General features: G+C 42.9%; 5 protein-coding genes across 5 annotated transcripts; 3 read left to right on the top strand and 2 right to left on the bottom strand.

The window, feature by feature from the left end:
- Nucleotides 1-219: 219 nt before the first annotated feature.
- Nucleotides 220-38,647, bottom strand: grk6 (G protein-coupled receptor kinase 6). Its single transcript, XM_046410190.1, has 16 exons — nt 38,436-38,647; nt 32,112-32,207; nt 21,664-21,776; nt 18,153-18,230; nt 16,980-17,080; nt 13,916-14,008; nt 10,401-10,464; nt 9,230-9,370; nt 7,681-7,871; nt 7,549-7,586; nt 6,233-6,322; nt 5,905-6,113; nt 5,687-5,824; nt 5,191-5,328; nt 4,959-5,093; nt 220-4,854 (listed from the first exon to the last, which is right to left on the bottom strand). Exons 1-16 carry the CDS (start codon nt 38,485-38,487, stop codon nt 4,804-4,806), a joined length of 1,728 nt encoding a protein of 575 aa, XP_046266146.1. The 5' UTR covers nt 38,488-38,647; the 3' UTR covers nt 220-4,803.
- Nucleotides 38,648-41,339: 2,692 nt separating this feature from the next.
- On the top strand, nt 41,340-45,524 carry nop16 (NOP16 nucleolar protein homolog (yeast)). The gene is made up of 5 exons (XM_046410874.1): nt 41,340-41,544; nt 41,803-41,911; nt 42,673-42,739; nt 43,371-43,477; nt 44,725-45,524. Exons 1-5 carry the CDS (start codon nt 41,438-41,440, stop codon nt 44,866-44,868), a joined length of 534 nt encoding a protein of 177 aa, XP_046266830.1. The 5' UTR covers nt 41,340-41,437; the 3' UTR covers nt 44,869-45,524.
- A 4,325-nt stretch (nt 45,525-49,849) lies between these two features.
- Nucleotides 49,850-63,304, bottom strand: arl10 (ADP-ribosylation factor-like 10). Its single transcript, XM_046410873.1, has 4 exons — nt 62,938-63,304; nt 58,135-58,318; nt 53,898-54,073; nt 49,850-51,827 (listed from the first exon to the last, which is right to left on the bottom strand). The coding sequence occupies exons 1-4, from the start codon at nt 63,073-63,075 to the stop codon at nt 51,654-51,656; spliced, it is 672 nt and encodes a 223-aa protein (XP_046266829.1). The 5' UTR covers nt 63,076-63,304; the 3' UTR covers nt 49,850-51,653.
- Nucleotides 63,305-65,744: 2,440 nt separating this feature from the next.
- wwc1 (WW and C2 domain containing 1) lies at nt 65,745-103,699 on the top strand. The gene is made up of 22 exons (XM_046409755.1): nt 65,745-66,798; nt 74,950-75,059; nt 75,468-75,671; nt 76,244-76,320; nt 76,475-76,554; nt 80,490-80,619; nt 84,030-84,176; nt 84,623-84,693; nt 84,886-85,131; nt 86,840-86,929; nt 88,842-89,527; nt 91,375-91,492; nt 91,713-91,880; nt 93,134-93,326; nt 93,681-93,821; nt 94,212-94,264; nt 95,769-95,982; nt 96,291-96,461; nt 96,592-96,684; nt 97,498-97,728; nt 97,831-97,949; nt 98,721-103,699. The coding sequence occupies exons 1-22, from the start codon at nt 66,680-66,682 to the stop codon at nt 98,785-98,787; spliced, it is 3,528 nt and encodes a 1,175-aa protein (XP_046265711.1). The 5' UTR covers nt 65,745-66,679; the 3' UTR covers nt 98,788-103,699.
- A 439-nt stretch (nt 103,700-104,138) lies between these two features.
- On the top strand, nt 104,139-119,913 carry rars1 (arginyl-tRNA synthetase 1). The gene is made up of 15 exons (XM_046409756.1): nt 104,139-104,316; nt 105,795-105,929; nt 106,029-106,217; nt 106,549-106,657; nt 106,839-106,939; nt 107,242-107,363; nt 107,858-107,978; nt 108,563-108,692; nt 108,887-108,991; nt 109,451-109,629; nt 110,587-110,696; nt 111,972-112,077; nt 116,129-116,301; nt 118,319-118,566; nt 119,590-119,913. The coding sequence occupies exons 1-15, from the start codon at nt 104,272-104,274 to the stop codon at nt 119,697-119,699; spliced, it is 1,983 nt and encodes a 660-aa protein (XP_046265712.1). The 5' UTR covers nt 104,139-104,271; the 3' UTR covers nt 119,700-119,913.
- Nucleotides 119,914-120,198: the final 285 nt, after the last annotated feature.

Below are 120,198 nucleotides of genomic sequence, written 5' to 3'. Positions count from 1 at the left end.
AGCTCTCATGTTGTCCATCTTTGTTCGCAGTCAGTCAGTGGACAGACATGAAAGGTTCAAACTCTTCTTCGGCGTCCGTAAGAACGTCTACTTTTTTCTAGAAGCTTTGCAGGTTATCAGGCTGGAATGAAAGCAGCGATCATAACCAGTCGTAAGAAACCGGTGAACGTCCCCAAAGTGGAAGATGCAGTCCACAATCTGAATGAAGAGGACTGAAAATGAATGAAAGCAGTGTGTTTATTGATAGAGGCTGTTTCCTCAGTGTAAGGCTCTCAGGATGAATGAATCTTCTACCAACAAGTTAAAAACAAAGTTAAACAAACCCGGACACATTCAGAGCCAAACTCGCCGAATCCTTGACCCACATCATGAACAAATACAAGCAGACATGAAAAAGGAAAGAAAGATTTTACACAATACTAAAAGTAATCACATCCATTCATCATTTGAACCCTTAAATTCAGAGTGATTCAGCCTGTCAGTGCCGGACGTACCGTAAACTACGGATTCCTTTATGGTTTTTTTGTGTGTTTTAGGAATGTTACAAGCTGCGATTAGATCTGCCCCAGGCGACATTTTCTCCTGATGAAGCTGAAGCTGACGTTTCACGTTCTTTGACAATGCAGAAAAGTCACTTCGAGTGGGAGTGTATGTTCCTAAGTCAGCCATCAGCTTCCACCTTAAAAAGCTCTGTGATGCTGTCAATAAAGGCTGGAAGTCTCACAATGAAACAATCACTAAAATACCACTGAACCAAGAAATAAAAAAAGGATAAAAGAAACCTTAACATGCTGGCAAGCCAGCTTTTTCATTCTTCTCAGGTAGTGAAATAATAAATATGTTATGTTGATATATGAGGTGCGCAGGATCGCCGACACATGAATATCAGGCAGTGAAGCAGCTGTTATGTAACTGACATGTTTGTACGTCTGTGTTTATGAGGACCCCCTGATGCTGATGCGGTAACTTTCATTTCCTCCATCGTAAAAACATCGATTACAGACGTACAGCACAGCCATTTCACTGGAAACATCTGATCACTTGTTTGTTTCCTGTGAACATCTCATCAGGTCATTTCAGTTCATAATTGAGTTCAGTTTGGGTTGTGTTACTGCCTTCTGTGGCGCCGGATTATCACGGCTTGAACATTATCGGAGTCACTGTTATATACTGAAGGAAGGAAGCCGGACTGGTTGGCTTTAATCGGGTCTAACAGGACCAGGCCCAGTTCGGCTCATGCAGGGAGAAGGTCACGACAGCTGCAGGGATAACCAGGTAGACAGGTTTTTTTTGTCTGTTTCCCAAACCTTTACGTTTGGGAGGCAGTCTGAGTCAAGATCAGTGTGATTCAAACAGGGCTGCTGGAGGAGGGAAAAGTAAAAACCAATCAGACTTTTGGGAGTTGGATTAACGTGTCTTCATCTTTCAGGTCAGATAAGTCCTCACAAAGACAGAAGTGCAAAACCACAGAGAGAAAAGATGTTGATTCATGGTACAAAACAGGAAGTCCTTCCCTCTGATCTCACAGTCTTTACAAGGCTGGCTCAAACACACACACACACACACACACACACACACACTGAGCTCTCAGTTAATTTGAAATGTATAAAACATTATTGCGAAACTAAAAAAAAAACCAAAAAACAAAAACAAATATCATCGTGCATCGTACAGGAAAGAAACCAAACAGGCAGAAGATGCACCAACACGACTTTTTCTCTTGGTTTCACTGATGTTCAAGTTATCAGGCGAAGCTGTTGGACCCTCAGATGTTTAAGTGACGTGGAAACAAAATGTCTGTTACACAGAAACGTTTGGGAAAAACAAAAACGTGAATGAAGATTTGAGCACGCTTGTTTCTATTTCAGTTTCCACCACCTTAAAGGATAATTCTGCCATACGCTTTTTGCCATTTAGCGCTTTTAATAACACTTCACTCATCACATTAATAGCTGAGATCTGGGAGACAATTAAAAGAAAGAGACAGTCATTTATACTAAAACATTTCAGGCCTGTTTGACATTTTTGCTCGTTTTGAACTGATTCTGTTGCCTTTTTTCCGTCTGAGCCCACTTCAAACCAGAACACTAAACTTCAGACGCTCAGCATGTGAAATGACTGATTCAGCTTTGGTAGAAGATGTTGCAGGACTCGACTGTCTGCGTCTCACTGAGACAACAGGTTTCCAGGACGTCTGAATGGTCGCGTTTCTGGACCCGTCTGACTTCCTCTCAGCCATGTTGCCTTGTTGTTTCCCTAAATTTTAGCCATTAAACTGGTAATGATAAACGGAACTACAAAAGTGAGACCCCAGTGGTAAATAAGTGGAATTATCCTTTAAGGCAGATTACAGGTGCATCCTTGACACAAACAGACGAAGTGATCTGACAGCAGACCCAAAGACTCAGCACAGCAGTCCAGATTTAAATGTCCATGGCGAATGTTAGCAAGCTTTTCGAACTCCTTGAGTTCCCCTTTGACCTCTCAGTCTTTTATAAAATCACTGCAGAGACTCCAGAGTTCAGAGGTCGGGGACGGAGGAGTCGACGGCAGTCTTTAAGTGCAGGGATTCTTTCAGTCTCGTCGTCCTCACGAAGCGAATCCCCAGTGCAGAGCGATGACGAGCACACGTGGTACCACAGACAGGAAGTGAACCGACGCTGACGCAGCAGCGGGCTTTGCGCGAGCACACATACAGTGCGTATAAAAAGAGGCGACGACAGGCCGGAGGAGTACCTTCAAACACCAAAAGGCACCTCGGATGGGAAGGACTTTATCATCTTCAGTCTTCTCTGGAAAACCGGTTTGGTTTAACCGGTTATGGGCTTTGATTAAAGAGTTTTCAGATGACAGGAGGCGAAGTTTGACAGAAGCGTCTTGCTGAAATGTACAAACAATCTCCACACGCGTTCATCACCAGATTTCATAAAAACCAGACCACAATCCATTCATCGTTTCAGTAAATAGTTGAGGCTTTGATGCTCCAGACTGAGTATTTTTGTGTTTTGGACTGTTGGCCGGACAAAACAAGACGTCTGAGGACATTTTATAGACAAAACTGTTAACTGACTAATTGAAAAATAACCAAAAATGAAAATAAATGCTAGTTGCAGCCACAGCTTACATTAAAGGCTAAGTTGACTCAAATTACACCAAGACAACCTTTAACCACCTGCCTTTGGACGTATCTATTCATGCACACAGTTTTGGTTTGATTTGGTAAGTTCTGAGAAAAAGTTTTGGCTGATAAAAATGCATGCTGGGATTCTTATTTAGCTCAGATTGTCAGCTCCAAAATCCTCCAGGATAATCTAACAGAGCATCTTCAACACACAACATGAGCTCACTGACAGCCTCGGCTTCGATAAACGTAGTGAAACTTCACTTTGGAGGACGGATTCTGTCCACACCTGACGGAGGACACTGTGGGACAGTTAAAGGTGAATTCCACACATTTATGAGTTGACGATTGTTGTGTCCGAGACCAGGCATGTTTCAGTTTCATACTCAACAGCAGGAACAAAAAAAAAACAAAAAACAAAAAACAAAACTTGGTGTCTGGTCATCCATCTACAGAAACAACATGACAGCCGTTTTTACATTCAGAGGTATTTCATTTTAATAGCTTAAAGTCTTCGTGGAAGCCACTGACTGCAATCAGCTGAGGCGACTCACTGCAGCGATGGACAGACCAGCTTCAGTCTCCGTCTGAATGAGGATTTGACCCAAAAGCTTCAGTTACTCTTGCCTTCGCTTCGAAGTGACCGTCATCATGTGATCGGGGCGCAGCCTGCGACAAATCTGGATGGATAAAGATTTTTTCCGGCTTTGTTGCAACCAAGTCAAGTCTTCGTTTTCTCTTTTCTCTTTTCAAAAAACTGGTAGGAAATCAGGGTTCTCTAAAGGTTTAATTCTCGCTGATCGTATGTGCTTTGCAGGCTGCTGGTTCACAGTACTGGCCCTTTCAACATGTGTGAATTTTTCACTGTGGACCAAAAGTGGGACTGCTCCCCCAAACCAAAAGGCAGAAGTATGTTGCTTGAAGTAACTTGTATAAACTCTTGGAGTTTCTGTCAAAAGCAAAATGATCTTTACAGTCACATCCCAAAACTGGCGCCGAACTGACAAGAGTAACTGGAGCCGCACTGACACGACGAGTCGATCGTCTGCCAAACTGAAAAACAATAATACTATAGATATAAAAATATCTGCAGACGCTTCGTGGCCCTGGCATCACCAGTTGAAAACCAAGCCAAAGTAAAAGTCACACTTTAACAGACTTGAGTGTGTGAGGTCGGTAACAGCAGGGCAGAAGAAGAAAAGTGGTCACAGTTCATGAGCTGAAAGTCATTGGTTTGATTCCCTGGACAAAGTGTGTGTGTGTGTGTGTGTGTGGGGGGGGATTAAAGAGGTGAAGGAATGTTCAGTCCTCCCTTAGTAATCACAGTGCCCTCCAGCAAGGCACTTTTACAGCAGGCCATTGTTCCAGTGGAGCTGCTCAGCGGCCGGCAGCAGCTCCCAGATCAGTAACATGTAGACGTGTGTGAGTGGATGAAAAGCAAAGCCTTCCCTGAACAAAAACGACAAACACACTAAGACAAAGAAAATCAAAAGCCTGTTGATGTCGTTCGGAGCGTGTCTGCAGCTGATAATTCACACGTTTTAAATAACATTAAACATTATGGCTATGCTGAAAATATACATTCTGACATTTAGAGATAGTACTATCTTAAAAATACAAATGTGCAAAAGTTGTAAACAAATGAGATTGTGTGTGTGTGTGTGTGTGTGTGTGTGTGTCTGTCACAGCCTTGTGGGCTCCTCATCACTGTCACTGCAGTTACCACAGCAGTCCTGCAGGGGGAGGCAGAGAGCACACACAGAAGGTTAATTCACCAAGAGGGACACACAGACTGACGTCTCACACTTTGTGCTTACCACAAGGTGAGTCCACTGACCTGTCGGCCAAACAGCCGCTGCAGGAGTCCTTGTTTGGGTGGAGGAGACGGCTGTCCTCTCCAGTCCAGGTCAGGAGGAACCGTCCCGTCCTGGTGGAAAACGTTGAGCTCTACGAAACACTCGGTCTCGATCATCTGCAGGACGAGAGAGTTTGTGTCATGAGACCCGGGTGTGTGCGTGCATCTGTGTGTGTGTGTGTTTGTATACTGTTTATGAACACGTGTCTCTCACCTCATTCTGCCAGGGAATGGGGACGCTGCCTGTGGACACTTTGCTGTAGAAACACTCGTCTTTGGGCTCCAGCTCCACTCCTTTCACTGTGGAGAACTGCTCGATGTCCAGCACGTCTTTGCAGTAGATGGCCTGCGGCTGCAACACACAAATCAAGCTTTGATCTCTTTGTTTAGCCAAAGAACCCTTCCTGTTACACACACTGCGCAGGTTAATTAAGCGCCACATGACGAGCCTCAGCGACTTTCTTATTAATCAGGTTAACTTAACATTTCATCATTAGCTTTCTTGCTCACTGCTGAGTGGACCTGAAATATCTCCACCTGTCAAGTCGTATCTAAGGTCCTATTTACTGGAGTGGAGAACAACGTTTCCACATCATGGGATGGGAGTGGTTGTTCCAGGTATTAGTCAGGCCCTCAGGTGTTTTCATCTGTGCCTCATCTAACTCTGATAAGAACTGAGAACTTCCTTCCTTGATGTCCTGTGGACTTACATCGGGAATGAAGGGCGTCTGCAGCATGCCGGCCTCGAGGCGTTTGAAGTTGATGGAGCGGAAGATGGGATGGGCTTTAACCTCAGAGGCTCCACCCCCCTGGCAGCCCAACCTTTCTGTTGGATCTTTGGCCAGAAGCTGGAGGATTGAAAAACTGTTAAAGCTAAAACCCTGCACTGGGGCTGAATTATATAAAACAGTAAAATCTGGACGCCCACCATTTTACAGAGCGACTTGGCGTCCTCTGAGAACTTGCTGGAATAGTCCTCGTCCACCTCCCTCACCAGCCGCTCCACCTCCTCCCTCTTGATCTTCTTCTTCCTCTGCTGGAAGGGAGACTGGCCCTCGATCATCTCGTACAGCAGGCAGCCCAGCGCCCACCAGTCGGGGCTGAAGGTGTAGCGCTCGTTTTTCACCACCTCTGGAGCTGAAGTAGAGAAGGAAAGGACTGAAGCAAGATGTTTTTTGCAGTAATCTGCTTCAGATGCGTTTTTCATTTTTCCACTGGCCACAAGTAGAAGTCGATAAAGATCAGAGGAGACTCACCCATGTATCCCACTGTTCCCACCCGTCCTTTGATGGTCTGTCCCTCCGGTACATGAACTGCTAAGCCCAGGTCTGATATCCTGATGTGGCCTGAAGACACACACAAACACACAAAGATGTACTGCAAGGAAAACATGAGGAATATCAATCTCAAAACAGTACTGTTACGTCCCATCAAGTTCTTTGAAATCAGATCCGATTCTACTTTTCACCACCAGATTAATTTCCAGCAAACAAAACAAAACACAAATTAAAAGGAAATGAGCACGGTGCTACTCATTGTTCAGAGGATTTATGTTGTATGATGTGATTTATGACTCAGTGTACACTGACTGTGCTTACATCAAAGCAGTAATCAGCTTTACGTTTGTTTCCTTTGGTGCATAATGCAAGAGCAAAGCGGATCCACGTGATCTGAAGAAATGCTGTATCTGTCTGTTTGTCAGTCGCGGAAGTTTGTCTCAACTTCCTGTTAACCATGGTCTGTTAGTTATTCAATACTTTTCTTCAATTAGGTCAGACTGTGCTGTGTGATTAAACTCTTCATCAGAGAGTTTCTTCTTTTCTCTTGGTTCAGGCTCTTCTGCTAGAGTCAGAGCGCCCTCTGGTGACTCACAGCAGGAAAACATCTCACAAACTGCTGCCACTTGACCCCCTCACACAACAATCTCAGAGTAAACACAACTTTACAGGACCAACGACACCGTCTTTCATTAAGAAAATGGACAAAATATTCATCTTCATTTTGTTGTTGGTTATAAAGTTATAAGTACAAACTGTTTGAAGCACCGAACGTCTTCAGAATACATTTCAAAAATCCCGGATGTACGATGTGTCCAGTGTGCCACAGAAATGATTTTAGACTTATTATGATCAATAAGCATAATTAATCAGTAATATACAAATAAATTCATTAAATTTGTATTTAAGAGATGTAATAAAAACAAACCTGCTTGTAAAACAGTACAATAAATTATCATAAGTCAACTGAAAATAATCTATTTCTGTCTTTAAATAAGGAATAAACTGGATTAAAACAAAATTATTTTGTTTTGTTTATTATTTATTTAAATTTAAATGAAATTCATTAAATTTCTATATGAAGATATGGTCAAAAGCTGCAAAACAACAGACAGGAAGTGCTTTTCAGAGTTTGTGAATTCCACTCATAAGTCTTCCTGTCATATTTCATTTGTTCCCTGCTTAAATGTTCAGATTTTATCTTGAGTTTACCTCTCAACCTCTGGTTTGATGTCACAGAGAAATAAAGGTGTACAAAGGTAATCAGACGTAGAAAAATGTTTCCTTTAACTCACCGTGGTCGTCTAGCAGGATGTTCTCTGGTTTCAGATCCCTGCATGAGAAAGACACCAGCCAGTGAGATAAGAGCAAAGCAAAAAGACAAAAAGACAACGAGACAAACAACAGTAGAGCTGGAGGACGCCGACCTGTAGACGATGCGTTCACGGTGCAGGTCCTCCAGCCCACAGCAGATCTCTGCGGCGTAGAAGACGGCCCTCTTCTCGTCGAAACCCGCGTCGCCCATATGATAGATGTGAAACTTCAGGTCTCCTCCGTTCATGAGGGTCAGCACAAGGCACAGAGCGTCCTTTGTCTCGTAGGCGTACGCTAAACTCACCTGGAGACAGACAAGTCATTATTATTATTATTATTAAACCTGCATCAACTATGTTTTTGGACACTTGGGGGCAGCAGAACAAGCTGTAACACATCGTTCATCTATTTTCAGGTTGATCTGGTGTCACAGATACATGCATGATCTTTCATTTGGAGTCGTATGTGTTTCATTCAATGAATGTAAGTCCAATATTCACTCTGTTTTAGTTCTATTTGTGGTCTGAACTCTGTGAGACACATCTGGCTCTTGCGTATTGAACTCTTTTTGGCTATTAAAGACCGTCAGTCTTTTGAATCAAGACCTGCTGTCAGAATCGTGCACTGGTGTCCTGCTGAGGCTTCCTAGTTTTAACACTAACTAGCTGATGAAAGCTGACAAACTGACAAACACAAACTGTTGATAATATTTCTTTAAAAACAGAAAGAAAAAATAACTTTCTGTTGAATAAAGTTATCAGACTGTATTTTTGACAATAAAGTCACGTTGAACCCTCAGGGACTGCCGGGAGGCCTGGGAGCCTGGACAAGTTGGCTGACTGCAGTCCAAATCAAATAAGCTGAACGAAGGTCATTTGGCAGAGAATCAAACCGAAGCAGAGGCAGAACAAACCTCCATGTTGTCTTTTAATTACCACAGTTGTTAATGTGGCAGACATCACGTCTGATTGACGCATACAGAGAAGAAACTCAGGAGGAAATGAGTTGTGAAGGGTTTGCCTGGGGAAAATGTCCTTCTCTTTATTAGAGGAAAGAGAAGTTTCTACTAACAAGTACACACACCGTCCTGCTGCCAGAAATACGCACTGGAGCGTTAACTGATCCACTGCCGAAAACAGAGCCCAACACACACACTACTTACTTTTCTTTGAGTTTTTTAAATGTGACCATCTGTTTCAGGAAGTTAAAAAAAAAAAATTAAACTACATATACGTGAGTCATTGTTGACGATTCACTTCTTCAGTAAGAACCAATGGGTTTGGAGCTGAGAGCCACAGACAGGAAGTCAGAAAGGATCGAGTGATGAACTCATATATGTTTTTCTGACTTGTGTTTTTATAGGATTTGTTGACAGAATGTTTGTAGAGATGTCTTCCTTCTCTAGAATATAAGGGAACTGGATGACTTCGCTTGCGGTGCTCTTAAAAACTCAAAAGCAACATCTGTTTCCAGAAATCATGGCCCGGTCACTAAAGATAATCCACAGACCACACCGTGAGCAGCTCCAATGAAGGGTCTATCTTATTTCTGCATCATTGTGCAGGAGGTGCAAAAGTGCACGTACTCATAAATGAGAGGCTGGCCAACACAAAATCTGCAAAAGTTCGAGCGGCGGGAAAGCTGTTAAGATGTGATGCTTACTACAAATCTGCTGTTGACTTTCTCCAGGATCTGCTTCTCGTTGAGCGCCATGGACTCTCCTTTCCTCTTCTTTATCCTCTTCTTCTCCAGCTTCTTACAGGCGTACATTTTCCCTGTGGCTCGTACCTGACATGCACACACCTGGGGGGTGGGGTGGGGTGGGGTTGGTGAAAAGAAAGTCAAGATGGCCGCAGAGGAGAGTAAAGAGTTCACATGAGCAGATAATTTTCTTTCCTTTCACACCAACAAAAAGCTGCACAAATAAAAGTGTACAATAGACCCTCTTAATAAGACAATTTCATATCTTGTTCACATCTTTATTTTATGTATCTTGTGACTTCACATCCATGAGTGAATCAGGACCCCAAACAAGACTGTGATTGTAAACAATCTAATTATAAGATGACACTGGGCAGCGGCTCAGAGCTGTGATTAAAGCCGTGTTGTTCTCTCCAGGAGATTTCTGCTTTAATCACAGCTGCAAACGGCAGAAAGGCGTGTCATTTATCAGGGAAGCTCTGCAGTGGACCGAAGCAGTTTTCAGACGCGTGCAGCCTACCCTATGCTAAAGGGAATAAGGAAGGAAGCATGTACTGCCACTGAGATGCAGAGGTGATTTCTTCAACTGTTCTTTCCGTCTCTCATTTCTCTGTCCAGCGTGTGGTCCTATAAATTCAGCTAAACAGATTGTCCTCAGATGTTACCGACCCGCCACTTTCTCACTTCAAACCTGTCAATGTGTCTGTCTTTAAGTCAAGATATGATCTTCAGAAACACAAAGAGCAGGAGAACATGCGTAATCTGAACTACACCATATAAACAAAAGTACTGAGACACAGATCTCTATTACTGTGTTCAGGTGTGGTATGGGGATGTTTTTCAGGGGTTGGGCTCAGCCCCTGACTTCCAGTGAAGGGAAATCTTAATGCCTCAGCATACCAAGACATTATGGACAATGTTATGCTTCCAACTTTGTGGCAACAGCTTGGGGAAGGTCCTTTTTCATTCCACCATGGCGGTTAAGTTAAGAGCTTTGCTTTTAATAGCAATGATCAGAGTCTCCTTGTAAAACTATTCATTGCTACGATAAGATCGGGTCCCCTTTGTTTGTGAGTTGTTCTGTTGTGTGTTGATGCAATTCATAATTAAACGAAAAAAAAGCAGTACTCACCTCTCCAAAGCCTCCTTTCCCTAAAACTCTGTACTGTCGGAACGTGTTTTTCGTCACCGGTTGCCTGTTTGACACAAAGAGAAACTCATTCACACGTGTAAGTTAAAGATTAAATCTCTAACACTATTTCGCTCTCCTGGGTGTTGATATACAAGAATAAATAAAAATGGACCTGCAGACTTGGAAAACATGACTGCTGATGAGATTACAAATGTTGAACCAAAAGACGGCACCAAGCAGTCAGTAGACCACAAAAAGGAGCTGGTACAGATGAACTGGTGCCTCCTGGTGCTCCCATCACATCTCCCTTTGGACAGTCGGATCATTCAGGCAGGTAAATTAAATGGACCCTGGGGCATGGACTCATTACAGCAGGATGAGTCATTTATTGTTTAATAAGCTCTGTGATGGTGTAATACCTCTCCTGCTTGTTTTGAACGCTCAGTTGTTCAGTAATTGGTATTGGTTTGTGTGTCCTTGCATTTAACCCCATTCTGACCAGCTGACTTCATCAGCAGGCAGACAAAGGTTTGTCAGTGCATTCAGGTGGTTTAGGTGAGGGGAGTACAGGAAGCAGTCGGACTCTGAGAATGTCACTGGTGGGGACGACATCCTCGGGCCGTTCGTGTGTCATGCTGAACTGCTGTTGTCAAACCTGACAACAAACTGGTTAACGGAAACAGACTGAAGGTCTACGGCTACGCCAGCAGCTTCAGAAGCTTTATAGGTGCAATACACACCTTTTAAACTAAGTCAAACAAACAAAGGTGGGGGTAACCGCCAACTGCTGCTAACTGGAGCTGCTGTTAGCTCACTTAGCTGAGCAGTTAGCCGCCCTATGAGCTAACTGGGAGTTTTTGACTGCTTCTCATCCTTGTTTTCATCTTATTTTTAAGCTAATGACATTACAAGCGTGCATCTGCTGTTGCTAGAAGACAACAAAGGTTTTGGACTCTCTGAGCCACTGGAGACATCTTGGAAGGACAGCTGGAGAATCAGCTATGAGCACAGCCACAGCCTTCCAGTCGTTCCTCTGTAGCTCTAAACACTTGAACCTGAACCCCTGCCAGGCCAAAAATTCTTTTTTTACTGCCAAAAACAATGAAAAAATATCCTCTGGCTTATTTATTTTGAAATTACAGGTTTGTTTCCACTTCCTTCTCCCCTTTGCCATGTGTTTCTTCTTTGTGTTTAAGATAACTTTAAGAGAAACTGACAACAACTCATTTCATCACTGTTAGTGCAATTAAAGCTCCCCAAAAGAGTAAATTATAAGTATGATGTAAACAGACGTCAGCCCATCCACCACCAGGCCAAAGCTCTTGACCTCAGGGAAACGCCGCCTTCAGTGCACAGAAAAGTTTTACTCAATTGTTTGTTGGTTTGCTGAATTTAATTGTGATAACATAAGCAGCTTTCGCTCCACTCTGCAGTCATTTCCTTTGCTTCCTGACAAGTTTGGCAACATCTCTTAGCTTAACGTTAGTGCTGCGAGAAACAGTTTGGACTCCAATTATGGTGAAGGTTTAATGTTTTCACTGTGTATGAAGGTTAAGAAATTCTCCTGCGCGGAGGGAATTCAGCGACCCTGCGGTTTGTGAAAACTTCTCTAAACCCCACTGGATGCACTGAAAAATCTAAGGTCGTCAACCTTCCACAGTTCCAGCTTGTGGGGCTGGAGGAAACTCATTCTGCTGTAAATGGGGAGGAAAGAAGCCAACACTGTGAAAGGATCCTGGTGGGCCAACATCTCTCGTCCTTTTGTTTGGTCTCTTTCATATTTGCTTTTTCCTGTCCTCTGTGTTTTCTCTTGCTCTTCCATCCCTCCGTGTTGTGTTTCTCTGTCACCTCATCGTGGGTTCAGGTCTGAGCTTTAATATCTACATCATTAAACGAGGATACCTGCAGCATCTCACGCAGGTTGTTTCACCCGCTTAACCATCAGACCTAAACACGCCAGTCCGCAGCAGGACAGACAGACTGGCGTGGAGTCTGGGAGCCTTCAGAGGTCCCTGATGGGACACAGACCAGGAAGAACGTTCTTTGTCTGTAAACAAACGTGATCAAACTCTTACGGGCCATTATTCTCATGACGGTCACCACCAGCGACTGATGCGATTCTGAACTGAACTGCCTGAACTGCCTCTTTGTGGGAATTCTCATCAGAATCGTTTTTGCTTTTTATTTTTAGCACATGTTTATTTGTATTTATGTTTTCTAGTAATATAAACGGATCAACTTCTGGGCTGCAGCACTTTCATCCAGTTGATTCTCATGTTAAGCTGGCAGGCCGGCTGCGTCACAACACACCGTATACCCTTTACAGTCTGTGATGTCAGATTTATTACAGGAGAAAGAAACGTGATCGGGCTCACAGGAATCCTGCTGCAGACACCAGCTGGACAGCATTTGATTTACAAATCAGGATGGGATTTTACCTGTTTATCACTAATTAAATAAAACTATCATTATTCAGCCTATATTGAAAGCCCAAACTAGCACACTGTTTCTACAGATGAATGACATACTGATGAAATATCGGCAAAATGTATATACTTAAATTATATCTGTAAATGGAGTCAAAATTAAATTGCTTCTGTAAAGGAACATTTCACCCCCTCTGTAGTGCTGCTTATCCATCTAAATACCCAAGATAATCCACAGAGCTTGTTGTTAGCAGTTGCACGTAGGAAGTGTTTCCTTTCCTTATCTATGTCATTGTGACACAACGTTCTGGGAGTTGGAGTTACATCCAGGTAATGTTCTAACTTTATTTTGGTCTCACCTAATAAAGGCCCATCTTATCTTATCTCATCTTATCTTATCTTATCTCAGTTGGCCACTGTGTTTGAGCAACAACATTCATGGAGGGCGGAAGGTTGTCAGTTGAAGATGATCCCGTGATCTGAATGGCTCTTCTGTGTTCCTCGATGTCATTTGTGTCACAAACTCCGCATCAATGTAAATATTCTCAAAATAGAAATGTAAACATCTTTGCTCTTGGTCCCCAGGACTGGTTTACATTGAAGGCAGAAGTCTTTTACATTTGCTGCTCCTTCTGCTCCTGCATTTAAAACAGCAGTTAATACAGAAACTGTAGCCTGAGTTGTATGTTTGTCTCCTGGCCGTCTTGGCCCGGACGCTCATGACAAAGATGTTTTCCACCGTCTAATTACAATCAACAAGGTATTTTCTGGATCGCAGACGCTTCCAATTCATTATCTAACCTTTTACAACAGCACTCTGAAAGTCCGAAAGTCACCTCACTGCTGAAATTCAACTGTGAAACTTCGCAGTTGAGCAATTTCAAGCTCCCCTCTTGAAACATGTAAGATCACGATGTCACTGTGAAGTTCAGGGATTGCGTTGTTCTCACCCCCCGTAACCCCTCGAGGAGACGAGGACACCGGGGAGAGGGAGGAGTGAGGCAACTCTGCGAGCATGTCGTTACTAGTTACTGTGGTGGAGTTTAAGGCTAATGGTGCCTTCAAGATGAGCCTGAGTGGAAAGCTCACCTCTCCAACCACTTCCACTGGAGGAACCTGTTGTAGTACATGCTGTCGAGGTAGTCGGCGAAGGGCGCCACGCTCAGGTAGTCGTGGATCAGTCTGGGAAAAACACAGCAGAGAGGAGAGACCCTGTTACCACAGCATAACCACATACTGCCCTTCATCAGCCCAAGAGTCCCTCAAGTTTGTGGCTAACTGGAGATGAAACTCTTAACCGATCAGCCGCTTCATGGATTAACAGATCTGACAATAGATTAATACATTAAAAGTTATCTAGTGGGCAGAAAAAAAAAGGCAAATATTCTCTGATGTGAGGATTTGCTGCCCTTCTGGTTTATATCATAAACTGAATATGTGTTGGTTTTGTCTTTATTCTATCAATCAATTAACTGATCAACCGAAAAATTACACCAAAGATTAATGAATAATCAAGTTTAATTGGAGCCCTAGCTGCTTTAAAGAGAACATTAACTAACTAAATCTGTTTGTATCTGTTCTATCACTGAATCTGTTTGATTCAGTGATCTATCTGTAGAGCTAAGACAGTCAATAAATCAATCAGCTGATCGAGTGAAAATTAATTAGCTACTATTCTGATAATCAATTTAAACAGAACAAAACAAAACATAACCAAGAAGCAACCATAACCAAGCTTCTCTGTCATATTTTCTGCTTTTGCTTGAACTAAACGGCTCTGAAAGCTATTTAAAGAGTTCCCTGGACTTCATGCAAACTTAAACTTAATCAATAATAAAAATGATTAGCTCCAACTCTAATGCAGTCTCTTTATTATACAAAATCAATAGTGCTGCAGGGGGCATTGCTTTTTACCATTTTTGCTTTTAATTTTATACGTAATTTTAATCTGAAGTAATAAACACGACAAATATTACTGTCCAAAGAGTCGATTCGGTGACCAACACTCAGTAGACTTTCTTACCTGCTCTGATTCTGAATCAATTCACAAAATCAATTCAAATCGACTGTTTCTTGTATAATAGTAATATTTTCCACTTATCAACACAGTTCAGTCAGGTGATCCTGAAGGAACAATAAACGCAACCATCTGAAATTCAAATAAAAAGCAAGTATGTGGATTAGTTTCAGATTTAATCAACTCAGTGAGAAAGGAACTTAACTCAGTAATACGCTGCTTTTAGTGAGCCAATACAGGAAGGATTCACTCCTGTTTTTAGTCCGTTAACATGAAACACGTCACTGTCTGACTGAAACACAAAGAGTTGGTCTAAGTAGTATCGAATCAAACTTATTTTGACTCTAACATGTAGAAAAACACCAGACGTTCACTCCTCAGCAGACAGTCTGTAGTAATAATGCGTAGTAAATTACTCACATCTTGCACTTGAAACGTCAGAAAAAACAGACTGACCTCTGTGCTGCTTCACGCCTACGCAACAAGCACGAACACAACCGTTAGAGGATGTTACTCAACATGTGAGTGCTGTCTATGGGATGAACCATGAGCTCTTCCTCGTCACAGTGAAAACAGAATGTGTTTCTCCCCATCCTGCATGCATTTGTCTCCTCCGTCTTTAGCAGTGATCCTGCAGCCACCGTTTGTTTGAATTTCGTCTTGATCTTAAGTGGCTTTTGATCTCCATCACAGCCGAGATGAGCACCCATAAAGTGCTGAGTGCTCTCAACTGCTGCAGACTGAACTTCCTCATTTTGGAAGCATAGGAGAACAAATTCAGTGTGACAGTTAAGTTGCTTTTGCAGCCTTGAAGCTGCATTTTTATTGCGCTATGTGAAACCACAGAAGCAAAAACAAAAGCAGGATTTTGAAAAGTGAGGAGGACACATCGGCTATAGCTGACAGAAAGATGAACGCTGGGAAGCGAAGTCTGGTCCACACAAGTCAGGTCCTAAAGCAGCGTCACTGAAACCTTTGGAGCAAGAACATCCGCAGGCATTTGGACGTCTCTTGGTTAAACGCAGACTTTGAACTGGGACAATAGTTGTGCTGTCAGTCCATGAGAACACAAGTCGAGACAAGAAGAGAGAAGTCTGAGGTGTTAAGCGGCTCTTTAAACATGTGTCCTCCTGCCTCCCTGATGCAGCCCTCCTCTGGGCCAATCAGAATCCAGCACAGACTCGAGTCGGATGACTTCAGACTCAGCAGAGCTGGAAATCAACCTTTTGGTCCACATGCCACTGTGGCCTGCGGGTTCCATAATCTACCATCTCATTTTATTTAATCCACTGTGGCAACAAGATCTATGATAAATTAGTAGGCTGCTGTCACAAATGTTCCGCTTGCGCCGCGGCTGGTAAGTTAAGCAAAGCCACCACAGCAACATGGCCGGCATTCGGCGGCTGCTGATTTCCAACCCTGCTCGTCAACAAACAACGAACAAAGAAGCACAACTTTGCTGACAGCGACTCGTGACTTCACTTGGCCTTGAGCTGTGCACACACAGAGTCTTCCAGGTCAGCGTTCAGACTTGGGCTTTCTGCAGGGCGCTTGCTTTACTTTGCTTTTCAATGTGTTATCGTGGCAACACTACAGGATTTTCTTTGAAGTGAAACCTCACAGAGAGAGACACGAGGGCTTGGGGATTTTGGGAAAACGGCTAACGCTGATCACTGATAGCCTTTGTATTCCATAGAAAATGAGTCAGATCTGATATGTTTTCACCATTTCGGTTTGGTTGCATTTTCTTTTCCCACATCATTTCCCAAATATGTACCAGTGAGCTGTCATGGGAACTTACTAAAGAACTACCTGAGCTGTCTGAATAATTCTGGCATTCTGGTGTTGGAGTCACTGCTGGCAGTTGGATATTTTCTAAATTTTGCTTTGTCTGTTGTTTCCCTACACTTCCAGGGGTAGAAGATATTTCAGTACAAAAATATTAGACATCAGCTTAAAAAACCTTCCTAAAATAGAGACTCGTTTTCTTGTCATTAAAACCCCAAAATTTTAAGAAATAAGACCAAGAACATAACAGCTCTGACCGAGCGATGAATCCAGTTCCTTGCCTGTAAGTCAAAATAATGAATGGACCGAAATGAAACACAAGCCGGGATGGGACCCCTGTGATCTTACTTGGTACAGTCCTTGAAGAGTTCTTTGCAGGCCTCCTGCTGGAGCCTCTCGGCACACTGAGCCATCATGGCCTCCTCCACCTCAGGCACGTGGTCCTCCGACTGCACCGCAACAAAAAAAAAAAACAAAACAAAAAAGAAAACCACAAAAACATCCAAGTCCAGGTAAACACGGTGACTCAACTCTGACAGTAAACTCACAGAGGAAAGCAGGATGAACTGGGTTTTCAACTGGGAGATGATTGTTCTCACTGCATGTTCAGACTTGTACATCAATAAATGCAGACAGACGCAGGTGAGACTGAAGCACACAGGAAAAACAGAGGGAAACTTCAACCAGCCCATGACTGCACACACGAAGGCTGCACTCTCCTAATTATAATGTAAATTACTGTGCGTCGTCTCTTTAAAGGTTTCATATCAGTTTGTTAGATTTCTAACTTCTTGACAGGCTGTCAGTGGACTGCAGGGCTGAAGTACCGTAGTTTAAACTAACGATGTGCTCAGCTATCAGAAATCAAACTGAGCAAATCACAGTTAAGAATTTGGAGGTGGAACAGCATTATTTCTATTTCCCTTAGCTTTTGAGGATAATGTATTCAATGATTGTGCTGTATCTCCAGACATTCTGTCTTGTATTTTACTTTTCACATGAGTAAGCCTGGAGAAAAATGAAAACAAAAACTCATCAAGTCAACACATGATGACAAACATGAATTTGTGCAGTTATTTGTATTGAATAAGTGAGGTTCAGCTGCCAATTTTTCAAAATTAATGTTCTTGAATGCATCATCAGGACGACACTTGCAATGCCCTTCATACATCCACAATGCTGCTTTCATATACGTTGGCAAGTTGTTAAAGTGATACGTTATCTATGTCAAGCTAGCCTGCAAGTTTATTTTTATCTTGGGTCATGAGCAAAATAATCATCTGTATTTTTCAGATACTTGACTAGAAGCCAGTGGCTGTGCATGAGGCCGGACATCAATCTTAAGTTTTACCTCTGATTTCAGCTGTAATTTAAGGTACAATTCAAACATGCAAAACAAAATCCGATGGCTGCTGCCCGCTTTGACCCAAGTCTCGAGTCTCGAGTCAGTCTTCAACTGGAAGTAGTTTTGTGTGCAGGGAAATGCAGACAGAGGCAAAGGTCCGTGAAAGCAAAAGCTACCTTTGTGTTGAAGTATTTGTCGAGGAGCTCCTGACCGCACTCCTTCCTCTTCTCATCTGGGGTCACCTCGTACTCCGCCTGGAGGGAAACACGTCGACACAATAGACCATCAGCTATCCACATGTGCAAGAGTCCAAATGTACAGAAAAACCATCCATGTGCCATCTCACGGGCACAGGCCCTATTAAATTATGAGCCAGTCATCAGAAAACACGGTGCTGTGAGATACAAGCTGAACTGATGGAATGAAAACAAAAGAAGCTGAAATACACAGGAATACATAAGAAACATTTCATGAAAATGAGCTGATTTTTAAACATTTACTACTTTCTTAAGTCTGTGGTTTTATATTTTGTCTTTGGGTCTTCCCTTGTTGTCGTCAACTCCATTACCACACAAGTTAAAGCAAAGCACACAAACTATGCTGTTGCTGCTGGCTAAAGCTGGTTAAAATTACCACTGCAATATTAATTTTTATTTATTTAAAATCACACACAAGAAGTTCATAATAGCTTGTGCAGCTAACGTGCAAAACAAAAACTTCACTTAGTTTTAAACCGGCTTGGGATGGTTCATTTGGACTATTTGACATTCTGTTCAACAATGATGCAATGACTGCACTGAAGGTCAATAAACAGTAAGGCTGAATGATTGCTCAGCTGTACCACCAGCTTTCTGCGCGTCCACCGAAGAACCCCTAAAGGGTTTGGAAAACCCATTTTGAGATCTAACTGACGAGCTTGGGGAGGCCTGCTCCACACCCTGGCCTTCATGAACTGACTGTACGTATTCCCCCCTCTGAGTGACTTGCAGTAAACTGAGCCTGACTGGAAGACTCCAGAGTGCTTCCTCCCTCTTCCCTCTCACGGCGAGAGCCTGTAAACTAATGCTAAGTGACAGCGGAGACGGTTCAAATCTCATTTTCCTTCTCCATCAGAGTTCTCAGAGAAGAGACGGGAAGCGGTTGTGGGGTAAAGGAGAACATAATTGCTTCGTATGTGAGCTGTATCCGCTGGACGACTGAAAGCTGTAAAGCAGGTCGGTTGAGCTGGTCAGTCAGACTGGAGCCTCGCTGCCTTCAACCCATCACACCTGACAGCCAACGATTCTGCCTTTTTTACACCAAAGTTAGCACATATAAGTGAGTAAACCAGCTTTAAAAATAGGGGGGGGCTCTTTTCCCATTGCCAGTAGATGAGCTTTTGGTTTTGCTCTGGTGTGTCACATGCAACGTCATAAACTTCCCATAAAACAGGAACAGAAAGCAGCGACGTTGTTACGCTGGTTACTTTTTTATCTTGCCCCGACTGTACAAAGTGTGTTAACCTCAGGGTTTTAAAGAAGCCGGGTTTAACTTTTCCTGAGCCAATAAAGTAACTCAACAAATTGATCACCACGAAAACCCTGAACCGACATTCGTGGTCCTCTGAGGGTGAAGCCTGATGCTTTTATGCCCTGAAACCCCTCGTCACGCCACCAGCAGCTCAGAGGGTTAACTCTTTCAGTGAAATATCTTAACAAACCAGCTTTTATTTTGTCACGTTTTGATTTATGACCAACGAGATTCCCATCACCTGCAGCTTTACTTTGCGTTCATTGCCAATTTTCAAACGCTAAATGCTAAGCTAAGATGGTGAATATGGTAAACTTCACACATCTTAAAACTAAATCTGAAAGGCTGATGACTCATTTGGGCAGATTATAGAGGGATTAATTCACTTCTTTATGTGTGTGCGTGCGTGTGCAGGTGCGACTACTTTTGGGGGCACATTTCAGACTCAAGACCAGTAAAAAAAAAGCCCCATTTGGAAAACAGCTGATGTTTGGGGGTCAGTGCTGAAGGTTACGGCAGGCCTCCAGGAAATGAATGTAAGTCCGTGCGATTTTCCACAAGTCTGGCCGAAAGTCTGTTTGTGTGTGTGAGAGCAAAGGAGGAAGTTTATCACTTATCACTGCACCAAAAAATAAAAGCTAAACACACACACACACACACACACACACACACACACACACTCGCACGCTCTCCAGTGGGAGCAAAATATGTGCGACTGAAACATTCCTCAAGTGATCAGGGCGAGAAGCGAGTAGCGAGCCGTTAACTGTGACAGATGAGATCGACAGAAACGTGTGTGTGTGTGTGTGTCGGATACAGCATGGGAGATAGGAGAGGGCGACACACTGACGCACTTCTCTCCTTTTTTTCCCAGAAGTCAAGAGTTCCTGTATTTCATTAAACAGATATTAAACTCTGCGTCCTCCTCCTCCTCCTCTCTCCAAACTTCAAGTCATGGAGGCTTTTCAGGATAATTAAACTTCCTGTATCAAAGGCAATCCATGAGAACCAGCTCACCACTTTACTTCCATTCACCGCCAGTAAAACGACTTTAAAAACTCTGCTGTTTCATTCTACGTCTTCCCATGCAGATAGTTTGGGTTTTATCTGCGCAGGTTGTCAGGTGTCCGCCTTTAAGATTTGTCTGTAATGCAGATAATTATAATCTAGTCTGTGGTGCTCACGTCTAGAAAACAGTCAACAGATTTTGCCACCGACTTTGAAGCGCTTGTTGAGTGTTAAATGTGTGTGTGTTTGTTTGGCAACTTTACTGTTTGAGTTCATTCTCACCGCCGGTTCTCATGGCGTCATTTTCAGAGACAAAGCTGCAAAAATCCACTGTACACGACCTGCGCAGCCGCAAACAGCAGACGGACTCAGAGGTCTCAGAGGCCAGCTGGTGCACAAAGCCAAGGGAAAAGCGACTCACTCCTCGCCTAACGGTCGTGTCCCTGCTCCATCTCATTAGACCATGTTAGGTCCACTACAGGAGAGACTTTAAGTGGCCATGGCGAAGTCTCACTCTGAGCCCCCACCGGACGTGAGTTGTTGCAGTTGTTTCCACATCTCGACTGTTGAAATCAGCTGAATATTCAGCCATGACTTTGGAAATAAATGCTTGCAGTTCCTCTCAGTAAACCCCAAAGTCCTCTCTGCAGCTCTGACTCACGTTTCCATCGTCGGCTTTCTGTCATGTTGTCAGACACTCAGAGTAACAATCTGAGCCTGCATGGGGCTAAAATGGCATGTTTAGAGGACCTAACTTTGACGGTCACAATTTCCCTTTAAGCACTTTGGTATTTTCATTTCCCTGGCATTACGATCTCTACCAGGTGAGCAAGTTGTTCTGTTGCCCAACCTTTTCTAAATTTGTTTGTGACTTTTCAAAGAAATTCAGGAAACTCGCCGCTCGTCGTCACCTCTTCGTCTCGTCGTCTTCATCACACCCGCAGCCTTCTCACCACAGCACGAGCTCAGTGATTTTGACATGGGAGAAAAAAAAGCACCAACAACAACATTTCACTCTCACACACACACACATGCGCGCACACACACTCTCTCCTTTAACAGGAAGTGAGGAGCATTTCAAAGAAGAAAGGAAAAAAGTCCTTGAGAACCCCCCCACCCCATCCCCCATTCTCTCTCTCACACACACACACACACACACTCTCTTCTTACCACAGCGTCCAGGAACTTGACGCAGCGTCTCAGTTCGGGTCGAGTCTCACAGAACTGCCTGAAGAGCAGCCGTCCGATGGGCTGCCGCTCACAGAGGCTGCTGTAGTCCTTCTCTGCAGACACACACACACACACACACACACAGACGACACACACCAGTTTAATGAACAACAGAAGTTCACTTTCAAGCAAAATAAAACCTCTTTCCGCCAAATGCATGCAGGGTTTTGTAGTGTTTAAAATAATCTCTGACATATTGATGATATATAACATCAGGCTTATCAAGTTTCCAGGAAAACGAACCGCAAAAGATCACATTGTCAAAGAGTGGATCGTTTAGTTTTAGTGCAATTAGTTTGCAGCTCACAAAGAGCAAAAAGAACAATATATGAAATGATTAATAAAAAAAAGTGTACTTGTGGTGAGATTATGAAACAACAGTTCAGTTCCTGAGGAACATGCAGAGTGCTACACATCCTAAGTCATTTCTGCATGAGTTTGAAGCCACATATGAGATGTTGGTGCGTGGGAGCTGGATCCATGTGTGCGCGTAAAATCTCAAAATCGTTTAGTTTATTTTAGTTTTCATTGCTTCTCTTCTTAGATGTGTCCTGTTTAAAGCACAGTGTAAACATTTCATCACCCAATAACCTGCCCATTAATTTCTTGATGAATCAATTAATTCTTATGCCTATAAAACATCATAAAATAATAAACTGTTTGATTATCAGGGTAGTTAACTTTTCAGTCGATCAGGTTGAGCTCTCGTTGAGGATTTTGTTTAATGTTTTTGAATTTTTTTCCTTCCTGTTTTGATGTTTGATGTCATCGTTTCTCACAGCTGATTCGTGCTTCCTCTGAATATTTTCCACACATTGATCCGAGTTTGTTCCCACATAAAAATACTGCTGTTCCCGTTGTGGTGAGATATAGTTGGTTATAGTACAGTTTGTGGTTGTGATGAGCAGTGGGGAAAACACCTGGCTCTTACACTCAGTATAACCTCCTGATATCCCTCCCTGAAAGCAGAACTTTGTGTTATGTTTAATGAAGTTCCTGTACTGGAAATGTGATGAATCATGATCTGCCGTTCACGTTGTTAACCTTTAACCGTTCACAAAAACGGTCAAAGGACCTCGTCAACAATACGACGGGACAGTAATCTGACTGACTGAGAAGAACTGCTGGTGCTAACACTTAATTTATGGTAATATCTGCATGAATCTGCAGCATTAAAACAACTGTCTTGGTGCGTAGTGGTTAAAGAAAAACTGAAATACTTGGTTGATTGAGTTTATGAGTGGTCCTGTTATTTTACAGCTGCTGGCTGCATGTAGCCTCGACATCCCAGGCCCTAAAGCACACTCACTGCAAAGGTTTTAGATGAATATCTGAGGTTGTTTGTGTTCATCTGTCCAGCTGTGCTTCAGCACAAAGAAAAAGGAAATGCTGATTTGCATCTAGGACTTGATGATCTCAATGCAAAGCGACTGAGGAAGTTTCACGCACAAGCAAATGTGATTCAGGGTGGAGCAGAAAGGTCAGGAAGATCATCTTCTGAAAGAAGATGATCTGCAGAATCCTTCAATCAGACCAGTCGAGTCAAATCATTTTCATCGGTGTGAGCCAGAATCACACACAGAAACTCCACAGATTTACAGGCAATCAGTCGAGCTCAAACTCACAGACGAGAAGAATGGGTTCAGGTTGGTCGAGTTGAGAGAGAGTGTGTCGTGCTACCTCTACAGCCAACGTTTAACATTTTTGCTTTCAAATTACCGAAAAATTGATTCATTCATTTTGTCATCGATTAATCATCGCAGCTGCTAACAAATGCTCTTAGCACCTGAACTAAGCTACAACCTGGTCTGGCTTGGCCCAGGTCGACAGCTGAAGGTTTACTGTCTCACACCACAACACACACGCGTCCATCCTTCAGGCCTGTCGAGTTCATTTCATTCCTCAGGAAACATTTGCATTTGCCTTGCAATGTTTTGTATATTTGGGAACTTGGACTGTTTTGCATCACTTTGCACAGGTTTCAAGTAATTGTACGTGTAGAAAGTTCTACCCAGCAAACTGATAACCTTTGATCAGTCTATTAGCTGATTAAAGGAGTTTTAAAGTTCACCTTGAGAGACATTTAAAAAAAAAAAATGATTTAAACTGACGGAGCAGAAGAAGTAGAGATAATCCTGACTTCCAAAACATTTCATTTCCCATAATGCAACCAGTAGCCTCTTTTCATCAGACCCTGTCAGCCTGGTGCACTGACTGAGCTTTAAGTTTTGGAAGATTAATGTGCTGTTGTGGCACGCAGTGACTGATGGTAAGTGACCACTCGTTCTGTCAGGTTCTGCTCTGTTTTATCTTTCTGCTCCACTTATCGCTCTTCTGTTCTGCTCTAATGGTCTCTTTTTCTGTCCACTCTGCTCCGACGCACTTCCTACGTCCTGCCGCGAAATGACCAGAGCAGGACAAAGTGAAGTAAATGAGAGCTGAAGGCAAAAGAGAGGACGGAAGCTGGATATCTGGAAGGCAAGAAAACCATCATGCTTGTTCCATGGCTTTAAGACTCTCATTGACGTTGCTGATTGATGATGCCTGTTTACACTGAATCCAAAGCTTCTCCTCTGAAAGACATTAGTTTCATTACACTTGATGAAGAGCCCACAATGGCTACTCATGTGTGAAATACAACATCCCCCACTTCTGGGAACTTTTCATCACGTGGTTGTGGATCAGTGGACTTTCTCAATACATCACTGGAGGTGTAATGTAGAAGAGAGGAGCTGCAGGACTGTACAGAACACGCTGTACATCATCACACAGAGAGTGTGCACAAAGAGGCCTCTGTCCGGCCCTCCTGCCAGCTGACCAGGCCTCAGGATCCCCTCAGTAAAATTATCACGCCGCAGGTTTGATCAAGGCCTCTGCACTTCTGTCTTTGTCTCTTTGCAGGACAATCAGGGGGGCAACTACAGAAATAAATAAGAGGATTCTCACTTCCAGCTCTGTGCAGGGGCGCCAGTGTATGCAAAGTTTTTTTGTTTCAGCCATGCTAGCAGTGAAGTGTACACTTGAATATCTTCCTTTTTGACATTTTAGACATATCGACTCTTGAAACCACTATATAATTTTTTTTAATTAATAGTTCACATGCAAAGATTTGTGGCTGTGGTTCATTTTGTGTTGTGTTTAAACCCCAGACAGCTAGATGGCAGTGTGGTGGTCTGGTTGACAAAAAAAAAACATCAACTGAGACAGGAAGAAGTAAGCATATATCCTTAGTGGAAACAGTCTGACGAAACAGTATATCGCCTTGTTTACACAACCGCAATACAATGAATCACAACCTCTGTTTCGTGACACATACTGACAATTCTTGCCAATGTACAACCCTGGTATAATAATATTAATTAGTTTAATAACGGACCAGTATTAGTAACATTTAATCGATTAATGGCTCACATCCCTAATGCAAACATGGTTGTGCAGAGCTGCTGACATGAAGGCTTTCTGCAGCCACAGCAGCTGAACTTTAAAGCCTGTGTGGACCCGGTTTACTGTAAGATCGAGTTTCTTTAATGGCCTGTAGATGAGGGCTTAGAGCATCGAGGAGGAGGAGGAGGAGGAGGAGGAGGAGGAGGAGAGGAGCCACAATCTATCAAGACTCAAGATGCTTCCATTTGCCATTTGTAGAGAGAACGAGCACATGTGCACCAACTTTCCTGCACGTGTCTCTAAGGGAGAAAGACAACAGCAGCAAAGCACGAGGGGAGAAAGCCAGGAGGAGCGAGAACAGTTAAAGATAACAGAAATAACAGCAAAACATTAGACGGCTTGCATTTCTTCTCAAGTGCCTTCATGTGTTTTTACAAAGTGATGCCAACATCAGTAATGTGAGCAAATCAAACTGGAAAAAACGACTTCTTTCTACATGACTGCAGTTCACAGCTGCAAAGTGATGGCACACAAACTGTACAAAATATTTCAGGCCCTCTGTTTTCTACTTCCTGTCTGCTTTATCATTTACATCAGATGACACCTGTACTGTAAAATCCTCCCTGAACAGTTTGTGTGATGCATCTAACCCTGACGCTGCTGCTGCTGTAACGTCACTGCAGACCCAATCACTGATCAATCACCGACTTTCATTCACTTAATCACATCTGCTCATACACTTTGTTTCCATTATAACTGGGGAAAAAACAACAACAACAAAAAAACAGATGACCAATCTGCTGTCTCATTTTTCATGTGACTTGGATGCTGAATGTCGTACCTCAAACAGAATGAGTCAACACCACAGGAGCAGGCAGAAAACTGTGAGCTGACTGGCAGGGAGTTTGCACTTGAACATGCTGCAAACCATGTTTTCTATGTTATTCTGTGTGATTTAAAAAGAGGACTAAAACCGTAATGTGAACACATATGAAGTTTTGACCGCCACTGAAATCCATCTGAACAGACTCTGGGAAGATCGCAGTGATTGGACGCTGCTGTGGAAGACAGAAATGCTGCTCATCGTGTCTAAAGTAACAGTACGTGATAACATGTGGTGCAAGGAAAGAAGAGCTCGAAATAAAGAAAGACAGAAGAGAAGAGGACAACCTGTTTTTGAAAAACAAGGAAGTTGACAGCTTCCTGAGTGTCTTTCTCAAGACTCCCTCCCACTCGGCTCTTTTTTCTGGTTTTATAAAAGCTGGCAGATTCATCAAGACTTCGAGAGCTGAATCACTACTGGGCTCCTTTTTATCGGGCGTCTTGTTTCCATTTCTCACTCTCACTCTTTCCAATCCTCTTGTTTTTACTTTCTTTTTCTCCACATCTACCTGTATTTTTGTTTACCACTTTTTCGAGACATGTGGTTCTGCACAGCTACGTGTTGAACTTCCTGCCTCTGTGTCACAGCGTCTGTGAGACAGCATGTGTGACTTAACTGATTCAAATCAAACTTCTTTGCATAGCATCTTTCAGGAAAGAAGCAGCTCTATTGTGGAGGCTTCCTGAAGAATAAAACATCTACTGTTGGACGCCTCAGCAACCCGCTGCTTCAACCAAACTCCATTTAACATACAGAATATTTTAGCATGAGCAGGAACTGTCAACGTCCGTGTTTGACCAGAATCCCAGGAAGTTAATCAGGATGGATGACTTCACATCTGAAAAGTTGTGAATACTCCAACACACCTGTCTGCAGCATCACTATCTGCTGCCCTTGTCCTCATTAGACCCTGAGTTTCTTTCTTTTTTAAACTATTTCATAGGTTGACAACATAACTTAACGAGAAGCTCCTCCTCATCCTCAGTCGTAACAAAGACTCCTGTGACATCAGGTCCTTGTTGGCACTCTGAAGAGGTTCAGTACTGTAAACGTTAGACCAGGGGACCCAGGGTCAGGGTCCAAATTGGGCCTGAGAGAAAACTTAATTCAGTTTTTTAGAATTTACTGTTAATCTAATTCAAATTACCCATTTAGATTATATAAGACATTTAAGTAACTAGCAAGGTGGCAAAACTGGTGCATAAAAAATGCAGGCCAGCGCAAAACATTTACTGCTTTGATTTTTTTTTCAAATGCTGATTTTGATTGTCCTGTAATTCTTAAGATATTTTCAAATCTGGACCAACGAACTGATGTTTGTCAGTGTAGCTGACTGGAAGTATGAAATACGTAATACGAGACAAATACTTCAAGAAGGAATATAATATTCAGAATGAAGTATAGTACTTGAGTAAATGTATGTAGTTCCTTTTCACCTCTTCTTTTCAGGCTGCAGGATGAGGTCCTGGTACTAACAACAAAACCAGGTTCAAAGTGAAAGCAGATTCTTCTGGTCCTCTGTTCCTAAGATAAGTGCCTGCCGTGTAAAAGTGGGCTATGAGTTCCCGACTGATTTCCTGTTCCTTCTTTCTTGGACGAATGTGGTATAAGAGCTCCCAAGGCTCCACCTTCCTCCTGGTTTTGATAACCACACCGCACCTCAGGGCAGTGGAAGGTTTATCGTGGCTCATCATCAGTTGGGCCTCAATGTTTCCGCTTTAATGGATGCCTTCCCAACAGTGCGGCCTGTGTGTTTACTCTATGGACTATACCGCCATGAGGCTCTGTGCACTGATGGTGCGTACACAACCAGACACTGATCTAAACATCATCAGTCGTAACACTGTCCATCACATGCTACACGCTGCTACAGGGAGGTCAAGCCACTTGATTGTTGAGATGCTCAAGAGTTTTCCTTCCCTGTTCTGATTCTGATGCCTGAATTTGCTCATGAGCCTCAGTAAAACACAAATACAAACAGTGAAAGAGTGGCAGGAAGTTTCTTTTTTATCGTTCCAGTTCATCTTTTCTGCATCTGTGAAGCGTCTTAAATGCTTTATGAAACTGCTGGTGTTGAAAGGGTTAGGCAACACTCGTGTCTCCCCTTCGAAACCAAAGCCTTGCACACTGTACCGGCGATCTAATTGTGGTTGCTTTAAGCGATCCATTTTATAATTTTGCAGCCTGTGCTACAAAACTTCCGTAGCTTCAGGAACACCAGTGCGACTTCCTCACACTCACTGCTGTAAACTCTGCACCTAAGCTTGGACGTCCCTCTTTGAAAACCGAGCACCTGTTCACCTCCCTCTATAACCCTCAAACCAAATCAACAGCAGAAGTTGATCCCCCACTGGCTTCCCACAAGTTGACGTTTGCGTCTCGCTCGTGCTACTGTCATGAAGCATCTTGTTCACTTCCTGGCTGTGGTGAGAATAAAACGGTACCCACAGAGCAGCTTTATCAGTGCTCTTCATCATCAGGGGGTGGATGGTGCACACTGTAATTCTCAAACTGCTGAGCTGCACAAACACATAAAATACCACAGAGCGAAGACGAACGACGACAGTGAAGATGAGCTGTGTGTTCAAAATCAACACGTAAGACAGCACACGCGGCCAAACGGCAGAATAAAACCATTCCTGAATGAACACAGGCGAGCAGCACCGTACAGTACAACATCTGTCACTGTCTGTGTTGTACCGTTAGGTCTGACGTGATGGCTTTTAAACGACGATATCGCAATAAACGGTTGCACCAGTTCTAACCACCAGCGCTCTGAAGCAACTAATTCACTGGTGTGATGTGAAGCGTTACCCACACCGCAGCTTTTTCACTTCCATTTTTAATGAATGCTTATGATTACTGACTGTTTATGCAGTGAAAATCGGTTAAGTTGCATACAGGTGTATGAGGTGCTGGGAATTATCAGGGTCTCATTTCTAAAAAATAATCTATGCGGTATCAGATTTGTGTACTCGCCAGTATCATATTTTGGGCAGCATCAGAGGCATTTCCGATACCGGTGTCAGTATTGTAACAACCCAAAGGCGCTCATTGTTCCATAACACACAAAAAAACAAGTAAATGTTCACAATTAAGAGGTGAAAACTGAAGAAATGTTGATGCTTTTGATTGAAACTTCAACTAATTGATTAATTGACTTTCAGCTCTACAGTGTTTCATTAATCACCAGAACCAAGCATTAACCGTTTCCCTCCATGTTGTTTGGACGGTTCCATTCATCCGTAACCAACTCCAAAGTGAGCTTTGGTTTGAGCAAAATATGGAGCCAAACTCACATAATTAAAGTAAGAAACCTCTCTGAACTCCCAGTTAAAAGAAGTTTTGATCACAGTCATTTCTAAAATTAAATGCAATCATTTTGAAAATTATTTCTGCCCACCTACATTTCACAGAGTATTTGTCGATGATACACACAGATCACCACCTCCTCAACATTTAATTTCTGAATTCCTAATTTTGCATTCTTATTGCTTCTGATTTTTCTTTTCCACCCGCTATGATTGATTTTTTCCCCCTAATCTTTTCCTTACACTTTCACTCCCATCCTCTTCTGAGTTCTGCTATCTCCGGGCTGTCACCTGTTAAAATGAAAGTAACCATACTGCTGGTTGAAACAACAAAAACACCCGTTGCTTCCTCTTTCTGCACTGGCCACAGTTTCCTCTGCGGAACAACTTGAGCAAGTTTTTTTTTTGTTTGTTTTTTTGTTTTTTTTCCTCCAGTCTTACGCATTCAGAGGTATCATGCGATATTGACTGACGACTGACTTTTCTGAGCCTGATGAATGACCTGCTTAGGATGAAAGGAGTGAAGTTCTGACAGACTTTAGCTGCTTGTCTGTGAACGTACTGTGTGGGTGTGCAGCAGTCTGCATTTGCATGTGACAAAATCTTTGCGTAAAATGGAGATTAGAGAGAAACATGAAAATGAAAAATGAAAACAGAAGTCAGAACAACACTCCATCCATTCCCTCCACATGTTGCAGAGGAAGTGGTTGAAGCGATTGCAAAAGACAGCAGTTATCATTCACGATCAGTCCAAAAGAAGAACAATATCACTAAAATCCTGCACTGTTTAGGTGACAAATGAATCAGTGCAACCTTTTAAAACTTACAGTAAGTACAACCGTTGGTTTCTGAATCCAAAGTGTGTGTTGCACGTATTGAAAACTTGTAAACTCAGGTGACCCTGAAGGGCTGCACATATTTCATGCTACATGTCTCTTCCCTCCCACATTTCCTGCTTGATTCAGCTTTTACCCGAGCTGAGCATAACAGTTCGTTTTCAAAAAGTGTTTCGAGGTGATACAGTATAAATAAATAAATAAATAAAAAGCAACACTGGCTTGCCAGCATTAGCAGGTAGGGATTAACTAAACAATGTGGCAGCGGTACATCGACAAAAAACACAGAGCTCAGATCAGTGTGCACAGTCTGAGCACTTAAATTAACTACAAGGTTAATCTCTACAAACAGACATGAATGTAGACTCTGCAGGCAAAGGACAGGATGTGCATTTAGTGTAATTATTCATGTCACAGCCTACATGACGGTCACGGACAGCATGCAGCCAGCTGTAATCCATGTCACCTGAAAGTAAGCTTTTCCCGTACCCATCAGCCACAACATTAACGCCACTGACAGGGGAAGTGAATGACATTAATCAGCTGTTTATACTGCAGTGTTCTGCAGGGATTCTGGCACTCATGTGGATGTCTTTTGATACACACCACCCACCTAAACACTGCAGACCAAATCTCTTCACAAAAACACACGTTATGGGGGCAGCCGTGGCTCAGAGGTTGGAGAAGCGGCTTGTGATCGGAAGGTCGCTGGTGGTGGTGGAGCGATAACGTCCCCACCCCCCATTAGCTGGCTGATGTGCCCTTGAGCAAGGCACTTAACCCCCAATATATGCTCCCTGGGCGCTTGATGCAGCCCACTGCTCCTGTGTGTTTCACTGCATGTTGCATGTGTGTGTGTGTGTTTCAATCAGTGATGGGTTAAATGCAGAGAAGTAATTTCCCAGCTTGGGATTAATAAAGTAACTTAAATTAAATTAAATTGGTTATCCAAATTAAAGGCAAAAGCGCAGGTCTTAGTCTGTACAGGCACAATTAAAGTATTTCTTGTCTTCGGGACAAGCAGTCAAACATCCATTTTGTCGAGTTTAACCTGATATCTGCTGCTGAGAGCATGGACATGTGGCATACGGATGAATGGATTAGGCCACCACTCCTACACAGAGGAAATGAAAAATCAACACTGATCACATAATGTAAGTGAAACTTAAAACACTGATAAATACTGCATGAGGTCATGCCTTGGTAAAAATAACCCACTAATCCGACATGAGAGCTGAAGTACATGATGTGCACTTGTTTTGTTTCCTGAAATGTTGTGGACCTCAGGGCACACCGTACAACCACTGCTCAAGTCATAGCCTTTACTGCTTATTTGCTCTATAAAAAAGAGCTACACATAGAGCTGTTTACTGTAGTAAATTATACGATTATATGCCTGCCTGGGACTTTCCTTCTGTAGAAGGGAAGAGGAGTCAGCTGCCGCCGCTTCAACCTTAAAATATAATTCACATGGCATTCCTGTAATAGTGTACAGTTTTCCTTAGTGAATTAGATACCAGCCTGTTGATGTAAACTCTTCCTGACTTCCCTAATCTGTTCTCAGTTTAAGAAGGGAGTTGAAAATATTAGTTGCAGTTCCATATTCAAATTAACTACGAAAAACTCTGACACCATCTCACCATATCTGTGGAGGAACTTCTGTCGACCAACCTCGAAACAGCCGACATCACCAGAGGTGCTTTTCCACCTCTTAAACCCCAAAAAAGAGAAGAAGCCACTGTTTTTCCGTTCCACACATCAAAGTGAGGATTTTGATGATATGGATGTCTGGTTACGATGGCTACACGAGATTTGTTTAGCTAAAGGGGTGTTAAGGCAGAGAGACAAGCGATTTAAACTGAACGCTGCAGATCTGAATCTCTTCGAAAGCTCTCAGACTAACTCTGCATATAAACAGACTTTCAGAAAAGTTCCTCTCCTGTCAGACTGGGGAAAGACTCAACATTATCTTACCTGTGGTTTGTCGCAACTCTTCACACAAACTTATGTGGGGGAACTGCAGCAGCTGTTTCCATTTCTTGCTTTTTCCTTTTCTGTTCCCGCCGCCTCCTGTGAAAAACAAACAGTTTGGGTTCAGAACTCGAGTCCAAGAAGGATATTTTCTTTGGTGACGAAAAAAAAAAGCACTCTGAAAAGATGTGGACGTGGAGCAGAGATCTGGTGGTTAACACGGTCGACATCAAGACATCAAGCTGATCTTCAGTGTGAACGTGTAAGAAAAGATGCTAACAGTTCATGTGGTGAAGCTGTTGGGCCAACAACGTGACCATGGAAAGCTCGTAGGTGTGACTTTTAGTCTCTTATTGGTGTAAGTGCTGAGGTCAAACAAAGTATTCTAAAGCAATCTAAACAACATAAATTAAAAACAGAGGTAAAAAGTTCAATATTTAATGCTTAATTGTCTTGATCTTAATTGAAATACAGTGCTAGAGTAAAAATACAACAACGTGTTTACCAAGTCACATTATGAGGACCCACCTGCCCTGTGGGGACAGTGAGGTCCCCACAAGGCTCACTGTTAGCTTTAGGCTAAAGATTTAACATCAGGTTTGTAATTTGGGCCAGTTTAAAGTTATGGTATCCTCCCAGGCAACCAGCAAAGTGTCTTCAAGAGTATAGTGCAAACACGTCTGTGTGGCTGTTTTCTGGATAAACTGCAGAATGAACACAAAGAATGAGAACCAGAACAAACAGAAACCAGAGGAAGTTCCTGTCCTCTGTGTGTTAGCACTTTGACTGCTTTCAAAAGCTCCACGGTGATGCAGCTTCATTCACCGCACTGCAATAACAAGATCAAGAGCCAACACAGTGTTACATTAAAATCTCATCTAACGCACAAGTCCCTGCAGGTTGATTTTCTTCTTGTGAAACTAAAAATCATTCATGACAATCCAGTAATCCCTCACGTCATTTATTGAGTAAACACGCAAAACATTCTCTTGCCTGAGAAAATTCAGAAAATGTTGCTGAAGCGTTAGATGAAATCAGATAAAATAATAAATTTTATCCAGTTAGAAACTCTAGAAACTCTTTTAAGATTGATACACTGAAGCTATCTAAAGTCTCACTTTTGAAATCAGATGTGTGAAACCATTTTTTCTCCTGTCATTAATATAACCATGGCGGCTAGGCCTGCTATCTATGAAGAAGGAAAACTGAGCTCTGATTGGCCACTTGTTTCTCTGCAGCCATCAGTGAGAGCTGCACAAACCTTATCTAAATCATTGAGCATATGTGAGGCGTGGGCGGCGTTTCAGGGGTCTAGAGTGAAGCTGCATGAAGCCTGAGAGGCGAAACCACAACACGCTTGCTGCTGCTTGTAAAAACTGATAGCTGTGAGCACATAGCAGTATCTGGTGACCCACATGAAATATATCAACTCAGAGCTCTGGATTTCAGCAGCTGAAGTGAAAGGCTTCTGCTATGAGAGAGTCCAATGGGTAAAATTAAAATGGAAGTTGGGGGAATGTGACCTCCGCTGTCCTTCAGGTCTCATCCAGGTATGACATCAGTTCTAGAAGATTAAACGTGACTGTGAAGTTTCAGGGGGGCTGACTGGACTTGTAATGCTCCGGGATCAAACAATGTGTCAGAGAGTCAGTGTAGTGGCAGCTGATATATTTACTGATAACAGATGGCTGTTGTGAATACACAGCAGACTCACTGGGAGAAAGTCAAAACTACACTTAAGGATTTATTTGCCATTCAAATACTGCGAGGCAGCTGCTACTGAGACGTTAAAATGGATTATTGTCATGGATACAGTGCAAACAAGATGTTTTGTTTGTGTGCGGGAAACAGATGATACTATCAACCACAGGATTACCAATAAGCTGACTGATAACAAAGAAAACAAGATGCCTAATACCCACTCTGTGCATTAGTGGAAATTTAACCAAGATAAAACACTATGAGAATACGACCTGTCTGTGATTCTCCACAAAGTGATGAGTGTACATAGTTAGACTGAAAGATGTTCAATGAGCTTCTGGTCGTGGAGGGAAAAATCAGCCCATGTGTGCCACGACAGAGGTACAGAAGAAGAAGCTTTGTGAAAGTGGAGGTCAAAACTGACTTCTCAACTTGCTGCTGTGAAGTGAAGAAAGGTCGGTGAACTGACATCAGTCAGTAAACTGACGAAGTATCTGAGCAGAAACAAAAAGGGTTGCAGATGACAATTAGACAAGAAACGTTTTGACTTTACTTGTTACTGGGTCATTTCATTATCGAGTGCCACTACCCTGCAGCCATATAAGAGCAGGAGAGTTATCACCCTGATGTATGTTCAAGTGTTGGTTTTTCTGGTAAGTTCGGCTTTGATCAGCTATTTGAAACTAGGTTAGCTTTGAAGCTAACTCGCTACTTGAGGCCTCCACCGCCTGATCACTACTGCACAGACTCTGGCTCCAAATGATGTCAACAGAACAAGATGGCACAGCTCACATCTGGGATGGTTTGGCTTCAATGATCTCAAGCCTGCACCAAGCAAACGTGAAATCATTAAATCATAAGCCCTCTCAGCCCAAAGCAACATATACAAATGTCTTGTTTTGTCGAGCCAACAGTCAAAAGAGAAAAACAAAAAAACCCCACAAAATGTTCACTGTGAGCAGCAAAACCTCACATTTCAGAAGCAGGAAGCGGAGAGCGTTAAAAAACAATGTGCCATTAAAAACTAGTATCGCCGACAGACACTTCAGCAATGAGAAAAGAAAACTGCCGTGGCTTAAAAACAGCCTATCATGTTCCCGAATCGACTGATAAGTCAGCTCATTTGACAGACTGAGGGCAGGTCCATCACTTCAGCCATATGAACGTGACTGCAGAGTAAAGCTGCTCCCTCGTCAGATTTACTGGTGTTGTTTGCTGAAACTGAAATCAGAGTTTCTCTGATTTTAGTCTGTGTTTCATTTGCATCAGGTTGCAGCGTGTGCTTAGAGCAAAAAAAGAAGAAATGAAAAAGGATAAGGATGTGGGCATTGGATCACAAAAAATCTGATAAAATGTGACAAAAACACAAGACTTTTATCAGCTGGACGCTTCTCTCATAAACAGGATTAGGTAAGGAGGTCACATCAATCCAAAAAAAGGAAGTGGGGTCAGCTTTAAGTAGTCACCAAAACGTTTCACACTTTTCTCAGCCTGACCTGACGTCAGCCACGTTTCCTTACACGAACCTGAGCTACAGCAGCTCACAGTAACTGCACCGAGTTCAGGTTGGTGTTTTAACACGGACGTTCAGCTGCAGGTCTAAAACGTCCACCAATAGGTTGTAGGACAAAGTGGACCTCCAGGGGTCCTTGGGGGACTTCCAGGGGATCCTCAGGGGGTCAATTTAATTCCACCCCCGAGTAAAACAATGACAGACTGAATGACTTCTGTGGTCACATGTTTCATACGCTTTCTGTAAACAAAACATCTGTAAACACAACATCCCCATTGAAATGGGACCCCCATGTGACCCCAGTGGTCTGATCTGCATCAGTTTGGGCACCCATGACAAGAAAACCTGTGGAAACCACTGGGTCAGAATGAGAGGCTCTATGTCACCTGACAGGCATAACTCAGGGCAACAAAACTCATAAGGCAATTACAGACTGTTGAAACTGAATAATCTGAGTAACTACAGAGTTATACTCAAGTAAAGTATACATATCTCAAAAATGTACTTACAAGTACAGTACTTGAGTAAACTGTACATAATTACCGTATATTCCATCGCTGGTTAGTGTACACACAACGTGATTTTGTGAAGTTCAGATTGTTTCCTCTCTCTGCCATTTGAGGCCAATAACATGGGAAGTTGCCTCACGCTGCCTGGTGTAAAGGAAAACTCCACCCAAAAACTTTAACACCATCTAAAACGCCTTTGTTCCAAATCTGGGCCCAGTGTTCTTTTCGCAGACCTCATTTTCTTCCTTCCTTGAATAACTTCACTGTGGAGGGTAAATGCAAGCTCTCGATGTCTGACTATCAGATACACAAAGCAAGGCCTTCTGTTGGGATCTCAGAGGAAGAAATCCATCAGAGAGGAGACAGTGAGATCTTTGGCTCATGCTGAAATATAGTTAGCCTGGTTGTATTGTGATGAATTATACTGTGAGATCCTGATGGCTTTCATTCACATTTACACGCTTAAATGAACTGGCAGAGAAATCAGTGCTTTGGAAGATGCTCAGCAGTAATGTGAAGTTTAAGGAAATTGCAGTTAAATGAGGCAGATTGAAAATAAGGTTATTGACCAGCTATCAGGTTTCAAACAAGGAGCTTTGCAATAACTTCAACTTCAACCTCAACAACTCACAGGACAAACATTGTGTTTACCTCAAAAAAGAATTAGGAGAAGAAGATTATGGACTGAACCGGAGTCTTTCTGAGCAGTGGAACAGGGGTGCTCCAGTTTGAACGAATATGAAGTCAACTTCAAAGCTCAAGAGCAACAGGCTGCTAGCATTAGCGATAGCACTGCAGCATCACTGACTAGACTTTAGACTTCTCAGACTTTATTCCACAATATACATATGTGTACATAGTTACACGTGAACAAAAAGTGTTTCAGTCTCTACTTGAAGAACCTTACAAGTTTCCATATTTCACCACAAAATTTTCCTTCATCGGTCCAGAGCTGCCTCCTAAATGCCTCACAGCTCCAGTGTGTAGAAGGTTATCTGTTCAAATGAAGTCACGACCAAGACACACATGATGACATACACACATCCACGTCACTTCTTTCACTGAACTTACCTGATTATTAAGAGGCATCGGCCGCCACAGGTACATTATTCAACTTCCTTCAAACTTTTACATCTTCGCATATTAGTAAACCAGTCCGTGTATACCTGACTCAAGCAAGGACCATTCAGTCTGCCCAACAGGCTGAGAATATAACAATGATATTTATTCACCAGCAACAAAAAGAATTTTGTCCGGGTTCCAAAGAGGTTTGAGGTCGAGGCTTGCCTGGTGCTCGGCGGTATGGTGCCTTTGCTCAAGGGCACCTCATCTGGGCAGACGGGTGCCAACACAGACGCTTGAGCTCTGCCAGGACAACAGATGAGCTGAATTGAACAGATAAGCTCACAGTGAGGGATCATGACACTCATCTTCTCGTGTCCCTCTGCAGATGGCATTAGGATTATGCCGGCAACGAGTCACCACAACCTTTGTTTAGAATAACAATAACAGAGGGCTCTGATGTTTCCATTGTTGACAATAAGATGCCCATTGACAATTTACCATAAGTGCTCAGTGTTGTCACGCACAGGAGTCATAAGACAGGATGCAACATTTGTTCTGGACGTTTTATATTTTAGACATTTAGCTGTTCTGTCAACCTGAGAGAAGATCTTGTGAGCCCACAGCCACAAAAACATCGCAAGTCACAGAATGCGGTCTAAAAGCATAGCAAATAAAAGCCAAAAGACTAACTCACTCGAACCATAAATTGCAAGTCTGAGCACAAAAACCCAGTCCGGCACAGCAGCTGTGCCTCAACATCCTGTTTCGCAAACGTCAGTACACGATGTAGCAACATCAGCAAGGGAAACCCGATGTGTCGCTGCAGTCACATTTCACAGTTGGAACCCCTTTCCGGACCTCTCGTACTTCACGTTCTGTGTACATATTCAGAGCCGAGCCAAACTCATGTATAGAATCTGACAATTTTAAGTACCCTTCCATTATAACTGTGTCCGTCCACTTTACAACAATATTGACAACGTTTTACAAGTGTATGGGAACCACTCTTCAATTCGGCACACACTAGTAAACAATGAATATTAGATTAGATCCAGCTATCTTCAAACCTCTATCTTCTTTCACTATGACTCATTGTAAAGGCGGTGAGGGTAAGACAAGTGTTATTGGCAGTTTATAGTGAGCACCTTGAACAAGGAAGGCGGGGATTTTAACGGAATAAAGCCATTTACTTAAGCAATTTCCAGGCCGAATTGGCCACCGTTTGCTAAAGAGTTGGTCACAATTCAAACACGTTACAGCACGCCTATCTGATCACGGATTAGCCAGAAAACTTTAAATTGCTAAAGTTGAAAATAGAGTTCCGTAGGATCTTCAATCCACTCGACAGAACAGAATATTTTAGGCAGCTAATATCCCGCTCGTATTGAACTGCAATCATCAAAACATCTGATCACGGGCCAAGAGGAACTGCGGTAACGGTTTATATCACCCGTGTCCGGGGCATCTCTCCAGCCCTTGGACCGCTGCTGGCTCGGTAAGGTACAGAGGAGCTGTCAAACCCGCCATCTCCATCCTTACCTTCCCTTGCTTTCAGCAGCACCGTATTGGCAACGATGTTCTCCAGCTCCATGTTGATGCTGTCTGGGGTTACAGCAACAGCAGCAGACGAAGCTCCCGGTGCCCCCCCCTCCCCGGCGGCTTCAATCTCAGTTTATCCTCTCTAAACACCGTCCACCACCTCCTCCCACCGCCCGGCAAAGGAGGAAAAATTCAACCCTCCGTTTCTGCTTTCGTTCAGTCCTGTCCGATAGTAGTCCGCACCCCTCCTCTCCTCTTTCTCCTCCTCTTTCTCCTCCTCTTCACCTCCCTCCCTCCGTCTGTTTCCGCCCCGAAGCTGCTGCCAAAAAAGAGGAAGAAACACTGACTTCTCACTCTGTCTTAAAATTTAATAATAATAAAAAAAAACCTCGACATTACACCATAGACTGTATATAAAGACAGACCTCTCACTCTGCTCACGCGTCGCTTTTAAGCTAGGTAGTTCCACACTGTGTTTTGCTAAAGAACCAACACAGTACACTCAGTATCTTATAGGATACAGTACTGCATATCTTATGATCATTGGAGTATTTTAACAGAGAAACTGATGGCTCATGTTCAGAGACACAGCTCATGGGAGGCTATGGCTAACTGAAGCTGCTGAATGCTAATGAAATAACTGTATCTTGGGTTAATTGTTTGTGCAGCACAGTGGAAGGTAACCATTTAGCTTAGCATACAAGCATAACCTCCAGTCCTATTTACTGTGATAGGTTCTTCTCAAGCTTGTAGTTCACAAAATAATCCTAACTCAAGGACTGTTTATAGCTTTGTATGGAGCTCTTACACAAGATAACAGAGGTTTTCAACTCTAAAATGTGGTTGAAGGATCCTGAAAGAACAAACTTGATTTCATATTTCAAAAAATATGTCATTTTTTTGTGTCTTTTTTTTATTTATTTGTATTTCAGTATTAAAAAAAAGACTGAGCTTCCAACAATTTTCCCAGAAATTTTACTAGGTCTAGTTTTTGCCTAAGCTAAAGATATTTATCATTTGTTCGTCACAAAGTCAGGCTCACTGTTTGCCTACTTCACCTACTTTGTTTATAGCATCAATTAAAAGCAATTAAAAGCAAACTTATGACGGAAAAAAATGACCACTTGAAATTCGTCAATATGGTAAGAATTAATTAAGATGACAGAAACAATCCTTGGGGGAAAATTATTTGGCGTGTATTTTCAGTTTTTAATATGGCCTATGTCCCATCTGCTAACATGAAGGTGGAGGGGTTTATGAACTGTACTGCAGCCAGACACCAGGGGGCTCCATCTGTCTTTACATACAGTCAATGCTAAACATCTAGCACGGTTGAATCCGTACTGTGACTTCAATGTTTATTTAATTTGCTATCTATACCTGATTCACCAGGTCTTAATTAGCTAGCCAGAAAAAGTATTCTCAACCACTTTATGTGTATTTCACAATGACATAACTAACAATATTTCAATCAATACAACACAAATGAAACCCAGTTCCTCTTAGGGGCCAGAAATGCTCTGATATACCTAAATGTACCAATCAGAATTGATGCACTGTCACAAATTCAGAAATCAATACATTACTGACTCCAGAGCTGCAGCTGCTCTTTGTGGCTCATCTCTCATTCTGCAGAGAGTGGATTTCCCTGCACAGATCAATGAAAGCACCACGGTACATTAAAGGCACATTAAGAGAGGCGCTCACTGTTTTGCTGTGCAGAATGACGACAGCAGCTCATATCAGGCAGAGGTTTGATAGCATTATTGATCAGCATCTTCCACTCAGTGATTGCATCTCCTGGAGACTCACTCTCTGGACCAAACCTCTGCTTGGAGACAATCCTCATCCTCGCTCAGAGTCTTCAGCAGCTCATCAATGATGAAGGACAGCGTGACACGAACTGTTCAGCATTACAAAGAGCAAAAGGACTCTTATCCAAACCCAGAAAAAAGACTGAACAGCATTATCAAGTAATGGTGAGACCTAATGTGACATCCTGACCAAAACAACACTGAAAAAGAGTGTGTAAACCTGAATTATGCCTTTGTAAAAATAAATAAATAAATACATGTATTTTACCACTGATGTTACATACTAATGACTGATTTAAATGCAACAGTGGACCAAAAGAGTTGATATCTTTTTATCATTCACGTGAGTCCATTTGAACAGCTTGAGAGACATTGGCTCTGGTGGTTATATGAACCTGTCAGTCTGAATAATGTGAGACCTACACTGAACCTGCAGCTCATGAGACATATTTTGACCCAGACTGACACCTAGAGGATACATGCGGCAGCTGCAGGTGTTTCCTCTAAATCACAGGCAAAGTTGTCTCAGAGACTCCAAGCAAAGCTGAAGAAATTCTCTCCAAGTTGTGTGTGTTTTTGTCTTCGTTTCCTGCATGTTTTATGGATTTAGAATCTTTTTTTATGGTTTTGTTTAAACAAATGTGTGACTACGGATGTCTTAATATCTTGCCTGTTATTTAGACTTACTTGTTGGGTCATTAATATAAGATATGATAATGGACTTTTCTTTACTTTTAAGGTCTTATTATTAATGAATCAAATTGTATATTATTTCATTTTGTTCTAGTTTAAATATTCGTATGTACTGTATGTTTTATCTAATACATTTCAGTGTGAAACCCTGCATTGTAAAATGACAAATGAAATTTATTATCTTATCGCTTCTTTTTCGTTTTTTACAAATGACATATTTATAAACGTGTTACGTGTTGCGCATTTGTTAATATTTTTACTTAATTAATTTGTATTTATTCATGTTTGTATTTGTGTTTTAAGTCTCGTATATACAGGGACTGAAAAAAAATTAGTGGGGGAAAAAAAAACTTGAAACTGGAAGGTCATGAGTGAAAACGCGTGACGTGGCACGCTCTCTGGTCACATGACCGGAACAAAACAAACGTGTACTTCCTGTTACTGCGCGTTGCGTTTTTCTCCGCTGTGCTGTAAAAACAGAGAAAAACCACAAACATGCCGAAAGCCAAAAATTCGGGGAAGAGAAAAAAGTTCGACTACAATCAAGACCGAAAGAAACTGAAGAAGAATTTTATCAAGAAATACAAACCACGGATAGAAAAGTAAGTTTGGATCAGGATGGTACATTAGCATGTTAGCTAATGCGAGCTAACGCTAGACATGTTGACACCACGTGAGAACGGTTTACCAGAGCGCAGTTTGTCTTTAGGTGTAGTAAATCATTTACTATCGTAAAAGTAGGAATTTAAATAGATCTTTGATTTTAATTTATCACATTTTCTCTGGAACTTTAGATTTATTCTCCTGCAGCGCCAGTGTCCGTTCATGTCACTGTGTGTCTAACATATCCCATTTCTCAGTCCTCAAATCCGAAATGCGTGGGATGACAAGAAGTCCATGGCCAGGAACCTGCAGGAGATGGGTCTGGCTTTTGATCCGAACCGCTCTCTGCCAATTAAGAAACCAAGTGTAAGTAACTGCTTGTGGTTTACATTACGAGATTTTCTACAGAGTACACATGTTTCTACACAGTCAGACCTCCCCTGTCTTCTGTCCTCCGTTCCGAACAGTTATGAGGTAACAATTAATGAAACCATACTAAATATTGTATGCTAAATACAACGTTAAATATGCCTCTGTAATGTGTCAGTTTAGGTCTTTTAATGTCTGTTCTTATTGTTGCCAGAAGGGGGCGACAGAGCGTTGATTATGATGATTAAACAGTCGAAAAAGCAGCTTCAGTTAAAGTCATTAAATGTGTAAAAGTCTTACCTGTTACAAACTTGGATAAAGCTCATTTCTGACTGTTTGAAAATATTTTTTTTTATTCTCATTTCTTCAGTCTTCAGTGATGTTCTGCTGCTGCGACAGCTTCACTGTGAGGTTAATTAAAGTTAGTCTTGAACTCTGGCCTGCAGCTTGTTTTCCTTCAGCGGCCTGTTTAATTTAGTTAACTTATGACAGCACATGTCCCATAAATGATTCATTTTTGTTTTCTCTGGTCTCAGAAGCATGGACACTCCAACACTTAAATGCTGTTTTTAAACAGTGTCACTTGTGGAAAACCCCTCATTTCATACGTGTTATGGCACATTATTGAAGAAAATGGATGAGCTCTGGAAAAGAAACGAGTTTATTATCCTCCGTCCTGATCAGTTAACCTAGAACCCAAACATCCCGGCTTGTGATCCCCGTTGTTGTTCGTAATGTGTTTTTGTTTACATTCATAGCTCCTCGGCAAAGACAAAGAGGCTAAGGCTACCACCAGCATTGTGATGAAGCCCTACGTCCTCAACCGTAAGTAAATTCCTTTGAAAAGCTCATCACGTAGACTAATGTGGACTTTCTGTTATTCTCCAGTTTATCAGATTCATTAATGTTATTGTCATCAAGAAGATGTCCCTGTCAGGGGCTCTCACAGCCAAGAACACCTGAGGATGCATTTGCTTGGGCTTATTTTCAGTGAAACCACATTTTTAGATGTGGGGTTGAACATTGGGTCTGCTTTAAAAGATCCTTTCCAGGCCTGTTTGATCATCTTTGAATGCTGCTTTTTGTCTGAGTCCCACATTGTCCTCCTTTGTTCAACAACCCAGAATCTCTGAGTGTAAAAATATGCTGGACGCAAGATGTTTCCTGCTTCGCTAAAAAGTCCGTTCTCAGTGAACAGGAGGCTTCATGTTTCCACATCACACCTGTGAAAACTGCAGCCTTATTAGACCAATGTGAATGAAAGCTACATTTGACTTTGACAGCTTTCAGTGCTGAATGACTCTTTATCCCTGCTGTTAACACTGTGTTGAATGACTCACATGGTCTGCATATTTTCTTTTGGTCTTGTTGTTCATTTTTATGCCCTCGTTTTCTCTCACGGCCAAGATGAAAAATGTTTCTGTTTTACATCCGGATTTGTGTTTGCTTTGAACAGAGCTGGAGGAGGAGGCCAGTCGTCCAGAGAAAGACAGCAAGACGTTATCCTCGGACCTGATCGAGTATGTTCAGTACATGATCCGAGAACACAACGACAACTACAAGGTGAGAGCAGGAACTGAAGGCTGAACGAGTCCTGGATGATGGTGACACAGTAACAGGGCTAAAAAAAACCTCTAGTGGGTTTACGTGATTCATCCCAGTGTTTATAATGACTAAACTGGCAGACATTTTCTAAAGCTAAAGACTGACTAAGATTGATTTCCTAACCTTTTCTTCCTAACCTTTGGAACATTTTCCCTGATGGTGTGTTGAAGGGGACACTCTGACGTATGAGTCGAGATCTGAGTTGTTTTCTGTGGAGGAAACTTAGTTTTTCAGTTAAATATTTGTAGCATTTGTGCACCAAGTGTCCTCCCTCTGTTTGGTTTTTGAAAGTTTTGAGCAAAGCTGCACAGCTTAAAGACAAATAAGTTTTCAGCTCCACGAAATTCTTTTTTCACAGCTGCTGACTTTCGCTTTTCTCACGACTTGAGATTGAAGGGACTCGCTGGTGGACGGAGCGGAGAGCTTACTGTGTTTTTATTGCACAGAGTGGCAGAAGTTTAAATTACTTGAGCTTTTATCAGCCAACTGCCTCATTCAAATGGATTTTCAACAGTTGCTTTAAATGGGACTGAGTTATCACTAGGACCTCTGCCAAGTCCAAACCAGTCAATAACAGGATGTTGTGTGCCTGTGTGAGGTTTTTCTGCTGTAAAATATCCTTGAGTAGAAAATACTCCATCCTTGACTTTAAACCCAGAAAAAGCTGAGTCAGTCACTTGAATGTGACTGCAGCTATTAATTATTTGACCGCCTGAAAATGTCTGTTTGTGTAACACTCAGAGTAGAGACAATATGCCTGAAACGTCCATGTTGTAAAACCTGGCAGATTTGAGGTTCTTACTGCAGTTCAAACCTGAAAATGGTGAGATGGCTTGTCTGTTTAGTCACAACACTAATGTCTTCATCTAAAGAGGATGACTCCCAAAACTGTGATGATCCTCTTGACTTTTCACCTAACGTTTCTATCCACATCACGGAATACCTTTAAATTAATCACCAAAGTCCAGCTGCACAGGGAGACTAATGCTAGAATCATTTAAAATTAGCATGCTAACTATTGTCATGCTAACTGTACATGTCAGAAAGTTACTGTCCCATAGTAAGACTGTTAACATGTTAGCATGTTCTAAGGCTAACAGGCTAACCATGACAGACTGTCTCAGTTTGCAGTAACGACCCAAAACAAAGGAATATTTGTCTAGTTTGGACCAAACTGACTGCCCTGTTCTTTATTGTCCCTGCAGGCGATGGCCAGAGATGAGAAGAACTACTACCAGGACACACCCAAACAGATCAAGAGGAAGATCAACGAGTACAAGCGCTGCCACCCGGAGCACTACAACGCCTTCATTGACTCGCTGGCTGCCCCACAGCCCAAGGTCCAGTAGAGGATTTGTCAAAACCTGGACTTAATGCTCTGTATCAGGAAGAGAAGGACCTTGTCTTTGAGATACTCTGACAGGACATTCAGACTGTGAGGACACCAGACCCATCAAGAATGAAAGACTGTGACGGGAAGTTAAGATGTCCAGGAGAGACGAGCTCTATTTCTGTTTCTGGATCTTTCTTGCGCTACTGTCCTCCCTGTCAAGACTTCCTGTTTTATTTTTTCTGTTCTGCGTCCTGCTCGTCAGGTGACTGAGGTGTATTCTTAAATATATGCATCATTTTAACACCCTGAAGCTCATTTCTGAGGTGTATTTTCCTTCCCCCCCATGATGAAAGTATCCTGACACGCACAGTTCGCTGATGTTTCCCATCTTTTCCCTGTTGTCACGTGGAATGTGTTTCAGTCAAAGCATCACATGCTGGTGATGATGTTTCTCACTGCAGCATCGTGCTGTGAACTCTGCCTGAGGTTCGTGCATTTTTGTGTTGAACATATGTTACCAGCTACAGTTAAAAAATAAATGAATGGAAAATTCCATTTGAAGTTAACCAACCCAGTTTGTGTCAATGAATTCATGACAGTCGGGTTAGAATAACAAGGTTAAGGTCACACACTGAAGCGACAAACCTCATTAAAATGCTTGTTGTACTTCCATTGTGACCAGTTATTACTGAGTGTTGTTGTGCTCTTATTTTCATGCCTCCTGCCAGCAGCAGTTGTGACTGGAGTCCATCAGTCCCAGTCATGTGATATTGGAGGAAAGTCGCACAAACGTCCACGTGGACTCAAAAGATGACAATTTGGTGGTCATGCACTAATTATGATGAAATTTTACACAAATGTTTTACAGGATGAAATGATGAAGTGACATTTTTTTTATCCTGGAGATCAAAGGTCAGCTTCACTGTGACTTCATGGTGTTTTCTGTCTGTTCTTCAGCAGCAGAACTGACCAGATTTTGCTGTGGACCCTAATCTGGGGGGAGGTCCATCTTCAAATTGTGCTGATTGTAGTGATCCTCTGTGCCGCCAAGTTGTGTGTGAAGCCTCCACATTTCACAATCTGTAGCTTCTTTGAAGTGACATCCATATTTGAAGCCTTGCAGTCCAGCAGAAGTTCATTTGTTTGGATGGTGCTGAGCTTCTGGTGACTGTTGTGGCACCATGTGGGGTGTTGGTATGTTCGAAAGCCTACAACGTTACCGACTAAACTTTTACCATAAACTGTAAACATGCTAAAATGTATGAAATGTCAACGTCTAACGTTGTTCTATGTCATCTACCATCTACAGGAGGTAATCCTAGCAAACCTTTTGCTTAAACTTACTATACTCTAATGCCATAAGACAAAATAAGTTCTGTAGTATGTTTGTTGCAACTCTTTTGAAAAGACGTCTCAAAATGTTTTTATTTTTATGGCGAGTATCTTCCGCCCGGTGCAAAGAGGTTCATTTAGAATAACATATTTATCTAAAAATGTGCTCAGGTAGGATGTTCTCAAACAACAGAGCTCAGAGTTTTCATATACACACCAAACAGGCTCAGCGTGTTCAGGAGTATCTAAGGTTTATAATGAAGGATGATTCAGTCAATGGAGGCAGAAGTGAGGACAAACAGGATGAGAGGGAGAGAAAATCGACTCTGGATGTGTCACGACAAACGCTGAAGGGAGCTTCCAGTTGACACTTTTGCGTGATGCAGAAAATAACACATTTTCACCATAATATCTATCTGAAGTAAACAAGAACATGCTGGTGTGACTCCCTGAGGAGAGGATGTGGAGACAGATTGTCTCTGCCTCAAGGAAAGGACGTGGAGGTTTACAGGATCAGCCTGGTTTTTATTCGATATTTTTCAGAAAGCCAGTGGAAGGACCAAAACCGACAACGTGTCAGTCTGTCTCTTCAGTGTTTTCTTTATGTCTGCGACTCTCAGCTCATTGGTTCAAACAGAAAAGGTTTTAAACAGAGAACTTGGAGAGGAGCTTCCACTTTAAATACGACCAATAAAGCTTAAGTGAAAGCACTTCATATAGTTCCTGCTATTCTGTGCCGTCACGTGACATCCAGCTCTGTGGATTTACTCATGACTGTGACTCATGTACTTAAATACCCTGTGGAGTTTGTGTGCAGGCAGGCAGTACAGCAAACAGAGCAGACGATGGGGAGAACTTCTGTTTTACTTTTAGAAACTTTCCTTCTGTGTTCTTTCAGCACCTGCAGCAGCATAGCTGGAGTGAAAGGGACTTGTTTTCCTCAAGGATGTTCAGTTGTAAGGGAACATTTTCCTTTGAAAAGAATCCAGTTTTAAGTGACATTAAGCACAGCTGGGACCAAAAGGCAGCGATTAAAATCAGCAGAGCACAGACCCTGACAGGTACATCATTATGATTTGATAGAGCCTATGCCCAAGTTGTGCCAAGTAGTTGGTGTGACCCAAAATGAAATTCTGAATCAGTGTGTTTATATGCACTTAAAGCTGCCCTGTGAACCAGCAAAGATTGTGTTTATATTTGCTGTTTACTCACCAAAACACACTGTGTTCATTGTGTGTATCCTTTCTGACAAGGTCAATGTAAGTCCTTTCTTATAAAAGCAAAACATCCTCTGTACCTCCCGTTTCTCACGGGATTTTCACGTCCCAAGCTTGCAGTATTGTTGAAGGAAGACATAACCGGCAGATCTGTCAGATGTTTCTGCTACGTTCCTCCTGGATGGACGTGAGAGGCATTGAGCACCTTTCAAAGAAGTCCGTAAATTTGCGCAGGTATCTCACCAAATGGGTGGAGGCAACTTAATGAAGACGATAGCCGACAAACTTTTATTTCATCCGAATTTCATGCTGTTTTATGTGGTCATTTATTTAATGCAGGGATGTTCACAGCCAGGAATCTGACTCTGACCACCCACTTAATGTAGAAACAAGTTACCACAGTCCTTGTAGAAATATTAAAGCGGGTGGTTACCCAGTAGTGATTTTACGATTCCTTCTGTCCTTTTTATAAATATATGGAGTATGTGGACAGTGGTAGAGGTGTTGGGATGGCCCAGGACAACGGAAACATTCCCCTTATTTTCAAATCCCTGACAGGTATGTAAAAAGGGACAATCCATAGGAAAACAGCCCTACAATAAACCTTTAACTAACCGGGTTACTCAGAGAAACCAGGTTACGTCTCCATGCACTGTGGTAACATCCCGGACAGTCTGCCTGAACTAACCGCCTTCACGTTATCTTTATTGTCTTGTGCTGTTGTTTCAGACTATCTGCTGCACAGGCTAACAGAGAAACAATAGTTTGACCCACATGTGCTGTGCTGATCTTTGTTACTCTTGTCAATTATTTACCACCTCATTCCACGAGCTCCCGATGGTCACGTTTGGTCATCAGGAGTTTGGCCTTCAGGTTTGGGTGGGAGGAAAATCACTCAGGCTGAGTATTTGAAAAGCAGTGGTAGACTGGAGGTATGATGGCTTCACACCAGCTGTGGTTGTTTTCTACAATATTCTGTTTCAGACTGACTCATCCCATCATGTTGTCTTGTTCATTCATATTCCATGTGTGCTGTTTGAATTTGTTACTCCTCTTTCCTCTCCCCCCAGACCTCCCCACTTCCTGTCTTTGCATGTGATTGTCTGCCCTGCCCTGATTGTATCCACCTGTGTCTCGTTTCCATTCCCTCCACCAGAGTATTTAAAGTGTGTGTGAGACAGTTTGTCTCCTCTCCTCTGAGCCTCTCCAGTGGTTTCATTTAAATAATCTTTTGGGGCCAAAAGAAGAAAAACTCTTCATTATTTCACAAAAAACAAATATCAGAGACTCTAACGCTCTGATTTTTTCAACACACAGGGGAACATTCCTTTAAATGTCGACTGCTGAAACATGATCAAAACTCAGGTTTAATGGGTTTCATTTCACATCATGAATCACTTGATTGATTCTGATTGGATGTCCCACAGCTTTACAAGGCGATGAGTTCTTATGTGCAAGCTGTGAGTTTGGATGCAGACTGAGTCATGCAGCTTCACGGTCAAAGTAACCTGCAGAACTGACAGCCTGCAGTGAAAACACCGACTGTGTGCCAGAGTGACGTCTCAGGGAAAACAGTTTCCTGTTAGACCAGTTGTGGAACTTTGCCCGACAAAACAAGGCCAGGCAGCTATGGAGGCCTTAAGATAATCTGTGCTTGTGTTTGCATTGACCTGCCCAGTCAGCAGAGACAGAGGGACAGACTCAGTCTCCAAGTCTTTGCTTGTTAATGGATTGTTTGTTGTTTGGTATACTTTGGATCCATCTATACTGTTTTAGTGGGGCTGAGATAATCCAGCTTGTTTATGTACACAGGATGAATACAAAACTGCTGGCATGTTTCCAGTTGTACTCCTATGGTCTCCTATGCATGAAAGATCCTATCCTTAACAATATTAAATTAACATTAAATTCTGGTTTCAGTTTTCGGAGAAACACATTTATCACTTTGATATTCATAATTGATTAAAAAAAAAAACAAAATTTGAATTGAATTGAATTTGGCACCAACATTTCCCAGAATGGATCTCCAGTACAACTTCAGTCGGAGATTTGTGCATGTTTTGCAGTGTATTTGAGGTCAGAGCTGTCATGCATGCCCACGTGGGAAAGCAGCCTCTGATTGGTCAACAAGTCAGACATGCAGCCTCTTATTGGTTGACTGACTACACCCAAGGCATTGTAGAATTGACAGTGGACGTTTAACAACGTTTAACAAACAATAATCAAAGATTGTAAAATAAACATTTCGATGGCCCCCTGGTGGCTGGCTGCAGTATATGTCATAAGCCCCGCCCCCTCCATGTTAGCAGATGGGGTTTGGTCCAAACCTTAAACTCAATTTTTTCCAAAAGACAAGAGGAATTGGATGCCGGTCATCCTTCTTTGTATATACAATAACTGTTTTCAACTCAGCAAAATGGATAAATAATCACAGGAGAGATTCAGCGATGGATTTATCATTATGGATTTATTTTACAAAGTCTACCAAAAGACACTGCAGTTCAAGGACCTCAAAGCCTCTAAAAGGGATATGATAGGGAACATTAACAGCACATCAACACTGTTAGCTATTCCTACAGTGACAGCTACATTGATATGTAAAATTGATGGTGTTCCCACTGAGACTAAATAACTCAATGGGCACTTGTTGGTTAAGAAACTGCAGCTGACACATAAATTACATCTTAAAAGAGAACAAAACATAAAGACATGCGTGAATTCATATCTAACAGTTGCATTTAGATAACACATGAAGACAACAATGACAAGCAGTCATTAGTTATAAAACCAGCGTACATACAGCAATCCACTAAACTGTGAAAACATTTCTGCAGTCACTGCACATCGAAAGGAATAAAATGTCACATTCATTAAAAAATTGTGCGTCACGAGCAAACACTGCTGCACACATTCAGCATCAAATATCTGAATCTAGCTAATTCTGGTTGATCTGTACAAGAAGCTTCACATCTCTACTTATACATTCAAGAACGTGTGTTTTACTGGATAGCAGTCTTTGTCTAAGTATCTTCTACACAGCGACCTGACTACAGATCAGAGAAGACTGGGAGTGTGTGGGCCTAAAAGGGCTGGGAGCATTGATCACAAATCCTTTAATAAACAGAGGCTGATGAGTAGAACTGAAATCCGATCCTATTAAATAAGATACTCTGTCCTCTTGCTTTCCCTGATGGGAGGTTACTTGTTAATGAACATTGTGACCTTGTATGACCGTGCGTGTGCGTAGTTCTGTTTAAAGTGTCAATGTCATCTGAAACTCCAGGTTTAATGATTGATGTTTGGCTGATACTGGGAAATGACAATGTGGAGTGATGTGTGGTTGGCTGTAGTCTGCACAACGTTGTCAGGACTAAGCACATCGAGAAAGAGGAATCGGTTTCAAATGAAGAGGCTCTCAAGCTGTCTTGAAGAAAGTCAAAGTCATGTCTCAAAACTTTAACAGAGTCGTGACAAGAAAACAACACACTGATTTTCAAAATGTCAGGGGATCCCTTTAAATTCCCTTACAAATTTCTCCAAGATCTCAGGAAAGCCTCTGTGAAGGAGTCAGCAAGTATTTTCCGAACTGAGTCGATGAATTCATCGAGCTGGTGCAGTTTTAGTCCCCCGGGGCGGCTCCAACCTGGCAACCCTGAATTTTACCCGTTCTGCTCTGCTGACTTCTCAACAAACACAAAAGATTTTAGGTAAACAGCAAGCAAGATGACATCTGTACGCACCTACAAACATTCACGTTTATATACAGTGTAATGTACATGCTGAAATAAACCAGTCACAGGTTGACATTAAGAGTAGTCCAACGTCTGAATCACTGACAGGAGGGACACACACTGTGGACTCATCTGAGTCTGTGATGAACAAACCTTCATCCTTCTGTCCCACCTTCTGTCCTCATCCTCCTCGCTCTGCACCTCCTCCTCCTCCAGTGAGTAAGACGAGGAAAAGTGTAACATGAGATGAGCCAGTTTTTCTAAAATCAGCTGAACTGACGTAGTTTGAGAAGGGAGGAGGAGGAGGAAGACGAGGAGGTACCGCAAGGCTTCGTGCTCCATCTTGGCTTGGCATCGTCTCAGTCTCATTCAGTTATTTCTCTTCTTCAGATCCTGCAGTCTTCGTCATCCCCTCTTCTTCTGTCTCAAATAAGCCAGAGCTTAAACAAGGAAGAGGGGGAGGAAGACTGCTTTAAGCCATCCCTTTCTCCTACTCGTCTGCTGTGCGGGGGGAGGTGAGATCAGACGAGCTGGAGCAGGAGGTCCTGGAAGGTGTCCAGGTCCCGGCGGGAGCTCTTCAGCGCTCCATCAGATCCCAGCTGGGCAGCCAAGAGGAACAGTTTCCTGTCCTCAGTCACGGAGCCCAGAGACAAGGCCTCATGCAGCTCCGACACACTCACAGCGTTGGGCTTATCCTGTGAGGAGCGAAAACCGGTTAAACTGACAAGAAATGACTTTTTGCTTTCAAGGACAATAACCAATATCATTAAGTGTGCCAGCCACTGTTTTTCAGTACAACTGACAATGTTCCTTAATTAACCTTATTAATTAACCAATTAACCTCAAACTAGCACCAAACAGAAAAAGTACATTTAGTCTTTCCTGGTAAAATACAGCTTTTAAAAAAATAGTGAGTACAAAAACTGGGTTACCATTGGAATCAGTGACCACTTTTGTTAATACAAGCTGAAAACAACCCTCCTCACAGAAGAAAGCTATCAGAGTGTTAGGTATTCATACACCAGCTTGAAATTTAATTTTTACCTTTTTATTTTATCCCAAAGAAAAAGTCTCTTTAACTGCAGTATAAATAATACATCAACAAATGCAATCCACCTCAAAAAGCTCCAAAGACGGAATAAAATCACCATTAACTTACATAATACTTCACGATGTGTCATTACAAATAACTACGTGTCATACTTTCTTGGCTGTCTCATTTTTGATCAAAACTTGTGCGTGTGAACACAGTGAATCCAACGCCACCCTCCTACGCAAGAGTCTATAGATGTCCGCCTCGTTTCCTTGCACCACCACTTCGTTTCCAACTCACAGGTTCTGCTGGAAACATCCTTTGTGCTGTTTGAACGGAGCGAACGCTGAGGCAGAGAACAAAGTGGTGGTGGGTGAGAGCCCGTATCGCTGTCATAAAGAGCTCCTCCCACTGAAGTCATTATTCCTTTTATTACACCTGTGCCATGTGTGCAACATGTCAAAGGTTTAGGCTGCAGCTTTGGGAGTTTGAAGGCACTTTGATAATATTAAAGACTAAAGTCATTCTGACTATTTTCCAAAGCAAAGCACATTTTTATAAGCTTTCTTACATTTCAGTCGTGTTTGTTATGCCACTTTCAGCATGTGACATAACAAACACGAGCTGATTTGGTCATTTGCGTGTCAAAAAATTAGATTACATAAGTTAATTTTTTAATGCTTTTTAGTATATTATTTAAATAACAGTATTTTCATGTTTTAACTACATGCTAAAACATTTAACTGTTGTCAAAACAATGATTATTACATAACATTACGTAACATAACTAATTAACATCCATTAGTGAACCAAACTGAGCCCACTTTTAATCTTCAGCGCCTGCATGTCCTTTGACTTGCAAATCACCGCAGACACGCTTGCTGGGAAAGGCGCTGCATTTATGCTGAACATTTTGATGTGTAACATCAAAGCTTACCTGTGTAACCTGAAAGAAAATCTGATTTTTGTAGCCCTGTTCACATCAGGGGTCGAGGTTTAAAAAGGCACGGCTGTCTTTGATATACGTAACAGGTATTCTGTTTGATGTGCTGATGAAGTTTACTTATTCGTTTTGAAGATGGAAGTCAGGAAAAAGGTTTCAAAATGCCTCCTGTTGCAGATACACTGCAGAAATCCAACTGGACTACACCTGTTGTACATACTATTTTGGCATGACTTTGTGGATGTTCTGAGTGTTATATCAGCTTTCTCTCCTGTTAATAAAGTGCTGAGAGGATGAAAGCTGCAGGGCTCTGACAGCAGATGTGACAAATCTTCCGGCTTCCCTCGAAGGGTCATGTATAATTCGACAACAGTCAAACAGGTTGGAGAAATATGAGCTGAGGAGGAGAAAGGAAGAGGTCTGCTCGCGCCAACACATCAGCTCTTTTGGTGAAAATTTCAAGAATACCAGCAGACTGAGATGGTTTTGGGGGGGGTTCACTTGTTAAAGAACACGTGAATATTGAGGTTTAGTCCTGTTACTGTTTTCAGCTTTCACCAATATTGTGCTTTAATACATTCAAAGGAAGAGTGTAAAGAAAACATCAGTGTTCATCTGTTTAGTCTGACCGCAGGTCAGGCCAGCCTCAAGCAGACATTTGAGGAACTTTTCCACGTTAATTGTTTGAATTTTGTACAGAATGGAAACCAATGGCTGCCCAGAAAATTTCTCGGGCTTGATTTTGATTTATGGTCCTTTAAGCAGAGGCAGAGGGGACTAGTGGTTTACCTGTTTGTTTCCCAGGACGACGACAGGCAGCTGGGGCTCCACCCTCAGCAGGCGGTGCAGCTCAGCCTTAGCCAGTGGCAAGCGGCTCCTGTCAGACGAGTCCACCACATACACCAGAACGTGAGTCCTCCTCAGGTAGTCGGACCAGTACCGCCGCAAGTCCTCCCCTCCACCGACTGCAACAGACAAAACACAAACATTCAGAGTTTTTCAACCAACAGGGACATTTCTGTGGAGAGAAATAAGTAAAAAAGAAAAATTCACAACTCTGAACACAGATCATATGACAAGTCCAGCAGAGGATCTGAACTGTGTGGGGCGGGGTAAGGGTTTATTAATGACCAAAATGTGATTTCAGTCGACTAGCAGACACACCAGTGCATTCAGGGATAAACAGGATGTGATGTACTACTGTTTTTTTGATCTATAAAAAGTCAAAAACTGTCACTGCAAAATAAAAGTGGCCACACAGCTCTGCCTTGCTCAAGGGCATCTCAGTGTGGCAGATGTTTTCTGTCAGTATCCTTTAGGGCACAGTAAAAGAAGAATCTGATGTTGAAGGAGTAAATGGGCAGATCGGTTGGTAGAATTAGATCTGCTGTTCCTCTCTTAAATAAATTGGCCACAGATTAAATTCAGACATGCAGCGGACGGATTGAATTCACAGATCCAGTCTTCAGTGAGAGATGAAATAGGCTAAGACGGCACTTAACTATTATTTATATCTAAGTTTCTCTGCTGGGGAAATTGGTCTGATTCATTTTTTCCATCTTACTGGCTCCAGAGGGGGCATGTCAGCGTGACTCTGAGCAAAATGTATCTGTGCAGCTTTTTCTTTTCACAGGTTCAGGATTTCTGTTCTTGGTTTTTGGCGGAACAGGTTCAGTATTCAAGGAGTGTTTCATGCACATCCTAGTAACTGCTAATGTATCTCTTTTCAGGCTTTGGGGCACCATAGCAATGATGCTTCCTATTAGGACCACATTTATAATGCATTATAGCACCATTCATAGTGTACTATAATGCATTCATAATGTCAAGAGTGTCCATGAGATCTTGAATTTATGATTCATTATAAGTCACATTTATAATGTTTAATGACTGTCGACATAGTGCATCACAAAGTGTAGTCGTGAGGCATTATGAATGCTTTATAATTCACTATGAATGTCACCATACCGCAGTATAGATGTGGTCTTCATAGAGAGTGTTACTGAAATGACTGTGCGTCTGCGTGTCATTCTTTGGCCATGTTTTAAAGATGGAGCAGTCAGATCTGGAATCTGATTGGTGTTGGAGGATGACGTAGCATGTTTACACCGATTTTTATCTGTCCTGCTCTCTGGACCGATGGTTGCCTGAGTAACCTGACTGACTGATTACGAAAGGGAAAATGGCATCATAAGTAGAAGTCTAACCCAGGAAAAAGCTCGTCACAGTTTGCCCCACACACTGTCACAGGACACATTTGTGACCAGCTTCAATGGTGAGAAAAGTTTCATAGTATAACTGAAAGTTTCAACTTCCCACAATCCTGCTGTGCAGAAGAACTGACCTGCGGCTGTAATGACCAAAGGCACTCGGGGGCCGAAAGAATTACTGCTCACACGCAAGCCAGTATGACTTCAGGCGGTCCCCGCCTCCGAATTCAGCACAGCACAGCAAGAATTCATTAGTGCTGGACTTAATGGAGAATGTTGCTAGGAAACTGGGCAGTGATGTCCCTTTAGCTGATGTGATGTGGCAGCAATAAATACCTGTTTACCTGATGTGGTACAGACGGTGGACCTGATGCTCAGCACTGTGGGCAGCTTGTGTTTTATAGTCATGGGGTGCGCAGCGGGACGCTCGTCCTGCCGCTCTGCAGGCCACCTTATTAGACACCCACCCACATGTACACACGCACAGCAAACACTAAGTCACAGAAGTGTGAATGATACGGATGGGTGTGTACACTGAACTAAGTTGTAATCCTGAGGGCACAGCCCTGCAATATTTTCACGGGAGATTGTGGCTGCTATCTCTGAGGAGCTACATGAGCCACAGGACCACACTCTGAGCTGTTTTTACACCAACTTAATTTAACTTTGACCTCTGAACATTCTGAATCCCTGGACACACACCCAGTGGCATTCTTTAGTTGTGTTTAGGCCTGTTTCACCATTCATTTGTGTTTCCTTTAGCCCTACATGAAACTTTGTATGTTACACTGTGGCTTGGACTCGGTTTCTCAGAGCACATCTTAATGCGGAAACACAAACAGTATTTTTTATCACCTGTTGTAAACGTGGGAGTGACTGGCATCTTTAAAGGTATTTTTATGATCTCACAGGTGATCTCAATATCTGCCTGAGGCAAAAACAACATATTTCTCACAAACTGTGTGCAGATGAAGTGTTGAGCACAGAGCCATGTTTGTAGCTGCGGCTGAAAAGCTGTGAAGCTGATCTGTTGCTCAGCTCTCCGACATTCGCCTCTTCAGCCTGGCTGAGAGCAGCTTTCTGAGCTGTTGGTCATTATGTTATTATTTGGGTCTAATGTCTTTGACAGCTCCCTCTTTTTGTTCTCCGTTTTTTTCTGTCATCCTGATTTATGAGCAGGTCCCAGCACAGCAAGCAAATTCACTCCAACTTCAGCTGGTAGTTAATACTGTTTTACTTTGTATAGCTGGCAGAATTAGCGTATACGGTGCAGCAGGGTCACACATGTATGTTTAATACCGTTCATGCTGAGGTGAGATGAGTTTCTCAAGTCCAGATGAAAGCAGATGAGTACATGTTACACTAACATGAGGATGTTTACCAAAGAGGAAAGCTGAGAACACAGCCACACACAGTATGATCAACGTGTTAGGGAACTCTTCCTGTTTTTCACTTCACTTTAGCACAAACCCAAATCTCCGCTGCTGAAACCACGAAACTGCTTCTCTGACTGATCTGATCTGCATCTTGTCATTTAGAGTTTAAAGGCTTTTAGCTTTATTTCCCCAGTGAACCACATACGGCGAGGTCGTCAGTGCCAGTGCACTGTACTGCTCCTGATGTGCACTGAGCTGTCAACATGCCTCTGCATCAACGTCAGCGAGACAAAGACCTCAAAATTTACTGTGCCAGGCCGCTGAAGTACTCTGACTGAGTGGGCGGTGACATGTGTTCCTCTTACTTTCAGAGGAGAGAGAAGGATTTGAGGCGCCCACCGATCTCTGCGTTCAGATCATGAATAAATCAGCCGTTGAGCGTGACACATTCCCCCCAACACATCCACAGAAACCCATCCTGAGGCCTACTGCAGCCGAGCGTCTCACTCTCAGACTGGTTTGAATGAAGAGCCAAGTCATTTAGGTTATTTTTAGCCCAGTGCAGTGGCTTTCAGTGGCATGCTAATTAGCAGGATTTATTTATTTGTCTGTTAGTGCAATCAGACTGGAACAACCTGCCTCTCCTTTCTGGACGTTTATGACTGGATCTCCATCCATGTTTGTTTGAGTGAAATCCAATAATATCTGCGATAGTTACAGTATCTAACAGGTTTGGTTTCACTCAGTCACTGAACAAATACGGATAACACAGAAAGTGCCAGAGATTGCCTCTGTGTTGGCACTGATGGATGAAGCCAGCGTTTAGGGAGGAGATGGAAACAAACAACTGAAATCGGGTTCAAGTTCTGAACAACAGCCAAGGCACAGTTGAAAACTTACTACTACAAAGTGATTTTACATGGCGGCAGTAGCGACAGCGTTGTGATCTTTAGGTCCATTATCTATTTTCTGTTTTATGGCAGCATTAAGGCACATTACAGCCATTTGCTTTGACAAAACAAAAATGGAAATAGATGTATAATTAATAATCAGTATTATACAGTAACATCAGTATTGGATTTTAAAATATCACACTTACCATCTTTACCAGTATATCACGCACCATATTAGCATGCTAACTACCCTACATTCTGACCATCACCATTTTCATAACATAGTTGATAACAGTCACTGAGGCTCTTGCTTGTCACATCATTCTTTCAGTCTACATGAAAGTCAGGTTTTCCAGACTTTTTTAAGCATCTCTGTGAAGTTTTTTGGTGGGCTGTGTGAGTTAAATGAAACAAAAGGCCAACTGTACTGAAGAGAGGGATAAAAACTCTCCTCAGTTCTCCACTTCATGCTATTTGACAAAGAATAAATGCCTTCTAGACCAAAGACACAGAGCCTGCCTTACTCGAGGAACAAAGGGAGTCTTACTCTCTAGGAAGTCGAGCTGACAGGCGGGGGCATTGAGGCTCATGAAGTTAAAGCCGCGGGTAGGCCGGCAGCGGCCTATCTTAGCTGCTGACTCTCCGGGGGTCAAACCCTGCAACATGCTGCTCTTCCCAGCTCCGTCCAGACCGAGGACCAGGACCTGACGTTTCCCACGCTCCTCTTCCTCCTGCAGGGCAAGAACAAAAGAGATCGCAGTCTAGAAATGTTCAGAAATGTCGACATGAGGAGAACACATGATTTATTCAAAATTCAGTAGGGTTATTTGCTCAGCTTTGAGACAACTGTATGGAAGAAGACCTTTACCAAGTTTACCAATACAACTAATAAAAACCCAGCTGTGGGCACAGTTCAAGCTTTCTGAAATCCACAGATGGCTTTGGGACATTTAAGACACCCTTTGGGCTCCATTATGGGGTTCCTGGGGTTCATCAATATGGTTGGAATAACCTAAAACAATCTGCACAAGTCATTTCAGATGGCCAAAAGTAATCAGAATAATTTGCTGCCCTTATTGTATGAAACCAAGCTTGTACTTCCCTCTTTTTAGCCAGCAAAGTTATCTTTCAACTTCATCATTGAACTTAATGCGGTGGACAGTTGGGAGTTTGATCCACGGTGTGTAAAAGACACTTCCCAATGAAAATGAAAAGCTTTGAGAGGTAAAAGTCATGATATTATATTTTAATAAAAGACAGCTTCATGGTCACCCTGGTCTTTATTACGGCACATTTGAGGTCAGATTTTAGAGAGCATATGTAGCCTGAGACGCGCTTGTCTTCCACTGAGTCACCTGTATCTGCAGAAAGACGCTAAGTAAAGGTTAGCAGCCGGATTCAAACTCTTCGCTTGGCTCTGCTTGCACCTGAGACGCCACAATCCCTCTGAGATGCTGCACACGTCAGTCATCTCCTTTTAAAAGTCACACAAGGTTAGTCTTTATTCATGCCGTGTGCTGATGTGCGGCTGTGGTTCTCTGGAGGTTAATTAGCAATTCATATCAGCCCTTTTAGAGCTGTGATGCATCAGTTTTATGGCTTTCATATGAAAAATATCACACTTAATATCACTTTGTTGATGCATGAACGAAGTGCAGTTTAGATAATTTTCAGAAATATACCCTCAGTATCCTGCTTTAATTAGATTCCTGAACTGAACAACTATTACCCTGTAAATGTGCCAGAAAGATGTAGAAATAAATGATGAAGAATTAAACATATTTTAGTGGTGAATTAATTTTTTTCTGACATGCTTTTGGCTGTAATTATTGACTGGTGTTGTTGGGTAAACGCAGAATCAGATAAACATGGTTGCTTTGACAGATCTGCAGCCTTAGTTCTGCAGCTTATGCAGTCTGCTGGGAGACGAACCTCAAACTCTGACAGCGTCAAACAGCTCTGTAGCTGCTGAGGCTGCAAAGCTTCTACTGCTGTCTTTTTTGCCACATGATCTGAGTGGCTGCACTACACAGAATAGGGCAGGGCTGGACCGGTTAATCCCATCCACTTTGAGTGTTATTTGATTGTTCTAACTGTTGGGGTTAAGCGACTTCATTGGTTTGGACTTAAGTTCGCGTACATCTTAACAACACTATCAAAAGCCATGCAGGCAATTGTTCCTCAAAACATCAGTATGCAAAACAAAATTACTCTTAAATTACTGCACTCCATTTCATGGGTTACAGCCATGCACTATTCACAGTATCAGTACGGACTTTGTGCAAAGTGATCAATTCTTGCATACTTCATCAAATCTCCACGATTACATAGGAGACTCCCATCTACAGCTTTTGACAAACATTTTTTTTAAAGAAATCTTGGACTTTTCTCTTGCTGATAAACGGATTTGACGAGACCATTTTTCTCTTGCCCCAGCTTTGTCAGTTCAAAATGCTTTGCTGACTCCTTTTTTTGGATTTTCAACTCAGTTTGGGCATTTCTCATGAAGAGGCAGTGATACTGTATTGATTTCTATTGTTTTTCCGTTCCATAGGGAGGGAAAAAGTCCAGATCAAACAATAGATCTGCTGGGTCTGACAGGGATTTAACATCTTGCCCAAGGACACTCCAGCAAAGCAGACGGTTGGCAGCACATTGAGTTTCTAACTAGGAAGCATTAAAGGAAGCACTCTTCTACATTTTCTCTTTCTACTTCAGTTAATGAACATTTCCCCCACACATAACCAGCTTGAACTTGCTACACACAGTATTTTTTAAGCAGCAGGAGCGAGTCAGCATACTATTCAGTTCAAATCTCGTGGTCAAGCTGGAGTCGGGATGTGCTTAGCTTAGCTTAGCATAAAACCTGGAAAACAGCTAGACTGACTCGGTTCATAGTTCACTGAACAACTCCTCTAAGCTCACTGATTAACACCTTATCATGTCTTTCCACACCAGAAATATTTCCAATACAAAACTCTCCTGAAAACCGCAAACTGTTGTTCTTGCCTCGTTTGCGTACAGATTAAACAAACAAGATACAATACGTTACTAATGACCTTTAGAGGTGCTGCATTTGATGTATTTGACGGTAGACGAACAGAGACCAGTTGGTCGTTCGTGTTAGTAGTTCTTCCAGTTGGTTTCTTGTGTCCCAGAAACTAATCCTGGTAATGTCGTGACGATGCCAACATGATTGTCTGCTCAGACCATAAATTAAGAGAGATAGATAAATAAATAAATAACAGAGAACCTGCATCACAGACAGAAAGTGTAAAGTTTCACAAAAAGACATGACTGCATTGTGGGAGACTAACACCAAGTATTAAAGTCACCATATCTCAACCTCAGCTGCTTTGATTTTAACTGTTTTTCTTAAAATCTGTCTTCTGCAAGTCCCTCAAATTTTTGGAAGTATGTAAAACTGAAGAAGGCTGTCAGCAATCAGGTTTTTCTTCTCCCCACTGGAAGTGGAACAGTTTAGTTGAGGTAGTAAGTCCCCAAACCATGGTGCACGCTGTCTCATGATCGATTAAGCTAAAAGATGACAGACAAAACAACAGATACACATCATATATCTAGCTTCTGCTCTTTCCCTGAGAATAAAAACTGCAATATGAAGAGTTAATCCAAAGACACTTACTGGCTATTGCTAAAATAAAATATGAAAAATGTTGTTTGAAATGAGGAAAAGATCTCAGTTTGAACTCTACTGTAGCTGCTCTTGAGGTGTAGTCCTCTACATTTGTGCAAGTGTCTGCAGAAATGAAAAAATGACACCAAAAATCCATACGGATGCAGACACGGTAGGTACATCGAGACAGGTTGGCCTGCGGCTGCTTGCACAGTTTGTCCAGCAGCTGGGTCTTTTTCTGCTTTCGCAGATGATTGCTTGTCGCAATGTGAATGAGCATGTGCAGCCTCACTACCTTCTGAAATTCCCTGAGGTCAAAAACAAGCTGTTAGTCAACTCCCTTCCTCTCTGAAGCCAAACAAACGTGGTGACAATACATCCTGGTATACTTTGGCTCCTGGGGATGAAAACATTTACATCCCCACTGCAGCAAGCCGCTGGCAGACACAGACAACATTATCCTCTAAAGACAAGCTGAGCCAGATAAAGCAGGCTAAGCTTATTACAGGCTGGTGCCGCTGATTGAATCTAGGAAACAAGATTAGAGACATGCAAATAGGTTTTATTAAGAGAATCAGGCTGCAGCTGCAAGTCCTCCATTGAAGAATCATTTACGAAGACCCTCAGTCGGCCATCTGCAAGAGACACTTACACTGCCTCAAATACATGAGATTAAAATACACATCGGTTTAGCTGGGAGGCCATTACATCTTCATCACCTTCCCATTCTCTTGTCCAGCAACATAAACCTGTTCACATCCTCGCACTCATTATCTTCATTGATTACAACTAGGGCTGTTTATTGATGATGATATTACAATAGCAGGGATACAATAATACAGTATATTACGATACTGTAAACGCTTTCATTGGCCTGTGTTCTTTGTGTTTACACTAGCGATACGTGTTGACCTCTTCCTGTCTTCGTGTTGACGTGCACATGATGGAGTGGACAAGTCAGGTGATGACCGATTACGACATTGCCATCTAGCTGTCGGGGATTAAAGCAGATCACAAAATGGACCACGACCACGAAATCTTTGCATGTGAACCCCTGATTAAAAATCAGTACAGTAGCACAAAATAAAATATTGCAATACTCAAATGTGTTTTCTTACACCACTGACAATATCTTGTCTCATCCTGAGGCATTTGTAGAAGTGCTAATGTAATGATCTCAGTCTCAGCCACCCCTCACTGACTGTACACTAACTTACATTACTATACATGCACACTATATATGCAAACCTTTGCACATATGTGACATTGTTATTACTGTGTTCTATTTATTGTATCCATTAGCTGTTCGTTGTGTATTACTCTCTCACTATTCCATTACATATATCTGCTGGTGTGAGACTCTAATTTCCCCACATTATCAATTCATATGAAGATTATTTTCATGATTAATAGTTTCGTCCATAAAATGTCAAAAAATTGTGAAGAAATATCTATATTTATAAAGGCCAGATATTTTTTTTCACTACCTTCCTTACATCAACTTTTCATCTTCACCAAAAACATTCATCAAGCATCATTAAATTTTCATCATCATCATCTCGGTTACATTCATCACAGTACTGCAGTGATTTCTTCACTCTGCCTCTGTCAGGTGTAAGATCAGTCATGTGTGTTATCTGTCTCTAAGTTAAATTCGAGCTGAGTAGCGGCTGAAATCAGGTGTATTAATCCATGCAGGACAATATATCGTCTCACCTCTTTGATCGTGCAGTACTCTGCTTGTGGTGACCATATTCGCCTCTTGTAGAAGAAGTTCAAGGCGATGAAAAGAGCGGAGCCCAGGGCAGCCACGGCGGCGGTCAGGGCGATGGAGATGTGCCGGAGGAGAACCATATGTGGACCCAGAGAACCTGGAGGGAGGAAAGGGGGTCACTGCTGGACACCGGCAGCGCTGAGACTGACTGCCGCTTCCTGCTTCTTCCTCTTCTTCTTCTTCTCCAGCTGCCACCGCTCGCTCTACATGTGACCGAGCTGTCTCCGCTTGTTTTTGTTTCGAGACACGCAAGAGAGGAAAAGAAAAAAAGATGATGCATTCAAGTGCTGCTTGTAAACTCCCGCACTCCCGTGGCAACGAGGCTTCATTCACCTGCCACAGCAATACAGTTGTGGAAGGAGTATTCGGGTCCTTAAGTATAAACGCTAATACATACTGTGGAAGTACTGGTAAAGTACTCCTTATGCATTTGTTATATCATTATTATCTGTAATAAATTCCTTTTTAATGTGTAATGGAAGCCTCAAGTGTCACGTGGCAATAGAGTCACATACTTTCAGGAATTCAAATATTTTTTAAACCCCTCCCTTGTGTTTACATATTATGGTGCGTAAATGAGTCATACTTACCAAATGCTTTGGAACTAATCCAGTAGATCACCTCACCCGGCTGCAATTGCTGCAATATAATCCTTTGGGGCAACTGTGACTTTCAGCGTTTTGGCCTCTAAAAGAGCTTTTTTAGCCACTCACAGGCACAGGCTGAGACTGCTGCTCTGAGTGTCTGACAACAGTAGAGAAAGGATTCCTAAGGAGTGTCTTTGACTTATTTTAAATGTAACAGCACTGAATAAACTGTTGCCACTCTCTGTGGGTCAACAACTCCAGCATGCTGCACCAGAGTTCACCGGGATTTTAGAAATACTGAGGTCATGAGTCAAAATTACCTCACCAGAAGCACAATCAACTGGCAGTGATTAATTATGGACGAGCCACCAACTAAACTCAAAATTTGTATAACTGTAGAATGTAAACATCACAGCTAGTTGAGCCAATCACGGTCCAGTATGCAAACCTCCAGGTCACACCACAGCTTGGTGTTGCATTCACATTCAGCACATTAACTCTAAGCAATTTTGTCCTGAGACCACAATAAAAAATGTGGTTTTATGGTTTAACGACATTAACAAACATATATATGTATATATATTTACGTGCTAAGGCGCGTTGAGAGTCCAATGTGTAATGTGTCCGACAGGTTTTGAAGGCAACACAAGTCCCCACACCCCCTCTCACTGGGCCGGTGAGTGCGGAACGTCACATTCAATATGTGAATATTTTTGATGTGAAGCTGTCAGACAAAATGTGAAACAGACTGTGGATCAGCAGTGCTGAGGCGTGTTGAGCTGTCACGTCTCAGTGATGGCGTTCGTCTCCCGAGTCTTCATCCAGACTGATGTGCTCCATCTCCACTTTACTCTGCATTTCTTGTCTTTAACCGGATCCACAAACACCATCTGTGGTTTCTGACTCAGATCGTTCATTTGTCAAAGCACACAGCGTTGGCTCATACAGAAGTCATCAATTATGAGCCACTAGAGCTCGATATGCTGCAAATACTGTTTACTCCGCCACATTTAGACTATTTACAGGCTTAGTTACTCGTTACTTTGCAAATTTAGACAAATCAAAATATCAAGTATACTTACAGATTCTGATGTAGGCCTATTATTACAGATTAACACAGCGGTATCTTGCTCCACGTTCAGAAACATAAGTATTCTGTAGTGCAGGACGATTTCACATCAGACAATACAGGTAAAGTCGGCTTTCCACCACATTTAATCTTCCCTTAACACCTCAAATTAAAACCTGACAAATTTGACAGATGGATCCACCAGCTTTGTCTCCAACTAATCAACTCGTCAAGTTTCACCAAAAAATGATCCCTGAGTGCTGACAGGGAACAGACTCCCACAGAAAATAAGCAAAAAAGGAGCTTCTGGTTACATAATTAACTGAATTTACATGAAAGAACACTGGTGTTATAATCATGCAAAGTGTGGTGGCATATCTGATAATGACCACAGCGCAGGACTCACATGCCAGAGTTTAATGGGCAGCAGTTTATTCCAGGATGAAAGATTTGTTCAGATCAGATCAATAATGTCTTAAACCTTTTCGTTCACTATTTTCAAGTCCATAATTTATTCCATAACGAGGGCCTCTTTGGATAAAAATCAGGCATCTTGGAACAATTGTTTCTGTTCCCCTGAAATGAGTCATCCCTTCAAGTTTTAATAAAATCAAGCAAGTGTTGCCTGAGAAAGTCTCCAAAACTGGCCTGAAGTTCAACACGCTGAGGTCCAGAGGGCGCTGTGGGCTTAGAAAGTTAGTTAATACAGAAAGGTGAAGGAAAGTGGGTTTCTGACTATAAAACAAAACAGTCATTTGAAATAAATAGGTATATCGGCCTATGACTATATGAGCAAGATTAATCAAACAAAACCAAATGGTTTAAACGTCTAAAGCAACAACAGCCACAAAATAAATGTAATGAAGATTTAATAATAAATAAAAATCGGTAAAACATTAAGAAATGGATTAAATCTCCAGTTCATCAACATAACACACACACTGGCTGATTCTGTTAATATCAGCCATAATCTAAGCAAAGAGATCTTTCGCGCTTTTGAAACTGTGACATTTAAGAAATTGTGACCGGAAGTCTTATTTTTGTGGCTGAACTTGTCATCGCGAGTTTTTATTTTGAAAATCCAACCGGAAGCCGTGGTGAATGTTGTAACTCGACAGCAATAGACAGGCCGAAGTCATCGGGACTGAGGAAAGATTTGACCGCCACTGCTGCCGCTTCCCTCCCGTCCGGATTTAAAGGGATAATTTAACAAAAGAACACACAAGTTTCTCTCGGATTCACCGGACTTTCACGGCTGTGGATCCGGCCGTTACTTTCTTCTCTCAGCGGCGCTCAGACTGTTCGCTACCCCGCAGCGGGCGACTAGCATCGTAACTGCTGCTAAACATGGTGGCCTGTAGGCAAGAACGAGCAACGAGCCCCGCTTGGGGATTTTAGAGGATTCTTGAAGCCACTTGGACGGTTGGTCCTGTGAAACTACCGCTGCTCTGGACGCGTTACAGCCCTCCCTTTTAGTTTTATTTGGCGGTTTGTGGACTTCGACGTGAGGCTGCCTCTCTGTTTGCGTTGAAATACCAGCAGCAGCAGCAGCAGCAGCCACAGAGCCGTCCGTGTTTTGTGGACCGTGGATAATTGTAGTTTACCTCAAAAGTTGTCACCAGGCCGCCTCAAAGTTTGAAACCCGACTGAGAAAAGTCGTAAAACATGCGCTCACGCGTGGAAAAACGCCTCAAATAGCCACACGCTTTTGTTTTTATTGTGTTTATGTTACGGATGTCTCGACGGTCTCATACAAATGAATTGGAACACGAGTGCAGCTAACTGGAATATTTTTATACTCTGAGATAGTTTCCATCAGCAGCCCCCCTCCTCCCCTTTGAGGTTTGATTCATTGTTAATCTGTGGATTATTATGGATTATTATTATGGCTTTATCCAAACCGCGCCAGTCCGGGAATTTTGGGAATAACCACTGATGCTGTTGATGATGATGACAGAGAAAAGCGATGGTTTCCCTTCGTTATGATTTTGAATAGAGAGGACTTAATTTCATGGAGACTCGCCTGACATGCCAAGGAAGGAGTTGCCACTACCTGAGGGTTGGGAGGAAGCCAGAGACTTTGATGGCAAAGTCTATTACATTGACCACATTAACCAGTGCACCAGCTGGATCGACCCCAGAGACAGGTACGAGTGTGTGTGTGTGTGCGCGATGCTGTGGTACTGATGAAGAAAATGCATGGATGACCTTTGACTTCCTGCAGATTATCCAAAAATCTCTTGTCCTGCTAAAACAACACCTGGGAGACTAGATGTGAGATGTCAGGTGGCCAGTTCATCATCATAACACACATTTGTTGCTTCTCTTAATACAAATTATAACCTGAACAAATATTTCTTAGAATACTCTGAGTATGTTGCACCTGTGGACAGCAGGCCCATAGACTGCAATTAGCAGAGTCTGCGTCAGAGCAAGGAGGAGTCAAACCCTGCATAGTGTCCAAAATACTCAAAGGAGGCAGAAAAATATGTCTAGAAGACAGTAGTTGACTCCACTTTGCCTGAAGACACCTGAAAGATGTTTTCATCCGCCGTCAGTGTCGTCTTTACTGATGGAACAGTTTTTTCCCCTGCTTATTTGAATGTTAGCAAACAGACTCTGAGTGACGCCGTAAGTTATGCACATTGGTTCATTTACTCATTTTGTCCAAATCCCTAAAATATTCAGCTCACCGTCGTTTATTGCAACAGATCACTGACCCTGAGTGAAAAGTGACTGGATTGATAAATTGCCGTCATAGTCGTAGGCCATAAGACAGACAGAGAAAATCCAGTGACGCAGTGAAGACAGATGTGTCCTGTTTTACACCTCAGACCTACAATCAGCTTGTTTACCAACACTGAAACCAATGTGAAGGTCACTAACCCTGATGACCCGTCACATCCCAGTGTCAGGCTGTCTGCACAGGATGTACAGATGGGACACAAGCTGGGCGTCAGGCCGTCAACAGCGTCACAAAACTCCTGCACGTAGTCTGAAGTGTTCAGTTGTATTGTCTTAATTTGTTGTCATCGCTCTAATTTCTTTTAAATTGTATATTTTTTGAACTTTCACTCACATTTGTTTCTATTTTCTGACCTGAGCCTCTTTGCTGTGCTTCCTGTCCAAAACTCAGAGATATTCACACAGACAGGACACTTGGACAAGATACTGTGTTGTTTTAGGTATAACTTGGATGAATTTGAGACCAGTAGCAAAGACTAGAAGCAGCTTGGGTGAGACTGGTGATGAGACGAAGTCCTGATCAACGATTAATCGATTAGTAGATCAAAACAAAGTTAGTTGCCAGATATTTTGATAATCAGTTAACTGCTTCAGTCATTTTTCAAGCAGAAGTGTCAAACAGCTTCCAGCTTGTTAAATGTCAGCATCTGCTGCTTTTCTTTGTAATTTATGAAAGTAAATGAAGAGTCTTTGGGTTTGGGACCATTGGTTGGAGAAAAGAAGCAACACTTGTGGCTCTTGGAAGCTGTGATGAGCAGTTTTGACAATTTTTTGACATTTTATGGGCGTTTAGTGGAAGTCAGTGGCTGCTCAGAATGTTGTACCTCATAATAAAATGAATGTAAGCCTACAGCTCTCAGGTGAACATGATTAGGAGTTAGTGAACCACAAGTTCAGTCACATCGCATGATTTTCACTTTAATGACTTTTCCCCCACTTTAAGGACATTTTTGATTTTGCCGTCTTCAGCTTAAAAACAACCTGTTTTGGCAGATTAGTCTGACCAAATCCCTGTCATCCTTTAAATGCTTCAAATGCTTGGATGCTGCATTGTGTAAAAGACAGTGTATCAGTTAGTTAAGAAAATGGCTGTTTATAGTCTTTATGCTGAGTTAATGTCTTAGAAAGCTGTTGGTTGGGAATGACAGCTTTTCAGCAAAACAGCATTTCAGTTTGACACAAGCTTTGTAACAATATGAGCTTTTGATTTTATTAATACAAACAGTTAATGTAGTTCTGAGGAAGTGACAGATTGAGATCAAGATTTCTCTAAAATGTTCAAATATTTCAAAATATGGAACAAACCTGACAAATTTCATGTCAGCGTAAACCAGAAAAACGTTCCTGACTTATTTTCTTGTTTCTTGCTTTTCTCCCAGGGTGCATCCTGCTCATTTGTGAATTTCCCCATTGTGGGAAGGAAATCTTATCTTATCTTACTTACATTCCTGTAATTACAAATCACTTCTGAAGGTGTGTGTTACCTTTGTTTTTCCTCTCTCTTACATCAGTGTAATAGGCTTAGAGTGCCAAGCATGCAGGCCTGCACGACACAGCCCCCTTGTACGAAACCACAGTGTGTAGGGGAGGGCAGATCTTCATCTTTACGCGTTACTTAAGACCCCTCGGACTTTGAGACCAAATCCTTTTAATGGCTTACGTCTGGAATTCAGGAGGCTTAACGGTTGTTGTTTTTTTTTTTTCTTCTTTTCTTTTCAGTGAGGCGTTTTTTTTGTGAGAGAGCACACAAACTCTTTTCTTACTGCATTAGATTGGCTTGTTTCTCTACATTACAGATTTTATGTATGTAGTTGATGCTGTTATCCAGAGCACACAGCCAATACATGGGAGGAGTCACGGCCGTTATACAGTCGACAGCACGCACAGCAGAGCTTTCTTGTAATTCATCTTCAGAAAAAGGCAGCAGGCCTGTGAGTCTGCTGAACAGTTCTTAAAGTTATGCTCTTGTGCTGCCGTGATGGCTGACTTGTTATCCTTCAGTCCAGTCACTGATCTGTTCAGGTGTCACCCACTTGTTTTGTTTTCCACTGGCACATCCAGTTCAGGGCCTCATGTTTTGGATGGCAGCTGCCCCCTGTTTAGTTTCATCAAGAACGGCGCGACGGCTGTGGAATTTAAGTGTGAGTATGCGTCAGTACAACAACGGGCCAACAAAGTGAAATTGGTGCAGATGTCGGCGAGTCTGAAAGGCAACAGGTGGACTGAAGACTTTTAGCAAAACTTCTTTGGTTGCTTTACGTCAGGACGCTTAGAGGGAGCACAAAAGAAGAGAAATGCACTAATTCCTGTAACACATGACGTGAAGGACCGAGCGGCGTCTAGACTCACCAGCCAAAGGCCCGATTCATGTGAAATCCCTTTCACTGCTTGCCAGAGTGCGCGGGGTCAAAGTGCAGCGCGAGGCCCCACAAACTGTTAACGAGGACGTGAACAGAGTCGGCCTCTCACGCCGCTGCTGCTGCGTCGTTCATTTTAATGCGTAACCAACCGCGTTCGAGCGTTCTGTACGTGTGGCAGCTCACAGCAGCAGCAGCGATGCACCTGAATATGTGCTGCAGTGTGTAGTCGGGCAGCAGCACATTTTCACATTGTGTGTCTGTGTGAAAATAAACACTTCTCAGCAGGTGAATGTTCTTCCTCTTGTCCTTTCATTGAGCGGTTTGGATCCATACCCTCTGAACTAGCACAGAAACACTTAATCACTTAATGTAATGTAATGTCAGTAAACACACAACACACACACACACACACACACACACACACACACACACACACAGGGACTGAGCTTCGTTGTGCTTTTAGGTGCACCTCATAAACGCTGAAATCTACTTCGCTTTCTTTGAATGACTGATTTTAATTTGTTTCACTGCAGTGTTTTCAAATATAAAGTCAATCAAAAAGAGATTTTAATCTGCCAGTCACATTGACTGGTGAGTCAAAACTGTTAAAAACTAGACTTACAGGTGAATCAGGCCATCCAGAAACAGCTGAGAGATGAATCCTGTCTGATTTTTTTTTTTTCTCCTGTTATTCCAACATCTCTCCACTGTCCAGTGAACTTATGGAAAACACATTTCGCACATTTTCTGCCTGTTCAGCCTCTGAAACATTTATATTTTTGGCAGTCACACCAAGCTGTTACCTATGGACATGTTGCATGAGGGCGCGAAGGCTCACAGCTTTGATTCTCTTCCGATGTGTCTAAGTTTGACTGATGAGAAGGAAGCAGAAACTGAGCGCCTGTCTGCTTTGAATTTACTGCTGCAGTCATGTGAGAACCTTCCCATTATAGTCCACATATTAGGAATGAAGAAAGACAACAAGCCTCATTTTCACACTGACAGCTTTGTGGGTGTGTGTCTTTTAACCTCGTCCTGCCCGAGGTCCTCAGAGACCCATACACACACACAGGACATCCAGGTTGTAGTGCTGTTTGCATGAAATCTTTCCTTTTCTTTTCCTGTTTTTCTAAACATATCTTAGATAAAATGTGTGTTTTTGTGTGGGTTGGGGGAAAAATAATTATCCTTTATGCTTTTATTTGTTCATCCATCCAGCTGACTCAATCTCATGAATGTGATATCTAGCTTAAATGCCTATTTGGGCTCAAAAATGAATTGACCTCACAAAACATGTTTTTAGCATCATGACAGATATTTCACACAAATGTCTAACAGGATAAAATGATAAAGTGATGAAATTTTACATCAAGATATTTCACATGTGCTCAGTAACTGAACTGGTGACACTAATCTTGTGTGCCCACCTTGGAACTGTGCTCATTGTATAGATCTTCTGTGTTGCTGGGTGTGTGAAGAGATGTGTGTGCGAAGCCTCCATGTTTTACCATCTGTAGCTTCTCTGCAGCAGCATCCATATTTGAAATAGTAGTACTTGTAGTCCACCTCAGGCTCATTGGTTTGGATGATACTGAGCTTCAGGTGATTCACAAGGCACTGTGACAGTCACTACTGTGAGTCTGGAGAGACGTGGATGTAAATACAACCATGTGGCAGTAATACTAGCTTTTGTAACGCAGAGGCTGTGCTGCCTGTGTAGCCCTCATAAAGTGCTGTATCATCTATCCACCTTTGCACTGACGCATTGAATGCATGTCGTCAGGTTAAAGGAATGTTATCTGCGAGATAACGTGCCAGTCGAGGTAATGTGCGGGAGGACTGAAGCAGCCAGTTTGTCTTTTTAATGATTGTTTATTTTTACATTTATACTTATCATAAAAACATTTTGCTCGCTTGTTTTGTCAGTAGAGCATGATGGATTGCACTGCGAGCGTGAAGCAGATTAGGTGTGTGTCATTGTTTTACTGTTGGACCTTGAGCTGCTATGAAATGTAGCTCTAAGCCTCCTAACTCCTCCTGAGGAATTTATACGCTTCTCTGAATGAACATTTCTCTGACTCACCATTCAGATATGCAACCCGCCTCCCTGTGTGTTTGCACTCTGCCGCACGCTTTGTCAGTTTGCATTAGAGCACTGGGCCCTGCCTGGATGTTTACCTTGGTATGTGAGACCTCGGGGGGTGTGTGTACTCGACTTTGGCTCATATCTGGTTTTAAAAGCAGACATGGAACCGGTGCTGATATCCTGCAAATTAACTTATGATCACTTTGCCAAAAAAACATCGCAAGAAGTCAGTTTTCCTCGCAGAGTTTAAGGTAAATGTTTTAAAAACACCATCATGTGACACAGGGTCTGGACATCAGTGGATAAAGATCAGTTTTAAAATTACTAAGTGGCTCATAAATGTGGCTAATTTGCAGTAGAAAACTACGTGTTGAGAGAAAATAAAACTTCACTGCAGATATTTTTATTTACCCTCAGCACAGCACAACATTAAGCAGCCAATGTGATGAACATTTTCATGAGTTACACTTGACTAACCTGCCATAAAAACCTTTGGACCTGTCAACAAGCAGCGTGGATGACAAGCGACCCATGTGTCAACAAGCTGGTCCATTCAAGCAACCTGATGCCAATCTGGTGTCAGAGATAGGAGCTTCAAATGAGACGGTTATAAAAGCAATTGCACCAACACCTCCAGTATTTTGGAGTTTAGATTGCAAAAAGAAAACAGCTGAGGATAAACTGTGTGAACTCACCATAGGCATAAACAGAAGGTGAAGTCAAGAGAATTTCTTAAAATAGGCCATAATGACAAATTATCCTCAACTGCCTTTTCCATGGTCAGTCATGGTGTGTGTCAGATGATGACACTGCAGTAAGTTAAAGGGTTAAACAGTGTGGAGACGAGAGATGAGTGAGAACATCATCGTCTCTATCTGTTCAACCAACCAAAGTATCTGCATCCTTATCTGTACTCAGAATGGGCGGGACTGAAGCCAGGACTGTGTGGGACTAACCCGTCATTGCCTGAAATTGATATGAGTTGATTAGAAGTTGTTATATTTGGCATTTTTAAAAATTATTGAGAGAACAGCCTCAGATTGAGCTTAAGGTCAATATTTTTGATCATTGAGGGTAAGAGAACTGATTATGGTGAGGATTTTCCTTCATAAGGGATACAGGTGATTCATTTTACTCAGATGATGCTTTTTAAAAAGTACCTTATCTCTAGCGGTACTCGCTCATCTCAGTGCAGCAGTGTTAGAATATTTAGCCGAGAAGATTGGTTCAACTGTGGCCCAGGAGGTAGAGCACTTTGTCCACTAATTGCAGGGTTGCTAGTTCAGCCAGTTTTATCAAACCCCATGAGTCAACAAGAGCTAGAACAAACCATTTCAGCCTTATTGTTGTGGTATTGTCAAGGTATTTATGAATTAATACTTTGATAGAAGGTACCGTGTTAGCAGTTGGAGCACTGAGGTAGAAGAAGCACTACAATTGGTTACTGAATGACTGACAGCGACATGGAGGCTGGGCCGCCGCTGCCAGCTGGTTCTTCGCTCGGAGGAAAGCTATGACGGTGAGCGACGAGTTTAGGTCAGCGACTCCCCTCGGCCCGGCGATTAGTGAGCGGGATTTAGTTTAGTGAGAGAGAGAGAGAGAGGAATCAAATAATGGGATGGGGATACGCAGCAAGCCAACCAGACAGCTTTTTCTGGGATCAACACTTGGCAGAAGCATCCCTGTCTTCCTGGGCTAAATTTAGAGCGGAGCTGAGGGGGTCTTTGCTGAGCCCCTTTCATTATTCATCAGCTGAAAAAGGACCCAGTTCAGTTTCTCTCTTCAGCAGCGAGCCGCCGCTCTGTGTTTGTATTTAGCCGCAGTCACGAAACACAAGAGGCAGCAGAGGAGAAAAGCCAAAGAGTCTCGATCTTTAGTTTGCCGATTTCTGTCCCTCATCATACAGTCAGTGAGAGCTGGTTTTACCATCGATGGGGATTTGAACAGACCTCACGGCCATGATGTGTCTGATCACTTGTATGAGAGCAGTGTTGATATGCTTTTTGAGTTTTAATACCCAGTACAAAACCGTATTTTTCATTTTCGGGCTTTGAGCCAGAATGTGGTTGCAGCCTTTTAACATAAAATGTCACGTCAAACTTCTTGCGTCCATCTGTCTTGTCTAAAATACTAATAGAAAATACAAAAATATAACTATATTTAATGCTTCCTTTCTGTCGTGTAAATAACGACTTCATCAGGCAGAACAGAATGGTTAGAGCTCCTGATCTTTATGAGGGAAAGGATGTGATGTGGATCATATCAAGTTTTTATGGAAAATTTGTGCAATATGAGGAATACTTTACTTGGAGAAAACGCTGCACAGTTTCTGTCTCGTGTTCACTTCTGTAAGAGTGGATTTTCACCGTAGAAACTGACGAAACAACGTCAGCAGCAATACAAGCTGGATTAAAGTGTTTGGCTGATTGAAGCACTCAGTTATATTAAAACCAAATGTAAAACTGTTTAAATTCACCGTTGCGGCTGCAGGGAAGTAGGTGTAAGGGCGCTGGAAGGCCGAGGGTTGCCCCAGAAACCTCCAGGCGATGCGTCAGCGCTGCTTGTGGAATGTCACAGACCCGTTTCCTCCTATTGTGGCTGGCTGGAGAGATCCACCCCCCACCCCCGTCCTTTCTCCTTTTCCCCCCTCAGAGGTGAATAGAGGACTCAGTGAAACAGCAGACTGCCCACCCCTACCCCCTCCACTCATCCTCACCCTTCTCCTCCTGAAACCGCTTTCAGACAAAGCTCGGGGCAAAATAAACCACGTGGGTCCGACACCGTTTGGCTGATCGTAGGTTTCTGTACTAACTGTAGCATCATTTTAGGGTTACTGCAGAAGATATTATGTGTTGGATTTTACATTACAGTTTCTTATTACAGAAGATAAGTAAAACCTCATGTGCGAAGTTAATTAAAAAAGCAGGTAATTTCTTGTTCTTCATTTACTGTCATACTTGACAAAGAAAAGCAGCAATCGTTCCATTAAGAAACTTGACCTTATGCAGTAAAACGCTGTGATGGTGTAGCTCAGCCTGTGACAGTAGTTGATTGCAGCAAGGGTCAGTCCTGTTTCTAAAACTGTTTTCTGATTTTGTTTTCTTCAGGCAGACGAAGCCTCTGACGTTTGCTGACTGTATTGGAGATGAGCTGCCGGTCGGCTGGGAGGAGGCCTATGACCCCGTCGTCGGAGCGTACTATGTCGACCACAACACCAGTGAGTTTCCGGTCTCTTGGTCTTGCTGCTCATCTCTTCTCTCTGTTTAGCTTAGTCATCCGTTTCCCCCTCTGACCTTTCCTCTCTGTCACACCGTATTTGGAAGGTACGATCATCTGTTCATTTGCTTACAAAATTTTTAATCATCAAAAAGTGTTTCATCAGTCTACAACTATGCTACGCCATACTTATTCATTGTTAAAGTTAACCACAACTGATGACAGTAATTTGATAAGTCTGATGGCCCTCATTTCTAAATGGACAAATGATGTTTGAAGCAGAGCGTCAAATGGAATTTGACTGTAGAAATCTGTTGATTTTAAACAATGCAAACCATATTCTCTCTCCATATTGAAATCCTCTTTCTCCTCCACTCATTTTCTTCCTCTTCACCTTCTTTTCCTGCAGAAAGCACCCAACTGGAGGACCCACGGGCCCAGTGGCAGCGCGAGCAGGAGACCATGCTGCGGGACTACCTGGCCGTGGCCCGCGACGCGCTCAGCGCCCAGAAGGAGATCTACCAGGTGAAGGAGCAGAGGCTGCGCCTGGCGCAGCAGGAGTACCGGCAGCTCAATGACGTGTGGAGGGACAAGTCGACATCACAGACCAGCTGTGAGTGCTGTGGAGAAACGACAGACATGATGAACTGCATTTATTTAAAAAGGAAGGGTTAAGTCAGATAAACAATGGAGGAATACTGTCTACTGTCTACTACAGAGAGAGAGAGAGAAGATTCCCCCAAAATAAAGGCTCACTAATTTTTTTTTATTAGAAAAATGCTTCATATAACAACCACGCAGGTAGTGAAGTAAGTAAAGATCGTACTTAATAGCTCTTTCAACACCACAGCGAAAAGAAGAAAAATGTTTTTCTCTTGATATTATCGAATGCAGAAAAAGCGTAATTTGATTTTTGTGACAACTGTATCTCATTAGACCTGTAGTCACCCTATGAATGAAGATTGTATCAATAACCTATGCATACACAGGGATTTTAGGAAAACAAAGAAAATAATAGATAAAATCAAAAAGGGAAAATCTCAGGAGAATAAAAAATGAATACAAAATAATAATAAATTATAATAATGATTAAATAATAATAATAAATAGCAGATTTGTGGTTCCATCTGTGTCGCAGATTTCTCTGTTTAACACCTCTGTTTCCTTTTTTTATCTTCCCTGCAGTGAACTCCAGATCGTCCTCGTCCAGCAAGTATGACCCAGACATCTTGAAAGCAGAAATAGCCACAGCCAAAAGTCGGGTAAGACCCTCTTCTTCCTGTTTTAACAGCATGACATGTTTTGATTTCAAAGTGTGCCACATAAATGATGAACACATTTTGGGCTGACAAAATGATAAAACCAGCATTAGCTTTCATGATATTTCAAACACGCTTTTTCCTCTCTGTGTCTCAGGTGAACAAGCTGAAGCGGGACCTGGCCTGCATGAAGCAGGAGCTGCTGTACAAAGAACAAGGCTTTGAGACTCTCAAAGAGTGAGTGTTGCACACTGATGCACCTTTCTTTGTCCAGCCGATGGTCACGTTGACAGGTGTATTTGTTGACGGCAGATTCTGGGATTTGATCTTTACGCTTCATGCTACCACCGTCTAATTTAATTTGATGAGAAAAGCAAGGCAGTCAGAATCTGACTTGAATAGCAATTGTCAGAATTCAGAATCAGAATCAGAATTCTTTATTTGTCACATGTGGATGTGCATCCACAGTGAAATGAAAAAAACAACACTCCTTTTAACAACTGTGCAAAAATACAAGAGAATAGAATAAAATAAAAAATAAAGAATAAAGAATAAAAATATAAAAATAAAGTAAAGATAGAGATCTAACCTCAGTGGCAGAGGGAATGTAAATATACATAAATATACATATCGTATACATAGTATACATGTATGCATGTGTGTGTATGGGAGGGTGAGTTAAGTGGGGGAAAGAGAGTTCAGTGTCCTGATGGCCTGGGGGAAGAAACTCTTCCTCAGTCTTTCAGTTTTGGCCATGCGGGACCGGAGACGTTTCCCCGATGGCAGCCACTGAAAGAGTCTATTGTGCGGGTGGTTTGTGTCTTTTAAAATCCTCTGTGCACTGGATGTACACCTGCTGGCATACACCTCTTGCATGGAGGGCAATTGTCTGTGTGACCTTCCGGCGGTCTTCCCAGTTTGCTGAAATCCTGTGAAGCGTTTGGTGAAGAGAGTTAGGACCACTTCAAGTGTGTCAGGGCAATCCTCAGCCATCTTCTAAAGGTTAATGTGGTATAATTTTATATTTCTTTATTAGTATGGGTAAATTTAGCTCAGAAAGTCACAACTAGTTCATTCTATCAGATTTTTAAATATCATGAAAGATGATTACATTTACATTACATTTTCACAAAAGGACAGCTACCACATAAGATAGATAGATAGATAGATAGATAGATAGATAGATAGATAGATAGATACTTAATAAATATAACATCCAGACGTGTGATAACGTAAGATTGTTCATCTGGTTAAAAGCTCTGGTTTGAAAACACCCAAGATCTAAAAGGTGACAGTAAGAAAGTAGTCAGCTGGAAAATTTTAATATCTTATGGAAAACTCAGCTAAGACTCTGACGAGGAACCAGACTATCTGTCATACTGCCCAACACATGCTGACTCTTAATCATCAGTTTGGTTGTTTCCTGACAGAAAGAGGGTAAAACGAAGACAAGCAGCCATTTTTCCTAACAAAGATTTACAGTTTCTCCACTTGTTCTCCTGTCCTCTTCAAATATTTTAGCCACATCCCTACACAGCTCTTATCTTTAATTTGTCTTATCCTTATCTGGGACACGGTCACTCAAGGCATCCCAAGAATATAGCTGTACAGTAGAGATGAAGGAGTCTTCTTGTTGTACTAGTTGGAGTTTGCCCTCTTAAACAGCGTGTAAACAGTAAATGTGAAAATGTTGCTCGACCTGATGTGAGGCAGAAATTTTAGTGCTTATCACCTCAGCTTTATCGCACATTCTATCCACTCATTAAACACTAAAACCTCCATGAATGTAGCTGCGGAACCACAGCTGAAGAATGCGGATTTGAATGGGAACACTCCTCTCTATGTGACCTACTTCTACACCTCCTTCAGAAAGTGCAAGGTGCACCGATGAGGCCGTCGGTCAGGAATGTTGATTTGAAAGAGATTTGTTCTTCCATTTGTTCTTGATCTCTAAGACTGAGGCTGTGTGAGTGTGCGATTTTTGTTGTTTAAGATTCACCACATTGGAAAGCCGACATGCGGATCCGCTGTGAGCTGATGTTGAATTGAACAGGAATGTCCGGTCTGTTTGTCTTGCCTCACACAGCACAGTGAGAGTGTCAGGAGGATTAAAGTGTAGCTGAGGCACAGTGGTTGGACAGCATTCCTCTGTGATTTTCCTCTCCTGTTACAGTCATCAGACGGCGTTCAACAAGCAATCATTGTTTGCAGAAATACGAATAGGCTTAGGCTGGAATGCAGCCGAACTCTCAGGCCCTGATAAGAGTTCACAAAATACTGGTGCATGGGAGAGCTTTTAGAAACATGTTTTCTGATATGTTGATCAGAAAAATATATATACATATAATACTGTATGGCCACTTAAGCTTTTCTTAGTTTGGAACTCTTCATATATCAGATAGGACAGCTGAACACTTCCTGTTTCCCAAGTGGGCACAGTTTACCCCATCCCCATTGGGTATTTTGACACTGGAGTCGGCCTCAAAAAGTCCATCATCAGTCGGGCTTTAGTGTCCATGTGCTGCTGGCCATATGTACTGCCTCAGAGTGTGAGCTGTGGCTGTCACTGCTCCCGACCATGAAACTCAGTTTTTCATAATGACCACATGAAATCTCCTCTGTAGTTTACTGTGTGACAGTAGTGAGATGTTTGGGCTTAGTGAGTGTCTGTTAACTGCCTCTCTTTCTCTTTGTATGATTGCGGTCATTGTGAGTTTAATGATAAAAAGGTTCATAACTCTGTTTTCGCTCAGCATAAGTCCCTGTTTGAGAAGGACTTAGAGAGGATTACTTGTTCTCTGCCTGTTACATACAAGTGCCTGCCTCCCTCCCTCCCTAACTTCCTCATTCTCTCTGTACCTTGTTTTCTCTCTCTCTCTCTCTCTCTCTCTGTCTGAACCTCCCTCCTCCTCTTCCCTCTCTGAAGAATGTGGAAGGACCTGTTATTCAGATGCATGCATGACTTGCTGCTGATGACAGAGTTTATAGCAGCAGCTGCTGCTGCCGCCGCTGCCTCTGGTGGCTGTTTCCTGCAGCAGGGCAAAGTCTCCCATCTGCATTACCTGAAAGTTAGAAGTTGGGCTAACATTTAACTGATCGAGATGTCCTCATCGAGCTGGCTGTGTGAAAACATTTTACCTGTGAAACGAGCCACATTCACTTCTCGGGTTGTTTTCACACTGAATCTCCTGAGTAAACAGTGAAATGACTTGAAATGTTATTTCTCTTGTTTTGACAGAAACTGCTCATTTTAGTCCTGTTCTAGTATATTAATACTGGTACTGTTTGAATACTATGAAGCTCTCAGTTTAGTTGTTCTTGTTAACACCTGAACAACATCAAATAGTCACTCTACTTGTTAAAACATTGAACTGTAAAGCATTGAATTCAATGTAGTTACATAGCAGAACTTGTGTGATCAAAGACAAAGGCTAAAATACATGGAAAATGGTCGAGGGTTTTGGTGTGATTAGAAGGTCAAAACAGAACAACTGAAGCTGTGATGCTGAGGCTACGGTTTCCATCTCTGGACCATCCGCCAGTCGTTGCACAAGCTGGTGAGCTTAAACCCAATCTTGGACCCGACTGGCTATCATCTGAGAACAATTTACCCCTGGGAACAACAGTCGATGTTTCTGAACCTACAGAATAGCCAGTAACCAGAAACTTTTCTTGAGTATGTCGTGTTACCACAGTACAGCGTTAACATTATCAAGTAGGTAAATCAGAGAAAAGTAGTACACTAGTAGAAGTCTTTTTAAACAAGAATAAGACTTTGGTAGTCCTTGGTGTGAGGGGTCCGCTTTGAGCTCCAACACTCTGACAGAGTTAATATGTGTAAGGAAAGTCAATGAGTGAATGGCTCCACCATCTGCTGCTTCCTCTTTTGCTCCCCTACTATTCTGGTGAAGCCTGCCGAGTCACTGCCGGTACAAGTTAAAAGCGGCGTACACTTAGTATAATTGTATGAAAATGAGTCAAAGTGTTGCTGTAATGTGTGTCTGCTCAGCTGATCCAGTTTCTTATTTAAACAGGGACCAGTTGAAAGTCGTTAGATCTTTGAGATTCCCAACGATTGACTGTTGTTTTAAACTCTACTACGCTTTCTAATTCATCTTCCAAACTGACATTCACCTCCTGTTTCTTTTCCTGCCCCTCCCTCTCGACTCCAGGATTGACCAGAAGGTGTCCAACAGCCCGTATGGCTACAAGCTGCAGGAGGCGCAGGCCATCCTCAGCGAGGTCCGCTCCATCCGAGACGCCATCAGCTCTGGGGAGAAGGAGAAACAGGAACTCATGCAGGTAAGAGCATGTTTGTAATGGAAGTAACAAACTCTCAGACACAAGCCAATCTGAAAATGTTTTCAATGGGAAGACGAGCTGGACAAACGGAGTCAAAACCCCACAACTCACTTTTATTTCACTTGTTTTCACTCAGCATGGTCTTTTGATGAGAGGAAAGTGACGTATGCTTGCAGAGCACTCCAGTTTATTTTCCAAGCACAGGACAGAGGTTGGCGGTTCTTTGTCCAGGTGGTCTTCAACAGGATATACACTTGCACTCAACTTCTTGAACAACTTCCTCTTGCTGCCAGGACTCTGTGCTGAGATCGGTTGGGGTTGTGGGGCTAAATGACTTGAGATGGAGGATCTGCATGTCACACCAGCTGAGCCTGGAAAAAGCTTTATTGTGTCCTCGTTGTGTGCCTGAGCTACTTTCACTTGTTCCAGCGAATGGGCAAATGTGATGTGTGTATTCTTCCTCCTGAGAGCTGTTTACCTGCAGCCTCAACTTGATTAAAGATGGCCCCTGAACAGACTGCATGGAATGTGATGATGAAATGATTTGTGGTGAAGAGAAAGAACAGAAAATGAACAGTATGGAGATGAAGCAGGGAGTGAAGGCAGAGTGTGAGTGGAGGAGATGAGGGCATCAGATGACTCTCAGGAGAGTCTGCACGCGTGTTAAAACCCTCGACATTATGTTGCTGTGAGAAAGGCCAGATGCACTAAAAGAGATTTAGTGACTCGGAGGAGTCGAGGCTGCAGAGAGGCGGGTGGTGTTTTAGTGTCGCAGTGATGACAGCCTGTCGACTTCACTGAGGAGAAGATGAGGTCTGTGTTTGTGAGGAGCACTTTGAGTTTTCTGGAAATTGAAAACAATTTTGCTGATGGCAGCAACATTTTTCTGCAGTTGGGGTTTTATTTCCTCTGTGGTCTGTGGGCTATGAAAACTATGAGCATCTCTGAGTGAGTGAGTCAGGAGCATTTGCAGACTCTCAGTCCTTTTTTCCCTTTTTTTATTTGTTAATTATTTTCTCTGTTAAAATTCCTTCTATCCTGGATACCAAGGCAACATCTTCAAATGTCTTGTTTGTGCACAAAGAAAGAGAGTCCAGAGATATTATGGAGAAGAAACACAGCAAATCCAAACAGGTCTCCTGGGGACTGTACAAAGCCTTGTGAAGTCCACTCTGAATTGAGAACTGGACTCTTGACACAGACACTCTTTTGCTTTAAGTTCCTGGAAATAAAAAAGTAATCTCAGTTTGCAAAAAGACCCACATGTGAGAAGGTTTTCCTTCAGGATTTCTCTGTATTTAGCTGTGTTCATTTACCACAGCGTGATCCTGCCACCACCATGCTTCACACTGCATATGTTTATAATGAGGTGCAGGATTTAGCTTACATCAAACATGGTGTTTAGTCTGATGGATGGAAAGCAGCATTTTGGTCTCAACAGACGATATGAGCTTCTTCCAGCTGACTTCAGAGTCTGGAGCCAAGACATGAGGTTTTGTGTGTGCTGCTCTACCAAAAAGCTCTGACTCCATGAAATCCCAGGCCAGCTATTGTAGGTTAACGATTATTTCTATTATTAATTAATCCTTATATTATTTTAACGCTTAACTGATTAAAAACATGTCAAAGAATTGTGAGTAAATACTCATTATAGGCTCCCAAAGTGATGTCCTCAAATGAATCCTCAAAAACTGTGGTGGAGGGTAACTCTGCTTTTGCTCATGAACTTGACTTAATATTTTGCACTTAGTAAGTTTACTTAAGAGCAACAGTCTAAAACCCAAAAGCCTGCCCGTCTTGTTCCACCCTTGAAAAGGTGTTTCTGCACTGTTTCATGTCGGCCAGCCCTCCTCTGCTTTCCCACCATCCCTCAATCATCACTGTGTTCACTCATTCATATTTCCACTGTGGCTGCAGTGTGTATAAAAATTGCATGATGGGACTGCAGGTGTACAGTATACTGGTCTGCTGGGATGAGTGGAGACGAACATCAAGTGTGTTTGAGATACAGTTCTTGGCTCTGATGGAACAGTCATTTATTGTGTCTTGTTAGCTGACAAGCCATAAATCACGGTGAGAGTTTCTCTGGGCTCAGTGTTAGAAACATTTTTGTGTTTCTTAACAGCACTGCACATCAACAGGTCTGCACAGAATATTGAACAGAAGAAAATACTGAACAACTCGTGACTATAAATCTTGAGCATTTTAGACTCCAACCTTCATAAAAAATGAAAAACCTCTCCGTGTTGACAGTATTCCAACATACACCTCCACGCTCACCTATCAATGCAAAATATCAGGTCTTATCAGGTAAAGCTGGCTGCAGATTGATTTGCAGGTGGAGGGAGGAGAGTGTGTGTTCAATAATACATAATGTACTCTGTGGACTCCCCCCTGCCTCCCCCCCTTACCATCTGCAGCTGACAGCTCAGCCTGTCCCTGAGTGCTCTGCATTCATGTTACCTTTCTGTGGCTGCTGCTGCATGTCTGCATTTCTTTCTTAAATATGAGAGCATCATTAGTATTTCTTAGAGTTGTGACTTTTATGTTATTTTACAGATCTGTATGTAAGTAATAAATTCAGAATAATTTGGTAGTAATTATTATATTTATGTTCATTTAGTACATTAACTGTTAGTCCCAATTAACAGGAAACCATGCAGTTCAACATATATGAAGAAAAAAAAGCTTCAACTAAAGCGAAAGTTGGCGTTGCTTTTTGATTTACTGGTGACACACTACAGAAAGCATCGAGGCACGAAATTAAACTTGCATCTTAGTCTTAGCGTTTCTAGTTTTATGAAATCTGTCAAATGTAGACCCTCATCTGGAGCTGCTGCTCTGTGCGACAGCCATGTGCAGCTCAAATACTCACAGGCCCAGGCTCAGAGTCAGAAACTGAGGGTCACTGCATCTGCAAAATACACAAACACTACTGTTAGAGCTGGTGTGCTGTCTTTCTGGCCCATCTGAAGAGCAAACATGAGATGCATTCCACATCAGGCTTCAAAACGGGCCGCAGAGTCCTATAAGATATCCATCACGTCTGTAAAGATGAGAGGATGGCAGCAGTGGCCGTCACTTTACGTTTTACAGTCGTGTCCCATCACAGGTGCTCTTTGCCCTGAGCGACTCCCACTTTGTTCAGTCAGTCACACGGACTTCACTTCATCGTTGGTTCAGAGCGGCTTCAGTTTTTAAATGACGACATAAAAAAGACAAAGTGATTCAGAAACAGTGAGTGTTCATTTCCCTCCTTTTATGTGTTTTATTGTCACTTTCCCTCCCTGTGTGTTTAATCACATCCTCTTTTATTCTCAGTTTAGTTTCCTGCTGCAGTGTCCCAGTTTCTAACGGCACATCATGTTTTGGTTCATATAATCTCCAGTTTGTCTCCTCCGTTCATGCAGAAACTAGCTCTGTTGAAGGACGGGTTCCAGCTGGACTCAGGATCCCAGCAGGAGCTGTGGGGCAGCAGCCCCTCGCTCGCCAACTCGGAGCTGTCCCTCCCGCGGCTGTACTCTGACGCCGGCTCCCAGACCGACATCCCCGCAGAGGTGAGTCCAGCTTTCATCTTTTTGTCTGAGAGCTGGTACACATGATTACCCAGTCCACCTTTCAGATGAAAGTCAAGTCAAGTTAATCTGAGTACAAAGCATGAATATTAAAGCTGTTGAGCACTGAAAGATGAACAATTCTCAGTCTGTTGTTTTCAGTGTGTTTAATCAGGTATTTCCTGATTTTGTTTGTTTGACTTAGTCAATACAAAGTTTTCTTGAACAGCTACCTCACCTGGAGCAGCAGTGAAGCGGTACAATGCTGCTCTGCATCAAATTTAATATCTTCACACACAATAATATATCAGTCAAAGGAGACATTTCACTGAGGAACTTTTACTTTTCAGTTCTTTTAAGTACAAAATACTTCTGTACTTTAACACTTGTAAACGTGTGAACGTGTCCAGTGTGTGATTGTGTTAATATTCGGTTTGTTTGTTATTCAGTTCATGACCAGCACCAACAAGCTGGCAGAGAAGGTTCGTCTGAGTCTGAAGTACGAGGAGGCCAAGAGAAGGTACACATGGACACACAGGAATCTGCTTACAGTGTGTGTCTGCCTTTAAAATGCAAGCTTTTTGTTGACTGTTGTCAACAGATTTTATCATATCAGCTGGAATAAAGACATGTGAATACAGAACTCATTTTACTGTGGAAATGTCCAGTTATAATCAACTGTGGATTAAATCCCCTCCCCCTGCTCTCTCAGGATCGCCACCATCGAGGTGCAGATCGCCAAACTGGACAGCGAGGCGTGGCCAGGACTGCTGGACCCGGAGCGAGACCGCCTCATCCTCATCAACGAAAAGGAAGAGCTGCTGAAGGAGCTGCAGTACGTCAGCCCCCGCCAGCGCCTGGAGCCCAACGACGCCGAGAAGCTGGAGTCTGAGAAGAAACGTCTGGAGAGAGACCTGCAAGCCGCCAGAGACAACCAGAGCAAGGCCCTGACCGAGAGGTGGGAATATACAGTCCAGAGAGCTTTATTTCAACCTCAGAGCGAAGCACGTAACACCTCATCACTCGAGAAACTGATGTCACCTGGCAGAATTTTATTTCATTCCGAATAGATGACCCTGACTGCTCCTTGTATTGACTCTGTTCCTGTCAACAAATACACAATAAATAATAATAATAATAATAATAGTAATGATGATACATCATAAGGGGAGGTCAGAGGCTCTTTGATTACATTAGCTGACACTAACAGCAGCAGCAGCAGTTGGACATCTGTGTTTGTTTTACTCTTCCTGCTTGTCCCAATGAGAACGTTGTCTTGGAGAAGGTCAGGACAGGCGACGACAGCAGTGTGATGATGAGTGTAACATCGTATCACGTTATTGTCTCATCTGCTGACCTTCTACTCCACTGGCTCCTCTGGCCTTTAGAGACGTCGCTCCTCCCTGGTGATTATGTGGAATTAGAGATGAACATGACAGCTTCTCTCCTCTCCTCTCGTCTACTTTCTCTTTTCTTAAATAGCAACCAGGCAGCAAACCAGATCCACCAGGATCCTGTCTTCTTCTGCTGCCCCTCCTCCTCTTCCCTCCCCCTCTTCTAACAGTACTCTTGTTGTTCAGTGTTCAGGTCAGACTCTACCTGAGCTCTCAGTCTCTCTTTGTGTCTCGTCTCCTGTTCCTGAAACCTGAGAGGCTGCAGAGCCTGGCAACAAAAGGAACCTCTTGTAGTCCTCCTACACACACACACACACACACACACACACACATATTTGGTGTCTGCTGATTCTAAAGATGTTAAATTCTCTGAATCAGGATCCTTGACCAGCGAAATCATTATGTTTTAAAGGGTTTTAAAGGCTCCAAACTCCCACACAGGAGTTATTGTGGCCAGTTAGACCTCAGCTCATTTCAGTCATTTTTCAAGCATCTAGACTTTCTGCTTTTCTTTGTCCTTTATGACTGTAAATGAATTGTTTTGGACTGTTTGGTGGAAGAAGAACTCAGTGGAATTATGTATATAAGTAGCAATACCACAGTGTAACAGTCAAAAGTACTGATCTTGCAGTGCCTCAAAATTTAAGTGCAGTACTTGAGTAAATGTACTTTCCACTCCTGTGTTTGGACAAAAGAAGCAATTTGAAGACATCTTATAGACTAAATGATTGGTCAGGAAAATAATCAGCAGCTTGATCAATAATTAAAACAATTGTTAGTTGCAGTTGAAATGGCCAATAATTAAAATACGATATTCCATTTAAGAAGACAGCCTCGTGCCTCATGGACAGATGAATGTAACGTGAACACACTGTCACCAGCAGCTGTCTGTAACCTGACCAAAGGCTTCCCCTCTCTGGCCTGGTCCCATTTAAACAAAGCTCATACAAACAAATGACGCCGCTGTCGCCTGAATACAAAGCAGCTCCTCACAGTGACCCGGCACATCCCCGCCGTCATGTCGTATTTGCTCAACTTCTTTTCAAGTGCTCACACCTCCATCGATTTTAATTTCCTCAACGTGAAGGTGACTCATGTTCAGCCTGAGAGCAGCTGGCAGAGCCACTTGGCATCGGGTTTGATTAGGGGTTAATTGATTTTTTTAAGATGTTACTCTACACCTGCAGGTCTGTAGCTGACTGTAAAAAAAAATAAAAACTATAAAAAAAACTTCTTTACCAAATAAAGTTATTTTTTTTGTTCTCATTTCAGGCTGCGACTTCACTGCAAGAGGAACCAGTTGGTGAGAGAGCTGGAGGAGATGGTTCGACTGGCCACATCGCTCCATACTCAACTCAAAAGGTTACAACTTTATTTTAATCGTTTCCATCAGCCATAACACTGATGAACACGATGACATCAATAAATAATGATTCATAGTGTTTATTGTCCATGTAATTAAATACTCTTTAATTTGCAGATAAAAGGATGATTTAGTTATTAGAGTGAAAGCAGCGTGCAAAGCTTTGAGGTGTTAAACCTTTAAGGACTGAACATTTGCTTCAGACGTCCTCGTCTTTTTGATTTCAGTCACGATCTCAGCACAAATTTAATTTTTCATCCCAACCTTTGAGATGACGCAAGGCCGCTGTAAGAGCCATTCATGTTTCAGAGTTGTTAAATATTTAACAGCCCTGGTTTTCAAGAGTAAAGTTTAAGTGTTTATGCAGCATCAAGAAGAGACGCAGCAAAATGCTTGGTAAAAGCAGCAAAGTGAGTCAGTCTCCGTCTCCCCCTCAGTTTCTCGTTCAGTTTCTGTTCTCGTCTCTGTCACGTCTGTCCTCCTGCTCTGATGGACATCAAAAGTGTCCCCCGTGGACAGGAACTCCTCTCCATCTGCACTAACGAGCCTCCTGCTTTAATTAGAGAGCTGCTCGTCGTCAGGAGTGTGTGAGGTATCTACAGGAGGGCTGACAGGGGAGTAGAGGACAGACAGAGGAGGAAGAAAATGACTCCTCTTTCCTCCTGAAAGTAGTCCTTCGGGTCCAGTATTTCGTGTGTGTTTTCATCTTGGTTTGAAGCCATTAAATGGTGATGAACATCTCACCTGCTGGGCTGGGAGATCACAAGAAAAAAAAACACGTCAATTACCAAAAGATGTCCCGCAGACTGTGCAGTTACTGCCTGTAAAGGCAAGACAAGTTAATTTATGATTTCATCCGCAAAGGCTTCTGAATGTGCTGCACAGAATACGTAAAAGACATTAAATAAGAAATGCAGCATAACAAAATTGAACACATAAATTAAAAGGACGGACATGCTGTTTAGAATAGTTTTAATCTGTTTATCACAGCTTGTTTTCCAGCTGCACTCTGAGACGTTGCAAAAATGATTTTGGGAGAAATCTTGAATTTTTTGTGTTTGACGTTATTCTCGTGCACCTCGCAGCCATGCTAGCAATTCTGTTAGGCTGCGCTGCTGAAAGCTCGCATGTTCAAGATCTGTCATGAGTTTGACAGACTCGTGAACGTGTTCAGGAACAGTGAAAAGGAAAAGTAGAGCAGAGTGACGAGGTGAGGAAGGAGAAAGGAGGACGGAATATGAGATGAGAGGAAAGAGAAGTAAACAGCAGCGAGATGAAGATGAGTCTGCCTGCAGTGTGGCTTCCAGCTCTTTCATCTTCCTTTGTCTACCAAAGCTCTTCTCCTCTTTTTTTTGAATGATGCTTTCTGTTATCCAAAGCAACTTACGAGTTGCTTACAACAGCAGCAACAAAGAAGAAGCAGAAACAAATTGTGTTTGACAGCTCACAGATCATCAGGGATTTTAAAAAATAAGGGAAGCTGGTTTTAAAAGAAAGTCCTGCTTAAAGAGATTAAGACTCTGAAGGGGTGAATCCTCTAAACGTTATATCACACTCTTTTTACAATTAACAACAATCCGTAAAAACTTGCAGGGATCAACATCTTCTTCCTGAGGGCCCTCAGCACAAAAACACAAAAATCTAAAATTATTTCACTTTGAGTTGCTCAAACAAACTCAGCCAGAATTTAGCTTATGGTGATTTAGGATTTAGTTCATTTGTTCACTCGGCTGTCCGGTGAGGACTTCATCACGAGTGCTGATCTTGACGCATTTTGCCTGGGATTGTACTGGCATTGGTTAAAAACTGGTAAATATCTGCACTCGGCCGAGTTGTCACTCAACCCTGCTGCTGTTTGTTGTTTGGCCTTGCATCACAACTCTTCTGTGTTTGTGTCCTGTTCTTCTCCAGCCTGTCAGCCAGCACTCTGTCCTGCTCGTCCGGCAGCAGTCTAGGCTCTCTGACATCCAGCCGCGGCTCGCTGGCCACCACCTCCAGCCTGGGCTCCACCTCCTCCCTCAGCTTCACTGACCTCTACCTGGAGCAGCCCGAGCTGGCTGACCCGGACTTCCAGAACAAGCTGGACAGCCTCCTGCAGGAGGGCAGCCAAGGAGGCTACCGCCCTTCCAGCTCCATCACCACCATACATGAGCATGAAGTGGTTACGGGCTGCGGAGCAAGGGATGCTGGGAGGCCTGAGGGCAAAGCGGGCGGGGTGGGCGGAGACACGGGGTGTTCTGCTGGAGGAGGCGCAGGAGGAGGCGGTGTCGGAGTGGAGTCGGGGTCATCCAGGATCCAGGCGCTCAGACTGTCAGAAACCCCTCGCTCCATGAGCTCCTTATCACCACGCTCGTCTCTCTCCTCACTGTCTCCGCCGTGCTCGCCGCTGGTCACAGACACTAGTTTCCTGTCTGGAGAGACATTTGCAGGCCAGACGGGACCCGGTGAATTGAGTCTGGATCTGGAACTTCACAGTAGGCTTGCAGAACTGGAGCTCAGCCTGGGCTCTCAGGATCAGCTGCAGGGGGAGCACGGAGGTTCCAGGGGTCTGGAGGAGAAGCAAAACCACAAGAACACGTTGGGCGAGGAGGCAAAAGGTAAACTTTTGTTCTTTGATTACAGCATGTTCACATTTTGAAAGCCAACTGTGTTCTCCTGTCTCGTTGGCTGTAGTTGTGTTCGCTACTTAAGACTGCGACTGGCTTTTGAGTTTGCGACGTACCAAATCTGTTTTACCTGCTGTACAGTCGAATCTTCTGTAGTGACAAACTTTGGACAGATTCAAGTCAGTATAGTCAATGTCAAATATTTTAGGGGAATTAAATATAAGCAAAACACATTTTGTGTGTGGAAGAGATCTTTAAATACTAAACTCATGCCCAGTATGCATTTTGGCCAGTAAGTTTCATCTGCCAGTCCAGCCATAATAAATCCCAATCTAACCTATCCTAACCTGATCTAAAACACGAGCCCAAGCATGCATCAAGCATCTGTTGTCATTCAACCTGTGAGTCGCTCGGAGTCATTCACAGCAATAAAGCTGTTTGCATAATAACTCGTGAGGGCGGCAAGATGAAGACTTGAATGTTAGTCCCAGTTAATAACATGAGAATGATAGTCATGTATCTGCAATTAAATGAGCAGCAGTCAAAGAGAGAGAGAGAGAGGGAGAAGATGCTGGTGACGTACCAGCTTTGTCTCTGTTACACTAGACTCCAGAGAGAACGTTCCAGCTTTATTGGAAAGCGGGATACCAGGAATCCACCTTGTGTGTGTGTGTGTGTGTGTGTGTGTGTGTGTGTGTGTGTGTGTGTGTGTGAGAGAGAGAGAGAGAGATGAGAAATTTAATGCTGTGTGTGAAACCTGATTGCTGGTGGGAGCGATGAGTAGAGGGGAGGTGAAGGTGTTGGATTACAGCTGCAGGGTCACCTGTGTGAGCTGTTTGAAAAGTATTTCAGGGAGATTTTACATTTTTTATTTCCCTGCCCATCAGCTTGAATCTGTCGGAGTGAATTATTTCAGGGACAATATGCATCGAGTCTACAGAGGCAAGTGAGATTAGCTGAATTGATTTAATGTGAAACTGAAACAAATGGAAGAATTAGGTTGACAAAAAATCTATTGAGTTTTGATGTTATATGGCGAGTGTTGCAAGTGACGTTTATTTCTGTAAGTAGGTTTACTGATGTTTGTCATCTGAGATGATGAGATATCCAATAAGGTTTGTGTTTCAGATAGATTACCCTTTAGCATGTAGCATTTAGCACTGTGCCAGTTCCAGAGTGGGAAGAAGAGAGTTTTACCTGTTGCTCCTCGTGCTAGTCTGGATGCTGGTGTTCAGTGGGATCTTCTCCACTCCTGTCAGCCTCTCCTGCAGAGGCTCACCAGAGTGTCTTATCTACTCTGCACACTTGGGCAAATCCACGATAACCTAATTAGATCTCACAGCGCAAAACAATCATCCATGAAGTGTTGACACAGGGTTTGATCAGTATCACATTGAACAAGTGCTCTGTAGTGATCTGAAGTGCTGAGGTTTACGCGTCTGGCTGCCTTTGGTTTAACTTGCTGCTGGCTGATCCGCTCCACTGGAGTTTTTTTGGGGTCTTCAAGGTGAAAATATGGCACGTATTCACACGCTGATGTTGGTCTGAGCTTGAACAAATATATCTGACTTAACAAAGAGCACCTCAAGGTTTCCTGAGCTTACTGCATGTGAAACTCTTCATTCCTCTTTTTATACTTCTTTTCACACACACACACACGCACACACACACACACACAGACACAGATTTGCTCACACAGGATATGTATTCTAGTCACCCTCATCATGTTATTGGTCAGTATTCATGTTATGTTGTTGACTGCTAATTAAAAGATATTTATATCAACCAGACTTATTCTTGAAAAAGCATGAACAGAAAAATCCTCCTCTTGTCTTCAGAGTCGGCTCCCCAGCTGCGAGGGCCGGGGGCGGGGCCAAAGAAAATGGGCGTGACCTCAGCTGTGTCGGACGAGTCGGTGGCTGGTGATAGCGGCGTGTATGAGCCTTCAGAACGCAGGTACGAAGCGTTTTTATCCACACTACAGTCAGTGCAGTACATTGCATTTCACTTCAAATGTTACTTCTGTATGTGATGACTTTTTAAAAACTTAACACCTTGACCGTGATTGCGCAGTTACATGATAAAAAAATTAAAAAATATATTTTGATCGCTGCACTTGAAAAATGTTTTTCCCTGAACCTGACCATAGATATTTCCTTTGTTTTTGTTGAGCCAGGTCGGGTCTCCCTGCAGACCTGCTGAGCTCCTATGACGAGCGGCTGGTGCTGGGCTGCTCTCAGGTGCAGCTCGGCTTCCGCTACGAGTCCAGAGACCAACGCTTCACCATCTACGTCATGCAGCTGTCCAACTGCAGCGCCCTCTGTCTGCCGGCTGACCAGAAAATGTACGATTTTATCTCTGCTTAATGGATGTCACTGCTTTACTGATTTTAGGTGTGAATGTATTTCATGCATGGGCGGCACGGTGGTGCAGTGGTTAGCACTGTCGCCTCATAGCAAGAGGGTTCCAGGTTCGAATCCCGGTCTGGGCCCTTCTATGTGGAGTTTGCATGTTCTCCCTGTGCCTGCGTGGGTTTTCTCCGGGTACTCCGGCTTCCTCCCACAATACCAAAAACATGCACATTAGGTTAATTGGCTACTCTACATTGCCCCTAGGTGTGAGTGTGAGAGTGTGTAGTTGTCTGTCTTGTGTGTCAGCTCTGCGATTGACTGGCGACCAGTCCAGGGTGAACCCCGCCTCTCGCCCGTAGTCAAGCTGGGATAGGCTCCAGTTCCCCCCACGACCCTGGCGGATAAGCGGTATAGAAAATGGATGGATGGATGTATTTCATGCATACAAAAACAGGAGACAAAGAAGAAAAACTGCAGGTTAACCACAAGTAACCACATTTTTACTTCAGCTTTGCTCCTCCTGGTTAACCGCCCCCCCACAGTTCAGCTGGTTGCACAGAGTTCTCATCATGTGACTCAGCTGAGTGATTCAAGACCTCTCAGTTGTGCTGAGAAGCACAGAATTAAATGTTTTATAATAGGCTCTGATTGGTGAAATTTCAAATGAGACATGTAGAAGAAAGTGATTTTGATGAATTATTGCTTATTTTAAGCTGAGGGTTAAAGGAAAGAAACAGAAAGTGAGACAAAATGGATTCACACAAGAATCTTTGCATTTGGAATCAATAAAGCGTCTACCCTTCTCTGTTCCAGCTCCCTTTTCTGTTCAAACAAACAAGAATCGGTTTTGGATCGAGAATGGATTCCCAAATATTCACACCCCTACATTTAATATATTCAAATCCAACACGAGACACAGCAGCATAGAGGCTGGTCAACAAAGACAGGTTGACGGTTGTTTACTTCCTTATTTGTTGCTTGCAGCTTTGCCTGTTTCACACATGTAGACTCTGTTTGCTGCTGAAGATGTGAGGGGGAGCTGCTGCTGTTTACACTGGGAGAAGTGGTGCTTGAACAAACTAATGACTGCATACAAATAGTCAACAAGTCAATACAGCCTGCACTTCACACAAAACAACTAGTAGACATCTCAGTTCATTTAATGACCCTTTTCAATTTAGATCTTGTACTTCCTGTGACCAAGCAGGGCGGTGGTAAAGCTCTTGCCTGTGTGTGTGTGTTGCAGGTATGTGCGTTCGGTGGTGCTGCCCTGCGTGGAGGCCACCCGCTGCCTCTTCCGAACACGCGGCTCTCTGCCTCAGGACGTCGTGGAGATCAACGAGGTGTTTGGCATGCAGATATCCCACAGTGCACTGCGGCAGAAGACGCTGAGGGTCGACATCTGCGTCACCAGCAAGTCAGGCCATGAAGAGTGTCTGGTTAGTTCAGGTCTTCTTTCTGGAACACGTACTGCTCTTTTGACTTGTTTTAAACTTTTTATTTGTACAATAAAATAGATTCATGTTTGAGTGTCGTAGAGGCGAAATATATAGTAGATAAGAAACCGAAAGACCAAGGTTTTTTTGTGCCATCTTCAAATATGCATCAAGTCTGTTATTGATTCCTGTTTTTATGCATTTAGTTGTGTATGATGACCCAGTGTTCTCAGGTAAATCATGACAGTGCTGACTAATCTGTCGGTTTTATAACACTTAAAGAAAAACAAACCGTTAACACAAGCTGCAGTGTTAATAACATCCCTTTCTACTGCCTCCCGCCCTCCTCCCCCCCAGGCGGGAGCTCAGATCAGCCTGGCTGATGTCGGCTGTTCGGAAGAGAGATGCACCAAATGGTACAACCTGCTGAGCCGCGTCTACATGCCCGAAATCAACAACAAGGACAAACAGAGCAGAGCGGCCAGCGTCTCTGAGCGGGTACAGACACACTGACACCCAGTGGACTGCTGGGCCGCAATACGGGCTGAGGCTCATTCAGAGCAGCTCTGAAACTATAAACGAGTTAATAAAGTATACAGTGAGCCTGCTGCTGCTGCTGCTTGTTATTTAGTGAGGCCGTTTTCCAACTTTATTAAACCAGTGTAACATTAATAATTTAGAATTCTCCTACTTTTATCTACATGTGCAAATATTTGTGGAACAGATTTGTGTTTCTTAAATTTACATCAAATTAATTTATGAAAACAGCGAATCAGAGTGGTCCGGGAATACACACACTCGGTGACACTGGTTTGTCAGACGTGAACACATTTAAACATGCAGGAGTCTTTGTTTGGTGCTCATGTTTGTGTGCGTTCTATGTTTCAGACTCCAGTGATTTCTGGTGTTTCCAGAGTCGGAGCTCCTGAGGACGATGAGTGGTGAGTGCATCTCATTAAATTATTATGTTTTTAATCATCCATTGCTGTCTGTCTTTACTGTTTTGAGTTCATTTCTATATTCTCTCAATTTAGCCATATTTATCCATTTTATTTGACCTCAAGTTTCCATCACACAGCAGTTAAAATGGTTACCGTAATTTCCAGACTATAAGCCGCTACAACGAAAGAGAGACTGACAACGTGGACACCTGCAGCTTATAGACAGTTGCGGCCTATATGTGTACAAGTTTTTTTTTCTTTTTAAATTTAGTGGGTGCGGCTTATATTCAGGTGCGCTCAATAGTCCAGAAATTACGGTATTGACACAACCCGTCAGTACTGCAGTCAGTTGCTGTGTGTGAGGAGACAAACACAAAAGCGCGGGCAGAATGTTACCTGGCAGGTTCACACCATAAATAAAGCTGCTTAAATTTCAGATACACCTCCACCTTTCCTCCTGCCTGTGTCCTCTGAAAGGTGTCCAGAGGTTATGGTGCCCTCAGCACACACACACACACACTAACTCACTGAGGTCTCTGTTGGGACATGCGTTAATTTCCCGGAGACTCACCCTAACTCTGACCTCTGACCCAATAGTCAACTGTTTTCTAACTGAGGAAATAGCTTTTGTCTCTGATTGTCTCTGACCAGCCGTCACCAGTTAACTGGTCTCGAGTCCAAAAAGTCACACACACCCCTTTAACATATCGGAGCAGGATCATGTTATTCACACTGTATTTCCCAAGGAGACAAAGGAAATTGACTTACTGCGTTCATCAGTACTCTGTGACCTTAACGTGTTTTACTCTCTTTACTTTTAGAGTAAACAAAACAAACGGCTTATTTTATTTAACAAAAGAATCCAAAGTTAAATGCTGTCCAATCACAAACAGTCACACAGCAACTTTTAAAAATAAAATTCAAATACTATCTGACCAAGAGATGAGTAAGGAAGAGCTCTAAACACATTTTAGAAAGTACAAAAGTATTGGGACACCTGACCATTACACCAGCAGGGACTTTAATGACATCACATTCTAAACACACAGACAGCTTTGTAGCTCTAACAGCTTCCACTCTTCTGTGAAGGCTTTCCACAACATGTTGGAGTGTTTCTGTGGGAATTTGTGCCCATTCATGCAGTAGAGCATTTGTGAGGTCACACACTGATGTTGGACCAAAAGGCCTGGCTCACAATCTCCGTTCCAGTTCATCCCAAAGGTGTTGGACGGGGTTGAGGTCAGGACTCTGTGTGGACCAGTCAAGTTCTTCCACACCAAACTCATCCAACCATGTCTTTATGGAGCTTTGCTTTGTGCACTGGGGCACAGTCATGCTGGACGTTGGAAGCATAGCATTGTCCAAAATGTCTTGGTATGCTGAAACATTAAGATTTCCCTTCACTGGAAGTCAGGGGCCGAGCCCAAACCCCCGTAAGACAACCCCTCTCTGAATACTTTTGTCTTTATATTGTAGTTCATCCTGTCCTCATCTCTCTGTCCAGGCACGGCGACCTTCTGGAGGCAGACATGTTTGATGAGGAAGAAGGAAATGGTGTGGAAGGGGTGGGGCCTCTGGACGAAGAGGACGAGTTTTATCCTGAAAGCGGCCAATGGGAAGGGGAGGAGGAGGAGGAACATGCACACGAGGAGAAGGTGGCCAAACCTCCTCCTCATCCTCTTCCTCCAGCAGCAGCAGCAGCAGTCATCACAGAAAAGGTAACTTTTTGTGATTTTCTTCTTCTTTCAGCCCAGCTACAGTCGAGTGAAAGCGAAAGAAATGTTTTACATCATAAATGGTTTCAGGTTTGGGTGTCATCACTGTAGAATCACAAAGACAGTGTTGCACTGACATCTCCTGCTTCCTGGAGGACACACCTGAACCATCAGCTGATCTTTGATTGATTGATTTTAACTTTCTCTTTCCGCTTTTGGATTTTAATGTTTTATTCTGTCTTCTCATTTTCAGTATATAGATCAAATCTAAATATAATTAAGCTCATTATCATCGTGTATTCTTTGTCCAGGTCAACAAGGAGACAAGCATGGACAGCTTACTGCCGTCCCATCACTGCTCAGTGGTCCGACCGAAGGAACGGCGCCCGGACGTCCACCAGCAGCACCCCTTCATGAGGGGGAACACCATCATCCGCTCCAAGACGTTCTCCCCTGGACCTCAGAGCCAGTACATCTGCAGGGTAAGTGAAAGTGAAAAAACACAGTGAAACATCAGCACAGCAGACAGGAGAGAGAAAAGAAAAGAGACTTTTGTAACTGTAAAAAGTATTCACGCTGATATTTCGCTCCTGGCTGTTTATGTCTTTGCAGATAAACCGCAGTGACAGTGACAGCTCCACCCTCTCCAAGAAGTCTCCGTTTGTCCGAAACGCCTCGGAGAGACGCAGCATGCGCATGAAGAAGGTAGGAGCTTCACACAAACTGACCCCTGATCTGTCTTGTGTTTGGCTCTTTTGAGGTGGTCACTGCGTCGGTGCTCATAGTGTCATCACATTTTAATAGTGAAGTCAAACCTGCTGCTTAACCGACCGCATTAACTGTCGTCTGCTCCTTCATCCAGAGAGACGCGGAGCCTATTTGCATTTTTTGAATTTCTTAAAGCCGCCCAGTGAAGTGACTCTTAATATTTAATAACCATCTGAATGTTTAATGCAGCTGACATTTGCCAGCTTCTTCAGAGGCAGTCAGTGTGACTCCTGGGGCTCGACAGCAGCAGGAAATTCACAAACTCAGGTCACATGTTTGTGACGGTATTCACAAACAGTTCCAGGTGTGACTGGATACACAGGTGGCTTTGTAGGCCCTTTGCTGGCATGAAATGCATCACTAGCTTCTTCTGTGTGTTAAAGTTATCAGCTTTTGGGCTTTCAGGACACGACTGTTATGGACGGAGCCTCAGTGCTCGCGTGATATTTGTCATCTGTCACTGCCGCTGCAGTGAGTTTTGAAGTCATGATATGAAGGAAGCAGAGTTTTCTGTTCTCTCACAAGCTGCATTTTAAAAATTATTTTGCAGTTGCAGCTTTTAGTAATGACCAAAGTGAATGAAAAGGAGATTTTGCATCAATATTGTTTCTCTAGACAAAACATTTTCCACAGTTTCCAGACACTTTTTAGACCAAATGATCATCAAGAAAACAATAAGTAGATTAAACGATAATGAAAATAATTGTTTGTTACCGTCCTAAGCGTGTCTCCTCCCTGTTCCCCCCTCAGCCTCCTGTGCAGGTCAAAGGTCTGGACGGCCTCCTGCGGACATCCCTGGACCTGGAGTTGGACCTGCAGGTGTCTCGGACGCGGCAGGCGCGTTTGACACAGGAGCTGCGAGTTCTGCGGGAGCTGAAGGTGCAGCTGGAGAAGGCGAGGCAGCAGGGCCAGAGGGAGCTGCCGGCCTGGGTCCAAGAGGACGAACGCTTCCGGCTGCTCCTCAAACAGGCCGAGAAACAGGTGAGTGTCCGCTCAGGTATTCGGGTGTGTTCATCACAACACAGCGTCTGAAATGATGGAGAGCAGAGTTGAGGATCTGAACACCCCTATGGTCCTCTTCAGACTCATGAGGAGCAGCTGCAGGAGAAACGGGTGGAGAAGATGATGAGGGCAGCAGCCAAGGACGTCCACAAGATCAGGGGCCAGAGTCGCAAAGAGGTCCCCGAGGTCCAGACCTTCAGGTGGGAGAAATAACAGGCCAGGGTCTCACACACAAAAAGAAATCCTAACTGCTTGTCCTGTCTGAAGTTTCAAACATGAGAACAATCCTGTCTTCCCGTTACACAAGCAGTTCCTACACCTGCTGGTTATTTCCCTGAGCATGTATTAATGGGTACGCCCCCACATGTTGGCGTTAGCTCCTGTAACAGCTACTGTTTGAGTAACCTTTTAGTGATATATTTCAGTGCTTACATTGTTCCTCATCTTCATAATCACAGCCATACAGATCCAACAACAGCTATACTGCTGTTTTGGCAGTTATATTAAATTTAGGACACAGTCTGTGCCATCTTTACTCCAGATGTTCTTCAGTTCGGAGGGTTCTGTGAAAGCTAAATTCCTGTCCTAAGATAAGATCATAAATGCAGTTAGGAAGCATGTTGAGAGGCTTGTTTTTAGTCCTCATTTGCTCGCATCATGTGTCTTATCATGTACAGCATCATCTCTACGGGGAGCAAAGTATCACGGCCCTGTTGCATGGATTTCACACGCTTTCATTTCAGTCATGATATGATTTGGATAAGGAGGCTTAAACGAGAGAGCAGACAGAAATACCACAATTGCTATTACAGAATTACAGCATAAACTAAATAAAGACCTGATGTTCAGTATTAAGAATAAATATGTCATCCAACTAGTTCGATCATGCAGAGTCATGACACCCGGACTTTACTGGAAACGCTTTGTTGTCACCGTGTTCACCTGTGTGTCTGTTTCCTGTGTGACCTCAGAGAGAAGATGGCCTTCTTCACACGAGCAAAGACCAGCATCCCCGACCTGCCGGCCGACGACGTGTAGAGAAGCATTTCAAAGTATTTTCCCCTCCTGAGTCTTAACCTGCTGTTCCCAACATCAGTGGAGCAAACGTTTGGCGGTGTCATGAAGAATTTAAAATAATAATAATAATGATTATGATAATATGTTTAGTAGAAAAACAAAACACTCAAAACCGTGATGAAACACATTTTTAAAGAGCTCAGTGTTTGTTTGTAAAATAGAGATAGCACTGCTAGAGCTTTTTTTTATTATTATTATTATTATTATTATTATTATTATTGTTATTATTTCACTCTCTTCCACTCTGTTTATGGCTTTGTGTTTCTGTTACTGTTACTAACAGGCTGTTTATAGGCTCTTAGCTGTTTAAAATCATTCCAGCACAAAGTCACACAGCTGCACATGTGCAGACAAACCGTTTCGTACTAAAATGACACAAAAAAAATTTATTGATGGCACAAAACAGTACAGGAGAAACGACGGTACTAAAGCAAAATGAGGAACCGAAGCTGGTGATGAAAATGAATATCCAAAGTTCAGAGATATTCAACTTTCAAGTGTTTTTTTTTTTTTTTTTTAGAAAACATTTAGACGCAGACAAACACGAGCCCACGTGACGGTTGTACATAGGCAGCATGTCTTCTGTTTCGGCTCGGTCGCAACAGGAAAACTGGAGCGCGTCTTTGCTTTACAAACGTCACCAAACGAACTGGATCTGATTGTTCACGAGTCGGAGGTGAGAGTCCTCTTGTCTTAGGTCTGATCGTCTCTCACAGGTTACACATATCAAGGTGTAGAAACAGCACTAACTCTCACTAACACTCAGGTAGCTGATCGGATAGTCTGCACTTTAAGAAACTTGAGGTAAACGTTTAAGAAAAAAAGACACTCGATGTTGGTTTTTGGAAAGTTTAAAAAAAAAAACTTTGCCTCACGCTGGAATGATTGTCGAAACACACACAGGAAGTGACGATCAAATGTATTTTTGAGGACTGTGAACTTCTTACTGATTGTATGACTAGAAGAAAGTGACTAAACCTCCTCCCTTCCTCCCTCCGCCCCCAGTGAGAGAAACTGACCAGCAACTGGCTGCCAGTCTTCGCTCTGATTGGCTGGTATTTTCTGCCCTGATGACATTTGAACACTACGATTGGTCAGATTTTTCCCGTTTTAATATCATGCCTCTCTTCCCTCTGTTTCCACTCTGTCACTGGATGTTTTGGACGTGCATCTGAGACGCTGAGAACTGGATGTTAGCGTGGGAGCCCCAGCAAAAACTGAACATGTCAACTTCGTTTCTTTTTATGCTTTGCTGATCAATAGTTTTATCTTTAGGAGGAGGCAGCAGGTACTTAAGTGAAGCCTAACAACATAAATCAGTGCGAGATGAACTACCTTAAATGGCAGAAACCCTCTTTGGGAAAAACTATTATAACATGGACTTTGAGTTTTTAGTTTGTCCCGTCTGCTGTCATGAGAGGGTTCATAAGCTGTACTGCAGCAAGCCACCAGGGGGCCTCCGGAAGCTTTTTTTTGGGAGCTCTTCATCATCTTCGTCATCCATCATTGTGTACAGTCGACACGTAAACACAAACTTAACTCCGTGTTGCTTCGTATCTGCCGGATACTCGTTCACGTGACTTTTCCTTGCAAGTCCTTGAAAGTTCAGGTTGGTGTCCTGTGGGTGCAGTAAGCCCAAAGAAACCCTAAAAGTCAACCCAGGTGACGTGAATCACTTGCTGAAGCAGACACATGAAGATTATCGCGCCCTCCTGATATGCCATCACATTATAGATCTGACTCCAGCTTTTGCACAGTAACCCAGCTGTGAAATCAGACGTGAATATTTTTCTTTGTCTGTTTGTGCAGAGCGATTCGGTCAGAAGTCTGTTGAAGTCCTGCGGTGTGATTCACATTCAGCTCGGTGAGTGCTCACCGACTTTGTTTCCAAGGCAACCGGACTTAGAAATCAGCAGCAGACCTTGACGCTGTTTGCAAACTCTTTGTGTTTGTACCTGGCTGTTGAGAAGCTGTTGGGAGAAGTTGTCCTTGGTGCTTTTCCTGTAGCTTTTCAGCTGCGTTAAAGCAGAACTTCTGCCTGAAAGTCTTCACTGTTCATGACTGGACTCATGAAGAGAGTCCTGACGTGACACTGAGATTCTTTCAGCTGATTTAACGTTGCTATCAAACTTTGGGACTTGGTGTCAGAGGGAGAAATCCACCAGAGAGGACACTCAGAGGTCAACTCAGACGCTCGCAGCTGCAGGAAATAGACCAGAATGCATTGCAACAGCAAGTGTTCAGTAAAAGCTGTAAAAGTTTTCTCAGTACTTTTTCTACTACCTCATTTCTTTTTTATGTTTCCTGAACATTTAGTGTCGTAACTACAGTACAAAAAGAATTTCTCTGCTGAGGGGCCTTCGTGAGACGTTCACAAAACGTAATAAATAATAACACAGCTGAATGTATCGGTATAAGAGCGATCACAACTGAAGGTGGCATTGATTTCTAGATGGAATCATTTTCAATTCTGAGCAGTATCAAAATAAAACACAAAAATATAAATAAATAAATACAAATGCATGTAAAGCCCACGAAAAGGAATAAAAAGAAAACTTAGCTGCGGAAATCTACAGCTGAGTGCAGCGAGTTGACAAGGCATTCTGGGAAATGTAGTAAAAACTGAAGCAGAACCAGGCAGGTCAAAGGAACTAAACTACTAAATTGCACCTTGTGGACGTAAAATCATCAAATGCTTTGAGCATCACAGGATGAAAACAGTCCGACATTCAGCAAGGAAACAAAATGAAGGAAAATAAACAGAAGAAAAATCCGATTGCAAAACAGAGTCAGTCAGTATGGCAGATCAGAATATGATAAGGAAATAAAAAGGACCAAAACAGACCACTTTACTTAAGAAAAGTCAGAAAAACTTGTTCGTCTAATGTTGCCCCTAAAGTTCAGAGAAACACTGATTGAAAAGTGGGCGCCGTGTCCCTCACTTGTGATGCTGAGTCATACTTCACTTTCATGACAGTCGATAGTGTTTCACCTTCTGCTGGGCCTCCATGCTAACAGACGTGTGTCTTCGGTACGTCGGCAGCACACGGCACAAACCCTTCATGAAGTCGTGTTTCCATGCCAGGTGTAAACGAGAATGTAGCTGACGCAGACTCGAGATCTGCTGTCATTCTAGATGTTTACTCTTTGTAGATGAACAGCACCCTGATCTGAGGTCACATCCAGCAGAGACTCGGCCTTCTTTGTCGCTTCATGTCTTGCCTTCAACGTCTGTATTTTTAAGACCAACAGAGGAAGTTTGTTAGCTGTCTGCACTTCCTGCTCTTTTGTTTTTCTCCTCCGACCCACCGAAAAGTCCCGAAAATCAAAATCTTTCTGATATATACCGTAACTGTTTTAAATCCACAACAGAATAGAGTCACAACACTTTCAGGTAGAGGCAGAGGAATGTTTTGCACAAGTGTCTGTAAGAATAATAAATATGCCACAAATACATAACAATCAAGCGACACTACACATCTTCGTCATCCTTGGAAAAGACGAAAAGGAAAAAAGTTGACGTGCTGTGAGGATGTTCACACTGAGGCTGCGTTCGCTCTGCAGCAGCTGACTCAGTCTGAACAGTCGCAGAGATCAGTACCAAGGCCACCATGTGTGTCCTTATGGATGCGACGGTCACCGACATGGCCAACTCCCAGTGTCTGTGCTGTACAGAGACACCAGTAGATTTCCTGCTGGTGAAAAATCACCAGAGGAAATTAAAAAAAGGCAGCGAGTTTGCCTTTCGCTCAGAAGGTAGAGAACCCACAACAGCCAGGATCCACTGCACCTCCTCGCTCCTCTCAGAATGGGGAGGTTTTTGATGATGGCTCCTCTGGTTTGAGGAGTTGTTTTATAAGGCTGTAAGAACTGAATTAGTGGTTGTTTAGCAGGCTGAAAACTGATCCAGACAAAAAGGTGTGTGAAATCTGACTGTTCAGACTGAGCTCACGCTGCCATAAGTCATACGTATCCAGTCGAGTCACTACAGAAGAATTTTGTGTTAATTTTTTGCTCGTGTCGTCATTAGAAGAGATAAACATTTGCTGGAGTCCTGTGAACAGAAGCAGTCAGATGTGGTGGACTGTGACGGGGGCTGAGGGTTTTACTGTAGCAGGAACGCTGTGAAGTGAATGAACGCCTTTGGAGTCGTGTGAGAGCGTGTGTCTTTGGAGGTCAACGTGTGGGCTGTTCATCTTTTTTTTTGTTTGTTTTTGTTGTCTTAAACAGCATCGTTTGCTCTGAGAGAAGCAGGAAGTGCAGAGAAACTTCTGTATTAATTTTCCTCATGTGAACGTTGTCCGTTTCCCTCCGCTGTAGGACTCCGTGCAGTCTGAGAAACAGTACTGTCTGTTTTAAAGTACTCTGAACTTTGTCACGATCGACCGAATGTTTAACCTCTGAATCATTTATATACAACAACATCTGGATGAAGGAATGTAGGTTTTGCTGCGAGAAATCACGATCATTCAGAAAAAGAAAAACAAATGCTGTTTTAGTCACAGGTAATTTTTCATCATGTAGGTTGTCATATAGTTCTTGTTTGTTCTCTGAAGTTCAAGTGCATTTTTTTCCTCATTTGATTATTGATTTTTTTTCTAATGAATCTGTTTGTATTATGACTGGCGATGAACCTGGTAACGTGTACGGAGAGAAACATACAGCATGTATTTATTGCACTTTGTGATTTGGGTGTGCTTTTCCTGTTTATTCTTTTTATCGCGAGAGTCCCGAAAAGCTGTGAATTTTATTCTGAGACACTGTAACTGTCGACCAGAGTTGTAAATATTTCACCAGCACAAAACAAAACAAAAAAACCAAACAAACAATATGTTTTGTAGTTTCACAACAAATAAAAAGTTCTTCTCTTCTATTTTAATGTGTTTTGTTGGGTTTTCTTTCTGGTTTTTATTTATCTTTAGTATGGATGTGTTGTGTTTTCAGAGTAACCAAGCTTTGACATTATGTGCATGTAGAATTCAGGTTCACTCTGATAAATCTTGTTAAAAAATTATTTTATTAGGAACTGTGTGAATATTCTGGTTGAGCAGTTTTGAGGTTTTCTCATATAAAATAAGTTGCAGTTGTTACCATCAGAAAGATAAATGGCTTGATTTTCCATATCACCATCAAACAAGTGGTTAAGGTCTCTTTTTAAACACAATATGTGTAAATGCTATCAAACGTTGCCTCAGTACTTTACATGTGTATTTCAGTACAGTACTTAAATATATACTATCAACCTTCATGTTCCTACATACATCCAGGTGGTGGCGATGTCCAACTTTTACGATAGTTTACCACCAGAGAAGAAGAAGATTTTCTAGCACCGGAAGTGTACTTGAAAGTTGTGCACTTCTTCCTCCTCCTCTCGCAGTTTGTTTCATCAGCCACGAGTTTCCACATCCTGCCGTCAAACGAGTTTCGCTCCGGTGTTTCTGAAAGATGGGAGACCCCATAACTGTGTACACAGCCCGACTGCAACAGCAGGTAAGCGGCCAGTTTGACGGCGGTGTAGCTAACGTTAGCTAGCAGTGTGTGTGACCACCGGTGTCAGTCAGGCAGCTGCATACCGGCGTTCCGAAGCGGACACTCCGCCAACCTCTATTAAAGAAACCTTCAGTTTAAAGTGTTTCTCCTTGTCAGTACAAATAACAACATCACCGGTCAAAATAAATAATGTGTGCCGGGTAGGTTGTCACAGATCTCAAAATCGGCTTTCGAACTTTAGCCCAAACCCCACCTATTTTAGTAAAAATTGAACTTTGGCATGTGGTTTTACTTTCATTCGTTACTGCATATCTGCGAGAAACTGGTATACGCCTGTCAAGGGTGGATTTTTATGATACAAAGCGTTGTGGTGTCACTTGATGCCCCATTTTGATGATGAATTTACCCAAAGATCTCCCGGACATGCGACTTTCTTGACTATCAAGAAAATGTTAAATGTGCATACATTCAAATGACGCAATGTGTGAGTAACTTAACAGTCAGCAGATTGTACTAACGTTAAGTTACGTATCACACAGTACATATCTCATTGATCAAATAAAACTGAAGGGTACGTGTTATAAGAACTCAAACTGTCTAACTATCATTTACATGAGGTTACGTTTACAGTTTATTTACGTGTTGTGTGGGTCCCTCTAGTGGTCCTGAATTGCATCCGGTGGCTGATTTCATCAGTTTTTTGTTTTTTTGAGGTTACAGCTAATGAATACTTGTTTATATATATATATATATATGTCGTGACGTAGTGAGGAATTCCTGTTACTAATCAAATCCATATTCAGACCGCTCTGTTTTGTCCAACCAGGAGTCTAAAACCTAAAGATATTCAGTCGGATGTCATGTCTGACGCAGAGAAGCAGCAAATCCTCACATCAGACAATCTAAAACCACACTTTTCTCTTTTTGATTCATGTCCCTGATTGCTGTTAAAGTGCAGAAATTAAAATATATTTAAAAACATTCAACCAACACAGTCTGAGAGAAGGAGTTTCAAGTTGACTTGAACTTCCAGGAATCCTGGTAGGCAGTTTGTAATCTGAACATTTGTTGCTTCATGAGGAAGCTTTTGCTTTCATTCTGACTTTAGGAACTTTAGGTGCAATGAAACTCTTTGTGACCAAAGTCCAGATTCAAATTCATTAGAGCCAAGTTTAAAACCAGGAAATGTGGATGTGTCAGATACCTTTTTAGATATAGTCAGATATACATGTTTTAAACAATAGAACTGTGGGGCTGATTTTTTTATTTATGCAGGACCAAATAACTCCAAGATGTGATAGAGCTACAGTAATACACACAGAACAGAAACTAATGGAAATTTTTGAAAGTTAAGGACTCTGGTGTATGAGGTGTAGGATTTTGTATTAATTTTTGGTGAGTCTTTATGAACTGACACAAAGTGTAAGTCAGTCTTAATCTCTAGATATATATATAGATATATGTATTTTTTTTTTCAGGAGCAGGAGATCCAGAGACTCTCTGCCGAGATTGAGAGTCTAAAAAACCCACAGAACCTGAACTCCTCTTCACATTTGGATGAGCTTCGAGAGGAAAACGCCAGGCTGAAGTACCGCCTCAACATCCTGAAGAGGGTAAGTGCCACAGCAGGGGGCGCTCTCTGCTCAGAGGGCGCACTGTTAGCTGTCTGTTGGCTGTCGGAGTGTCAGCTGTGCTGTGCTGTGTGTCCTCAGGGCCTGGAGGAGGAGTCAACTCACTGCAGTCAGTTCATGATGAACATCAACCGGCGGCTCCAGGAGATTTTCGGCAAAGCCATCCGGGCTTCCTGTCCCGAGCTGGACAACCCTCCTCTGGCTGTCACGCCCAACCAGCAGGCCAAGTTTGGAGACTACCAGTGCAACAGTGCCATGGCTATGGCCCAGGTTAGACTGCCCAGACTGTCTGCAGATAGCAGAAAATGACTCTTAAAATGGGGTTATACGAACATCGGATTGAGTCAAATTCCAAGGCTTCAGACAGCTTTTAAAAATAGAAGTCATGGTTCAAAATTGCAAAAAGGTTTTTTTATTTTAATATTAAAGCGTTTCCTTTCAGTAACAATCACACCTCTCCTGTGAAAGGACTGGAACTGAAGGAGACAGTTCCCCCTGTAATCAAAAATCCTCATTTTTCCTTTCACCTGTCACAGCAGTACAGCTCTTCCATTAAACAGCTGCTCTGTTGTTTACCTTCTCTGACTTTGTTTTGCTGCAGATGTTGAAGGCGAAGGGAGTTAAAGTTAACCCGAGGGAAATCGCAGAGAAGATCATCCAGAACCTTCCAGACAACGAACTCATCCAGAAAACTGAAATTGCAGGACCAGGTATAAAACAGGAAATTAATGTTTTGTTATGTTTTTATGGAATAACACACAACTATGTGAACAACATGCAGGCGATGAGTAAAGAGTTTGCACACAAAATCTTTGATCGAAACATTAAGAAAGTTTGTTTTTATTTTCCATGGTCTAAATGTTATTGTGCTGATATTTTTTATGTCTTCAGGGTTCATCAACATCCACCTGAAGAGATCATTTGTGTCCAAACTGTTGAGCAACCTGCTAATCAACGGAGTGAAGCTTCCCCCACTGTCCTCCAGGACGAAGGTTCGTCTCCGCCCAATATGAAGGATGTAGCAGACACATTTAAAAGCTTTAAGCAGGGTTTGAACAAAGTGTTGAAAGTTTGGGAAAGCTTCATTTTAACTGTTATGTTTTCAAATCATCAGAAGGAGAGTAGTGTTGCTGTTAGCAGCCAGTGGGTCCTGCAGTGTGTTTAGCTAAGGGAGTTAACAGCTAACAGAGCTAATAGCTTTCAAGCTGCTAACCTCACACATTGAAAACTTTAATTTTTTTGTGTTTTTTGCATTTTGTTTGTGTGTGTGTGTGTGTGTGTGTGTGTGTGTCAGGTGGTGGTGGACTTCTCTGCTCCCAACATTGCCAAAGAGATGCATGTGGGCCATCTGCGCTCCACCATCATTGGGGAAAGCACGTGTCGTCTCTTTGAGTTTCTGGGCTACGATGTTGTCAGGTCAGTTTAGTGGCTGTTCACAAAACCTCTGGAGACTCTGGCTCCAAGTGATGTCACCAGAACAAGATGGCAGCGCTCGTATCCCGGATATTTTCAAACTTGTGGTGGAGTGGAGACGTGTCGTGTGCCTTTCTTTTTGTTAATGAATACATCATGTTAATGTTCCAAAGCGCTACAGTTTGAATCAGTATGCGTGTCAACAGCTATTATATGTTAGCATGCTGAAATTTAGCATGCTAGCGCTCCAACTTTCAGTCGAAAGCACAGCTGATGTCGGCATGCTAATAAGCATCACAAACCTGTATCAAAATGTGCATTAGTGAATAAAAAAAAAAAATTAGGGTCTTGTGATGCTAACGGTATCCATGTTCCATCCAACGATTAGCTTAGCAACACATAGCATTCATACAGCGATCGTACTAACACAGGAGATTCAGGAGATTAAGATTAGCCCTGCTAGGTCCGCATGTTGACCCTGTCCATGTTGTTCCCAGGTTGAATCACGTGGGAGACTGGGGGACCCAGTTTGGGATGCTGATTGCCCACCTGCAGGACAAATTCCCAGACTACCTGACTGTCTCCCCGCCCATCAGTGACCTGCAGGCCTTCTACAAAGTCAGTTCGAAGTCCACAACTTTCTAACTGTTCCTTTAACGTAACTCACAGCTATAAGCATAGTCACCCTCTAGGTTTATTACCAGTCAGCTGGATGTTTCACCATCTGAAAACAACTTATGTGCTTTGCTAAATACTTTAAATTACTATTAGTGTCCTTGTTTTTTAGCATATCGCCTGAATGTTGGTCTGTCTAGTCTGTGTTGTTTACTTTAACGTCCTTCTGTGTGTTTCTGCAGTTCTGCACCTCTGAGGTGTCAGTTCACGCAGGGAGAATAGTTTAATGAGTGAGTTGAGAATGAAAGACGGTTCATGTCAAGTATAAAAAGTAAATGTAAAAAAATCAAAAAATTAATGACAGTTTATGAAAGAATATTGTGTGCCTGCAGTGCAAAATGTGTGCTCTGCGTGGGTATGTCGTCTGAGTACTGCGTATGTATAAAAGCAGAACGTTATCTGCTCTCCCTGCTGTTGTCTTCCCTCATTTCTCTCCACACCTCATTTACTTTTCACATCTACCTTTCTTTTGCCTTCTGTTCTCTCATTTCTCTGTGTCGTTTCTCCTCCTGCTCCTCCTCATCCAGGAGTCAAAGAAGCGTTTTGACGAGGACGAGGCCTTCAAGAAGCGAGCGTATCAGTGCGTCGTCAAACTGCAGAGCAAAGACCCCAGCTTCCTGAAAGGCTGGAATCTCATCTGTGACGTTTCCCGCAAAGGTAGAAATGTTATTAAAGGAATAATTCTCCCTAAAACACACAAAACCGCTTCTTATTCGTAGTTTAATTGTTCCTCATGCGGCCGGGGTGCGTTACATTGATTTATTACAGCGGTGAATAAAACATCTTCCTAAATACAAGATGTTTTCCTGTTGTAGTTCCTTAACACTAGCACTCGATTGTTCATGTTTCAGAGTTTGAGAAGATTTACAAGTGCCTGGACATCACGATAATCGAGAGAGGAGAGTCGTTCTACCAGGACATGATGGCAGAGGTGGTGAAGGAGTTCGAGGAACGAGGTTGGTGTGCAGCAGGTCAACAGTCAGTCATTTTGGGCCACTTTAATGCCCTCTGTCCAACGTTCAGGTTTTGTCTTAATGGGTCTTGAAAGGTTTTGTGGAAGCATTTTTTTAGATATTTGAACAAAATCCTGAACTTTCAACAGACTTTTTTCTTTTTTTAAAGTTTTGGTTTGTTACCTCTTTTGACCACCAGGAGGCAATATTGTCCCATAAATGTTCTCCAGTATTTTTCTGGTCTTCCTTTTTACTGCACTTTCTTCATCCTCCATTTCACTCATAATTCCCTTTTTCCCCTCCTAAGTCATACCCATATTATTATTTCTCTCTCTCTCTCTTTTGACTTTTTTTTTATCATTTTATGTTCGTTCATTTTCATCCCACTCCCTCCAGTGTGCACCATCCTCACCTAACCCACCCGTCTTTGCTCTCTTTTTCTGTCTCTCCTCTCCCCCTCAGGCTTTGTGCAGATGGATGAGGGCCGTAAGATCGTCTTTGCGCCAGGTCTGTCCCTCCCGCTCACCATTGTCAAGTCCGATGGCGGCTACACCTACGACACGTCGGACCTCGCAGCCATCCACCATCGACTCTTTGAGGAGAAGGCTGACATGATCATCTACGTCACTGATAGTGGACAGGTGGGTGGCGGGAGCAGGCGATGGGGAAACATGGATGACAGAGTGTACAGATATCAGAGCTGCAAAAGAAAAACAAAAAAAACAGAAACCTGGAATTAAGAAGGTTAGCGAACGGTAAAAATGTCAGAGCTGAAACGTAAAGTGGAGCAGAAGGACCTTTTTGTTTCATTGCAGTTCCTCATCTGTTAGTCTACAAGTTTTGATGCCCTGCAACAGTGCAGTACAGTGTTGAAGTGAGTAAATGTATCCTCAGGTGTTTCATAAAACATTTTTTCTAGTTAGATGAAGTATTGCGAGGTTTTCTGCAGGCACATCTAGACTCCAACTAAGAATTCATCACTTACAATAATCTCTAAAAATCATCATTTTGTGCTTCCTGCGCTCATCGCAGGGTGGAAGCTTCAGGGAGTCAAAGGCAGCAGGTTCTAAGTGTTTTGTTATGAGGATACCATGAAAAGAGGAGAGAAGGAGGGAGGTGCTCAGTGCCTGCAGTCTGAAGGATACCTGGAGCTGTAAAGACAAGGTGGCCTGTGGGAAGCCATGTCATAAAGGAACAGTTCAACCAGAAATTAAAATTCTGCTCTCCATTCAGCCTTCTGCTCTCCCTCCAAGATGATGGAAAGTCGAGTTTCTTAGTCCATAAAACTAAAAATAATTCACCTGCTGGACATGGGGATGAGTAGATAATGACTTAGTTCTCATTTTTGGGTGACATAGGCCTTTAAATGTGTTATGGAAGGGCAGAAGAGGATGGATGTCCAAGTTGTCTTTCTAGTCCAGTTTTTTTACTTGTCCTGAGAAATGCAGTAACTTACTGTCTAATCTGTGGTTTGGAGTCTTTGTCTTACATCAACATGAAGTCATTAAAGGTCTCACACGTCTCACAGACAGACACGGACATGTTTGACAGACTTACACACAGACAGTACTTTTTATTTCTGTGTGTTTTCTTTTTAGGGCTCGCACTTCGAAGTGGTGTTCGCTGCGGCTCAGATGATTGGCTGGTACGACCCTCAGGTGACCCGGGTGGAGCACGCAGGCTTCGGCGTGGTGCTGGGAGAAGACAAGTGAGTTTGGATACGTGTCACACAACGTCAAGTGTTGTTGGATCTGTTTATTCATTTACTGTTGTGACTTTTTACTTCAGATGAAGTGAACAAATTCTGCTTTCCTCTCTGTGAGCAGTTAGTTAAGTTTAAGTTAAATTTGACTAAAATCCCAAAACACAATGTCTCAGGGGGCTTTAGAAACTGTACAGCGTACAACATCTTCTGTCTCCAGAAACTCTGTTTGAGGTGAGGTGGGTGTTGAAGGGTTTTAATCTATAATTGTCCATGTACGAGTCGTTTCTAGAGCTGCGTGTCTGTACTTCACAACACAAGTCCAGTAGGTGTCACCTTTGAGCTTTGGCTCACTTTCAGTACAAGTAGGAACTTTCACTCGGGGCTCAGGTGTTGCTGGGCGGAGGAGCACAGATAGTTTTATGAGAGCTGTGCTGGGCTGACGCTGCAGTCTTGTGTTGGTGAGATGTTTGGCTGTATGGAGATTTATGGACAATGGTTATGGATTCTTGGATGTGACACGATGAAGAACATTAACGGAGAGTCATAAATATTCCTTCAGAGGCAGGAAGCAGAAGTCGGATTTCGTTATTTCTCCAGACACAGCCGGGTTCATTCGTTTGTTCATTCGTTTGCACTTCCAGTGTGTATGCAGGCCCGTAATGTCCTCTGTGTATTATTTATTTCCTTTAATAGTTAGCAGTGATTACTGTGTGGCTGACGGGTGAGCAGCTCTATAATTTAAACACTCCACTTACTGTTGTTCTGTCCTGATCAATTGTCCATAGAAGAAGAGTCGAGCTCGGGCGCGAGGTTGATGTTACGCTTCGTGGAGGCCATAACAAAGTGGCGCTGAACGCCCCACGGTAACCTGAGGGGGCGTAAATTGGCCCTGCGGTGTCTGCGCTACTCCAAACTCCATTACAAATTTATCATGCTGTTTTCATAATCACTCATCCAGACAATAAGGGCTTAACGCAGCCACGGGGGGAGGGCGGGGGGCTGTTATAGCTGCAAGTAAACAGAGAAGAAGGGGGGGTTATTAGATTTTTGGCTCATATTCTGCTTGTAATGCTCGTCTGATTTGCTTGATTGTACAAAACGTACGGCCCCGAGGCGTCGTCGAGCAGAAGTAATGAAATCGTTTGCCGTCATGATAATTACTGTCTCAGCTCAGTACCTGCTGGAAAGTTCTGCTCAGGGATGTTGAGACGTCTGACTGGAGACGCCAAAGGTTCACCATCTCATCTCTCTCTCTCTGAACTTTTGCTTCACGCTCAGGAAGAAGTTTAAGACCCGCTCAGGAGACACAGTGAGGCTGATGGACCTGCTGGAGGAGGGACTGAAGAGGTCCATGGACAAACTGATAGAGAAGGGGAGAGACAAGGTGAGAACGTCGGCGTTTCTTTAGAAACGAGGGCTGCCGGCTGCACATTAGCTTTTACTTTTCTTTCATGGGACGCATTTGCTCTCACATAAACGAAAGATGAGGTAAATGAGCGCAGAGTTAAAGCGGACTGGTCGAGGCCAGACTTGGGAGAAATGACCATCAGAGGCTCAGGTTCTGTGTTTGTTCAGGTTTAGGAGGTTTGATTTCTGCTTTTGAAGCACTTCAGCCGAGTTTCATTTGTGATGCGCACAGAATTTTTTTCCCCTGCAAACTGAGCCTTCTCGTTAGTGCGGATAATCCACATCGGAGTGACTTCCTCATGAGGAAATGGTCCCAGTGAGATCTGTTGACGGCCTGTTTTTGGATTATTCAGAGTAACAGGAGCCTCTGTTGGTGAAGGCCCTGAGATCGACTTGAAAGTTAAGTTAAATTGGCTAAGTTAAGTTAAGTTACTTTATTAAAAATATAAACACACTCAAGTTTTTCCTGCCCGTCCGGTGGAGGAATCGAACACATCGAATCACAAGCCGCTTCTCCAACCTCTAGGCCATGGCTGCCCTCTGGCACCTTTACAAAGAGAAGCAACAATAATAAGATCGACCATAATATAATCACATCATAAAACCAAATCTAAAGACATGGCTGCTGATCAGAGCACAATCTCTTCTTTTAAATCACTTTTGCCCACTTGTTTTTTTTATCAAAAGGCTGTCATATAATTTATGCTTTTTATGTTTTGGTCTGTTTTTATTCTTTCTGAGCTACACTGTGTTTTATTCTCAAGTCTTGCTTCACTCTGCTTTAATTCACCCATTGTTTTTACATGTTATCTTTTGTGTTTTATTCTTGCTTTTAATAATCTGTTGTTTTTTTCATTCTTAATGCTGGCCTATTTTACTCACACATTATTCTGGATTTTATTTTTGTGTTTATGTGCTTGTTTTAAAGTGCTTTGTGACATGGATTTCCATAAATACTATAAAATATGCTTTATTACATATTTTTAATGTGGGCCAGACACAAACGGGAGGTTATAAAAGAAACATTGGGTTGAAGAAGACAATAAAGTCTGTGGGAGCAGTAGCCTTAAGGTGGAAATACGTAAATTTCCAGAGCTGAAAATCCGCACAAGAAGCAGGATGGCAGCGTGGCGTCACAGTCGTCCGCCCTGACTGCTGCTCCTGCTTCCCCAGAGAAATCGAGAAAGAAGACAAACACGACTGCAGCTTCTCAGGAGTTTCTGCTGCCACACGTCTGCCCTGAATATTTAACTCCTCATGAAAGTTTCCTGAGGTGTTTGATTTCCTGCTGGCCTGCTACATATTTAATCGTCTGTAACTCTAATTGGTGAAACTTCTGGAGTGGCATTGGGCAGAATATTTCACATTATTTTGACTTGTATTAGAATCTTTTGTTTTTATTATTTTATTTTTTTTTTATCAGTGTCATGCGTCACATGTTCAGAATCTTTTGATAGGCAGCCGTTTTAGTCAGGTTGAGACGGTCCAGTGAACGGCTCATTATTTCCGCTTTGCACTCGGCTTTCGGTTCGCCCTGAACGACGAGGCTTATTTTCCGGTAATGACCGTCCGTCTCACTCTACGGTAGCCATTAATTCTTCTCCTCTCATCCTGCTCAAACCCCAGAATCTTTCTGATCACGTCCAGAGACGACTGAAAAATGACGACAACGCCAGATTTTTTTTTTCTTCTCATCTTCTGACCTCCGATGACGGCCTCTCTCGATTCTTCTCTTCCTCCTCCCTCCATCTTTTCATCCTTTTTTATCTTTCTGCATGTTGTGTGAGCTTCGTCCTCCTCATGTCTGCAGCCACGCCGAAGCTTTGCTGTCTCTGACGGCTGAAAACGCACCCGTCGGATTTGTAGTTCAGGACAGATTGAAATGTGATTGGTCGGTTTGGGTTGCGTGTGTTTCTCCCCTACAGACTTCTGACGCTCATTGAGGTAGTGGAGTATGAAGACAACAATAAGAGAGCTGAAGAAATGCTTGCTTTTCAGCAACACGCGTCAAGCAAAGCTCAACTCTAAGGCCTAAGGTCTACGGCCTACAGTCGATCACTGGGAGCAGTATCAGTCGATACCAATCACTGATCAATATGTTATATTTGTTATTAGTGGAAAAGGCTGTTAGCAGTTTTGCAGGTATTTGGTCGTAATCCAGAGTATAGAACAACATGCTGAAATGTTCGGGGGAGATCGACAAAGTCGTGAGGATTCGTCTCGGGGAACGTGGATGTCAGCAGCACATCTTCTTCTGGCAGTCAAAAGAGTTCAGTCTAGACCAAAGCTGTGGCGACCAAAGCGACTGACACAACAGCGTTACCAGCCCCAGAGCCTTACTGCTGCTGTGGCTAAAATAAAGTTTGCGTTAATTAAAAGAACTGAAAATGTTTTGAACTCTCTCTCGCATAATCCGAGTTTTGACTTCCTTCAGGCGTTTTTGGCTGAAATAGCTTTGAGCCTGACGTCGTTTGTTTTTCCTGACTTTTAGCTTATGAAATCATCAGTCACACACCTTTGGTAGCGTCTGAAATTTTACCAAATTCACTTCCTGTGTAGCTTGTTTTCATGTTGACGCCTTGTGTTTCCTCAGCAGCACGCTGACTCTTCATCAGCGGCTCCTTTGCAGCTCGGCTGGACCTTGTTAAAAAAAAAGTGCATGTTGGTTGTTTAGGAATGTGAAGTGTTGTTTTTCACCTCCTGACCTCAGATTGTTCCTGGTGGTTTCCGGATTCAGCCCGTCTGTTCACATGCCTTCTCTTTTCATCCCTGGGTTATCGTTAGCTCTTGTTTTCCCTTTACTTCACACAGCAAACGCTGACTTTTGTGTTGATTCGAGTGTGTTCGCAGCTTGTGATGTTGAGGGATTTGTATCTGGAATTAAACTTGCAGGGGGATATAAATTAGGGTGGAAAAAAAACAACAAAACCTGACCTGGTTAAGTATTATCTGGAGCACTCGGTGCAGTGTAAACAGTCGGTGACTTCCAGTTGAACTGCGATGATTTTAATGCTGAGAGGGTTGTGGGGGAGCGGTGCCAGCAGAGTTTCCCTGCAGGCCCTCTGGCCTGGCGCTCTGCTCTCAGCCTGGGTCGATGCCCACATATACCATCTGCTAACCCTGCCTCATTAAAACAAACCCCAACCCTGGCCTCCATGAACCTCAGCCTGCACCGCTGCTTCCTCTTCTCCGGTTGTGTCGTATTGCGCTCGGCTCTGATCTTCTTCTGTTATTTACCCCTGTGCTGTGTTTTTTGGGTTTTTTTTCTTACACTTTTGTATCCTGTTACGTTCTGTCTCCTCCCGTCTTGTCCACAGACAGCTGTGCACGCCATGGATGTGTACTGGTTCAGTTTATAGACTTTCTGGACTTTTCTTGGAGGGCGCGGCTACAGAAAAGCGTGTGTGCGGTCTTTGGTAGCGCCGTCACAAAAACTGGATGTACGTGGAAGCTGGCGCAGATTATCACAATAGCTGACAACTGATTTTCTTTATATCGACTTATTGATAAATTGTCCAATAGCTGCAGCAGTTAGTCGACTGGTTGGGTCCTGTTTGTTCCAGTTCTTTTTATATCAAAATATATCATGTTATGTTATGACCAGGCCTTTTATTTCTTGTTGTGTTGTTTTGTCAGTGTGTTCTGCTCCACTTGACTGGAAGTTTTTGTTTTCTAATCAAATCGGAAAATGTTCTGCATGATCTTCCTCCTCACTCCGTTCGCTCCCTGTGGTATCAGACACGTCGCACTCACATTCAAGGGAAGGCTGAGGCTTAATAAGTCAATTTAATCTTTGCCTGAGGTTAGCGAATTAGATTCATTATTTGGATTAAATTCAACTCAGTGGCTTTGAGCATAAGGTGAAGTACTGCCTGCAGTAATTACAAGCTGATAAAAGATAGAGTTATCAGAATATTTAATGCCTTAAGAATGTTGGGAGGAACTCGGTGGTTGGAAAGACAGTCGGCTCCAAACCTGCCTTTAATACACCCGCTCTATTAAATGAGACTCGAACTGTCTTCCTACAGGTCCTGACCGCCGAGGAGCTGACCAAAGCCCAGAGGTCCGTCGCTTTTGGCTGCATCAAATACGCCGACCTCTCGCACAACCGCATCAACGACTACGTCTTCTCGTTCGACAAGATGCTGGACGACCGGGGCAACACGGCGGCGTACCTCCTGTACGCCTTCACCCGCATCAGGTGAGGGTTCGCTGAAACGTTCACGCTAACAGCAGCTGAAATGTGTTGTTTTGTAGTGCCTCCAAAATGTGCCAGCATCTTATCAAGATAAGATTAGAAGTTGTACAACAGAACATCATCATGTTAACATCCAGTTGTTAAAGCTTCAGCTTGTAGGATTTAGCGACACCTAGTGGCAGGGTTGCAGACTGCAGCCATCTGAAGGCCCCTGGTCTCAGCCCCATACAGTCGCCCCTGTAGAAATGGTAGACTCTGTGGAAGAGGACCTGCTCCCTCTGTTGATGTGTTAGTTAGTTAGAAGTTATACAAACACAATGATTCTTGGTTTCAGGTGGTTATACACTAATGAAATCATTATTATCAACGTTATGTTATCGGTTTTGGTTGCACTGACTCCCTAATCTGATATGAGAAAGATATGGAGAAAATAAAGCCTGGCAGAAACAGACCACAGACCGAATGTGACTGATGAGTTCACAAACGGCGATGCAGAAGAAAACGTGAGCAGTGAAAAACTCGCTCGGTTCCAAACCTCAGCCAGTCTTTTTGGGACACTGAAAGTATCTGGAAAGTTCAGTTAAGTTCCTCAGACACGTTTCTCTGTCGTCTGCGTCCTCTTCTCCACTCCAACCTGCTGAAGAACCTCTCACCAGTACCAGTACACTTATCATTACCCATATCAGATCAGCCTCGCTGGCCCTTGTGGGAGCCCATGGCGAGGGATTAGTCTTCTGTCCAGTGGGCAAGACGCAATTTCTTCTCACCCCTTATCCCCCCTATCGAGCATGATCCTCCTCCTCTGCAGCATCCCTGAAGGTGGTAGACTCGGAGTGGCAGAGTGCCCGGCAGACATTGATCTTCTCTTTTTCCAGCAGGGGGTTGAGCAGTCTCGCCTGAGAGGACTCAGTGACCCTGCCTTCGGTCGATAGGGACCTCATTGGTGGCAGCTGCCCCCCACCCCCCACACGCACTGTGGGTGTTCAAGTGTCAGAGAAGACAAGAAAAAGACAGAAACGCAACCACCGGGGTGGTGGGTTGGTGAGGGCGGTTGCTGTCCTGATGGACCACAGCAGCCGCCACTTGCAGCTCAGAGGCTGAAAGTAATGGTTTCGGTCACTGATCATGTTGTGATTATTTTCTCAGTGAAACTTTTGGGGTGAGAGAGAAAAACAGCAGTAATGGCAGCTGTGGACTCTCTGACGTTTGAGAAGCAACAATAAAGCGAAATAAAGGGTTAACTAATTTACCTGGTGGCTTTTACTTTGTGTTCCTCCTGTGTTTAATATATTGCACTCCGAGCTGCTTTTAAGTCTTGAAATGCAGTTCGTTGCCGGTTTGATCTGAAACAGCCTCTGTTTTTGGTACACAAGTGAGTCTCTCCTGATCCGAGGGCTCTTTGCGATCATCACAGAGATGGTGACATGAAAGGCAGCTGTGTCACACTCTCTCTTCTTCTTCTGTCTCGTACTGAAGGATCAGACTCCTGTTGGTAAACAGTGGAAAGATCCCGGGGTGCCCTGTGCCTCGATCAACATCGTTCTGCTGTTCACACCAACGCCTTGTGAAGTGAACTTGTTTGGATTGTGTTTGTTGTCGTTTGTTTTCTGCTTTGAGATTCGTCTTGGTTCAAACGTTATGGCTCCTCATAGCGAGGAAACAACGGGGTAATATATGAATAAAAATGAGGAAATATTGATTCACAATATTCGTGGGTAAAATATTAAAGTAATACTCATGCATTCACATACAAAAATCTGAGAAATCCTCAGTAATTAGAGAAATGGCGCTAAAATGTCTTCCAGTAAATAAGTAAATATTCATCATGTGAATCTTTCTGAAAAAGGTGATGGGTTGTTGATGACTCTCTGGAATTAACTTACTGTACTCTTGAATGAGGTTTCCCAGAATGCTTTGAGTGATTAAAGAAAGCACTTGAATTGAGATTGATAGCTACCATCATTTAATGCAAGCGGTTTAAACATTATGTGTGACTTTGTTGTTGATGATGTTCCTGCAGGTCCATCGCTCGCCTGGCTAACATCGACGAGGCCACCCTGAAGAAGGCGGCGGACACCACCGAGGTCCTCCTGGACCACGAGAAGGAGTGGAAGCTGGGCAAGTGCATCCTCCGCTTCCCAGAGATCCTGCAGAGGGTCCTGGACGACCTGCTGCTCCACACGCTCTGCGACTACGTGTACGAGCTGGCCACCACCTTCACCGAGTTCTACGACAGCTGCTACTGCGTGGAGAAGGACAGACAGACAGGTGAGCCGGGCGGAGTAGAAGATATGTCTGACTCTGTGCAGTAGACTACGAGTAGATAAGCTAACATGGACTCTGACGCCGCGTCCGTCTGTCATGGGGTCAGACCTCGTCACACGGTTACTAACAACAACCCACAGATCTTGTTTTGCAATGAGGTCAAAGGTGGCAAAAGAAAACAAAAGAGCAGAAATTCCTTCACGTTCTGCTTTCATTTGGAGTCCGGACATTAACAGGAAGTTACACTGACTAAAAGCCATCTGAACGCCATTAGCTCTCCACTTGTTCCTGTTGATGTTTTATCCCCGCGGTGAGCTGGAGTGCCACCACTTCAGGCTTAGAGCTGCTTAATTAAGCTCTGTGGTCTTAACCCCGGCTGGAGGTTATTATTTTACTTCATTTTGCTTGTTGACTGATGAGAAGTAGGTGAGTGCGTGGGTGTAGCCGTTAGTCTGATGAACACGTACATTTCAGACTTTACTGGATTGACAAACTGCACATGTATTGATTCGTAATAAAGCGTCAAAAGGCAAAAGTCTTATCCGACGGGACAAAGTCTTTATATACGTCCGTTTAGGGTGCTGTCTGTCGATGAAATGAACTGACTGTTGAACCCTGACGGGCTGGACGGTCGCGGATGTCCGTGTGGATGCGACTGACCAGGTCACCGTCGCTCATTTGATGCAGCGTTGGTCGGCTGCTGCTGTGCGACGGCGGCATCGTTAAATGTGCCCTCTGACCTCCTGCTGTTCGTTGGTGTCCATCGCCGACTGTTTTCGTCTCTCTCGGGGTGTCTGTTCAGGTGTCTCTCTTACTGTCTCTTCACCTCACCTCACCCTGCTTTTTCTCTGCATTTTATTTATCTGTCACATAAACGTGAAGCAGTTAAAAGACACCTTGAGAAGTTGAGAAGTGCAAGTACTTAGTTTCTCCTACACAGAACGTCTGAATCTGAAACCTGTTCCTGGAACCCTACTTACCGAAGGAGAAGGAAATAAAATAGCTTTTTACTTTTTCTTTCTCCAGGTGAGGTGGTTAAGGTCAACATGTGGAGGATGCTGCTGTGTGAGGCCACAGCGACCATCATGGCCAAATGCTTTGACATCCTGGGCATCGAACCCGTGGAGAAGATGTGATGTCACGGCGGTCCACCCCGCCCTCCGTCTTCGTCCCTCTGCATCCAGAATCCGGAACGGGATGGAAGTTTCAGTCATGCCACATCCAAAACTGTCTGGACTTTTAGGTACTCATTTCCACAGTATTTACATCCAACCTGGAGGAAAACCGCCATTAATTAACATCTCATATGAAGCTTCTTTTTTATTAAAGAGCCAATAAGAAACCACAACATCTCCTGGTCTCCTGTCAGTCATTTTCACATTGTGGATCTCAGTTTGAAGTCAGAATTCCTCCTGAGCTGGACTAAATAACTCAGGACTCTGCCAAACGCTGACTTTGTGTCCGACTTTTAGCAAAAAATAAAATGACTAACTGGCTAACTGAGATAAGGAGCTACAGCAGCTACACTCAGTGGATACTTTATCATAAAGTAAAGGCATCAGTCCATCAGGAAACCACAGAGAGTCGAGGCAAAGCAGCAGGTCATCAGGGGGAACACCAGAAAGTGTTTTCTCC

Source organism: Scatophagus argus, chromosome 14 (genome assembly GCF_020382885.2).
Source record: "Scatophagus argus isolate fScaArg1 chromosome 14, fScaArg1.pri, whole genome shotgun sequence".
Classification (NCBI taxonomy): Eukaryota; Metazoa; Chordata; class Actinopteri; family Scatophagidae; genus Scatophagus; species Scatophagus argus.
This window is presented reverse-complemented; position numbering and strand designations above follow the sequence as displayed.

Coding starts and splice junctions, on each gene's coding strand:
- grk6 (XM_046410190.1), bottom strand. CDS start 38,487: ATGGAGCTGGAGAACATCGTTGCCAATACGGTGCTGCTGAAAGCAAGG. Junction 7,872..9,229: donor AAGTCAACAGCAGATTTGTA/GTAAGCATCACA, acceptor GTCTGTCTCCAG/GTGAGTTTAGCGTACGCCTA. Junction 7,587..7,680: donor CGTGAACGCATCGTCTACAG/GTCGGCGTCCTC, acceptor TTTCTCATGCAG/GGATCTGAAACCAGAGAACA.
- nop16 (XM_046410874.1), top strand. CDS start 41,438: ATGCCGAAAGCCAAAAATTCGGGGAAGAGAAAAAAGTTCGACTACAAT. Junction 41,912..42,672: donor TGCCAATTAAGAAACCAAGT/GTAAGTAACTGC, acceptor TTACATTCATAG/CTCCTCGGCAAAGACAAAGA. Junction 42,740..43,370: donor GAAGCCCTACGTCCTCAACC/GTAAGTAAATTC, acceptor TGCTTTGAACAG/AGCTGGAGGAGGAGGCCAGT.
- arl10 (XM_046410873.1), bottom strand. CDS start 63,075: ATGGTTCTCCTCCGGCACATCTCCATCGCCCTGACCGCCGCCGTGGCT. Junction 54,074..58,134: donor TCAGCTCGACTTCCTAGAGA/GTAAGACTCCCT, acceptor TGTCTGTTGCAG/TCGGTGGAGGGGAGGACTTG. Junction 51,828..53,897: donor TCGTCCTGGGAAACAAACAG/GTAAACCACTAG, acceptor CGCTCCTCACAG/GATAAGCCCAACGCTGTGAG.
- wwc1 (XM_046409755.1), top strand. CDS start 66,680: ATGCCAAGGAAGGAGTTGCCACTACCTGAGGGTTGGGAGGAAGCCAGA. Junction 76,555..80,489: donor GGCTTTGAGACTCTCAAAGA/GTGAGTGTTGCA, acceptor TCTCGACTCCAG/GATTGACCAGAAGGTGTCCA. Junction 89,528..91,374: donor GTTGGGCGAGGAGGCAAAAG/GTAAACTTTTGT, acceptor TCTTGTCTTCAG/AGTCGGCTCCCCAGCTGCGA.
- rars1 (XM_046409756.1), top strand. CDS start 104,272: ATGGGAGACCCCATAACTGTGTACACAGCCCGACTGCAACAGCAG. Junction 106,218..106,548: donor GTGCCATGGCTATGGCCCAG/GTTAGACTGCCC, acceptor GTTTTGCTGCAG/ATGTTGAAGGCGAAGGGAGT. Junction 108,693..108,886: donor CTGTGACGTTTCCCGCAAAG/GTAGAAATGTTA, acceptor TTCATGTTTCAG/AGTTTGAGAAGATTTACAAG.